Here is a 144,179-nt window from a genome sequence, read left to right on the forward strand (position 1 = left end):
CATGCCAGCCACATGACCTTGGAGGTGTCTATGAACAATGCCGGCTCTTTGGCTTAGAAATGGAAATGAGCACCACACCCCAGAGTCGGACACATCTGGGCTTCATGTCAGGGGAAAACCTTTACCTTTACCCTCAGGAACTTCCAAGTTGCCCATTCTTAGTTTGCCCCTGGAAGCAGATCCTCATCGGGGGCCATCCAATTGGGATTTCCTGGTTTAGCTACCTATAGGAATACTCTTGTTCTTCCTGGGAGAACGTTAAGAGGAGTGGTGGTTCTCATGAAGCTTTTCCTTGATTTGAGTCTACTGGGAAGAGGCAGATAGCCATGTAGTAGATGGCTTTCACAGTGTTCAGCCTTATTTCTCTCACCATTAGCAGCAACTTCCCATCAAACCTCAGGAGGGGCAATGCCAGCTAGCTTGTAGAGTTTACCAACTGGTGAGACATCCTGTGATTGTTCTACAATGCTATGTTCACCTGCTTTGCGTGGGCAGATTTATGCCAAATAGGGCAGGCATACTTGGCAGTAAGACAAGGCTAGGGCTGATGTTCTTATTGAGTTTGGTTCTGCACCCCATGTGCTGCCAATAAGTTTCCACAAGATGTTATTTTGTGCAGCTACTTTGTGCTTGGTGTTCATACTACGTTTCCTAAATGTTACTGTTTGATCGGAAGTGACATCAAGATATTTAGGATGGAAACAATGTCCAAGTTCTTGGCCTTCCCAGGTAATTTTTCAATTTTCTGTTGCCTTCACGGTTCCAACACACACTTGTGTTTTGGCAGGGTTAGGTTTCAGGTGGTTATCTTTGCAGTAGCTGGAGAGATCTTTCAAGGCATTAGTAAGTTGGATTTTTGACTGTTTCAAAGTCTTTTGCTTGTGTTGTTAGGCCAAGGCCATCAGCATATATAAAGCTCTGTGAGTGGTGGCTGTGGCTGATCATTAGTAAAGATGTTAAACAAGGTCGCTGCCTTGGGGTAAGCCATTCTTTTGCCTCCTCCATCTACTTTTTCTTGCCTTTAAACTCCACATAGAAGCTGCGGTTTTCTAGGAGGGACTGCACAGTTTTTGTAAAATCATAGCCCTGAATAATATGGTAGACTTTATGCAGTAATTTCCCATGTTGCACTGTGTCATGGATTGCCGTAAGGTCCACAAAAACGGTTCTCGTAACGCAATTGTGTCTGATAGTATTCTGGCATTTGTAATCTAGGGTACAGCATATCAAATTATTGGGCAGCGAGCTCCTTAGTGGCTAACAAACTAACACCCCCAGGATTTCATAAGATGGGATCATAGCAATTTAAATGGATAATGCAGCAATTGTGTGATGAATTTACATTTTTTGTGCTTTTGGTTCAATTGGTAGCCATTTGGCTGTTCAGTGATGAGATGTAGTGATGCTACCCATTGAGGGAAAAGATGTAAGAGGTGAGAAATTTGCAGCCGGCTGGTTGAAATATTGAGATTAATAGTAAAGAGGAAGGAAGGAAGGAAGGAAGGAAGGAAGGGAGGGAGGAAAGAGGGAAAGAGGGAAAGAGGGAAAGAGGAGGGAGGGAGGGACATTATTCTATCCCCCAGCTGTTGTTTCTTTTTAAAACTGGTCATCTTTGATGACCTGACAGTTTATGCTATGCTCTTTGACCCTAGATCTAACCAATTTGGAGTTCATTCTAAGCCTCGTCAGCATTGTGCAGACCTGGTTTGATATTATTAAAGTGGCCATTACTTGATCCTGCCTGCAAAATATATATGTGTGAAAATCGCACAAATCCTTCCCATGTAGCGCTATAGCTATATATAGACAACTCTATTTCTAATCAGATTATTACTTGACCCATTTTCCCTTCTGGCACTGGTGTGTGAATTAATCACCTGCCACTCTTCAAATTATGATACATAACTTTCCTCACTCTCCCTCCCCCCCCCCCAAAACATGTATGTCACATCTGTACACGTGGAAAGTTTGTTTCAGAAAACAACTTAACAATACAAGCATTATACCTGAGGGCACCCAAAATGAAAAAATAATAATACCGGATGTTCTTCTGCTTTTCCAGTCCCAACCTCTGCTCCCTCATTTCCTGTTTTAGTAAGTTACTGATACACTGCGTAACATCTGGATGGCTGTACTCAATAACTTATGTCTTGCAGAGTTCCTCTTTGTTTTAATACAGCCATTTTTTCCTACATCACTCTAACCTCTGGCCATTTTTTTGCCTCCCCATTCTCTCCTCCAATTAGACCACGTATTTAATCAAACATAAGGATTTAAGATGTAAAACTATTTTATGTTTTACAAAGAAAACATCTCTGCTAGAACCTGTAAGTAGTATATGGGCAAATATAGGACTGATTGGTGTTCAGCGTCTGCTTCACCAATGTGACTACTACCTTTCAGAGATCCACTACTATCTTTCACATATTTCAAGCTTGCATTGAAATGGCTTTGAAATAAGTAAGGTTAACTCTTTAGTCATTAGCAAATAGCTCATTTGTTTTCTAATTCACTCCAATAGTTGATTTCAGTGGGAAGATTTAAACAAACTGAAATTCCCAAAGGAGCCGATATGGAGCAAACATCAATACATTGATGAAAGTGATTGGAATGAGGGTGGGGGGGGGGGGGGGGATAGGTGGTAGGGTTGCCATAGTGGACAGAGTGGGTCTAAAGATTGTTTCAGGCTACAGTCCAGTAAACTGCCTAAGAACCCGGATCAATCTACACCAGTGGTTCTCAACCTGTGGGTCCCCAGACGTTTTTGGCCTTCAACTCCCAGAAATCCTAAACTGGTTGGGATTTCTGGGAGTTGTAGGCCAAAAACATCTGGGGACCCCAGGTTGAGAACCACTGGTGTCATATAAAACTGCTTCAGAATGCAGTTTAACTGCAGCTAAATTGCATTATTCTGCAATGTAGATGGGGCCTAAGAAACAATGCTATCTCCACTTTTATTCCATCCTAAACTGAACATTACATCGTAGTGAATGGCAATGGAAACATGTAGATGATTGAATTCTGAAGTGTTATGTTTAGGAGCATGTGGATTTTCAAAAATCAATCAATTAATTTTAAAGGAAAATGATAAAAATGGTCTCCAGGCTTTAGAAGATGATTAACAAATATAATATGTCAAATACCAATAACATGTAAACAAACTCTTAGGAGGAAAACTATCATAAGCCTCAAGAAATAAACTGACAGCAGCATTAAATCAGGTTAGGTGTTGCTTTGTCTGAAACATATAAAGCAATGACCACAGCTTATCTTATTGTATTATGTATAAAGGTCTAAATTATAATGATTCAACTTTTCTCTTAACATACATGCTTTCCTGAACAATGTCCAGAGCCACTTTGCTGCCCAAATCTGGGGAAATTCAGGGTACAACAACAACAACAACTACTATTACTACTACTATTTTTAAAAAGCTATCTGTATAACATCAAACAAGGTGAGGGTTTTTGATACTCCTTTCATCCTGGAACAAAACTCAAGATTCCTTTAATATGCACAAATATATGCAGAAGATTTTAAATTACAGATAAAAAAAACCAGTGTATATACTTACATGGCCCACTCTAGCTTTTCATTTTTTATTGAGTTATACAGGGTCTGAAACAATAACATAGTGTCAGTTCTTAACAAGTTTTTTAAATACAATTCACCTCTGCAGATGGTGTCCTCCTCATCAACTCATGATTAGGATGGTTAAATGATAAAGTGTTCTCATAGAAACAGTGGTTTACTAGCTTATCAGGCCCGATCTAAAGGCACTTTCACGTCACACAGTTGTAGTGCAATGATTCCTCTTTAACTACCATCATATCTTATGGAGCTCTAGAATATATATTTTGCAAAGCATTGTGATTCTCTGGTTGAAAGAATCATAATGGTCAGAAGGACTTGCTACCAACTTCAGATGATACGCTAGCCATGCCCCTTCCTAGAATCCAAGGACCTAAAGATGGATGCAAGCACTGATAACGTCAAGGTTGGACTTTGCAATGCACTGCTACCTCTATACCAAGTTCAAGAACTCCAGTTAGTTGAAAACTTGGCAGCCAGGTTGGTTACAGGAACATCTAGAAGTGAGTATATTACATCCATATTAAAGTCACCCCACTGGTTGCCAAAAAAGGGTTGGTTTTAATCTTTAAAGCCCTAGATGTTTTGGGTCTGGGTTACCTACAGGATCGCCTTTTCCTGCATCTCCTGCACAATTCGCCCTTTAGAACATTTAAGTCCTCTGGCAGAGACTTACTACGTTATCACTCCAGGACTTTAAAATGGGTAGCCCTGCATTTCCACCACAGGCAGAATTTTTGGAAATGTAGTTTAGGGTGGGCCCTTTTGAATTCTTAACTACACAGGTCTTTGCCTTCCCAAACTACATTTCCCAGAATTCTGCAGACAGCAGAAATGCGGGGCTGCCCAATTTAAAGACCTAGTATGACAACATGGTTACTTCAACCAGCCAGAACTCAACTGGCAACCTTCACCTAGAGGACCTTTTCATCAGCTGCCCATGACTGTTCAATGACCTGCTGGAAGAGATCCTACAGCTAAACAACCTATCAGAATTTAAATTCAACTATAGACCCATCTCTTCAGACAGGCCTACACAGTCAACTTTGAACCATGAATTTTGATTTACATTCTATTGCTGCTATATGCTACATGTGTATCTGTGTTTGGGGTATGTTATATCTATGTATTTAGAGTGTGTGTGTGTGTGCGCGCGCGCGTGTGTGTGTGTATAATGTTCATGTGTTTTGACTTTGTTGTACCCTGCCTTGATCCATCAGGAGAGGCGGTAATACATAAAATGTATTATTATTATTATTATTATTATTATTATTATTCCATAAATCCAAGCATTCCATAGGATGTTGACCTGACACTTAAAATAGAATCATAATGTTAGAATTGTGAAGAGTTTCTGCTAATTGAGATGAATGACAACATGGATCTACCCTACATTCCAAGTTTCAAAACTAGGAGCTTACATCTGGCATCTTACATGTACTACCAAAGCATCTGCCACCAGGGCTTGCTGCCTCTCTTTGCCAGCCTTATGTCACAAAAAAAGTTTGACTACAAGATCTGCATTTTCATTAAAATTATTTGAAGACTGAAAAACTACTTATTTGTCATTTTTTGCCTGGCTATTCCTGTATGTTTTTGAGCTTTCTGTTAATTTCTTGAACTTATGAGTGTTTGGGAATGTTATAATGTTATGTCTTTGCAGTGGCTGGGGGAGTCCCTATGTGACTTATATCTGGAGCCAATTCTATGTATGTCTCTGGGTGAATGAAGGTTGGAGAAAAAAACTTTTAGTGCCTTTTCTGAAGGGAAAATGGGATTAGCTGAATTTATGAAAACATGCAAGGGTATCTAGGAAGCTGGAAAATAAAGAAAACACATGAGGTGGTGAAGTGATAGAACACATCTCAGGACCATAAAATGTACAAGTTGATATTGGGAACAACTATTTAATACAGAGGTGGGAAATGTTTGTCTCCTCCTCTGTATGTTATTGGATCATCATTCCCATTAACCAGCCCAGTCACTGATGCATGGAGTTTCAACTGATATATTTTCTACTACCATGGCTTATAACTGACAGGTGAGATGGTACATTATATTCCATTCTGATACAATGTGTCAACTCTAGGGAATCCTGTCTTGATGGCCAACTCAGAATGCAATGCTGAAACCCCTATTGAAAAAATCCTATGGAAAACCTTCTCATACTAACTTTTCACAAAAAACATTCAGTTCTGCAGCTGCATACAGAGGTGGACCTAGGTAATTTTCAACGGTAAGCAAACAGTATTTTGGCACCCCCCCCCCCCCAAACCAATCACTGATATATATTTTCTGTTCGTCATGGGAGTTCTGTGTGCCATATTTGGTTCAATTCCATCATTGGTGGAGTTCAGAATGCTCTTTGATTTTAGGTGAACTATACATCCCAGTAACTACAACTCGCATATGTCAAGGTCTATTTCCCCCCGAGAGCGCCTCAAGAGCGCCCCTGGGCAAAATCAACTATACTGCAAATGCTTACTTTGCGTAATGGATTGAGCCGCCCCTGGCTGCATATCTGCAACGTTCATGCTTTGATTATTCATGTAGATCATTTCTACAAATTAAAAGGGATGTGGTTTACCATAACTGTAGGAGATATATATGAAAAGTGGATAGGGGAACATCCATAGTTCATTTTTATTATATTCATATGCAGAACTGCAGTCATAGACATTTGTGTTTCTGGTAATAGCAGTAAACCTCACTCTTATCTTTTCCTGAAACAGCATTACCTTTAAGAGGTCCTTTGCAAAATCATTGCCATCATTTAGTCCATCCAGGTTTGCAGTAAATTGTTGGCATGACATCTTTTTCCCAATATTCTATAATGCAGAAGAGCAGAATAATTTGTTTTAAATGCTATATTCAAATTATAAATATGCAGATACTGAGGTAAAGGCTTTTCATATACAATTTTCTCTTATCGTAGACCAGACTAAAACAACAACAGCAGTACGGGAGAGGTTCAGGTTATAGGCATTTGCATGAAAATACAAAATTAATGCACCTGGTCAGCAATCTCAAACTCCTCCAAACCTTTTTGAGAAATTGGTAAGTTATCATTTGTCATCCCAGTGGCCTTTTCCCCTAAAACCTACTTGAAATATGTGTATATTAGCTCACCAAATGTTACCTGATAAAAGGCCATAACTGCTGACTCACTGATTACCTTCTATAGTTCCAGACTGTTTGTTCTGTAGCCCTGCTTGCATTTTGCTGAGCAATATAACTATTACTACACCATTGGCTACTTTTATAATGTTTCTGATAATAGCTCCCACTTCTGGTTAAGGCAAATCAGATGACAATGTGGCTGGTAGTGGTATGGAAGCAGCCGTGTGACTTGCAGTAGAACTTGGACAGGGGAACCAGCCATGGCATATTAAATGTGAAAAAATAGTAAGCATCTGATTCACCTTCACCATTTTCTGAGAAGGTAAAATAGGAAAAGTTATGATAAACTTTGACTGTGTCAGATCATTGGTGTATCTAGTCTAATACTGTTGATTTTAGGTGTATTGGTGTATCTAGCCTAATATTGCCCCCTTGGGGAGAGAGGGTAGGTTCAAAATAAGCTGTTGTTGTTGTTAATGGTGACTGATTGCAACTCTGCTTCCATACCTTTATTTGTGTATATTATAAATCTCAAAGGTATCCAGAGTTAAATAAATAATTAAATTGGGCAATATATGAGAGGCGGAGAAGATGGAATTAATGAGCAAAGACCACAGAGAATAAAAAAAAACCTTTCAAGGCTCTGGGTTGTTGTAGGGTTGTTGTAGCCTCTTGACCATGGCCATATAGTCCAAAAAACCCTACAACAACCCTGTGATTCCGGCCATGAAAGCCTTTGACAATACTTTCAAGGCTCATTTCCTATGTGTACGTAAAGAGGTATCTTGGAGATGGAACCCAAATCTAAACATGGAGATGGAACCCAAATCTAAACCCAAATCTAAATTCATTGGTGTTTCATATACACATTATATTATTATATATGTATATATAATTATATTACATGTAATATTACTAATAATATTACAATATAATGGTGTAGTACAATATAGTAATATATAATACTGATATTCTACTATGCTAATGGTGTAGTACAATATAGTAATATATAATACTGATATTGTACTATGCTAATAATTTAATATATTGTATGTATATATATCTTGTGAGCCACTCTGAGTCCCTTCGAGGTGAGAAGGGTGGCATATAAATGATGCAATTAATTAATTAATTAATTAATATACCTTATACACATAGCCTAAAGATAATTTTATTCATTAATTTAATAATTTTGTGCCTGAAACAAAGTTTCTGTACATTGAATCATCGGCAAAGCAAAGGTATGACTATCTCAGTCATCTAGGTAAGCAATTTGTATTTTGAAGGATTTTGGAATTTTGGATAATGCTCAACCCCTAATTATTTGTTCTGACATGAAAAATTGGTTTCTCAACAGTAGGGTAACCGTGTTGGGAAGAACAATAGCCCAACAAGAATTCTTTGCCATTTTCTCCTGGCATCAAACATCCCAAGTGTTGTGGACAATCTGTATGGAAAAAATATGTAGCATTTTTATGTGGACATTTTTCCACACTGTTAGAATAGGATGCTTGAAGCAGTTCAGCCCACCACATGTAACCCTTGCCCATTTTGACTGATAACATCTAGCGGGATTGGAGAGTTCAGAGGATAGTAAATGCCTCATTATGTCAGAAGGAGGTGCTTGCTGCCTTAAAGGAGGTAATGGTGTGGTCACTCTGAAAAGGATCTTATGGGGCTCAGATGTGAGAACTCTTATTCTATTGCAAGGTGACAGATTAGAGGATTAGGGAAAACACAGCTGTACACGGATGCATATGTTTGGTAGGAAAGGCTGTGGTTGAAAACTGGGTTTGGAAGATAAGGGAGGACAGACACCACAATTTTCATCATCCAGTTTGATAGAGTTTGGCACCCCCTCTTTTTTCCTAATTCTCTACCAAGATGAATAATATCCACACCTGTTCAACTTCTTCCGTGACCTAAGCTAGAAAATTGCACAAGCACCTTACGTTTTCCCTGAAGATAGCAACAATAAATAAGATAATGTGGTGTAGTGGTTTGAATGATGGACAATGAGACAATGAAACTGTCCAACATTCAAACCAGCACAATTATAAGATCTTTCCACTCAGCCATGGAAATCCACTGGATGACCTTGGGCAAGTCAGACTCTGCCAAGGCTCGGATAAAGACGAATGCAAATCCCTCTGAATAAATTTTGCCAAGAAAAACTCCATGATAGGGTTGCCATAAGTTGGGAACAACTTGAAGGCATATAAAAACAATGTCTCTATAATAATAATATCAATTTATTATTATTTCGGGCATTTCTACCCCGTCCTTCTCACCTCTGAAGAAGGACTCAGGATGGCTTACAGCAGGCAGTCATTAGATGCCAAAGAGTTTAAATATACCATCTATTCATCTTATTTGATGTTTGTTGGTCTTTGTCAAGCCCTGCTTTTTCCTTCATCAGTCTGAAGTTAATCCTAATTTGTTTGTTCTCCAATTTGTCAAATGCAATTATCTTTTTCTTTCATCAGTGGCTGAAGAGTGTATGATGAGACGTTATGAACCTTATGTATTTGTAAAAACATACAGTACTTTGTAGTTGTTTTTTTATAAAGAAGTTTAAGATGAGAGGGACTCATTGTCATATGCATTCAGACTTCTTCACTTGACCAGAAGGAAAGCTCTGTCTGTATGATGAGCATATGTGAAATAAGTAGAAGAAGGTAGATGTTATTTGCATCAGTTAGTGAAGTGATTGCAGATTGGGGGAGGCAGGCAAAGCAATGTCATTGAACAATGGTATTACAAAGATGGTGAATCACTGCAGCATCCCTTTGCACCAATCATAGCACAAGATGTGGAATCTTACAATTTCTCCGAGTGGCTCTCATCGGGCCTGATAACCATAGCATAAAGAAAAATCATGGCTAAGACATGTTCTGTATTGTGCACTAAAACTCTTGGAAAGTGGGGAGAAAAGGAAAAATATGCTTCCTTTACTTATCCTTCTCCTAAAATGTCCCTCAGCACTTATTCTGGAAGAAATCTCATTGGTTCCAATGGAAACCCAACAGTTTCTTGTTGGTTTATATCAGGCACGGGCAAACTTTGGACCTCTAGGGGTTGGAAATTCAACTCCCATGATTCCTAACAGCCTACTAGAGGACTGAAGTTAGTCCTTGACTGGTTTATACAGTAGGCCTGCTCATTATGTGAGCTCATTGAATGTATTTTAGGAGTTTTCAGTGCCACAGTATCATACAGGAGGACCCAGCAATGCTAAGAAAAGTGTTCTCTTTAGTCTTCAGTACAATTATAAGGTTAACCTCCGCTGGCGGTTCTGCAATTGAGTGAACACTTCTTTAGGCATTTCCGAACTCAAGAATGGGAAACGGAATGTTGGACAAGAAAAGAAATTGTTTACCTAAGCAATTCGAAAACAGCTTTAGCTGTGATTAGGGAAATTAGATACCACTAAATAGTGGGGGAGGTATTTTATGATGCCATAAAAAAAGATCAGAAAATGCTGGGCGACCAAAAGGAAGAAGGAAGTCCTGACAGCTCTTTGTCACAGAGGAAAGAGCAACAGCATCCCCTGGACTCAAGCCCAACCTTCCATGGCACCTCCTTCTGTTCTGTCTGTCTGTGTATTGTCTATACAAAGCGGCATTGAATGCTTGCTGTGTATGTGTACTGTGATCCACCCTGAGTCCCCTTTGGGGTGAGAAGGGCGGAATATAAATAAAATGTTATTATTATTAATATTATTATTATTATTAAAGATGGACTCAAAGCCAACTTTAAAAACTGTGACATAGACACTGAGAACTGGGAAGCCTTGAGCACTCTAGCTGGAGGTCAGCTGTGTCCAGCAGTGCTGTAGAATTTAAGAGACATGAATGGAAGGTGAAAGAGAGAAACGTGCCAAGAGGAAGGTGCATCAAGCCAACCCCAACCAGGACTGTCTTCCACCAGGAAACCCTATGGGAGGACATGCAGGTCAAGAACAGGGCTCCACAGTCACCAACGTACCCACTACCAGGACACCAATCTTACTCGAACAATGAGAGATCGCCTAAGTAAGTAAATCTTTAGGCATTGCTAGGTCCCCCAAAAACATATTAAACATATTAATCCCCAAAAACAGATTATTGTAATGTATCTGCCGGATTAATTAATCCACCAAAAACATATTAAACATATTAACACCAAAAAATAGATTATTGTAATGGATCTGCCGCATAATGCACAGGCATATGTCTCATTGGAGGTGGTCTCAAGTCTCAAAACAGTAATATTAGAACTTAAGAATCTGCTAGAAATGGAAATGAAACACACAATAAAAAACATTATCATTAGGCAGGATGAGTCAATTATGTAAACAAAATGTTAGCTGTTGAGTTTTCCCTCTCAAGGAGAACACTTGGGAGATATCTAGGTAGATCCTATGCACCTAAATTTATTGGCCATAGAACACTACTTGATGCTTTACCTCAGACAGCAAAAAATCTGGGGTTGACCATAGATCCAGTTTGTAGTTATGGATTTATTAATCTTGATACACCAAAATGAGATTGAGGAATTAAGTGTAGGGAAGCACATTTCTTTCTTCTCAAAGTATAACATTTTGTGGAATAAACTGCATGCAATGTTAAATACAATGAGTGCAACTTAAAACCCTATCATTTTTACTCTAAATTAAGCATATGTTGACTCACTCTTTACAAGAATGAGTGTGCATGGGTGGGGAAGGTTCTAAACCCATGCACAAAAACTGCATTTATCCCCATTTAACCACCTCCTGTTCCCTACATTGGTGCCAATACAATTCCCTCCTTTTAAATCTCTTTGTACGTGAAAGGAACAAACGTTTCAATGAAAATTAAATGCAGGGAAGGTTTACACTTCTCCTAGTGACAAATACTGTTTTCCAACCTATGTTTATGTTTGAGAAAAAAAAACATGGTGTGCTTTAAATTCTACATGATTGCAAGAATTCCATATTACTTTTTACTTAACATAACTGTATGTATACTTAGCTTAGTAACAGAGTTGCTAAGAAAACCTGTAAGTTATTGTGAAGGTATATTAAGACACCAGCAAGAGTGCCTAATGTAGATTGTGCACCAATGTGCATCAGTGCACAATGCGTATTAGGATCAATGTACACCAATGTGTAATGTACAGAGGGGCTTATATGAACCAGTGCATAATGCACATTGGTCACTTTGCTGGCTCTGCTACATAGTAATGTAACAACAGCCCACTATTGAATATGGAAGTGATAGAACTGTCTAGTTTTAGTTTCCATAGACATAAGTCCACTTACAAAATCATTAGTTCCCAACAGAATTGCAGGCTATGTAACACTCCAGGAAATTCTAGATTAATAGTTGACATATCCTCCCCATGTTTTGTACAAACAAAGAAATATCAGGTGCCACAAATTTATATAAAGGTATCCGCAACTTCACTTACCACCTGAGAAAGAGTTAAAAGTGCAAAAATAAGAGGATCCAGGAGCAGGAGAGAAAGAGAAAGGAGGAGAGAGGAAAGAAGACATTAATGTAACATGTTCCATTGAATGTTTAAAGCTCAGGAAAGTCTTCAACAAGCTGACTCCTAGGGAGTTTATTCACCTTACTTATTGAAGAATTGGGGAGTCCACATGTTAAGTTTTGAATCCTCCATAACAAACATGTGAAGTCGTCATTCTATGTGTACCATAGAACTAATCCAAAGAGTTAATAGATGATACGCTATCATTGCAGATTAGATACTGAGGATCCATATGACTGGATGTCCTACCACAGAAGGTGCATAATAACGTGGAATTGTTTTGCTTCACTTCCTTTTAATGAGATGCCAGGTAATACCATCATCCAATCATTTTCATCATTCACTTGCCAATAGTTTTCCTTCTTTCTTCAGACTGCAGAATATCAAACATCTAGCAATTCCTCCATCTCTTTTTGTAAATAAATAGTGATAATTCAGAAGCATGAATTTAATACAGCACCGGTCACACTTATTATGATCCATACAGCAACCTTGTTTGATTATTTTTAATCTATCGTTTAATTGTGGTTAAAAACTTTTCTGGAGATACAGCTTTTAATTTTTAAAAATTACTGTAATACCATAATGCTGTAATATTGATTTTAAGAAAATATCAAGCCAATTCAGTCACTGCAAATAATCATGTTGTTAAAATCATGGGGGCTTAATTATTTTTTCTGAAACAATGTGCATCACTGATTGTGTTAAGAGTCTTATAGCACTAAGCTACCATCATCCAAAATTCAACACTCTAGCACTAAGACATTATCTCACTATATCCTCCTTTCATTTAAAAAGTAGGTGGGAAAGTGGTTTAGCATTAATTAAAGTTAATTAATTGTTGTAAAATAAATTTTAAAATAAACAGGGCACAAAATGAAACCCACCACAAAGAACACAAAGAACTAAATCTAGCCTTGGGCCACTATCCAAGAGATTTAGGAAATGGCATTATCAATGGGGAGGGATAAATCTTGGGTGTAAATTTTTAATTGAAAATTCTTCTCCTGGTGATAGGACCTAAAAGAGGTGTTATGGAATGTGAATGTCTTTGGGCCTGCTGGACTCAGAGTTCTTCCATATCTTCAAGAAAAGCCCTAATCAGAATCTTTAGCTATCCCAAGTCAAAGCCTGTGGGATTTATTGCCTGTTCCCACTGGTTATAAAACATATGATTATGCTAAGAATGCTTGTTTTTTTTAATAGGTGATCACTAGGCTTGGTCCATTTCATATAATCCCTGAAAACAGAATGGAAAGGAAGGAAGCAAAAAGCTCGGCAAAACGGATCAAGAGAGCCAGATTTTTCGGCTACTGGAGAGGATGGAGTTAAGTCTACATTATATCTGAAGCAGGGGTCTGCCGTGGGGCTCCTGCAGAAGATCCTGCAGCATTTTTTCTCCCTCCCCAGCAGTGGAAAAATTCCCTAGGCTCCTCCTCCAGAGAGGGCCTTACCGGGAATTCACTTTCCCAGCAGCACTTGCATGGGGTGGGCATTGAAAGGTCTCTGAGTTCCTCTCAGAGCATGATGGGAGTTGATGTTTTTCTCTCTCTGTTTCTCAGCCAACAACTGGTAACTACAATTCCCAGAACCCTCTCTTGTGGTTTGTCTTATTTTAAAAAATGTTATGGTAAAAACTTAAAATGATTCTAAAAAATTAGTAGATTGGTGATTTTTTTCTGAAACTTGGCAGGCCTGCAGTTGTACATGGGCCTAAAACCGAGGCAAATTTCATGCAGATAGACCTTAAAATGATTGAGGATTCAGCCTTTAAAGTTTCCCATTGTAGCCAATGGGCCAAATCTTTGCCGAATGAAAATGGCAACACTCCTCCTGATTCGAGTAACTTCCCGGTAAACAGAATGAGAGGTTAGCTGAAAATTGGCCCAAAATAGCATGGCTTTTGGCCAAATTGCACACTTGTACTGATCACTTCCTTAAGTTTTCCACAAAGATTAAAATGGCCAGACCAAAACATAACAGGAATTACATACAGAAAAAGTGCAGTGCTCTCAATGATGCCAGTTCCAATCTGAAGGGGAGCAGAGGGAGAAACAGGTTTATCACTCTATCCTTTTCATGTGTTCTTTCAAATATTTATTTGAGACAGCGAAGATCTGTCCCTCTCAGTTTCTGGTATTTTTTGTGGAGGAATATACTGAAAGAATTCTACTATTTGGAATAAAGTGACTTTAGAGATTAAAAAAATAGTGACATATGTTGTGCTCAGATTCTTGCTTTGGAGCCATGATTCTGGTGTAAGAGGAGATGTGTCCACAAAGCAATACTAAGGAGATCAAAGCCTATAATTTTAAAAAAAGCTTTTTGCCGTAGTGTTGCTCCTTTTATTATATTTTTGAGTGTTGAACTTGAAAACACAATAATAATGGAAAACCATACACAATTCTTTCACAATTTCAATAGTAATTCTATTCAATTATATCTTTCAATAAAGAAGGCAAAATAAGTTGTGAAAAAACTGTATATAATGGGACATATTTGAGATTCACAAATTCCTGTAAACCAGCAAAAAAAAAGAAGTTTTTATCACCCTCAAATTTTGCAGGCCAGTGTTATGGGAGCTGTTGTCCAAAATTAAATATTCCAAACTATAATACCCTGTTTTAGCTCTTTTCTATTCCAGATCCTGGAATCTGATTTCAGAAAACAGAGTGAATGTGAGAGATGAACAGAAATTTAGTCAACATAAGAAAGAAATGCAGTTGATGGGATGAGGATGTAGGGTAATTGCTCTAGGACACACATGTCAAACGCAAGGCACGTGGGTCAAATCTGTTCCAACATGTTATTTTATGTGGTCCATGAGGCTTTCAGTGTCAGAGCAACATAGTCACATTTACACAATCCTACAATTACACATGGCTCTTTGAAGGCAGCCATAAAGCTGATATGAACATCAGCTAAAATGAGTTTGATACCCCTGCTCTAGGGTTATGTGTAAACTCATTTATCTCATAAGGATCATACCTGTGACCTGGGATTTGATTTATTCAAATATCAACAACGTCCAGGAGGAACCTTCACTACAAGCAAAACAACCTGAGATGCTAACAGATGCCTTACCTGGAGAATACTGACCTAGGATCTCATCACACTGATGAGCCCCCCCCCCCCCTTCTGTCCCATTTTGCCGACAATCACCAGCAAAACAGAAGGTGTGGATGGAGACTCGCAGTGAGCTGCACACCCTCCCTCTTTCCCCATCAGTTGAGGGAAGCGTGGCATAATCAGGGCAAGATGCATTGGTGCTATAGTGCTTCCCCAATCAGATAGGGAAAAGCTTGGCAGAATGGGGGCAAGGCACATTGGTGCTTTCTGCATCAGAGAGGTAAAAGCATAAAAAATGTGCATTGGACCTAGCCAAAAGATGGGAGACTCACCATGGTGGTGAGGAAGCTCCCTCAACACTTCCTCATCACTTCTCTCACTGATGGGGCTATGGCCTGCGTCATCTGATGGGATTTGTCTGGGTCTGTGCCCCAGCGTGGTAAGGGCCAAAAAACTCCTTGTGAGATGGGGTGGCTAGTGACTAGCATCCGGATTAAACAGAAAATACATTCTCTGTGTTGTAGCTGTCAACATGTGTGAAAATATCACCGGGCTAAGTATAGTTGTGAAAAAAGATAACCAATGCTTGCCATGTGGAGAAAGTTATTTTAGTTTTATTTCTGTTCATTGACTGACAGTTTTATAGTTAATATTTAAAATAGAAATTATTCACTTTTAAATTTTTAAATGGAAAGGGCTGTGGGATTTTAACGACTTCTTCCTCTCTTATAAATCTTCACAAACACTGCAGTTCTGTGCACTCCTGTCATGGCAGCTGGGCAACCAAACCAGTCTCTTTTCAGTCTTGGCAACTATGTTCTCCCAAGTAGAGTTCCCACATCAAAGGACCTTGGGCTCTTCAGTCCTCAGGGTGAGGGGAAATAAACTCAAAGCAAGAGCACTGCCTTGAAACGGCATATATCTCTGTTTTCCTAATGTGTACATGTTTTGCAAAAGTCACTGAGGCCCGAAAGTTAATGAAATAATGTCTAGACTAAAATGTAACATCAGACATCAAAACACTAAGAGTGTAGGCTTACCATCTAGTTCTGGGCACGAAGCCACCTAAATCCAAACAAATGAGATAACAAGAAAATAGTCTGATAGAAAAATCTTTATAAAAAGTGATTAAAAGTATAATGAAACTAAAAATATGATGGTGTTAGATGGCTGATGCAACCGCCTACAAGCAGAGTAGTGCAATCTGATGCAACCATCTGTTAGTAAGCAACCAGAAATGGTTGTTAGTGAAATTCTCAGGGAAATGCTACTTTAAATGACTTCATCCAACTCTCCCTTATCAATGGAGAGGAAAATTATTCTTGACTTTATGTGGAAGTAGGCTAGTTCTTTTTCTGATTGGACAGGTATAAATTAGATAGAGTAGAAATGCAGCCTTCCAACAAACAAGCAAATTCTTTCTCAGTCTCCAAAGAGACTGAGCTGAGCTTTGGAAACAGCTTTTATACTGTTGATGCTATTCCTGATTGATAAAAAAATCCAATCAGACAAGGAGAGAGCCTCTGCTTTCAATATTAATTAGACTTTGTAAATTTGTATTTTTGTTATATAGAAAAGAATTGTTTTCCATAGATGCCTTTTACAATACAAATGCTGGTTTGTTTGACACACACCACTGAAGACATACGATTGTCTGCCCCTAAACCAGTGCCTGTCATCAGTGATGGACTGGATGCGGGCTAGTAAGCTGAAATTGAATCCAGACAAGACAGAGGTACTCCTGGTCATTCGGAAGGCAGATCAGGGTATGGGACTGCAGCCTCTATTGGATAGGGTCACAGAGGACTGTAGTCTGGTGGTGCTCCTCTCAACGCTTCTGTCATTGGAGTACGCACCCCCCCCCCAATGGGAAAGTTTGGTTCTACAACCCTGTGTTTTTTATGAGCTTCCTCTTGCAAATAACTTGCTCCTCTTCTTATCTCATTCAAGTTCTTAACATTTTATTCTGCACATGTGGCCAGCCCACTGTCACTGTCATTGTGTTTATTGTAATGTTATATTGTTAATGTATTCATATGTTTTATGTACTTATGATGTTGTTGCTTATGTTTTGGTTTAATTTTGCTGTAATCTGTTGTCTGGGCTTGGCCTCAAGTAAGCCGCCCCGAGTCCCTGTTGGGGAGATGGTGGCAGGGTATAAATAAAGATGATGATGATGATAATGATGATGATGATCCTGGACATTTAAATAAAATAGATCCAAAGATCACCAAGCTTCCTGGTTTGCCTTTCATACTAAAATCATGAAAGTCTAGTAGTTAGGAACGTTGATGCCTGATTGAATTATACTGTTAATCACAGGTTGAGAGCCTAGATAATAATAATAATGATGATGATAATGACAATAATAATAATAATAATATTTTTTCTTTATACCCCGCCACCATCTCACGAAAGGGGTCTCAGAATGGCTTACATGAGGCCAAGCCCAGAGATACATTACAGCAACATAAATATAAACAACAAAATAACATCACAATAAAATAAATAAACCAATCAAGTAAAATAAATAGTACAAAATAACATAATGGAAAATCAAACACAGTGGGCGGACCAAATGCACAACATAAAATGATAAAACTCTGGAAGAGATAGCAATGAAAAAGCTAAATTTGTGGGGGAGGAGGGGACTGAACAGTGGAATTAGATTTTCAGTAAGGTGGGGGAAAGTGCAATATGAGGAAAACAGTTTAGGTGAAACAATAGGACTGGAATGGTCACTAGATGGCCAGAAGGACCTTTGACAGATATAGGTTAGCTGACAAATGGCCAAGAAATTGCAAGAGATTAATTTGGAAACCATGCCTCCCCGTTAGATTGGTGGTTTTTTTTAATTTGAGTGGCACATTCTCTGACAGAAGCTAAAAGTATCATGCTTGATAACATCATCAGGGCCTGCTCCCTACAACAACAGGTTTTTGGCCCTGGAACCCTGACGAGGCAACTCTATTCCCAAGGATGACCAACTAAGCTTCAGCACTATTTGCAAACTATTCCCAAGAGCTTTTGGAAAAATGGAAAAATGCGAACTGCTGATTGGGAACATTTTGTTTTTTGTTTTTGTTTTGCTGTTATGGCTTTGATCTATATTTGGAATTTTTTCAGTTTTTACTATTATTTTATAATGGTTTTATATTCATTGTCTTTTGCTTTAAAATATAATAATAACAGAATGTTGGGGCAGAAGTAGTTGGGAAAGGCATCAGATTAGTGTTCATGTACAGAACATTTCAGTGAGATGCAGCTTCTTGATGGTTCCATTGAGGAAATTTATCAAAGTATAAAAAAAATCATTATTGCACACATGATAAATGGTGATTTTTTAGATCCAGTGTAATGTCAGCAGTGTATATTTCCATTGCAAGTGAACTTGATAAAATATTTTGATTTTTTTTACAACCAAAACAAGAATATCTTCATTAATGGAAAAGAGGGAAAATGAGCTTTTGAAATAAAGAAACAATTAAGGAGAGAGTGAGCTGGCAGATCCAGTTATATAGCCAGGAGTATTTGAATTAGTAGCACCTAAATTGTTGATTTGAATCTTGGAATCCTACTTGACACAATTACAACACCATTTGATGTTAACTGCCATAATGACATTCAATGAATCCTGGGAATGGCCATTTGGGGAGGAGACACTTAAAATTCTCATCCAGAGAGCTCCTCTAATGCCTCACCAAATTACAAGCACTGGGATTTCACAAGATGTAGCCATAACAGTTTAAGTAGGATCAAAGTGCTATAATTGTGTGATGTGAGAAGAGCCCAACTGTTCAACCATGCCAGTGGTGCTGAACTGGATTGCCACTGCCAAAGCCACTTGTTATTTTCTGTAATCTCAATTTGAACAGTTGCATGACAGGATGGTACATGGTTGTCTTCTCCAAGCTTTATTTATTGAATTTGGCCTGTGCGGATGGTTGATTCTTTAGGTGGGTTATTTTCAAAAATATCTAAACAACTTGAATGGAAAGACCTTAATTTATTTTTAAAAGAAAGCTACATGGAGAAGAAAGCAGAGGCAACAGATTTCTGTGACATCATTGATTCTGCCAAGCTATACTGGACAGATATAATATTTTTCTGTAGCATTCCTCTTTTACTTGTGCATTGTGTTTTAGAAAGTATTTTTCTTCCTTAAATCTAGCATTTCATAATATTTTCTGTAGTTGTGCAGAGCACCGCTTATGTGCAGAGCACCACTTCAACTATTAATTGAACAAACATACAGTTTGATTTAAAAAGTGAGTGAATATCAATTATTTTATTGATTGTTTTTTGTTGCACTTCTCCCAAAATTTGCTAAGTTACCTTTGCTACTAAGGCAAACCCCATGTTTTCTGTAATTAATTTTATACATTTCAAATATTTGAAAACATTTCAATTCCACTGACTATTACCCCTTCCTTTTGGTCAATGTGGGAACCTATGACCCTGCAAGGCATCACCTTTAGGATAGCATGGGGGAATTGTGAGGTTCTGGGTGGGAAACCAAAGGATATCGGCTGTCATTTCATCTCTCCTCCCAGTTGAAGGATACAGCCCAGTAAGGGAGAGAACAATAGTGGCATTAAACTGACTCCATAGATTATGTCACTGACAACAATTTCACTTCTTAGACTATGGTCTGCAGTTTTATGAATATAGACTTTTGGCAAGTGATGGGTTGCACCTCACAGCAGGTGGCAAAAACCTTTTTTGCTAAGAGTCTCATAAACTTGATCTGGAGGATTTTAACTTGGAATACGTGGGGAGGGAGACTGTATTCTTGAGTTCATCAAATGCTACAGATCATAGTCTTATCATTATAGAGAGAACTAAACAAATAGTACAACCATCAACCAGTACGAGGAGAAAAACATAAATAAGCAGCTAAGGGAATGGTTCAGAGTTTTAGATATCTCTGCACTAATGCACAGAGCATGGGAAATAAAGAAGATGAACTTGAATCCTTACCACAATAAAGTAAATATGATATAATAGCCATCACTGAAACTTTGCGATTGGAATGCAGTAATAGAGGAATATAACCTAACTCAGAGAAACAGATCAAACATCAAAGGATGAGGATTAGCATTATATATTTACACCTGTAATTAGATCAACTACTTGGAATCTTGGAAATCATGTTGGGAGCATCTGGTTAAAGATTAATGGGGAGAAAAACAGCAGGAATGTCTCTATGGGAATTTACTGTATTTCAAGCCAAATTAAAGATGTAGATTATGTCTTTGTGGAACAGATAGTGACATATTCAGAAAGCACTAATATAATAGTAATGGGAGGTTTCAATTATCCCGATATTGTTGGAAGTCAAACTATGTCACCAATGTCAAGTTCAACAAATTCCTCACTTGCCTTGCAGACAATTTAATGGCTCAGAAGGTGGAAATGGCAGCAAAGGGATCAGTTATTTTAGATCTGATCCTACAGCGATTTCCTGGTTATGGTATGGAAATGACAAGACACTTAGAGGAGAGTGATTGCCATGAGTCACTACATAAATAGCTGCCACCATCCAATAGTTGCACTTCCATTTGGGGGATGAGGGGTTGCAAAATTGATATTTTTACCTTCCTCACATACTAGTTGCACTGTTGATTCAGCAAAGTTGCTTCATTCAGTTGCCCACCTCCCTAGCCCCCTTCCAGGCATAGTGCTTCACTCACTCACCCACTCACTCGCCTGCCCTCTCTCAATCACAGTGCCTTATTCAGCTGCATGAAGCACCATGCCTGAAAGATGATCAGGTACATAGACGAGCGAAGTGGTGCTTCATTTATTTTATGTGGCTGAAAGGTGAACGGGAGAGTGGAAGGACTCTATCCCATGGGCAGGAGGAAAGGGGGATGGGGAGAAGCAGGGGGAAAGCATTTTTAAGAGTGGGGACCTGACTTACCCTATCAAGGTTTGTCTTTGGGGATGGCCAACCACACCATGATGTTTCCCTGTCCTTTTCCTGCTTTCCTCCTCTTCCCACTGCTTTCTTCAATCAAATGGACTTATTTCTCTGTTGTTGCATGCTGGCAAGATGGATTTCCATGCACAGCAACCGTAAGTTGCTGTGTGTCATGGGATAGCCTCCATTTTGTTACCGTACAAAGATGGTAAGCAAACAGAGGAAATTAAAGTGGGATAAGGTCCCATGAGTGAAGTGGCACTTCATTCAACCATATACCCATTTTTTTTCATTGTGCAGTAGTTGCACCCGCTTTTTTCTGTCAAACAGAAGAATAAAAAGTGTGACTACTATGTAATTAAATATGGTATATTCTGCTCGAAGTAGAAGGGTCACCAAGCATAATCAGACTCAAACTCTAGACTTGAAGAAAACACCAGAAAATATTATGTAGGATTCTGTTGTCAGAAATACTAAAAGGGAGGGAAGTTCATGATGGACTGGAGTTTCTCAAAATCAAGATATTGGAGGCACAATTTCAAAGAGTCCTAATGTGGAAAAATGGGGTGCATATAAAGAAACCAGAATGGATGACTAAAGAATTTTCAACTGAACTACGATTTAAAGGGAACATGTACATGAAATGGAAAAGGGGGAAGGGAATAACCAAAGATGAATTCAAGCAAATATCCAGTATGCGTAGTGAGAAAATCAGAAAAGCAAAAGCACAGGAGAAGCACTGACTTTCTAGAGATCAAAAACAATAAACAAGGGTAGCTTTTTGGCCAGGTCGATGGCAAAAAGAAGAAAAAAGAAATGGTAGGATCTCTTCGGGGACAGAATGGTAAAATACTAACAGGGGACAGCAAAAAGGCAGAAATACTCAACAATATTCCCAAAAGGAAAATTATGCTTAACCTGGGAGAAATGGAACAAATGATTCAGTAGGGGAAATGTAGCACAAAATGGGCTAAATGACTTCAAATCTCCAGAGTTAATTTAGCCTGGAGGTTAAGATGTGACATAACAGCCATGTTTATCTATTTGAAAGGACATCATGTAGTAAATGGAGCAACCTTGTTTTCTGCTGCTCCAAAGACTAGGATACAGAGCAATAGATTCAAACTACAGGAAAAAGATTCCACCTAAACTTCCTGCTGGTGTCTCAAAATCTGGCCTCGGTGGAATATGGTGCCTCAAAATCTGGCCTTGGAGATAAGAGTCTCCTTCTCTTGAGGTTTTTCAACAGAAACTGGCTGTCTGTCTGTGGAACTGTTTTGATTGTGTATTGCTATGTGGTAGGAGATTGGACTAGATGGCCCTTGTAGTCTTTTACAACTTTTTGATTCACTGGGGCTCACACAAAAGCCAATTCCTAGTTGAGTCCTACTGGGTTTTTTCTTTTCTTTTCAAGAGTGGAGTAATATTGGTTGCTTCTGTTAATCAGCCAGAGATCTACTAGATGGATCTATCCACAGAAGTTTGCTAGAAACCATCCTAGAACAGCCAAGCCAAGGTGAAAATGTCCCCCACACCACTTAGAGTGCACTGTAGGGATATAGAAAATGTGCCCTGGTGACTTTTGGGACTATAAAATCAGCCCTGGAGTCCTAAACCTGTTCACCAGCTACACTTTCCCCAGCTTTGACATTTACAGGGTGAGTTTCTCTCAACAGAGAATCTTTCTCTGATATGGAGGAATATGTCTCCGACCTGCAGTTTCATGCCTGGACAGGAGTAACAATAGATTCTCACCAAAAAAAATGCTGTGGTAGATGGCAATCCAAACCACCAGGTGACATCAGGTGGCAAAACAGCTACTAATTAAATGCCCTGGGTGTGTGTGTGTTTGTGGAAAACAGCATTTTTATAGGATAGATTTATTGGGGTTCTCAATCTGTGGGTCCCTAGATGTTTTTGGCCTTCAACTCCCAGAAAGCCTAACAGCTGGTAAACTGGCTGGGATTTCTGGGAGTTGTAGACCAAAACACCTGGGATCAACAGGTTGAGAAGCACTGGGTTAGGGTGAAGCACAAGAGAATGTCAGCAAGCAACCTCTTCTGCAATAGAATGCCTTGTGATGGGAGCTTGGATAGCTGTAGATTTTGTTCAGTTCATATTTTAGTGTCAATGTAACCAATTTGCACTTTCAGACAGAAACATGAATGTAGACTTTACAACTTACACTTTTCTGAAATTTTGCAAGCTCATAAAAATTCATGAATTTGAAAAAGTGGATACAAAAATGTATGTTACTTCGAAAATATCCACAAAATTCTCCATTCAGTAGAAGGAAAATCACATACAATGCATTTATTTAAAGTACACCAAAAGTATACAAAATGTTATATATTTTTAAAATACACATGAATTTTCACGATCACCGAAAAAAATGCAGTCTACTGTGGAGTTGGGATGGAACATATTTCAGAAGAAAAATGTGAGAGAACCTGAGCTTAAGAGATCTGCCCATCTCTAAATTGAAATAATATTGGTCAATAAGATTAGTCCAGATCTGGGCTTCCAAAACCTTATTTCAGGTCTTACTAGGAAATAAAAATCCGAAAGGGGATTATATATTATTTCATTTTGAAAACTCATTGTATTGTCCATCCTACCATGAAGGAGGATGTTTCCACTGTTATATGTAATAAAATATTTGGGTGATTAAAAGAAAACACCTGACTGAGCTAAACTGAAGGTGACCATTTTTTCCATTCCCTTGACATCATTGTCCATATTTTCATGATACACATTCTGACCTCTGCCTAACTTTTCTAAAAAGCATCAGAGTGATCTAAATGGCAAAAGTATATCTCTCCTACTAGCCATACTTACATGACCATGCAGATCAGTGTTGAGCAGCATTAGGGCACAGGTGAGTGTATGAATTCCATCTGGAAGACACAAGGAATTTTACAGTATTTTAAATTATACATTCGAATAAACATATGCAAAGTAGTGAGGTTCCTCAGTCTTCTCAGATTACCGAGTAGGCTAACATTCAAAGAATTGAGAACACAATCTGAGCAGAATCAACACACAGCACATGGTGTTTCTTCCCTTCTGCAATGATCTCCCTCCCAATATATATTTGAGTTTTTAAGCACATGTCATTCTTCTAAGTAGCTAGGAAAAATTATAGTCCTCTGTTTGAAGGCACCTTTTGTTTCAATGACTGAATAGTTTGAGTTCAGTATAAAGATAGAGAACCACAGGAACTATCAAGAGTCAGCACCTAGAGACTAGATTGAGTAGATGCATTTGACCCTTCTCACACCCCTTTGGTAAGTTATATTAGATCTCTGTCCCACATGTTTCAACAGGATTGACAGACTCATCCTTGAAGATGCAGTTCTGTCACCATGACATGCGACGGGATGGTATCCTACAGTGATTCATCAAATTCATTGATATAATTTTTGAAGTTAATTTTGAGATAACATTTTATAGACGAATCCACTTAAGAAGCTAGATTTATGACACAGTATGAAACATGAAATCAGATTGTGAAAAGAAAATGGTATTACCTTCAGATGTGCTCTCTTCTGGATTGCACTGACAGTATCTATGTGAGAAGTGGATGAGGACTCGCTCCCGTTCCTGGGTCTCTCCCATTAGGGGAAAAGCTTTTAGGAAAGTTCTGAATATAGAAAATGATAAATAAGCAAGCAAGCAAGAGATTCCAGCCAAATATTCTGGACAAAATGATAATCATAAATATGGAGATACCACATCTGGGGAACTGCTCTTTGGAATGTCTTAATTATAAAATGAAATATATTATATATTAATAATTACATTTGTGAATTGCAGTAACTGTATGTTGTACAGTATCCATCACTATGGTTATTGCTGTTTAAAAAATGGAAGAGCCACACGTTCAAATATCACCAGGATGATTAGCCCTAAAACTGTCCACTAAATTAATAAATTACTCCATTTTTCATGGGGGAAATACCTTAAATTATTGGATTGGACGGGGTGGGGTGATCCACATTGTGCTATGTTGTCCTCCAGCTTCTATAGCTATCCAGAACACTGTGGGCTTTGGTTTCATAAAGTCCATGGACTGTGATAAGATTATATGTGATACATCACTAGTTAGTTACACCTAGCACATTATGAATCTATGATGTGTAGTTTGCCCCAGTCTGTCTGAGATAGATAACAAAGGCAGGAAAGCTTCAATACAACCATACTGAATCCCATCTCATTAAAACAGAATGAAGCCCCCTTGCCTTTGCCAATCTAAGACCCTGAAAGAGATTATCAGAAGTTCAGTATGTAGTTTGGATACAGAAATTACAGGCAGGTTCTGTCCCTGGCAACACCAATTGATCAGGTAGTAGCATGCAATAGGAAAGAACTTTGCCTGAAGCTTTCAAGAGCTATTGAAGTTGCTGTCAGAATAAATACAAACAAACTATATGGTATGGATAAATAATCTGACCTAGTATAAACCCTGCTTCTTATGCTTCCATAACATAAAAGTCAGGTTGAATAGAAAGGTTCCTGAAAATGTTTCAGTTTACTTTAGTGAGTTTTCAGTGAGAGAATATCTCTCACCATGCCTTTGCTGTCTTGGTCAGTCACAAAGATAAATTAATAAAATCCTTGTTGATGGGTCTTGGATATTACAATGGGGCGAAGGAAAGATGCATGCAAACAATATTGGCCTTACAATTTTGAAAAATTAATAGGTAAATGTCCTAAATTGTATTTGGGCATCTCGAATTGTATTTGGAAGACAACATATAGCCAGTACCGGTAGAACACTGGTCAGATGCAATGTTTTGTCATTGGTTGGTAGTTGCCTGTGTCTAGCTCAGTGATGTTGAACCTTTGGTCCTCCAGATGTGTGTGTCTCCAACTCCCAGAAGCCCTAGTCTGCTTGTTCAAATCTCAGGAATTCTGGAAACTAAATTCTAAAACATCTGGAGGACCAAGGGTAGGACATCATTGGTCTAGTTCAGTGGTTCTCAACCTGTGGGTCCCCAGGTGTTTTGGCCTACAACTCCCAGAAATCCCAGCCAGTTTACCAGCTGTTATGATTTCTGGGAGTTGAAGGTCAAAACATCTGGGGACCCACAGGCTGAGAACCACTAGTCTAGTTTAAGCTTCCCTACAATTTCAATGACAACCTATTGTGGCTGTTTTATATTTACAGGCTGTGTATTTCCTTCACTGTTGTGAAACAAGCATGAAAGATGAACACATATTGTATAACTCTAGAAATTTTAGTCAAAACATCAGCTCAAAAACATATCCATAGGTCATGGTAAATAGTGTACCTTAACTTTTATTTAAAAAAAGGTATTACCCCTTTCTCTGAGTAGAGTGGCAAAGGGCAAGAGCTCAGTCTATTCCAGGAGAATTTAAGAGGAGCACCACTCTCCTCTACTCTGTCCACTCTATGGCTACTTCTGGCCTTTTCTAATTCCTGGGTGGAAAAATGTCAGTGATCAGAAGTGGCTGAAGTGCCACTGGTGCTTTCCCTTTTCTATGAAATGGCTCTCAACATAACCACGGGTCATATCAAATACTATAATTGTAGCTGCAAAACCAGCCCTTGACTTGTACATGAGGTCGACTTATACATATGGTAATCATGTGGCCAATGATTATCCCAGTTGTAGGAATGCTGTCATCTCTCATTTCAGCAGTGATATGACTACATTACACAATGTCTAAAAATACCACTGTTGACCATGCACAGAATAAAGTGCATAGTACATAGGGAATGATATAAGAGGAAGGTGTGCAGAGCAGAGGAAAACAGACAAGAATTCAAACAGATAATGAAAGGTGCTCAGGGTGAACAGGTGGGATGTGTTAAATGCAAGCTCTAGAACTCTAAAATTCAGGGCCTCCTTGCATGCTATAAAATTCACAATGAAAAGGGTTTAGAAAGAGAAGAAGCTGTTTCCAGTAAAGAAACAATAGAGGAAGGGGTTGATAGAGGAGGCAACTCCCCTCTCTCATCCACAGATGTTTTCCATGAATCTCCCACCTCCATGGGGGACCCTGTCTCATGGAGAAAAGTCTCTGCCATTTATTTTCCAATTCAAGGTGCAGGTTCTTACCTACAAAGCCCTGAACGGTTTGGGACCTGCCTACTTTCGTGACCACATCTATTATGAACCTACACGACCCCTTCAATCTTCCGGAGATGCCCTTCTCTTGCTCCCGCCCCCATCACAAGTGCGACTTGTGGGGACAAGAGAGAGGGCCTTATCTGTGGTGGCCCCTCAGCTCTGTGGTGGCCCCTCAGCTCCCCAGAGAAATTAGGCAGGCCCCCACCCTGGCAGTCTTTAGGAAGAGTCTGAAAACTTGGCTATTCCAGTGTGCCTTCCATGAATGAACAATAATTCCTGATCTTGACCAAACCCTGCATAAAATGTCCTCAGAAGCACTTTACCCTATCTTCTAGTGCAATTAAACCTCACTTTAGTCCCTCTGATCCTCTGTATAGATACAATACATGGCCTGCTTACCCAGTGTTTTAAACTTTTAATCCTTGCAACTCGCCCTGCCCAATTACTGTGACCTTATACTGGCTGGTGTGTTTATTAATACTGTTTTTGTATATTATTATTATTATTATTATTATTATTATTATTATTATTATTATTTGTCTTTTGTTGTATATTTGCTTTGCTGTAGTGTTGGGCTTGGCCTCATGTAAGCTGCCCCAAGTCCCCTTGGGGAGATGGTGGCGGAGTATAAATAAAGTATTGCTATTATTATTATTATTATTATTATTATTATTATTGGGGTTGAGAAGGGGTAGAAATGCTTGAAATAAATAAATTATTATTATTATTATTATTGTTATTGTTATTATTATTATCATTATCATTAAGACTGAAGGAAATACCGGAGAAAGACCAATGGATAAAAAAGGATAAATGAAATTAAAGACATGGACATGCTAACTTTCTTATTAAAGAGGAATACGGGAAATCATAGAATCATAGAATCATAGAATCATAGAATCAAAGAGTTGGAAGAGACCTCATGGGCCATCCAGTCCAACCCCCTGCCAAGAAGCAGGAATATTGCATTCAAATCACCCCTGACAAATGGCCATCCAGCCTCTGCTTAAAAGCTTCCAATGAAGGAGCCTCCACCACACTCCGGGGCAGAGAGTTCCACTGCTGAACGGCTCTCACAGTCAGGAAGTTTTTCCTAATGTTCAGATGGAATCTCCTCTCTTGTAGTTTGAAGCCATTGTTCCGCGTCCTAGTCTCCAAGGAAGCAGAAAACAAGCTTGCTCCCTCCTCCCTGTGGCTTCCTCTCACATATTTATACATGGCTATCATATCTCCTCTCAGCCTTCTCTTCTTCAGGCTAAACATGCCCAGTTCCCTAAGCCGCTCCTCATAGGGCTTGTTCTCCAGACCCTTGATCATTTTAGTCGCCCTCCTCTGGACACATTCCAGCTTGTCAATATCTCTCTTGAATTGTGGTGCCCAGAATTGGACACAATATTCCAGATGTGGTCTAACCAAAGCAGAATAGAGGGGTAGCATTACTTCCTTAGATCTAGACACTATGCTCCTATTGATGCAGGCCAAAATCCCATTGGCTTTTTTTGCCGCCACATCACATTGTTGGCTCATGTTTAACTTGTTGTCCACGAGGACTCCAAGATCTTTTTCACACGTACTGCTCTCGAGCCAGGCGTCCCCCATTCTGTATCTTTGCATTTCATTTTTTCTGCCAAAGTGGAGTATCTTGCATTTGTCACTGTTGAACTTCATTTTGTTAGTTTTGGCCCATCTCTCTAATCTGTCAAGATCGTTTTGAATTCTGCTCCTGTCCTCTGGACTATTGGCTATCCCTCCCAATTTGGTGTCGTCTGCAAACTTGATGATCATGCCTTCTAGCCCTTCATCTAAGTCATTAATAAAGATGTTGAACAGGACCGGGCCCAGGACGGAACCCTGCGGCACTCCACTTGTCACTTCTTTCCAAGATGAAGAGGAAGCATTAGTGAGCACTCTCTGTGTTCGTCCACTTAACCAATTACAGATCCACCTCACCGTAGTTTTGCCTAGCCCACATTGGACTAGTTTCCTTGCCAGAAGGTCATGGGGGACCTTGTCGAAGGCCTTACTGAAATCCAGGTACGCCACATCCACGGCATTCCCCGCATCTACCCAGCTTGTAGCTCTATCGAAGAAAGAGATCAGATTAGTCTGGCATGACTTGTTTTTGATAAATCCATGTTGACTATTAGCGATGACTGCATTTATTTCTAAGTGTTTGCAGACCGCTTCCTTAACAATCTTTTCCAGAATCTTGCCCGGTATCGACGTGAGGCTGACCGGACGGTAGTTGTTTGGGTCGTCCTTTTTTCCCTTCTTGAAGATTGGGACCACATTGGCCCTCCTCCAATCTGCTGGAACTTCTCCCGTTCTCCAAGAACTCTCAAAGATGGTTGCCAATGGTTCCGAAATGACTTCCGCTAGTTCCTTCAGTACTCTTGGGTGTAGTTGATCTGGCCCTGGGGACTTGAACTCATTAAGAGCAGCCAGGTATTCCTGGACGACTTCTTTCCCAATTTGGGGTTGGATGTCCTCCAATCCCTCATCCACTCCATCTTGCTGAGGTTGAAGACTCTCTTTTTGTGAGAAGACCGAGGCAAAGAAGGCATTAAGTAGTTCTGCCTTTTCCCTATCCCCTGTCAGCATTGCCCCATCTTCTCCTCGAAGAGGTCCTATCGCCTCCTTGTTTTTCCTTTTTCTACTGACATAAGAATAGAAGCCCTTTTTATTGTTTTTAATGTCCCTGGCAAGCCTGAGCTCGTTTTGTGCTTTAGCCTTGCGGACCTTTTCCCTACAGGTGTTGGCTATTTGTTTGAATTCTTCTTTGGTGATTTCTCCCTTTTTCCACTTCTTGTGCATGTCTCTTTTGTGTCTTAGCACAGTTAGAAGTTCTTTGGACATCCATTCTGGCTTCTTTGCACTTGTCCTATTTTTTCTTTTTGTTGGCACGGTTTGCAATTGCGCCTTGAGTATTTCACTCTTGAGAAATTCCCATCCATCCGTAGCTCCCTTGTCTTTTAGTATCTGTGTCCACTGAATGCTGCTCAGCGTTTCCTTCATTTTTTGGAAGTCAGCTCTCCTAAAGTCCAAAATGCGGGTTTGACTTGTCTTAGTTTCGGCCTTCCTTTGTACCTCAAATTGCAGGAGCACATGGTCACTTGCCCCTAAGGATCCTACCACTTCAACCGCATCGATCAGGTCCTCCGCATTTGTTAGGATGAGATCAAGAGTAGCCAATCCCCTTGTTGCCTCTTCTACCTTTTGGACCATGAAATTGTCTGCAAGGCAAGCGAGGAATTTGTTGGACCTTGTACTCTTGGCCGAGTTTGTTTTCCAGCAAATATCGGGATAGTTGAAATCGCCCATGACTACTACATCTCTTTTCTGTGCCTGTTTGGTCAACTGTTGGCAGAAGACTTCATCAAGATCTTCCTCCTGGCTTGGGGGTCTGTAGTAGACGCCTACAACGACATCTTTTTGAGTCCCAGTTCCCTTGATTCTTATCCAGATGATTTCAAGCTGGTTTCCCAGATTGCTGTCTTGAATTTCTTCTACCGCATAAGAGTTTTTGACATATAAGGCTACTCCGCCTCCTCTCCCTTTTGTTCGGTTTCTGTGAAAGAGGTTATACCCCTCGATATCTACATTCCAGCGATAGGAGTCATCCCACCAGGTTTCAGTGATGGCTATGATATCATATTTGTGGTGTAGTGCTAGAAGTTGGAGTTCATCTTGTTTATTTCCCGGTTAAACAAACAAACTGGGTACAGGTGGAGGAATACATAGAAAAGAGAAGTAAAGAAATCTAACTGTGAATATTATATTAATATGGGATACAAGCGTGGACAAACAAGAAAAAATCAGGAAGATCATATAGACAATAAAGTTGAACCTGTGTAGGATTAGAAGGTAGTCATAAGATTTTATTTTTATTTTCAGCTTTACCTTTTATATATTTTTAATATATTTTGTCTCTTTCCCCCCATACTTCTATCTTCTTGTTTTCCTACTTTTCTTCAAAATATTATGTTCTCCTACTTTACTTGGAAAATACATATTTTTCTTTATACCAAATAAAAAAATATTTTTTTAAAAAAAACCTAAAGTATTCTTTATTCTACTACTTCACCATATTCCTCTGCTTTCCAAAGTAAACCCAGTATTTGTTCCTAGCTATTAGGATGGAACTGTAGTTATATATATGCAATGCTTTTATTAGGCCCTAAAGATTTTCCAAAGAACAACGAACAGGTTCCAAAGGATAACACGGATGTGTAGTCCCTAAGAATAGTTATTTAAGTGAGGCAACATGTGAGCCATGACTGGTAGTTCTGCTGAGTCTTTCAGGTTTCATCTGCCTCCATATGGAATACAAGTAATCCGGTTCACAGGGGAGCAGTGCACCGGCATCAAAAGAAATGCCTACAAAATAACACTTTGAATTCATGTACTCCCCTTGTCAGCCCTTCTAATTGCCAGCACTTTTCTATCATTGAAATGCAGTAGATGATCACAACAGTTAATAAACTGATTTGAGGGAGGTTTCATAGGAAGCAAATGTAAATAAAGAGGAATGCAGGCATAAGAGAAATGTGCACACAAAGTGAAAGTGTTTGATTTTTTTGAAAAAGAGTGACATCAGAAATAAATGCACGGTGACTAGCAGAAAATAAAAGCATGGGGCCTTACCTATTACTCATGCGTTTGAGATCCCTGCCCTTGCAGCTCACCTGAGTGCTTTATCCAAGGTCAGCCCAGTGAAGTCAAAGAAACGAAGATATTCCTCAGCTACCAATTTGCTAAATTCATTACTGCAATTAAAAGATGTCATAGTAAATCTACTTGTGCATACCCTTAAAAACAGAATCCTACTTGATAACCCACTGAAAAGGGGTCTGAACTCACACAGCATTTGTAAGAACCAACACATGCTCACCCTGGATGTGAGCTAAAAATTTTAAAACCACAGCAGACGTGAATCCTCCCACCAGGACTCAAAAGTGACCATTATTCAAGCCCATATTTCAGACATTCCTCTTATCCTTAGAAGTGTGGCTTACACAGACCTTATTCAGCTTAGGCACACTTCATGCAAGTATGTGTGTAATGTGTGTAATACTGTGTCTAATTCTGGGCACCACAATTGAAGAGAGATATTGACAAGCTGGAATGTGTCCAGAGGAGGGCGACTAAAATGGTCAAGTGTTTGGAGAACAGGCCGTATGAGGAGTGGCTTAAAGTGCTGGGCATGTTTAGCCTGAAGAAGAGAAGACTGAGAGGAGACATAATAGTCATGTATAAATATGTGAGAGGGAGTCATGGGGAGGAGGGAGCAAGCTTGTTTTCTGCTGCCCTGGAGACTAGGTTGCAGAACAATGGCTTCAGACTATAAGAAAGGAAATTCCATCTGAACATTAGGAAGAACTTCCTGACTGTGAGAGCTGTTCAGCAGTGGAACTCTTTGCCCCGGAGTGTGGTGGAGGCTCCTTCTTTGGAGGCTTTTAAACAGAGCCTGGATGGCCATCTCTACAGTCACTTGCCAACCCACTACAGGACTCCACCTTTGGAGGACAACTATCCTTGGCCACAAATGATTGCCTATAGTATAGCATGAAGTACAAACCAAGTAACTTGAATTAGATATCGGTGAGCCCAAAAGATGGGTTAGGTTAGAGAAATTAACAAACGGGTGGGAATATGGATCTTGCATTATGGGGAAAATTGGGGGGAAAGAACTAAAAAACATAAAAGGAGGCCCCTTGTCATTAACAATGACTTGTTGGGGGAAATGGCAAAATAAACTCCCAGTAAATAAAATAGACAAGCTCCCAATAGGTTCCTTAGACAACAGAAAACCCCAGCTATATCGCAACATGCTAAAGAAACTGGAACAAAACGGAATAACAAAGATTGAGGACTTACTAAAACCAGACGGGACTGTAATTCAATGGGAGGAAATAAAAGATAAATGCGGGCATGGAAATTGGTTACAATGGGGAGGGCTGTCTAAAAAGCTAATAGAATTGAAGAATAAGGAAACCTCAGAAACAAATCTCGACAAAATAATAAAATGGAAAGTAGAGAGGGAGAAAGGAATCATGGGATTTATATATAACACAATCACCGAAATACAACACAACACAAAATCTACCCTAATAGAAGTCTGGAAGGAGAAATTAAGTTGCAGTGAGAGAGAAATAGACAATTGGATTAATTCAATCAATAAAATAAAACACCTAAAGATTAAAGAAATGCAACGAAAAATATTGACAAAATGGTACAGAACTCCTATGCAACTGGCGCATATCACAAAAACGTGCCCAAAATTATGTTGGCACAACTGTGGTAAAATAGGAACATATGCCCACATGTGGTGGGAATGTGAAAAAATCCAAAAGTTCCAAGAAATAATCAGGAAAGAAATGGAGGAGCTATTAGGGATCAAGATAGAATGGAATAAGGCCCAATTTTTCACTCAGAAATTTGAAAATAAAGAGGAATATAAGGAAAGTGAGGAAATAATAAAACATATGATAGAGGGAATTAAAGCCTCAGTGGCCCTGGGCTGGAAAGACCACAAGAAATGGGATACAAAAACCTGGTACAAATATTTAGCAGATTACCTTCTTCAAGATTATATTAGCGAAAGGAAAAGTTACTATATGACGGGTCAAAGCAAAAAGACATGGAAAGCAAAATGGAAGGGTCTCATATATAGAATAAAGGGGAAAGATAAATATACGGTGTTGAACAAAACTATTCTCATGATTGAACAATTGTAATAAACACAGCTAAAGTATCTATTTGTTCCCGGGGGGGGGGGGGGGGGTGTGTGCTGGTGGCAGGATTGGGGAAAAAAACTGGTGTTTTGAATGTTATTTTCAAAGATGGAATGTTTCTATGTATTATACAATAGTAATTTTGAATGTTATTTTCAAAGATGGAATGTTTCTATGTATTATACAATAGTAATAATATTTTTTTTAAAAAAAAGACAAAAAAAAAGTACAAACCTCATTTCCTCACAACTTGTCATTCAAACACACAAGTACAGAACACATTTATTTGGTTGGAAGATGAAATTAAATTATGCTTTCTAAATTACTTAAGGAAATGAAATGAGTAACATTTAATCTACCATACATCTTCTAGCCACAAAGTATAAGCAGAGCAGAGAAGGAATCTATGCACCACGACTTGGAGGAAAATTGGTAAGTAACCTGAGGGTCATTATAAGATGCAGCAATAAATCAATCAAGCCATGCAGATTGCAGCAAAATGCTCTATTAGCTAAGTTGCAGATTTGCACACAAGTCTTTTTCTTGCCTGGAGGTGAACATATCAAAATTAGATAATTTTAACACTTAGAGATGACACATGAATACTGCAAAGCCAGGTTTTGATATCTGACATATTTGAGATGGGATTTCCTCCTAGATATTGAAAGATGGATTCGAAGGACCTCATCAGAAAGCCCAGGTGAAGAGTCCTGCTTTGCCGGGCTTCTGTGAGGAAAGAGAGCAGAGGAACCAATTTGTCACCCTGCGTGCAGCTCCCTCTCCACAACACTTTGCCCATCACCCGGAGAAAATGTAGCCCTTGTGGGGAGGCCCTATGCTGGCTCCATTGGAGCTAGCACAACACAGGAAGCTTCCCATGTTGGGGTGGAAGCATCTGGCACCACTTTCACCCCAGTTGTGGCCTCAGCTGGATGTTATGCAATGTCGTGTGATGTCCAGCATCGATCTCCATCTCCTAGACGAGGTGAAAGCACCCTAAGATGTTAAAATCACTCCATCTGATTAAGTAGTAAAATAATTTAGACTTGACTGAACCTTAATAAAATTTATGTCTGTAACCTATTCTTTCTAAAGCACAAATAGTGGGATTCTTTTTCCTTTCATCTGGAATGTCTGGATAGCTCTTTCGACCCACATTCCCTGTCTTCTTCTTCATTAGTTCTATCCCACAGTCTCCTTTTTTCCTCTATATTGGCTGGACATTGGTATGGGGAAAGAGTGGAATATCTAGAGAGAGTGAGTAGGAGTCTTTTAGCTTTGTTTGTTCTCAAATCTTAACAATGATAGATGTTAAGAGTTGAGAACAAAGGACTCAATAAATATTAAAATAAGACAATACAGTAGAAGGAATGTAATATTGTAAGGATGTTGTCATCTAGAAGATCAGTTTCCCCTTCACCACATGCTATTTTCTGCAAATGAGGCCAATGTGCCTTTAGGGAGTCTATAATAAAGCTATTTTCATGCTATTCGGGGACTTGAAGCTTTAAATCCATAACTGTCCCCTTCTCTAAGGAATACGTGTTCTACTTTATTATGTGAATGTACTGAAACTGTTCCACTGAATTCAGATATACATTTTCTTGTCCAACAAAGACAAAGCCATATGGCAAAATGTACAGTATGTTAAATACACGGTGTCAGATCCAGGTGACAAAATTATACGTGGTTCCTACTGAAATCAATTGAACTCAAATCATAGGCATTTCAGTAGATCCTTAAAAAAAGAGCTTGGATTCAACACTATTGTTGTTTTTTTATTTCATTAAAAATTAACCATTAGTTTAGTTTGGATTGGTTGCATGGCATGGGAAGGGGATGTTTCATCCAGAGACTACGCAGAGAACATGGTGATGTCATGCTGCCACAATAGCAAGGTACATTTGTCTATGTCGTGGCATAGCTGTGGATGCAGAAAAGCTTAAATCCAATTGCTAGTCCCAACAGCTCCAGCTAATCAATAGATTTATTAGATGAAAGAGATTTACAGAAAATAGATCCATTAAATGAAAGAGATGTATAGAAGTGTTCAAGCAATTGATTCAATGGGCCTACTCTACTTGGCTCTAGTGATTGGATTTAGGCCAAAGTCTCCCATTGCCATCACTCTGAGAGAGGGCAGAAAGAGGGAAAACATTCTTACCATGCCAGTCCAGTTCTTTCTTCATTTCACTGCCTACTAGGGTGGCATAAAAGACTTTCAACCCAGTTGGTTCCAATTATGATCAGTTAGTAAACATGATTAGCTGGAGCAGGATATGGATGAGAATATGCATCCTGGTGTGAATATTTTCCATTCACCCTTTCACAAGGCATCTGCACGCACTTTCCCACATTAGCGGCTCTATGCGGGTATCTCTCCAGTTCCGCACATAACAAAGGCATAGAGCTTCTATGCCCTGGTTCCTTCTGAAGGTTACCGAAATCACTGGAAAAAAATATACTCATCTGTCTTGACTTTGTTTTTATTGACAAAATGATTTAATTTTAATTAAATTGCCGCTTTCTCAAAAAATAAATAAAAAGAGCATCCAGGACTGAAGTTAGCTCATGAAACAAAGACTCAAGTTCATGAAACTGCTCCCCACCAAACTTGACCGAGGGCTTAGTTTCACCTCATCCGTTTCACTTACTTCTTCCCAAGCTGGCGTGCGACATCGCAATGCTTGAATCCCTCAAGGTGATACAACCTTTTGGCCAATCTCTTGGCGGCCTCCCCATCTGCCTTGCAGCCATTGACGAGGGTATCTGTGCTTCCTTGGTCAAGTTGTTCTGTACTGCCCATATCAGAGTCAGAGTCCGAAAGGGTATCTTTTATGTTGGCATCACTGCAAGAACGTAATAGAGCTCAGTAAGTAAAAGCTGGACAGTCAACTAGTTGAGCACTTGCAAAACCATGAACCAGATTCCTTCCCTAACCATCAATCAAACCACTTAATTTCGGGCCATTTCTTTTGTCACATGTTTTTATTTATCAGCTGTGTTCTCTTTGGATGTAGGTGATATCCTTACACACGAAGACTCCCCTTTTTCAGGAGGGGGGATGTTAAATGGGGCTTCCTTTCCTGTGGTTTATTCTGATAGGTTTCCCTTGACATTAAGTCTAGTCAAGTTTGAATGTGAGGGCTGGTGCTCATCTCCATTTCTAAGCCGAAGAGCCAGGGTTGTCCATACACACCCCCAAGGCCATGTGGCCGGCATGATTGCATGGAGCACTGTTACCTTCCCACTGACGCGGTACCTATTGATCTACTCACATTTGCATGTTTTCGAACTACTAGCGTGGCAGAAGCTGGGGCTAACAATGGGAGATCACCCCGTCTCGTGGATTTGAACCACCAACCATCCAGTCAGCAAGTTCTGAAGCTTAGCAGTTTAACGCACTGTGCCACTGCAGCCCCCGGTTCATTCTGGATATATTATAAAATATCTTCCAGTTCTCTCTCTCTCTATTATACACACACAGACACACTAGCTGTACCTGCCATGCGTTGCTGTGGCCAACCTTCCCTCCCTTTTTCTCTCCTTCCTTCCTTCCCTCCCTCTTTCCTTTCTTCGCTCTTTTTCTTTCCCTTCCTATTTCTCTTCTTCTTTCTTCCGTCTCTACCTGTTTCTTTCCTCCCTTTCTTTGCTCTTTGGTTACATCTTTCCTTCCTTCTCTCTTTCCTTCCTTCCTTCCTCCCTTCCTTCCCTTCCTCTTTCTGTCTTTCATTCCTTCTCTCCTTCCTTCTCTCTCTCTCTCTCTCTCTCCTTTAACTTTTTTATTTCATGTTCTCCTTCCATTCTTTCCTTCCTTCTCTCCTTCCCTCCTTCCTTCTTTCCCTCCCTCCTTCTCTCCTTCCTTCCTTCCTTCCCCCTTTCCCGCCTTCATTCCTTCCCTCTTTCCCTCCTTCTCTCCTTACTTGTGGAGTGTCCCTTCCAACTCAATTCTATGAGTCTATTTAATCTGTATTATATAATAATATATAATAGTAACATATTATATAGTAATCTATATAACAGATATATATATATATATATATATATATATATATATATATATATATATATTATAATTGATGTAAAAATAAAAATGTAATGTTTATTTGTGGGTTGTTCCAGTTCTAAGTAGATAATGTGGATTTTAGATGGCAGTATAGAAGGGAGGAGGATGAGGTCGGCGAGGGGAGGGGGGGGGAGAGAAAGGTTTGGAGAAGGGAAGAAGCTGGTGTGGGGAGGAGGAAGAGGTATGGGGAAGCGGAGGTGGAGGAGGCCACCCTTCTGCCATAGCAGAGAAAGAAAAGCTACCCCCCCCCCCCCGTGCAGTGACCACCCACTCTGACCTTGCCAGCTCTGGCGGCAAGTGCGGGAGGCAGAGGCCCAGGGTAGGGGAGGAGAAAGAGGCCACCCTCTCATCATTGCGGTGTGCCTCTGCTTCCAGGATGACCACTTCAGTAGCCAGTGGGAGGGAGGGAGGAGGGGAGGAGGATGAGGACCACGTGTGGAGGAGGAAGGGGCATAGGGAAGTGGAAGAGGAAGAGGAGGAGACCACCCTCCTGACATAGCAGGGAAAAGGAAGGGGCTCCGTGCAGCAAGCCTCCACCTCCACTCCCATAGTGCCCACTCTTGCCTGTGTGTGTGTGTGTGTGTGGCCGTGCATGCATGCCTGGCTCCCAATTCTTTAGCAGCCAGCTGTTTCCCTGTGCAGAGGAGGGGGTGTGGCCCTGGGTGTCTTTGTGGACATGAGCTATTTCTCCCTGTAAGAATTTTGGGTGTAGAAGTCCTTTCTTTTTTTCCCCTTGTTTTTTTTTTTTTTTTTTGAGTGAAGGACATACATTGAGTTGTTAGGTGTATTGTGTCCAAATTTGGTGTCAATTCATCCAGTGGTTTTTGAGTTATGTTAATCCCACAAACGAAGATTACATTTTTATTTATATAGACCTGTGTGTATATATATATATATAAGTTTGAGATATTTGGTCTTTCTGTTCCACTTAAAGTTTGGATAAATTAATGAAGGAGCTTCAAGGTGCCTTCAAGCCAAAAGAATTTAAATGATCTGCAATCATCATTTCCTTTGGTGTCCCAAGAGGCGATACCAGGTTCACAGCTTAATAGCCTCTTTCACCAAAGACCTATTCAGTCTAGAGATGCAAATTACAGTGTATAGCAGTGCTCTCACACTAATTTGTCTTCAATACAGAATGTGCACACAGTATATCGGCTGCTAATGGAGCATCCAAGTGTAAACAATCATTTCCCTGCTTAAAATTCTTTAATGTGGCAACCAGAATAGACTGGGTGATTATTTCCCAGTAGAGAAAAAGCTTGGCTGATTTGACGTGTGGTGTGTGTATCTCGTTGTTGGGTGCCTTCAAATGGTTTCTGACCTATGGCAGACCTAAGGCAAATCTCGCATAGGGTTTGTTTGTTTTTTTGCAAGATTTGTTTCATGGCTGGGAGGTGAGGTGAAGACTGAGAGAGTGTAACTCACCCAAGGTCACCCAATGGGTTTCCATGGCTGAGCAGAGATGTAACCCTAGTTTCTAGAGTTATGGTCCAACACTCCCAAACAACTACACCATGCTGGGTCTGTCTGATGCACTGTGTTTTAAGAAAAAAATGCCTTGTCCGATATCTGTGTTTTGATTCAAAGAAACATTTTAAAGAGGTTGGCTAGATTGAAGGAGCAATCCTATCAGCCCTACTACCACAGCCAAAGGCAAAGGAGTATGAGAGTTGTAGTTCAATACCATCTGGTGTGCCATACATTACTTAGGCCTGCTCCTGAAAGACAGCTATTGAATATGACATTTTAAAAACATTCAGAGCAAACTGGCCATCCAGAGATGCTTGAATGGAACATATGACTTTTCAATACTCCCAGACATTTGAAAAACCGCTTTAGTGCTTTCAGATTTTTTGTTGTTGTCATTTTATTATTGGCTGTACTGTTTTTATCTCTGCGACTGATTTTCCTTTGTGCTGTTATATATGCTCATCTACCTTCATTCAGAGTTCTGGAGAATGTGGAAGTATGCTCACAATTTTTGACATATTAGAAATGCTATACCGTGTACTATTTTAAATCTAGACATTTCAATCAAAAATCAATCCCAAAATCTAGACTGACATATCCATGCAAGCAATGTATCTTAATTCATATATATATAAAAAGGAACTGGATTGCTGTGAGTTTCCTGGGCTGTCTGGCCATGTTCCAGAAGAATTCTCTCCTGACGTTTCACTCACATCTATGGCAGACATCCGCAGAAGTTGTGAGGTCTGTCGAAAACTAGGCAAGTGAGGTTTATATATCTGTGGAATGTCCAGGGTGAGAGAAAGAAGTCTTGTCTTTTGGAGGCAAGTGTGAATGTTGCAATTGGCCACCTTGATTACATAGCAGCCATAGAAGAGCACTTGATAAACCAACCTGGATACAGCATATGTGAACAACAGAAATGCTGGACCACTCTGACAACCACCATGTCAGACTACACAGAGAAGCCACTGAAAATATATGGACAATTTCAACAGAAAAGGGGAAACCATGAAAATGAACAAAATCTGGATACCAGTATTAAAAAACTCTAGAATCAGGATAGTAAATTGAATTGCTGACGTTGTACGCCGCCCTGAGTCCCCCTTGAGAAAGATGGGATAGAAATGTTGGAAATAAATAAATAAAGAGCAACACTCAGAAAACAGGAAAATTCAAGACAAGAAACAATCAGGGCCAGCTAACTCCTCACAACAAAGGATTGTCCCATGCAGGGAGCAGCCAGGCTTTGAAGCTGCAAGGCTATTCAGTGCTAATCAAGCTGACCAACTGCAACTTTCACACTTGCCTCAAACAGACAAGTGTTCTTTCTCCCACCCTGGACATGCCACAGATATATTAACCCCACTTGCCTTGTTTCCAAGAGACCTCACAACCTTTGAGGATGCCTGCCATAGATGTGGGCAAAACATCAGGGGAGAATTCTTCTGGAACATGGCCATACAGCCCAGAAAACACAAAAAGGAACTATCCCCTTTTCTGAATAGAGTGGTGAAAGGCAAGAGCCTAGTCTGTTCTGAGAGAACCTCTACTCTACTCTCTCTCCATGGCATCGTTTCCGGCCTTTTTGAATGTCTGGGTGGAGAATTGGCAGTGGCGTTGGTGTTTTCCCTTCTCTGCAGAATGACCCTCGACTTATTTATGGATCATATCCAAATCCATAATTTTGGCATGTAACACCTACATGAGGTATATCAGTATACATGAGTATATATGGTACTTTTTTAGACTACAGCTCCAAGAATCCCCTGACCTATATAATTAATTGTCACATAGACTGGAAGACTCCAACCTGTAAATCAAAATAATAGTTTTTCCATGTTCCGGAGTTGGGAAGTCCTGATAATAGTATTTACCAACTCTTAATTTAGGATTTTTTTAAATTAACAAATTTGAAATAAAATATCAGAAATCAGAGAATGGACCCTAAACCTACAACAATATACATTGTTAATACTATGTATCACAGATTCTAAGATGCCATTGATTGTTACACACACACTAATTTCAACACCATCAACAGAGAAAAAAAAAGCTTTATTCAAATCTCTAAGACACCCCCCCCCCCATTTTTAGAGTTATTTATATGGGGGGAAATTGCATCTTAGAATCAAAGAAATCGTTTATCTCTTTCTCGCACATAAGTTTATTCTGGGATTATTGTTTACTTTTAAAATTTAGGTACATATGGCCGACAGGGAGCTCTGGCGTGGGCTGGTCCATGAGGTCACGAAGAGTCGGAGACGACTGAACGAATGAACAACAACGAACATAACAATTGCATTTGAATTTTTTCCTTTTCCTTTTTTTTTTTTTTTTTTTTGCTTTTCATAATTCGAATGGAATTGCATTGTGGTTACAAATGGTTGCAATCAGGATGTTAAACACTTCAACCTCAAATGTATCTAATGGAACGAGATAAACTTTGAAAATAGAACTCCTTTTGGACCTAAGACTTAGGAAATATGAGAATAGCATAGTAAAAATTATCTTATAGGCTGTCAAGTCAAACTCCACACAATACCTTCAAGGTACTGACTAGATATATCCAGTGCTCAACATGCCCATATTCAATATATCTAATGCTCATATTCCTTGCATGATTAGTCAACATTTTAGTTGTGCTTTTGTGTTAATTGAACCAAAGATATCACTGTCTCAGCAACCCATATGGACAATTTTGGATTTTGGAGTACTTCGGTATTCTGGATAAGGGATGCTCAACTACTACTGTTTTAAAAAGTCTATTTCATTACAAAGTAAGGCTCAAATCACAAATGAAATCATATTCTATCATTGGAGTGCAGCTAGATAGGAGAAAACAATGATATGGACCCTCTACTTTTGGAGTGGCAGAAATAAGATGCCTCTCTATGTGGGAAAGTTTATAGCCTCTCTGTGCAGTTGCAGCTAGACTTGGCTGCCAACGAGGCATTTCATCCCATTGTAAATAGCAGCTTCATTGAAGGGATTTCCCTGAAGGTTGCGGCAGAGGGGTAAGTGTAAATTCCCACCTCCCTTCCTGCTACAGCTACTATACTATAGCTATATTGTTGCTGTTTGCATCTTTAAAATACTTTGCACTAAATTTAAAAAGATGAATTTTGATTCCATGCCTTGTTTGAAGTGTGGTGGTTATTTCACTGAGGTTAAAACTAAATGAACAGAATGGGACAGTGCTTCAAGAAGTGTGGTCTGTGGAAGAAACCTCTGATTTCCTGACAGTTTGGCCTGCCTTTGCTTTCTCCTCATCTTTCCTGTAGTTTCAGTCCTTCCTTTCCCCTTTTATTAACACTGTATTAGATGACACTATCCAAAAAGCCCAGACTACCAAGTCTTGTTTGCATTTTAATAGAGTAATATTCTGCTTGTAACCAATTTGTCAATTAAATGTGAATATTTACAAACTAACAAATTGCATATAGGTTGTTGTGGGTTTTCCGGGGTGTATGGCCATTTTGCAGAAGAATTCCCTCCTGACATTTCACCCACATCTATGGTAGGCATCCTCAGAGGTAGTGGGTAAAACATCAGGAGAGATTATTTCTGGAACATGGCCATACAGCCCGGAAAACTCACAGCAACCCAGTGATTCCAGCCATGAAAGCCTTTGACAACACAATTTCCAGATATTTTGATTTGTCTCCTGAATATGAGGACATCCATGGAAACAATGAATTTAATCACCCAAACAATGTCAGAATGAAAAGCCGTATTTAGTAAGGACAACAAAAAGAAATACAGACAATGACAGTTGTACATAAGAATGAAATCACTTCAATAGACTGAGACATTAATTTGCAGTCACACTGATGAAAAGCACAATAACAAATTAAACTTATTTTCCGCCACTTAATATAAGATCTCATTTATTAATTGGCTCATTGAGCCAATTAAAGTCATCATTCTCTATAAATAATGCTACTCCCTCTGCCACTACTAATAATAACAATGAATATGCAATACTTGAGTTTCAAGAGATTCAGCAGCGGCTGATTGCTGAAAAGCGGCAAGTTAATCAAATATTAATTTTGAAATTGGTTAATAGCTATAGGACATGGAAGTATTTTTACCTGATTGAATTCATCAGCTTCATGGCATCCTCTTCTGCACTCTCAACATGGTAGCCGTTAGGGATGTTTTTCAGAGATGCCCTGCTGAGCACATTTTCGGACCGGCTGCTGGTGATAGAGTGTTTGAGCGGGCTCCCAAAATCACTATCCATCGCCTTGGCCATGGCCTCTTCCTGCTTATCTGTTACCATGGGCTCCAGAAGGTCTCTCTGGTGAGCGAGGAGTTTCTGTTCTAAGAGTTCAGAACTTTCTTTGCTTCTTTGCTGAATAAGAGGCGTGAGTGGAGCTTCAAAGCTAACGCAGCTGTCTGTCTCATCTGTCAGCGAGAGCACATCCAAGGAGTCCAGGCTGCTGTAGTAAGTGCCCTTCATAAGGTCAGATTCCACGATTTTTTCAAAGGTAGAGCTAAAGCCATCTCTGATGTCTTTAAATGCAAAATCTTCCCTCTCATCGTCACTGTAGCTTAGCTTGGCTTCTGCAGCAGCGAAGCTGAAATGGAAGGATACAACTGAAGAATAGAGGTGTTGCACTTGTTAGATGTCATTCTTTTCATAACTTTATGGTATGTTTGGGGAGTGGAGACAAAATAGTAGCAGTGCAAAGCATTAAATGCACTCAAGCTTTTGCAGTGAAAGACATGTGATCCTAGAATTTGGGACTCACTTATCAGCTAGATGTAAACCCATAGATATCCTGATATTCCTATTGGATTCTAATCTACTTTCAAGTAGTTCATAAGAAGACCATGGAGAAAAGAGAGGAAACTTTTTAGCAAGATGTTTTCAGAATAAATTACCTAAATTAAACATTTAGAACACTATACACACTCAGGAGAAGCAAAAGTGAAATAATAGAACAGAAAGTTGATAAACAGAACTGAATAGTTCTTACAGTTTTTGAAATGATAGCTTGTATATTTTAGAATGTTTGCTTTATTTTTAATGTTTAAATTTTTAATCCTTTCATGTGAATTCATTATAAACTGTTCAGCGATCTTGTAATTTAGGGTAGGATAGAAATATTTAAATAAAGAAATTCCCAAATGGAAAACATTTGGGAAAAATGTGAGAAATGTTATAATATGAAAATCTGTTGTGGCATGATTCTCAAACTCTATAGACAATACCTTCAAATATGTTTTCCCCCCTCTAAAGATATTTAAGTATCTCTGAATCCTCAATCAAGCTTAGCTGAATCAGTTTACCATCCCCTAAGGCAGTGGTTCTCAACCTGGGGGTTGAGACCCCGTGGGGGGCGTGAGGGGGTGTCAGAGGGCTCACCAAAGACCATTAAAAACAGTATTTTCTGTTGGTCATGGAGGTTCTGTGTGGGAAGTTTGGCCCAATTATATTGTTGGTGGGGTTCAGAATGCTCTTTGATTGTAGGTGAACTATAAATCTCAGCAACTACAACTCCCAAATGTCACTCCCTCCCCCCCCAAACCCACAGTGTTCATATTTGGGCATATTGCATATTCGTGTCAAGTTTGGTTGAGATCCATCATTGTTTGAATCCACAGTGCTCTCTGGATGTAGGTGAACTACAACTCCCAAACTCAAGGTCAATGCCTGCCAAACCCTTCCAGTATATTCTGTTGGTCATGGGAGTTCTGTGTGCCAAGTTGTTTCAATTCCATCATTGGTGGAGTTCAGAATGCCCTTTGATTGTAGATGTACTATAAATCCCAGCAACTACAACCCACAAATGACAAAATCAACCACTCTCCCAACCCCACCAGTATTCAAATTTGGGCATGTCGGGTATTTGTGCCAAATTTGGTCCAGTGAGTGAAAATATATCCTGCATATCAGATATTTACATTACAATTCATAACAATAGCAAAATAATATTATAGTTGGGGGTCACCAGAACATGTGGAACTGTATTAAGGGGTTACGGCATTAGGAAGGTTGAGAACCACTGCCCTAAGGACATTTGCTTACTTTAGAGTTCCTTCCAGAGTAGAGAAGGGCACACCACTTGAGCCGTTTTGAGTCCCACCATTGGGAAACAGGTAAAGTATAAATACAACAGAACACAATACAACAGCAAAATATATTTTCTTGGAATTCCTTTCTATTAAAAGCCCTAAGACCAGAAGAGAGAGATGAAGAAATACACAGTTTGAGCACGTGGCAACTGTGAAAATCTTCCTTTGGCAGTGACATTCTCAAGCTCATAGAGATTTCAAGGTGTACTGAGGGGCATGCAAACTTATCCAAGTAATACATTTGTCATTTCTTCTGCAGTTCTGTTACCTTATCTGTTCATCTCCATCCTCAGGATCAAGCAGCTCAGCAACATCCTGGTGTGACTGTAAGCCTGCCTTGCTGAGTGTCTCACTGAATAGCAACTTGTTTGTCAAAAGGCTCTCTTCCAAATCAGCACTGCTCATCCTCGGAGTGATTTGAGCTTGTCTTCTTTCGCCCCCTTTGGCATCCCTCTCTTGGCCAGGCTCTGTCTCAGTGTGTAAGCCATTTGTGAGTACCAGGCTGCTGATGCCATCCCCTGTATGTCCTGATTGTGCTTGCCATCCCTTTTCCTCCTGTATCTCAGTCTCCCTCCAAATGCCTGTCACAGTTCTCTTATGTCTGCTTGCATTGCTCACACAGGCACCATCCTCCAGGCTTCTGTTATCCATTGATCCAGGAAGCTCAATGTCATTCCGGATGTTCGATGAGATACTTGGAGATTCTGCTGGCTCTGCTGGTCCCTTGCTCTCAGGGATGATTGTGGTTACCTGCACACTTGAGGTATGTGGTTCATTATACTCTTCAGGTGGCGATGGAAATATATTTCTATTCATGATCTGTTGATTCTTCCTTGGTTTGTGTTACCCTGTCTTCCTTGTTGATTTGAACCCTGTATTACCTTTAATGTGAGAGAAGCAAAAAATCATCAAAATCATCAAAAGGGGACTATTTTAAAAAAATAAATGCTATTTAAATGCCAGTAATGTTTACCAAAAGTTATGTTGATAGGGCTGAGCCTCAGCACAGCAAGTTAATCACTAATTGCAGTAAATCTTGCCAGCCGAAAGGTTGACAGTTCAAAGCCCGGGTCAGGGTGATCTCCTGACTTTCAGTCCAGCTCCCTACCCACCTAGCAGTTCGAAAACAGCAATGTGAGTAGATAAATAGGTACCAAGTTAAATAGGTACCAATTATATTCATTCTAAGAGTACAATTTCATAATTTAAAGGAATTTTTGAGCATACAAAGCATTTTACTTACATTAGTTCAAGAAGCCTTAGAACTACCAAAACCATGATTAAGTTCAATATCATGCTACACTTTTAGAGAAAAGAGGAATAGTAGTTAAAAGATAATAAAGAGATGAAGTCAAAGAGTATTTTGTCCCATGCAGTCCCCCCCCCCCCCCCCCCGCCGCCCATTTCTATACACTTTGAAAACAGAAAGATAACAATGTATGACGGAGCCCAGCCCACAATGCATGGGGACTTCCTGTTTGTGACCATCATAAAGACCATCTGGGCAGAGACCATATTCTGAGTTAGGCGGAAAAAATGAAATGCAAAGATACAGAATGGGGGACGCGTGGCTCGAGAGCATTACATGAGAAAAAGATCTTGGAGACCTTGTGGACAACAAGTTAAACATGAGCCAACAATGTGATGCTGCAGCTAAAAAAGCCAACGGGATTTTGGCCTGTATCAATAGGAGTCTAGTGTCTAGATCCAGGGAAGTCATGCTGCCCCTCTATTCTGCCTTCATTAGACCACACCTGGAATACTGTGTCCAATTCTGGGCACCACAATTGATGGGAGATGTTGACAAGCTGGAATGTGTCCAGAGGAGGGCGACTAAAATGATCAAGGGTCTGGAGAACAAGCCCTATGAGAATTGGCTTAAAGAGCTGGGCATGTTTAGCCTGAAGAAGAGAAGGCCGAGAGGAGACATGATAGCCATGTATAAGTATGTGAGAGGAAGTCATAAGGAGGAGGGAGTAAGGTTGTTTTCCTGCTTCTTGGCAGGGGGTTGGACTGGATGGCCCACAAGGTCTTTTCCAGCTCTATGATTCTATGATTCTATGATATAAAGTTGGAGAAAAGTGGGGAGGGGGAGAGAGAGCACACATGGAATGAGATCTGTCAACTTTGCCCATGTTGAATCACTTCAGTGACATGGAGTAAGGAGTGATCCTGTAGGCGGTCCCCTACCAACCATTGACATTTCTCTTTCAAAATCCTGCTTTACTTTAATTTTTAAAAATAATTTAATAATTAGAAATACTAACATTAGAAATACCAACATTTCAAAATATCTTTGTTTTTCCTGTCATTTCTCCTTCATTGAATATTTGGCTTTTGGAGTTGTGATACTGCTAGCTTTTTAAGTTTTGGACACATTACAACTGTATTCTTGGTTTGCTTCTGATACAATAAATTAAAAAAAATTCTCAGATCCCATCATACATTCTTGCCTTTTCTTCTGAAATCACCCATTTTCAAATTTATCACATGAGCGAGTGCAAGTGCATTTCCCAACCACACCAAAATAAATAAATAAATAAATAAATTGGGGATTCTTGGCTGTTCCTTCCAATCTTGCTACTCTGGAGTAGACCCAAGGCACTGATCTTAACTGGACAGTCACCCTGGGGATACTGGGCTTTCCTCTTAGTCTCAGTACTCTCCATTGAAGAAGTCCAATCAGTTTTGTTCCCAGGGTCATCTAAGCAGGAAACTTAGGGCCCCTCCAGACATGGCAGAAACCCAGAAAAAAGTGGGTTAAAACAACCCACTTCATCCTGGGTTTCTGTCCCCACCCCCAACCCAAACCCCGGGCTTTCCATTGAGGGATGACTAGATGACATTCCGAGTCAACTAAAGGTTGACCTGGGAGAGCATCCAGCCCCCCTCCACCCTCCATTTTCTCCCAAAACATAGGGGTCTGCCAGCAGCATAGTCCCCACTGCACATTACTCCTGATGTGTGAAAATGACACACCTCCTGATGTGCCATTTTTGCACATCAGGAATACTCTGCAGAGGAACCTACACTGCTGGCAGGCTCCTCTGCTAAGATTTTTTTGGAGGGGGGGGGGGGAGGAATGGCATTCAATGTTTGAAATTCCTATTTTAGCAGTTTTAAAACTGAATTCAAAGCTTGTTTCAGGCTGCTTTTAGATTTGGAAGAATATTTTAATGTGTTTTTTAAAATGTATTTTAAGATTTTATTGTCTTTATTGGGGGTTTTTGGTCTGTTCATTGCCTCAGGAACCCTTGTCAGCTAGAAGGTGACACAGAAATAACAAATGAAGAAATATGTCAAGTTCCATGTCTGCTTCTCAAGTCTCTGCATACAACATTATGAAAACATGGCTTTTGATTTATGTTAAAACGATGACCTGTCAAATTTGGTTCACATCCCACATGTATTTGCTTTCCACTTCGTTTTCATATCCAAAGTAAATAAGATATAACCTGTTCCTGGAGCCCCCGGTGGCACAGTGGGTTAAACCCCTGTGCCAGCAGGACTAAAGACCGACAGGCCGCAGGTTCGAATCCAGGGAGAGCGTGGATGAGCTCCCTCTATCAGCTCCCCTCCTCATGTGGGGACATGAGAGAAGCCTCCCACAAAAATGGTAAAACATAAAAAAAACATCCAGGCGTCCCCTGGGCAACGTCCTTGCAGACGGTCAATTCTCTCACACCAGAAGCAACTTGCAGTTTCTCAAGTCGCTTCTGACACAACAAAAAAAACCTGTTCCTTTCACCTTCCATATATTTTTTTAAAAAAATCACAACCATTTTATGTCTTTTGGCACATATTTTTTTCTAAAAATACACATTTTTTTCTGTTTCTGCTAAAATAGATATTTTGCTAAGTTTTTCCTCAGTAATCATAGAATCATAGAATCACAGAGTTGGAAGAGACCTCGTGGGCCATCCAGTCCAACTCCCTGCCAAGAAGGAGGAAAATGCTTTCTTGCATCCTTTTAGTTTCTTCCCCCATGTCCCAGGAACCCTAAAAGAGGAAAACTACACAAAATTGAGAGAAATGCACAATAAAAAAATCACTGGGTTTTAATTAACACATTTATCTGGGAAGTCTGAATTGTGACTTTAAAACATGGACCCAACAAAATTCTTTCTTGAGTGAAAATCAGTATCACAATTTATCATGATGTAAAACTTTTCTATCTCTTCCCCCTTCCTATTCTTTTCAAACCTAAATATAGCCTAAACATACCCTGACCAAAACTTCTGGAGAATTGAAATGCTTGCTCATTATAACATTTTCAGCTTAATGGGAAAGTATTACACTACTGGTTTTTGTTTTTGTCTAATGAGCCAACAAAACTGCTTTCAATTTTTGGCCTCCAACGATTCTTCTGGCTAATATGCTCCAAGATTCTTTGTTACATCAAAACATAGTTTTACATTTTTGATAAGACGGCACTCACAAGACAATATTGCCTGTCTTCTGAAACCTTTCTAGAAGGAAACCCACTCATCCGTTTGCCTTCTGTTCAAACTAAGTCATTTATGTTATATATATATATATCTTTACTCCACTTTCTTGTAGGACAAGGGGTCATCTTGGTAAAGCATGACTAGAAAGTCTGCCAATGAGGGGAAGAATTTTAATTGAAAAGGAACTATAGGTCTTTTTAAAGCTTGATTTGGAACCAAACCAGTTTTTAATAAAACTGAAGAGTCAGCAAAAATAATGTCCTTGTTAATTTCATTATTGTGTTTCAGAATGGGAAAGAATCCCACGACTGGACACTTGGGTCTAGAGACTGCATCAATGAAACAAAAACCAACACAACATGAACTACTAATATAATTTTGTTATGTTCCTTGTTTTTTTTGTGAGTTTTTTTCCCCCCATGAAAGTAGAGATGATTGCTGGGACAGCAAAGGTATGACTTTCAAATGTCTCCACATCAAGCATTTAAGTCCTTTCTGTGTTCACAGATCATTATTTATTATCTGTTGGGCATCAGTACAAAATGAATAAAGTCTGTGGATATAGTTTACATGAAGACGAAAAAATAAAGTCCTCTTTAAGTTTAAAAGAACTAACTATTTTTTAAAAAAATTAGAGTTTTAATTTAAAACAATGTGGTAAATAATTACAATAATTATTTTCCATGTAGTGAAGAACATAGCATAAAATGGCTCCATTCATTCCTGTTTTCTTAATAAATTTAATTATGTGCACTTATCATTTTTCTTTCCAAGCTACATCTTTGTCTTACTGAATGAGGTTTTGAATAAATTATGTAAATTAATGTTTTAAAGGAGACTTTGTCTATATGTTTTTCTAATCGTTTGTATCTCTAGTAACTGTGGGGTCTGTAGTTTAGTGAGGACCAGCACTCTTTGCCAGAGAAGATATTGTAAAACAACAACTCTCATGATTCTATAGCATTGATCCATGGCAGTTAAACCGGTGTCAAATTGCATTAATTTTTCAGTGTAGATGTAAAATTCACATTTCACAGAGAAAAAAAACCTGGACAATGTAGCCAAGGAACACCAGTGTGACAAATGTAAATGAGGAAGAGCATATAAACTAAGAGAGACTGCAGCAGTTTGTTTTTATCTAAAAGGAAAAGTGAGAATTGCTACAGTAAGTTGTAACAGGATCTAGTATGTGTGTGTGTGTGTTAAAGAAAACCTTATGCTGTTAATTATTATGTGCAGCTGCTAATGTAGGTCAATTAGTAAGTTTGGACCACACCTGGAGGGTATAACTGTATAGGTTTTAGAATGCAGTTCAGCTTTTGCTCTGAAGAGCCTTTGCTCAGGCATTTTGCTCAACCATTTCTACTGCTCTCTCATTTGGATGAAGATGAAGAAGCCTTATTCTATGTTGCTTACAAAGACTATGTAAGTTTGTTGCACTGTTTGTAACATTGCAAGTTTATGTTTTAACTCTACTGATAAGAGTAAAGTTTTTCTGTTCTTTTTCCTCTTGTCTGGGTGCAATGTTATTGTGTCTTCTGCATTGGACATGACTGAAATATGCTTAGCGCAATAAGATTCCCCCTTCTTTCCTTTCCCCTTCTAAAGCTCGATCTACTGCTATGTAATCCGGGTGATCAAAGCCGATAATCCAGATCAAAGCAGATAATCTAGACTATTTGATTTGAACTGGATTATATGAGTCTACACTGCCATATAATCCAAAGCACATTGCCTGGATTTTATAGGGCAGTGTAGGGTCCTTTCCACACTGCCCTATATTCCAGGATTTGATCCCAGATTATCTGATTATTCCAGATTATCTGGTCATAGAGATTCATATAATCCAGTTTAAAGCAGATCATCTGGGATCAGATCCTGGGATATTGGACAGTGTTAGATACAGCCTAAGGTCCCTTCCAGACAGAGCTAATTCCAAAAAGAACTGGGATTTAGTCCAAAGCCTGCTGGAATTTAGTCCAAAAAGCAGCTCCAAACTCTGGAATGTTTTAGGGGTCATGTACAGATGTCCACCTGTGTTGAAATAAAGTATTATTATTGATCTTAGATCAGCACTGGTGGGCAGGGGCACTGCCAATCTACCCTTCCTTACCCTTCAATTTTCCCTCAATTTATGAGGGGGAGAACCAACTTAGGGCTTTGGGGAAGGGAGTGGGAATTCCTCCTGCAAGGGCTTCTGTTGGTTTTTTGAGGGAGGAGGAGGAGGGAAAATTGCTTCAGGCCTCCATTAGAGCTTTCCTCAAGTAAATTGAAGGGGAAATGGATGGGGGCAGGGAGGGAAAGCTGGCAGTGCCATTACTCTTCTCCAGGCTGTCTGAGTCTGGAGAGGAGAAATGGCTGTGGAAAGAGACACTGGGACCTCAGAAGGTAATCCTGGGTGTCTGTTTCCACAGGACCCCTACCCTCAAAGCTCTAGACCTCCCGGGAAGATCCAGATCGTTAGCGGCATCTTTTAAACCTGGATTAAACCTAGTAGATCTGGTTTACTCCAGTTTTAAGTGGATTAGCCTGAAATGACATCTAGACACCTCAGGCTAATCTGTTTCCCAGCCTGCATTTTCGGTCTTTTCAAATGGGGCCTAAGGGCACTTCCACACAGCCCATTATCCCAGGAGCATCTGTGTTTACAAAACATGGATGTTCCTGGGTCCCTATCCACCCCCCACCCCAGAAAGCTTGTGTGCAAATCTGGGGCTCTGAAGATTATTACTCCTTGACTCCAAAACCTCAGTTTCTACACACTTTAAAAACAGTTTAGAGACAGAGTTCCACAGAGAACCGATGGAAGTGGTCTTACGTTGTATAATGGGCTCCATGGCTCTTTCAACTGTTTTTAAAGTGTGTAAAACAGGGGAAGGGGACCCTGCATCTGATGAGGTCCTTGACTGTCCAACGAAGTGTATTCATGAGATTTCATATACATTTCAAAGGAGGAAAATGTTTTGTTTGTATTTGATGGAATTTAAGTTTTTGAAAATGCTGTTTAAAACTGAAGCTTCTCAGTTCAGCAAACAAACATTGCCCAAGTACCGAAGAAGGTAAACAGTTTGTGGCATAGATACCTGGAACATTATGTTTCAAAGTGTGTTCTTCACTAGCAGACCCAGAACCTGGCGACAGGAATATAACAGCCGATGTAAGTACACACTATGCTTGAGGGTCTGGGCCCTAACTCCAGCTAAGGACTGGAAAGGCAAGCATCAAAATCTGAGATATCATGCGAAGCAATTAGACGGATGGAAACTTAAAGGGGGAAAAACAGAAACACTGGGTGGAGATTTTTTTTTTTTGTGAAGCCCTTTTCTTCAGATTTTTTTTTCTAGAAACAGAAGGGTTGTTTTCTTTTAGAATGATAGAGATAAATATCTAAGAGGAGATATTCATATATTTTCTCCAACTACCTTCTTTCTGAAATGTACATAGCAAGCAGACCTTTATGTAAGACTGTGTCTGCAGTAGTACTACTCAATATAGTCCATGGTTGCATGGACTATATTGGTTGCTAGTCAGCAATGAGTTTGTTCAGAGACAACTGTTTTATGGGCACAAATATAATGCCAGTTCCTAACACATTAGGAGGAAAGAAGCCACTTTCTCCAGATCTAGGAAGTACTCATGGATATTTTTTTTGTTTGTTTGAGTCATATAAATTGCCAAAGAAAAAGCAATTTATCACATTTAAGATGTTCCCTACAGTTCATAACCTTGTAGGTCAATCTCTCTGTGTGTGTTTGATGAGGTGTAAATTAAATTTGATTCCTAATTTTCTGAATAAACTGTACCTTAATTACTAGACATGTGCACTAAATTCATTCCTATCATTTCTTTCTATTTCGTAAGCACAAAATAGAAACCCCCCTCCTCACATGAAAATCTCCTCGACACAAAAGCCTGCTTTTGTATACATCCAACCTTGGAAAGATAGTGTGTGTGTGCTTGAGCATGCAGGCATGGAGCTTGGCTGCAGGTGCACTCCTGGCCTGCTTGCATGCCCCACCACACATGCACTCTCTTTCCAAGGAGAGTGTGTGTGTGGCAGGGTGTGCAGACCGGCCTGGAAAACACACACACCTGCCAGTGCCTAAAGACGAGCACCTCTTACTCTAGAGTAGAAACAGCAAGTGCCAAGTAAGAAAACTGGATACCTGAAAGGGGGGCCAGTGGGTGGGAAGCCCCCAATAAAATGATCCAATTTTCTGGCCCTGAAATGAAAGAACCAAGAATCCCCTCCCCCCCCCAATTTTGGGAGGCTTACAAAAAATGGATCGGGGCCCACAATGAAAGCTGGGACACGAAACGGGGCAAGGTTTTTCCTGAATGCACATATCTATTAATTAAATCAAACATTCTAACTTTATGCCAAAAGAAGTTATACATAACACATTTGATGTTCCTATAGTAACCAAGGTGACTTTCTGTCTTTAAAGGGTACTACTATTGAAGTTTTTAAAAATTCTTCAAAAATATTTTTACATCTTTAACTGCAAACACACCCCACTCAAGCTCTCCTCAAAGAGCAGGACACTTAGTACAGGAGAAGTATAAGCTGTGCTTCTGAGCACAAAGGCACTGCAGAAAAGAACCAGAGATCGCTCCTAAAAAAACACTAAATGCATTTTTACAGGTAACAATCTTCCTTCAGACACTGCCAAACATCTTCAGAATAGGTTGCCAATCAAACACTCCATACATAGACATTTCAGTTGTGATATTGTAAAGTAACACATATGGGATCATACTGGAAGCTTTGGCAGCAACATGCAAGAATAAAACTATTTTGATTGACTGTGCTCCTAGAAGCAAATGGCATAGAGCGATGAACTTGAAAACTGGCAGAGACAGTACTAGACACACGGATGAACAAAACAGAGCTGACAAAACAAGGACTGTTAGATTTTCCAGAAGAACAAGATAGCATGTTTGACATCTTAGAACAACAGATACTCTGGACCTTTTGAAAAAGCCACACGGAGCCAGCCTTTCATAGAGAAGCCAATAATTTAAGATTGAGAAGCCACAAACAATTGTACAACTTCATCTACAACCTGAAAAAATGGGTGAACAATGAGAAAAGGAAGGAGCTGCAGAAAGTCACACAATACTTTAGGGCAGTTCCAGACAGCACTTTAATGCAAGCCCAATCAGGGTTTACACACCTGATTGGACTCGCATTGAAGTCCACACACACACACCAGAAAGCTTGTGCTTTTCTGGGGTGGGTGTTCACAAGCTCTGCAGGACTTTCCAGGAGGACATCAGGACACAAAATAAAAACCCCCAGAAAAGCCTTAAAAAGGAAAATAACTTACCCAGCGGCCATTTCTTCTTCTTCTGAGTTCTCCTGGCACATAGAAATAATGCACCAGGAGAAGGGGGGGGGGCAGGAGCGATTTTCCTCCTCCCTCCGTTCTCCTCGCACACCATTTCTACACTGGCAGCATGGTAATGGTGTGCAGGCACCATTTTTTCTGGGGGGCTGGGGAGGGCATTAGAGCCCTCTCAGATATTTCAGGCTCATGGGACTTCTGACAGGGCAGTCCAGGCACCACCCACAGCTGAAAAGACCCAGATCTTTCAAGAAGACCTGGGTCTTTCCATCTGACAAATTACTTCAGCACAAAGCAAGGTTTTCCTGCTTTGTGCTGAAGGAATTCGTTTTTACATGGGGTGTAGTTTGTTGCTTAAAACACGAGAGAGTGTGCATTTTCGGTGCTGTCTGGATGCGCCCTTAGAAAGTAGAAGCAGTGAAGCGGGATAAACTGTATTTCTTCAGTTCTAAGACACACTTTTTTCCTATATCAACATCTCTAAAAATGTAGTGTGTCTTAGAATCAGAGATGTATCTTATATATTTTTGTTGATGGTGGTGCTGATGGTCTTACAATAGATGGCATTTCACAATTGAAGAAATACAGTAGGTGAGAAAAATCTGGCCTGCAAAAACAGATCTGATCCCAAAGGAAGTTCCCAGATATTTGTTGTGATTCATCAAAGGTGTACCTATTTAATGCCCATCCTATCCTTGAAAAATTTAAGGGTCTTGTCCTCAAGTAGCCAAAGCTCACGTTGAATGGAAGGCTGGCTGTTTTCATGATGCATGGCTACTTCAAGTAAGTATCCTGTTTTCAGGAGTTTTAAACTGGTTTTGCTCCAATTTAAGCAAATTAGGGGAATGCTTTGTACTTCGATGGAAATGAGACACCAGTGCCATTGCCTTTTCCTGTGTTCATCATTGAAAGAGGATGGATCAAGGCCATTTCAGAGACACAGAGCTCTATACAAGCTCCTAGCCAAGGCTGACACTTCTGCTGATATCCGAACATGATATCAGAACATGCCCATGCAACCGGAAGAAGGATGAGAATCACACCCAGATTCAGGACTGCTCCAGAGTACATCTACATTGGGCTAAACTTATTTACAAGTTTTAAAAGCACATTTATGTACTTAAGGAAGTTGCAAGTACACAAAGAGCAAGGCATCAAGGAAGCTTATGTACCCCATGTACACACTAGATGCATTAACCAAATGATCCCATAGATTTGATTTGGAATTATGTTATGGAATTGACTATTACCTCACAGAGGGTTTCTTCCCTTTAAACCTTTAAACCTAAAGCTGTTGTGCTCTAAGAGGCTCTAGGACAGTGGGTAGACATTAGCAACACTCATGAGAACAGATATCCTCAGGAACAATGAAGTAAACCTTTGATAGATAGCAATGGGCATGGCAGGTATGTTTATAGTTGATGTGTGGTATTAGAATAGGCAACCACCGTGAAGCGATCTAGGAATAAATTCAGTGTTCTAGTGGAAAGAAGCTTCCTGATCGCATTTGCCTTCATCTTCTTGCTTGTGTTCATTCTTTGTCTTTGCAAGATCACTGTGATGGATAAAGTCAGCAGCAAGACCACGTTCTGCTTCTCATTACTAGTAGTCCAAGCAACAGAATCTAAGTATCTTCCTCCTTTTCCTCTCCCAGCTAAGCCTGTGACTTTCGAAGATTGTGAGTAATCTACTTTATGTATGCTTTTAAAGGAGATTCTGTTTTTACTTCCTTCTTATACGTTGGGGAGGGGGGGGGGGAGTTGCAGTTTCTAATTTGCTTTCCCAATATTCTCTCCCAAAGAGAGAAACAAAATGTCTTCCAAATCCTTAACATATACGTAGTTTTTAAAAATGACTTGCTAGACCAATACTGTGATTGCTTTCATTGTTATTTTAGAAACCCACACTTAGTTACAAGTTACTGCATTACTTGTAACTTGTTACACTTAATCTACACTTAAATTTATCAAATGTCCTCCCTTAGACAATTTCTATTTTAAAAATCAATAACTATAGCAGGGGGAGACTTGCCGTTCATTTCAGAACCGTTTCTCATTGCAATTTGTTATATTTGACCTTGAGTAAAGTCCTTCATCTTGCTTTCTATAACAAAGAAATTCTATGACAAAGAAATTCTTTATTCACTTGTTAAGAGAGCTGTTGCTTTCTAGTGATCAAAAGGCAACGATCAGGCTAGATTAGACTGTTTCCATCTCATTTTGTAGTCTCTCTCTCTCTTACACACACACACAGAGCTCACAAGCAACTCGCAGAGCTATTTATGATTTTTCCCTACTAACATCCTTAACCTGCACATTTGCATGCCAGCTGATGCCTTGTTATTCATGTGTTCTGTTCTGCTTTGGACCGTTCTCACCTGGAATACTGACCCCGTTCTGGGCACCACAGTTGAGGAATCAGAGGCGGCCCTAGGTAATTTTCAATGGTAAGCAAACATACTGGCTATTTGGAATTGTAGGAGTTGAAGTCCAAAACACATGGAGGGCCAAAGTTGTCCCATGCCATCATTCATATATATATATATATATATATATATATATATATATATATACACACACACACACACACACACACACACACATACATACACACACACACACACACACACACACACACACACACAAGCTGTCCCCTGACACGCATTGCTGTGATCCAGTCTGGTGATCTTGAAAAGAAAGTAATGAGAAAGTTGGTTTCTAATATATGTAATTTCTTGAGGCTTGTGGGTAAACAGTACCTGGTAGTTATTCCACAGATATATAAACCTCACTTGCCTAGTTTCCAACAGAACTCACAACCTCTGAGGATGCCTGCCACAGATATGGGCGAAACATCAGGAGAGAATGCTTCTAGAACAAACTCATAGCAACCCAATATTCCAATCCATTCAAAAAACACTATGGTTTCAGATAGTGACCAACCAATTGTAAAAAGGCCAGCACTGCCCAAATCCCTCTTATTTCACATCTTGAAGATCAAATCAACAACCCACCCATTTAAAAAGACTACAGGCAGTCCCAAACATCCAATTCCTAGTTAAGAATAGTGGTGAGACAGCAGGAAGTGAGAGAAACTGACCACTCAGAAGGGAAATTCGGTCCTGAAAGAGCGAGCCCTTGTCGTCCCGGCCTGAGAGCTGTGCGAAAGGCAAAGCCCCGGCGTGGCCATTTTGGGTCCGAGCGCATTCTTCTTACCTCTGGAGGCTCACAGGGCAAAAGGGGGCGGGGCCAGCAGGGCTCGGCCCAATGGGAGGCGCGCGCGGCAAGTCCTGCAGGCCAAGGGAGACAAAAACGCCAGTGTGCGTCCTTCTCCCAGTGTTAAGAAGTGTGCGGAGAAGGAGGGGCAATGCAGGGCGCGCACTTCCTAACGCCGGGGAAAGGATTGCGCAGCGGCGTTGCTGGACATGTGGGAAAAGAGGCCTCGTGCATGCCTCTTTTCCTGCGTGCCCAGCAACACTGCTGCATGTCCCTTTCCCGGCGTTAGGAAGTGCGCGCCCTGCATCGCCCCTCCTTCTCCGCACACTTCCTAACACCTGGAGAGGGACGCACACTGGTATTTTTGTCTCCCTTGCCCTGTGAGGAGGAGGAGAGACCCAATGGGCACTTGCGAGGGAAGGAAGGAGGGAGAGCAAGCTGCCTCTTGGTGTTCTTCGGGGCAGGGGCACCTCAAGAGCTCCTCAAGAGCGCCCCCCGAGACGCGCGCTATACGCAAAAGCGTACTTTGCGTACCGTGTTGAGCCGCCTCTGTGAGGAATGATATTGACAAGTTTGAATGTGTTCAGAGGAGGTCAACCAAAATGATTAAAGATCTGAAAGCCATGCCCTATGAGGAGCGGTTTAGGGAGTTGGGCATATTTTAGCTTGGAGAAGAGAAGATTAAAAGGAATGTCTAAATATTTGAAAGGATGTCATACAGAAGATGGAACAGGCTTGTTTACTACCAGTTGGATATAGAGCAATGGGTTCAAACTTCAGGAAAAGAGAGTCCACCTGAATATTATGAGGAACTTTGCACAATCCTTAAACTGCAAGAGCTGTTTGACAGTGGTATATTCTGCCTCAGAATGTAGGGAGTCTCCTGCTCTGGAAGTCTGATACAAGGGCTAGATGACCCTCTGTCAGGAGCACTTTGATTCTGGGTTCCTGCGTGGCAGCTGATCGACCTGAATGGCCCTTGTGAACTCTTCCAATTCAATAATTCTATGAGCCCTTGGTGAGATCTTTTCCTGTTTCTGAACTATAGACTTAAGCATGAGCTATCATGATGACCTTGGGTTTTTATTTTTTCTTCAATATAATTCTTAGGCATCACAATACCGCTTGGGTATCTCTTGTCTGAAATGCATAGGACCAGATGTGCTTGGGATTTCAGAATTTTTGGATTTTGAATAGCTGTATTTGCATACAAAGACAGAATGCCGTATGTTTGAGATGAGATGAAATACAAAATTAAAATGTATTTCATATGCACCTTCCATACATAGTCTGAAGGCAAGTTTATATAACATTTTTACTAATTCTGTGCAAGAAAGAATATAATTCAAGTATTTCTGACAGCTCTAAAAGCCCTAAAAAGTCATATCTTCACTGCACAAGGAAATAATATGTGAAAATATTAGAAAATGGGTTTTCCATGTTGAGAAACTCTGTTGGGAAGAATCCTGGATGGATGAAAACATTTGCAGTTCAGAACTTACTCTACACAAAATTTCTATTTAGTTGTTTCGCATAGAATACAGCATTTTCTACACAAGACATAGTGCTTTCAGTACAAAAAGCAATATTCATGTGCAGAAATATTGTTTCATGCAAATAAAGTACTGTTTCAAACTGTCAATTGTTTTTTGAAAATTGCACAGTTTTTTACTTTCCTACAGTGAGAAGAAAATTTCTAAAATTATTGGTTATTTCCTTTGAGAAGATAATTAGTGAATACTTATCTCTCCATGTCAACCAGGCTTCCTTGATGGGGATAGTGCATAATGGTGGTGCCATAATTCAAAAGGCCCTCTTCTTCATACTTACCGGTTACACCCTGCCCTCCTCCTTTTTCCAAGCCATGCAGCTACCTTTGCTAACATCATCAAAGGCACCTGGTTTCATGGCCACTTCTGTAGTGACAAATGATGTAAATGGTAAAAGGGATAATCTAGTTGCACTGAACCTGGTTTTAGCCCAACAAAAGTGTTCAGATTCTGCTCCTGCTACTGCCACAGTTCGGGAGCAGAAAGTTATAAACAATTTCTTTTTCATGTCAGTAGAGACTTGAAAAACTGCAAGTTGCTTATGTTGTGAGAGAATTGGCCATCTGCAAGGACATTGCCTAGGGGATGCCTGGATGTTTTGATGTTTTTACCATCCTTGTGGGAGGCTTCTCTCATGTCCCTTCATGGGGAGCTGGAGCTGATAGAGGGACCTCATCCGCACTCTCCCCAGATTTGAACCTGCGACCTGTGTGTCTTCAGTCCTGCCGGCACAAGGGTTTAACCTACTGTGCCACCAGGGTCTCCACACTTCAAAATAATCTGCATTCAGGTGCCTTGTGATTATGTTTTTGATGGTTTTTTATATGGTTTTTATAATGTTATGTTGAATGTTTTTAATTGTATTTCTTATGAATGTATGCCATCAAATTGTTGCCAATCTGTAACCCGCCTTGAGTCGCATTAGGGCTGAGAAAGGTGGTCTTGAAATGCCGTAAACAAACAAACAAACAAACAAATAAATAAATAAATAATCCTTCTATCAAGAAATAATCAGATGGTCTGATTTGCCCATTGTATGCTGCCTCCTCTCCGCTTTTAGCACAGAGCCCATTAGATGAGGGACGGGCACTTTTGGTTGGACTCTGCTCAGAAAGTGGAGAGGAAGTGGCACATGCCGCTGCTGTGGCAACACAGGAGCCTTCCCATGTTGCCTTACCAGCAATGGGGGGAAGCCAGGTGGCAATTCTTCCCCCCATGGAATGATGGGTAAACCAATTTACACAATGCAGGGTGTAGAGCAATGAGTCCTCCATGCCCCCACCAGGTGCCCATGGGTTTGCCATGATGTCTGGTAAATCCATAGACCTTTATAATGAGGTTCTTAGTGTAGGGTCCCCATACTATATGGATCCTAGGCGTGTTCCCCATGCCCATTTATGCCATAATCTGGCCCCGATTCGAAACATTTATTTTAAAAATCCCAATCTCTAGCCCTTGAAGGAGCTGCAATATGAGGCAAAATGTAGTGTCAGTGCTGTGATCTAACTCTGGTGCAGTGGTTTGTTGAAAACTTTAGAGTAATTGCCTGCTCTGTCCCTTTCTTCTTCTTCCTTCCTTCCTCCTACCATCTCTTGGCACTGGATAAGAAAGGTGTGTTGCCCATGGAAAAGAGGGAGAAAGGCCACATGTAGATATACTGCAGCCAGGAGAATGTTGGCAGCAAAAGGTGAACACAAGCAGCATACAGAAACCCTGGCAACAGCTGAGCAACATCGAATAGTGTGATGTTATCTGAGAAAAAGAAAAACAGATGTACAGATGGAAGCTCCCCCCCCCCCCCCCCCCCCCCCAGTGACCAGGATTCAGGCTTCTTATTTAGCTGGGAAGGGCTTACAAGTTATGGAAACTAGGTGGCAAAGCCAATTACCAACATGATGGCAATTACTGATGGACTGGAGCAGTTTTAATGCTTTTAAAAATGATTTCAGGCCCATCCAGTTACTGAAAGATACGTGTGCATATGTATTTTGGCTGCTTATGTCACTTTTAAGGAACAGTTAGCTGGCATAGCATTGGTGCAGCTGAAGCTATTACTAGATCCTAGTCAATGTGTGTGGGGCGGGGCACCTGCATATTTGTTTTCTCAGCATGTATGGCATGAGTGAAGACTATAATGGGTGATTGGTATCTACTGGGGTTTGGTTCCAGCTTCCCACCCTCACCCCCCACGGATATTATAATCTGTGGATGCTCAAGCCCCATTATACTGAAAGGTTGTCCTTATATGAAATGGGAAAATAAAGGTTTTGTTTGGGTTTTTTATAAAATGCAATATTTTCAAGCCATGGATGGTGGAATCTGCATTTAAAATTTGTGAACATGAAGAGCTGACTGTATATGAATGCACGATAAAAAGAGCATTGGCATCCTTCTTTCCCACCTGTCTGTTTCCCTTAATAAGTAAGTCCATGAAAATCAACCCTAATAAGAAGCGTAAAATGTAATACTGATGTTTCAGTTTTTGATTTCCACCATTTTGCTTCCTCCCCGCTAAATCCCCTCCCTAGTTCTTTCTCCCATCCACTGTGGCTTTGTTTCTTTCATTCCTTCTATTTCTCTCCCACCCCAACTCTTTTTTCCAACCTTTGATCTTCCAAATCCCAGTTTAACACTCTAATCACCATGCCACACTTGTCAGGCAAAGGGATTTATAAAATGCTGTGGCGGCGGTGTTTTTGCACAGTTTTACATTTTCACTGAAAATTATTAATGAAGCTAAAATGGTTACATTTTTTGAGACCACAGGGTTAGGCATGCTTGCCAGGGAGTAAGAATATTGAACTCAGTGGGACTTTCTTTTCAATAGCTTGCACTGTAAATGAGCCAGTATATAAAGGAGGTACTTGCTCGCCATAGGTTTTGCAATTTGATTCCACTTGACTGTTACTACTTTATTTAGTTATTTCGGTTGCTTCTACCCCGCCCTTCTCACCCCGGGGGGGACTCAGGGCGGCTTACAAAAGCGAGGCACAATTCGATGCCCGCATCACATAACAGCAAAGGACAATAACATCAATTAACAAGACAGCAATTCTAGCAATAACAACAATTAACAGAAGACAATAATTATTATAGGCAAAAACAGCCATAAAACCAATAAAAGCAATAAAAGCAATACAAACCTAATTGACGGTCAGCGTTTCACAATCTCATAGTTAAATTCCAATTCCACAATTGTCAGTCCTTTCAGTCCTATCCATCTGGTTTCCATATCTAATTGTCAGATTGCCCAAAGGCCTGGTCCCACAACCACATCTTTACCTTTCTCCTGAAGGTGAGGAAGGATGTTGATGCCCTGATTTCCCCCGGGAGTGAGTTCCACAGGTGAGGGGCCACCACTGAGAAGACCCTGCTCCTTGTCCCCACCAGCCTCACTTGTGATAGCGGTGGGGTCGAGAGCAGGGCCTCCCCAGATGATCTCAAATTCCGGGGTGGGACATAGAGGGAGATACGTTCGGACAGATACACAGGACTGGAACTGTAAAGGGTTTTGTAGGTCAAAACCAGCACCTTGAATTGTGCTCGGAATTGAACTGGCAGCCAGTGGAGCTGACACAGCAGGGGGGTGGTGTGCTCCCTGTATGTCGCTCCGGTAAGCAATCTGGCTGCCGCTCGTTGGACCAGTTGAAGTTTCCGAACAGTCTTCAAGGGCAACCCCACATAGAGTGTGTTGCAGTAATCTATACGGGATGCAACAAGAGCGTGGACCACTGTGGCCAGATCAGACTTCCCAAGGTACGAGCGCAACTGGTGCACAAGTTTTAATTGCGCAAAAGCTCTCCCGACCACTGCCAAAACCTGGGGTTCCAGGCTCAGCGATAAGTCCAGGATCACTCCCAAGCTGCGAACCTGAGTCTTCAGGGGGAGTGTAACCCCGTCCAGCACAGGCTGTAACCCTATACCCTGTTCGGCCTTACGACTGACCAGTAGGACTTTATCCTATGAACCCCTGGAATTCGTAACCCAGCAAGGTGTCAACATTCTCAGCTAGTAACCAAAGTGCCAATCTACTGAGGATTTTACATTCCTCACCAAACAGCACATTCCAGGATTCTGTAAAATGGAAACATAACAGTGAAAGTGGCCCCACATTGCTATTAACAGACACACCCAAAATAAGTAATGTCATTTAAAAATACGGGTCAAATATGGCTGCCCCAAAACTGCTGCCAAGAGGACCATATGTCATGGAGGTAAAGTGGGGAAAGAAAGTCCTCTGTATGCTGCCTTGAATGGTAAAATGAATTTTCTTAAACTGCATAACAGACAGATTCGTTGCCTGGATTTGAAAAATGGGAATATCGCAAAACTAAGAGGGCATTAACAAGATAATAAAAGAGGGGAAAATACAACTGTTGTCATTACCACAACCTGAGCATTCCAAAATTGTGCCAGATCAAAGAATACCCCAAGCATCAAACTTATATCCTTGAGGAGAGTGCAACTCCTTTCAAGGAAGAAGATTTTCGAACATTTATATCTCGTCCTTCTCAACCCTGAAGAGGGACTCAGGGCAACTTACAACTAGCAATCATTAGGTGCCAACAAACAAATAATCGCAGTATAGACAATTAACACTAAGTAAACCAACAAGATCCAAATATTAACCATTAAAGTATTAAAAACAACCAAGCCTAAGTCCCCAAATCCAAATCGTAATCTAGAGTTCCAGTCCAAGGTCTATTCATTGATAGTTCTCAGAAGTCATTGCAGTTGCTGCTCGGTCAGCTGCTCTAATGCTTGGTCCCAAAGCCAAGAATACAAACATACAACATATTTCTTCAATTCTAAAATGCAATTGATTGTAAGATGCACACTAATTTCAGTACTACCAATAGAATATATATACAGACAGCCCCCAAGTTAGAAACACAATAGGTTGTGTAGGTTTATTATTAAGTTGAATTTCTGTGTAAGTTTGAACAGGTACATTTTTAAAAGTGTAACTCTCACCAAAATATATATGTTTAGCCTTGGATAGCACAGGGAAGGGTCAATACTCCTGTGGTATTTGTTTTGTTGTCTGTGTCCCTCCTGTTTGGAAGATTTCACTCCACTTTTTGTCCTTTTGGCTTGTTGTGGAAACAAGAACTGGTGATAAAGCTTCAGTTGAGACCCCTTTCCCCTATGACAATATTTTCAGGAGTGAATTTACCTTCCTAGGGGTAGGTTTTTTCCTCACTTCCTATTGTCTCACCCTCATTCTTAACTATGAGTCATATGTAAGTTGTACGTTTGTAACTTAGGGACTACCTGCATATATACACACACTAGATTCTAAGATGTACATCATTTTAGAGATATTTATATGGGGTAGAAAGTGTGTCTTAGAACTGAGAAATATATACATATATTTCTAGACCAGGATTGGAGAGCTTTGTTCTCTAGGCTTTATCAGGTGCCACGCCCCTTTCCCATGACATCATCTAGGGGTTGCCAACCCTTTCTCTGTTCCCCTCACCTCATTGTAAAAAGTTGGGACACCTTTCCTAAGGATTAGTTACTGGCAGTAAGAACTTTCACTTTTTTGGTCTCATTTTTTTGGCCTTGGACACACCTGAAGGGGTTTCCTCCAAACTCAGAACATGTATCCAAGCTACTAACTATGATATGTACCCCATTTTGGTCCTTAGTCACCTGATCCCAACACAGTGTTTTCATCTTACATAAATTAAGTTTCATTTGGTACACTGATATCCAATTCTTTACTGTTTAAAGCAAGAATGGAACTGTGTGGCCTATGGGACACTTGGAGTAGTATGTGCAGTCTCTGAGACACAACCCATCCCTTAATTAAAATGAATGCTTTTAAAATGTCACGGGGTGATTATTGGGGGGGGGGGGACTCCAATCCAAAGCAGGCAGACCACCCCCAAGGTCCCAAAAGTATTGTTACTTCCAGTTCATCATATGGCCATCACATTGGTGCAGTTTTGTAGGGTTTCAGAAGAAGCCGAAATGGTACTATGAGTCCTAGTAGGCTTCAGAACATATCCAGCCTTGGATGAACATTTCCAACACCTTTCTATAATCAATTTAAAAGTAAAATGATGATACTGAGTACAGAGAGAACATTTAAATCCATATTTGTGGATGACTTCACTCTAGTGGTTTTATCTACATAAGAAAGAGCATGGAAGACAAGATGGATCCCAGCAGCACTAGAGCAAAGAGGTTGTAAGCATTTGTTGTATGCTCTATCTGAGTGCTCCCCAGAGTTGACTAGTTGGGCACTCTGGGGACACAGTGTTGGGCTAAACAGGCCATTGCTCCAACCTGTTATATTCTTAAGTCATGAGTCAGAACTAATCTACTGACATCACTTTCTAAATTCTATTCACAAATACTTCAGGAGATGTCCTTTGGAAAATCCCAGAGTATACATCAATGTACACTTCCTTCATCCACTGTTGTGCATAAATCATACATTATGACCACCAAAACTGTTTTGTTTTGTTCCATTTCTGGCTGGAAACCAGACTTAAAATGACCTACATCACCTTTACTCGGGAAAATTTAGATCAAGACAAAACATGGATGTATCTTCATCATTAACTGAATTTTTGAGAGTACAGGAGAACAACTTATGTCTAAAGGGTTACAAACAACTGACTCCTACAGTACAGTAGACCCATAGTAAATTTCATTCAGATATTTGTAACTTCTGCTTTCTATATAGACAGTCCCAATCCCATCATTTACATTACCCACCACAGGGCAAGAATTAAGTGTACACATGATGAATCACAAATGTTCCAAATTCACATCCTCTGGTTGAACAAACTAAAATGCATCCATAGAAATTTGATAAGAAAGAGTACAATGTATACTCATGTATAGGTCTACCTCATGGATAAGTCAGGGCAGGTTTAAGGGATTTTTGATATGGTAAGTCCCCAGTGGCACAGTGGGTTAAAGCACTGAGCTGCTGAACTTGTTGACCGAAAGGTTGCAGGTTCAAATCCAGGGAGCATCGTGAGCACCCGCTGTTAGCCCCAGCTTCTGTCAACCTAGCAGTTCAAAAACATGCAAATGTGAGTAGATCAATAGGGAAGGTAACGGCGCTCTATGCAGTCATGCCGGCCACATGACCTAGGAGGTATCTATGGACAATGCCGGCTCTTTGGCTTAGAAATGGAGATGAGTACCACACCCCAGAGTCATACGCGACTGGACCTTTTACTAAGTCAACGATAATTCCACATTTAAGTCAAAGGTCATTCTGCAGAGAAGAGAAAGCAGAACTTCCACCTCAAGTGGTCAGTTGTCCCTGGCTACTGCCACTATTTCCTCTCTCAGGTGTCCAGAAGTAGCACCATGTCAGAACCATTCAAGTGGGTTGGCATTTCTTTAAGTTTATCTCAGGACAAAGTTTGTGCCTTTTGCCACTCTACTCTGAGAAGGGGATCGTTCATTTTAAAAAAGGGATAAGGTACAGTGCCCCCACTGACCCGTGCATAAATTGACCCAGTTTTTAAATTTTTGACTGAAATGTCTAGACTTATATATGGGTATATGGGGTAATTGATATCTCTAGTGCAATCTCTGTACAGTTACAGTCTGACCTAGAATAGTATACAAACATGAACTGTCATATTATATCGATTGATAAGCCACAACTCTGAGTAGATCTTAACAATTACATTTCCCTGTGCTTGGAGATATTAATTACATTGATTCATCCCCATTAATAGAAGCCTTTTGCATTATGGTTTACTTTCATAGTACTAATAGGATAGAACAATTAAAAATTAAGGGGGCAATAGTACTTTGCAGAGACAACAAAAAGTGCCTTTCTCACTGCAATTTGGAGATGCCTTCAAATGACATTTTCATTGTGCAGGCACATAATGAGACCAGGCAAAACTGGTGTGCCAGCCCAAATTAAGAAGAGTCTGATGGAGTTCCAGCTACCATAGAAACATAGCAAGTCTGTGACATGAAACTGAATGCATTTCACGATCAACACGAATACAATTTTCAGGGAATCTGTCTTTGTAGTGCAGTTTGCCTTAGGCAGGAGAATTTCTGCCTAATAAATTATTCATTTCTTTCGATGCTGACACATTTCCTTTTACCACTTGCAAAATGTCACACACAGTCTGGTTTGTAAAGGTGAAACAAGCAGGCAAAATTGCATTGTGAGAATCCAGAGTTTGGGAGGGGCGGGGATGGGGGTGAAACGTGGGTAGGGCAAATCGACTCTCCTTTTGGTGACAAAAAGACCTTTGTAGATTTCCCTTCCTGGTGTATTTGGAGAACAGGTCCCAATGACTCTCTCAGTTCATTTCCAGTTTGACAAATGCACACAAATGGTTATGTTGTAATTCCAATAATCAAATGGTGCAAAAGCAGCCATATCCATTAAGCATCGGAATCGGTCTCATATTAGTGCACTAAATCTTTCTGAGTAACAGGAACGGAGCAGAGGAAAAACACAATCCCCTAAAGCACATACACACCGCCACTACTACTAGCATGAGTCGGCTGCAGCAGCCTCAGATTCTTCCATGGTCCAGATGCAGTCGTATCACTTCACCTTCTCTGTACCATCTCCATGACAACCATGTAATTTGGGCGCTATACTGCCGAAGTGATGCTCAAATGTAACAGTGTTATAAAATACAACACAGACTAAATCAGAGTTAAGGAAATCTGTATTGTACTGTATTATAACATAAGGTTTAAAAGGGGAAATAAAATGATAAAATGATTTGATGGTATTGCTAATTTTACAGTCTCTGAGCAAAGATTGAGCTACACAATCGTACAATCATTTTCTCCCTTTGGTTTTCTTCCCACAGTTCATTTATATAAATAATAATCCACATATGCAAATGATTCAAGGGTTGTGAAATCAATAAGATTACCATTGAGCCATATTTTCCACACCCCATGCTCTTCCTCTAAGTGAAACTGGATACACACACATAAACGTACCGAAGGATGCACATTGGACATGTCTAAAGATAAATCAAATCCAGCTTTAAGCAAATGCATCAAATATTAATGAGTGCTCTAACACTAATAAAATGCCTTACCAAGAACAATATTACATGCCTTGACACAGACAGAGGTGATTGAATACAGGATCGAAAAAAAAATGTCTATATTGTTATTTCACTTACCGGAGGTAAAAGCTTCCCCCCCAAAATGCAGTTCCTTTTTCTCAGCAATCCATGTAAAATAATCAGCAGCTACATGTAAGGAGTCATCCTTTCCCCAGTGCCTTCCCAGACTTTCCTTTTATTGTCTTTCCTCGGCACTTGTAACGGGTCACGCCTCCCTAGCTTTCCTTCAGGTGTCAAAAGATTGCTAGGAAGCAGGTTGTAGGAAAGGCAGGAGGAGAGAAAAGAGGAGGGGTGGGAGAAAAGCCTGAAAGGGAAGGTTGAGGATGATGGAGCCTGTATTCACTGAAAGAGCAGGGGGAGACCTGCTGCACAAGGGTTCGGATGGAAACGCGTTCAAAGAGAGTGAACAATTTAATTAGGAGTTACTATAGCAAGCGCGAGGAAATGGCTAAGAATATTTAACGTTTTCCTCCAAGATGTGTGGAATGGATCTGCCTTCTGCTAACCAATCAGAAACCTTGAAACTAGAACTCGGAAATTCCTGCCAAACCGGCAAGCTGTCTTTAAGAAAATAGGGTGCATACAAAACAATAAGCTCTTTAAAACTTGCAAGAATATACTTACATGGCTTGTCTGCCCTTCCTCCAAGCCATCTAACTGGAGTGTTGCACAAAGAGCAGCTTTTGGGTGGCTTTTAACTGCTTTTGCTTCCTGTTTTTTAAATAACCTATATTATTATACTTTTCATCTGTTCTTGAGCAAAGAACATGCTCATTAATTTTTTATGTATATTCTATATATTTGTAGGTTTGCTTTACTTTACACCAGAGCTTTCCAAATTGTGTGTCACGACATATTGGTGTGTTGTCTGAAGTGTGTAGGTGTATCATGCAAATGTTAACGAGAAACCTCTGAAAATATGAAATAAGCAATAAATCATACATATTTTCAAAAATAAAGGAAGGATTTTCATGAGGTATGTTGTGTCCCCAAATATTTGATGACTGAGTCAATAACTCTTGACCACACTGACGGATGGTGATGAATTGTGATTTCACTCTGACGACCTGGCCTTGCGTAATTGTATGATTGTATTTTAATGTATTTAATGTATTCATGTATTATGAGGCTGTGATGTTTTATACTATTATATATGAATCTCCTGTTGTGAACCATCCTGAGTCCCTCTTCGGAGGTCGAGAAGACCGGGTTATAAAAGCTCTAAATAAATAAATAAATAAATAATATTTCATTATTACAATTTATGTATCTGCCTGTATCTCTTATAAGGGGTTGGTTTAACCTCCAATTTGCTACTAAAACCAAACTACTGTGTTTTGTTGAAGGCTTTCATGGCTGGAATCACTGGGGTGTTGTAGGCTTTTTCAGGCTATATGGCCATGTTCTAGAGGCATTCTCTCCTGACGTTTCACCTGCATCAATGGCAAGCATCCTCAGAGGTAGTGAGGACCTCACAACCTCTGAGGATGCTTGCCATAGATGCAGACAAAACGTCAGGAGAGAATGCCTCTAGAACATGGCCATATAGCCCAAAAAAACCTACAACAACCCAAACTACTGTGTCGCAAAAGGGTGTCACCAGCATGAAATGTCTGGAAAGCTTTGCTTTGCATGCAGAGATTATACTGGCACAGAAAGTCCATCAAGGTGTATATTCTATTATGTATGATTCTTTTTCTATGCATGATATTATCACTAGATTACAATTTACCGTTTAGTTAGCAAGGAATGCCTGGAACTGAGAAAAGAATTCTGAAAATCATTTTTTTCTACTTTCTTTTTAGAACGTAACACCTGTCCTATGTCCTATTTTCTCTTGGTTCTACTGGGCTGGATTCTAAGGAATGTGATGTGAATTCAGCTGGAGCTTGGTGCTTGTGAATGACCACCTCTTCAAAATTCAGGGTTTTTGTGTTATCAGATTTGTTGGAAAACTTCATGGAGACAAGACTGCCTTCGTACATAACTATTGGCCAGTCTCTAACCTTTCCTTTCCAAGTAAGGGTCTAGAGCAGGTCAGCACAACATGTGACCTCCACAATAAACAGGTGGTCCTGCTCTGATGCCTGTTGTCTCTGCAGAGCTGGTGGTATTGGTCATAGATGGTGGGTGATTGAGTCCATTGTTTTAGGTGATGACCACGAAAATGGTTGGAAGGAATTCCCAGGTCAAGGAATGCTGATGAAATGTCACCAAGATCATACTGAGTGGCTTCAGTCTCCAAAGTTTTATATAAGATATCAAATATAGAAAGATTAAATATAAACACACAAAAGGGGTTCCGCAGATAGTGGGGGACCTGATCCCACAGAGACCAGGTAACTAGGGGGTGAAGGGGACACATTCACAGAGGGCAAATAGATGTCAAGGGGGACCACACCCTGCAGAGACCATGGGATCCCATAGGAAAGAAAATTCATAAAGATTTTTTAAAAAAGAAAACACACTCAGAAGGGACCATGGATATCAAGGGAACCTAATGGACAGGTTGCCTAAGACCCATGGGGAAGGGGAAACAAACAGAAGAAACCCACGGATACTGGGGGAACCCCAGTGGGTTTTGATATTCACACAGGTTACTGTTGATGTGGATTGTGGAAGTTGTACTGGGCTGCATGAAAAGGCATTATGGTGAGAAGAATACTTAGTCAAAAGGAAGAAGTAGAAATTGGCAAATATGGAGGATCCTGGGAGAACCAGGGCACCTATGGAGGTTAGAGTTAGGTGAGGGGGTTTGGGGATCTTAGAGGAAGCATAGGACAAGAATCCGTGGATACCGGGGGAGGGATGACTGGTTTCAGTATCTGTGGGTAGAGCAAATGTAGTTTCTGGGTTAGTGGGTGAAAGATCAGGTTAACGGAGGACAAGGCAACATGGAGAATTAATGTTGAAGGAAAATAAGGGGAAATGTGGTGGTTTGGGAACCTTGGGAATTCTGAGGGGACTGGAGGATGGTGGAGGGATTCAGGATGACTAGAGGTGGACTAGTTGGGGAAGGAGTGATGCCTGAGTCCCTTCCCGGGGGCTGCAGTGGGCTATGGAGGGCCATGGGTCATTTGGCCCAGGCTGTTGCTGTTCAGCTGAGGAATGTGGAAGTGAGGGGATAAAGGCACGGAGAGGAGAAGAAAGAGGCACAGAAGTACAAGATAATGATGACTTCACTCAATTAAAGGGATAATTCATGTTAGGGGGTCCAAAGAGTCTTTTGGACTGATGCACCAAGTCTTTGTATACTTCACTATATCCTCTCCACTTCCTCCCATGTGTCCCTCTTCATTTGACAGCAGCCAGTGAGGCCCCTTCTACACTGCCATACAAAATCCAGATTATCTGCTTTGCACTGGTTTATATGGCAATGTAGACTCATACAATCCAGTTCAAAACAGATAATGTGGATTATATTCTTTGATAATCTGAATTATATTGCAGTGTAGAAGGGTACTGCAAGACTCCTGTCTTAGCATCCAACTGGATGACATCTATCTCTTTCACCTGCTTTTCTGTCCATAATACTTTTCTCTCTCGTTTCAACTTTTTCTTAGTAGTTTAAGGGTTGGTATGCAATGGTAATCAAAGCCATGATATTCTCTGTAGCAACCTACGGATGTGAGAGCTGGACCTTAGGGAAGGCTAAGCGAAAAAAGATAGATGCTTTTGAACTGTGGTGTTGGAGGAAAGTTCTGAGAGTGCCTTGGACTGCGAGAAGATCCAACCGGTCCATCCTCCAAGAAATAAAGCCCGACTGCTCATTGGAGGGAAGGATACTAGAGACAAAGTTGAAGTACTTTGGCCACATCATGAGGAGACAGCAAAGCCTAGAGAAGACAATTATGCTGGAGAAGGTGGAAGGTAAAAGAAAGAGGGGCCGACCAAGGGCAAGATGGATGGATGGCATCCTTGAAGTGACTGGCTTGACTCTGAAGGAGGTGGGGGTGGTGACGGCCAACAGGGAGCTCTGGCGTGGGCTGGTCCATGAGGTCACGAAGAGTCGGAGACGACTGAACGAATGAACAACAACATGCAATGGTATATAGAACTGACATAGAATGGCATTTAGTTGGATTTAGTATATAACATCTAATAGCTTTTTAGTTTTTATGTTTGATTCCTAGCAACACAGTCAAGAGATGCTAACAAGTAACTATGGGTTAATGTAAAATTCATATTCAAAATGTTAAAGTGTCTATTCCAGCACAAAGGGTGGGTTTAGAGAAAAATAATATGTTGACTGTGACTCCCTATTGATTTCAGTGGACCTGCTTCAAGTGCGTATATTGACCTTATCAGAGAGGCTAGATTTGGTGGCAAACACCGAGTCACCAATGTTATGCCAGCTCTGTGGGTGCAGAGGAGTGGAACTGGCATGCCGCAGCCACCCTAACAACATGGGAGGCTTTCCATGTTGCCCAATCTATAGGGGGAAGCCACGTACATCACACATTCTCCACGCTTCCCTTCATGTGATTGCCCTCCCGGCAAAGTGGGCGATGCGAGACCTGGGGCACTGGATTCCCAACGCCTTACGGTGAAGCAGACCACTGCCTCCTTTTGGCGCCGACTGTCTGATGAGGTGGTGTGTCTGGTTTCAACAAAGTGTGATTGTAATCTTTTATATTTACAGAAAAGTATACATTTGTGAATTGCTATGATATTTCTATAAAAGGAAGAGAATAGCAATCACACTGTGCTGAAAACCGCAATATACTTGGAGCAGAAATACCAAAATCAACTGGCACTCAGGATCTACTTATGTTTTACCTGTTTCCCTGGGTCTTTTCTAAGTTTGACTAAGTTTAAATCCAACTCTTGAGTCCAGAAAAAGTATAGTATCCATCAAGGTTTAAGAACTAATAAAATGTATGCTATGAAGTCAGTAGTACTAAAATTCTACCCTCTCCTTTTCTAGTTCCTTTCAAGTATATATGAAGGATAATCTCTAATTTTATGCTGCGGTGAAAATTTCTGGATGTTTGCTGGTTATTTCATTCCTAAGTATCTATATCTGCCTGCTGGTGACATTACAGCATTCATTGGTTGTCAAAACAGCAAGCCTGCTTGCAGTTAGGACTTTATCACACCAGCTGGTTGTCTCATTACAACTGACTTAGTGTAGAGTATGGAAACATAATGGTTTCTAAACATTCATTATCACACTTCTTTACATTAGCACATCTATGCTGCTTTAGCAATCTGTGGTCTAGCAATCTGCCTTCCTCACAGCCTTCGTAACTCTGTCTTCCTATGATATGCCCTACCCAATGTGTTTTCAGGTTTTTTATTATTTTATTTTTACTACAATTTTGAAATTATTGTAATATTACGAAAACAAAATAGAAAAACAACAGCCACCTTAGGAATAGCGAGTGGGAGGAGGGACAGAGATAGAAGAGGATAATCATGTACATTGATGCCATATGCCTCTCTGCATATCGGAACTGCAATAGAAGGGATCTATCTCACAGAACTCAGTAATAGAAAGAAAGTCATATCAATACCCATTGATAGGTTTTACCCATCAATGAAAAGGTGTGCTACCTTAACAAAGCAGCAACAGGATGGATAGGGCTTTGTGTGATAACTAGCAGCTACATACAATGTGTTCTTGCTGAAACTCCATTTTACCAGCCTCGTGTGATAAAGTTCTTAGTCTGTTTTAGTAAAATCAACCAAAGTGTTTTGTGGCAATTTAAAGTCAAACAACTTCCATTTGGCATTAGGTTTTGGGAGTTGGAGAAAGCTTGTTTTAGTTAGTTTTTATGGTGCCACAAATTTCACCATAATCAAAACATATTTTCAAATGAGGGAGTTTCTCAGAAAGAATTTCATTCCTGTCACATGTAAACAACAGTGCACAAATATTTATGCATTCTCGATGATAGAAATTGCCAGACATCACATCAATAAAAACAGAGAATCACTTCTGCTGAATGAATAGCAACCAATCATTGAGGCGTTCCCACAATTCAATTGAACAAATTGCTCTCTTGTCTCAAGTCTCACAGCTGCTGAGATCCTTTGGGCAAACCCGCCTCTAAAAATCTCTTAATAGAAAGAAATAATATGCAGACTGGCCAGTGTTACAAGACAAAAATGGAGAGATTTCCAGTTTTGTTGGAGTGTTACTGCAACATGATTTTTATTCATTAATCTAGTTATAAGTTTTTCAGTTCACATTACTTTCAAGCAGAATATTGTTTCTCTTTATTGTGTCTGAAACATTACGTGTTACACAGATGACATTCCAACTTGTAAGACATCCCTTCCACATTTTGCGTAAGTTGTGTTTCATATTAAGGGCGACTAAGCTCTTACCAGGATAGGCAGAGAGATGATTGATTGCTTGGAAACCAAAGTCACCAAACCTGGAAGTTGGAATGTCATCTGTGTAGCTTGTCACCACCCTTTCCTGCTACTCATTTTGAATAAAAACACACATTTCCATTTCCATTTCAGATACAAGAAGCCAAACAATTGTAATGAATAACTAGGACCATGGTTAAGAGGATCCATGCCTGGCGGGCATATGTTAAACTAGATAGGCCAGGACAGAGAAACCAACCCACCAGGTTGAAGACAAGCCACAGAGGTTTATTATGATTTGGCCAAAAAGTATGTGAGTACAGCAATTTGGTTCAAAATGGACAAACATATTCAAGAGAGAGATACGGTACACAGAAAGATAAGTTACCCCAAAATCATTAAAAATAGATACATTTTTTGAAGGGCTAGAAATGATAATGTTTAGGGGTTTACAGCTGCTGCTGGTGTGGTCTTGATCTTCTGATACTTTGAACTTGCGCAAGTCCGGAAAGGGTCCTTTTTTTAAAATAAGAGAAAAAAGGGGGTATTGTGGCTCAACAAGACCATCGCCCCCTGTTCCCTGTTTTTAAAACAGAAACCTTTAACAATAACACTATCCGAGGTCAAGATTCTAAAATAAGTCCTGTGTTGATTTGTAAGGTAAATCACAGATATACCCGTGGAGTTTTAATTTGTATTTACATGGAAAGAACGCAGCAATTAAATATATCGAACACAAAAGTAATATTTGGACAATATAATCTAATAAAAGAGAACCAAAAAGCAGCAATAAGGTGTCAAGACCCAGGCAGACCAGCAAAGCAAACGGCACTGTAAGAGTTAAATGAAGATCTTTAATGTCTATTAACAAAACAAAAGGAGGCTCTTAAAGTCAGAGTTGTAAACACAAAAGGCTTGCGGTCAGCAGGAATGTAAACAAACTGGTCTCAGTCAGTCTTTGCTGGCAAAAGGAAAGCAAGTCTAAACAGAAGCAGGCAGCTTGGATTCAGCAGTAAAACTCAGTTCGTTTCAAAGGCAAACAAAACAGCAAACAGCAATCAGCATGAAGAGCGGTCCAACGAAGTTTCCAGGGATTAGCAGAGGCGTAGTCAGGCAGTCCGAGGGTCAAGGCAAGGAAGACTCACGAGTCTGGTTCCGGCAGGGTTGTTCACATGATCAGGAAACACGAAGCTGCAAACAAGAGCTCAGGGCAGGAGTTAAACACAAGGCACACGGTAACGCGACACTTTGAACTCTGCGATCAGTTTGTCCCCAAACTGCTCCTTAAATCTCGTCAGAGTCGCTGGAGTTACTTTCAGCTGCGTCTAATTCCACAGGTGAATCCCGGCTGCGCCATTGTTGCCAGTCAGTACTTCGGGCTGCATCCTGCAAAGTATTATCTGCAACCCAGGTATCATTAAAACCCTGGAATTCATCACTAGACGTGGGAGCATTAATCACATCCATTACTTCCTGAACTTTAGTCCAGTCCAGCTCTTCCTCTTCGCTGTCAAACTCCCCACAATCAGCTATATCTCTAAGGCGTTTAGCAACAGATCCCACATCGCTATTCGAGCTGCTGGCTACTCTCTTTACACCTCTGTAATCTTCCAGCTCCATTTCCTCGCGAGTAAAACCCTCAAAATCCTCCTCATCCGTAGTCTCTAATCCGTTTCAGCTGTTGCTGAGCTTCTTCATCTTCTAAACCACGTTTCCTTCTACTACTAGTAGTAGGTGCATGAGACAAACGCTGAGTCTCAACATAAGGGGCATCCCAAATGTCATTGACATTGACTAATAATTGGCTAAATAGTGCATTTTTCTCGGATTTTTAAGAATAAACACATTACCTGAGTAATGCATCTGAGTTATTAGGCCTAATGAAAGAGGCTCCTGTTTTGGCCTTTAATACTTGAGATAAAAAAGAAGCTGTTGTCTTGGTGCAAGCACACATTTCCAGCCTCATTGGTGGATGCTAGAAGCTGTTATATGTACAACATAAAGATTCCTTGCAGAGTCCTTGAAAATAAATCACCTCTGTTTTAGTCTAAATGACTGAAATTCATCTTTACAAAGAACTCGGTTATTCAAAATATCAGGGATCATTTCATGTTAATGCTTTGGTTGGAATATTATTAAATAACTAAATGGTTTTTCCATGGTTGCTGCTTTAACTCTTTGATAAATGTTGATTTCAGAATCTACTTTTGAGGTTTTCAACTTTCCAAGTAGCAATTTTCACTTTTAGCTGTTGCAAATACCAGACAACCTATTAGCAGAATATCTAATAAAATCTTAGATGTCTGCTGACATTTGATCTTCGTACACGCATCTAAATTCAGAGGTATTTCTCATTTTACTGTATACCATTATGATAATCTGAAAAACCTCAGTTAATGATGTTCAAGTGTCCATGACCCTGGGCACCACTATTACTTCTTTATGAGAACCACTAAGAAAAACTATTGGCTGCAATTACTTTCCTGAAACTTACTATGGCTTGGATAGAAAGAGATTCATCTAGAAAATGTCTGACTTTAACTGATTGTGGAAGTTTAAGGAGAATCAGGCCTGATGTATGGGACCTCCAAGAAATAACAGTAATCTTTAGGTAGAGCTTAGAAATTATCCTGCCTGAAACCTTGGGTTCCCAGGGATCCATTGCCAGCCAGAGTCAACAGTATTAGGCAAGTTAAATTGATGATCCAAGGGCCCGTCTAGATAGGCCCATATACCAGGTCTGTCTGGTTTTTTACCCCCCCCCCTCCCCCCGGGAAAACAAGTTAATTCGGAACAAAGCAGGGTTTAACCTGCTTTGTTCCAATTTAGTTAAATACCCCATTTGATCCCGGCCTTCCTGAAAGGCCTGGTTCTAATGTGGTATTGGACCTGTAGGGATTCACCCCAGGGTAGTACCAGGACCAACCATTTTCTAAAGGTGTGAGATGGCACCCACCCTTTCCTCCAAGCCCCCAAAACTACCCTTACATTTTTTAAAAAAACTTACCCAGCCACTATTAAGGTACTCCTTTAGTCCTCCTGGTACATAGAAATGATATGCCAGGAGACTGGAGGGGTGGTGGTGGTGGTGAGAGGATCAATTTTCCTCCCCGCTCCCCCCAGTCTCCTGGTATGTAATTTCTATGCACCAGGAAAACTCAAGGAGGACCTTAATGGCAGTCGGTAAGTTTTTTAAATTTTAAGGATAGTTTTGAGGGGCTTCTGAGTGGCTGGGTGCCATCCTGGTAGTTACCGGAATTGCATCTAGACACCCTGTCCAGGAAGTCCCAGGTTTGGGGTAGCTTGTGGGACAAAACCCATGCCAAAGCAGGTTTTTTAAACCCACTTCGGCATGGGTTTTACCCCTGCCTGGAAGCGCCCTAATTCAGTATAAGGTAACTTCCTATCTTTATAATCAGAAACAATAACCCATACTTTACTATTACATTGCTTACACTTTTCTTGTTTTAAAAAACCTTCAATCAGGATATAAAAACCTTTCTTCCAAATACAACTTAATGTTCATTTTCTGGGGAACGGAAAATGTGTGTGTGTTTCATCAGCTATGTTGTTCCCCCCTGTAACTACGCCACCAGTTGTAGGGATGTTACTAATTTGTCAGTCTCCTACAATTTGTAATGAATCTACAAATTCGATAACACAGCCACTAGCCTGTAATATTTTGTTTATCTTCCTTTGATGTGTAGCACGGCTTGACTTGAAAGTATACGAAACAGAGGCTTGGATTTAAGAGAAACTGTAATAAGTTTATTGAAGTATAGAAGCTTAATGGTTTCAATGTTTCTTAACTTCTAGAGGTACATTCCTTTAGTTCTTTCCACTAGACAGGTTTTAAACTTATTTCCTTCAAAATGTGTTTCTTTCCTTAACAGATCACTCCAGGTACTAGCCTATTCTTTGCCTCTGTTATCTCTGTTACAGTAAAGGTTCTTACTGGGGTTCTCCTCCTCTTTTTCTCCAAACCCTAACTACTAATCTAAATAAGTCAACTTGGCCTATCTAAACCACACAGACTAAAAGCCTAAACCTTCCTGATTCTCAACACAGTAGAACCAGCTTTCCCTGCGGTTCTCTGACCACAGACTGCCTATTTAAAATGTCTGCTCTTGCCAAGTGGCAGTTGGCTCCTCCCCTTTTACCATGGCAACCCATCTCAGTTTGAGCTGAGCTGGCTACCATCCCCCCAGTTATGCTATTTTAAATACTTACCCCTTTAAACACCTACCTATAATTATTCATGACTGTAGGTTAAAATTCACACTTCACCACCACCCCCCCTTTCGTTATTACCTATTGTCCACCATAACATTTTTTTATTCCAGAGTTCATCTTCTTGTTCTTCCTCCCTCTTGTCTTTTTTGAACTAACAAAAAAAGTGAAAGAGATCTCAAGGCCAGCAAGCACTCATGTGAAATTCCAGATCCAGCTTTCAGCATAGTACAGGGTTAGTCAAAATGCATAGGCCAATAAGCCATTCAATTGAATGGCTTATTGGCCTATGCATTTTGACTAACCCTGTACTTTGTGATTTGGCTTCTCATCTCACCTATTTCCTTGTCAAATAATCCCTTCTCACTCTCACTCACTTCCCCTTCCCAATTTCTGACTACTATCCCATATGGTGAACCACACAACTGCAGTTCCTCAGAGTTCATGAACTTAGTAGGAAGAGGTTCACCCACAAATGGTTTGAGAAAAGTATACATACACACAATATAGTCCAAGAGCTTCATGTAGTTTTTTTAGTAGATTGGTATGAAGTTCTCATTCTGCAACTTCTATGTGAAGACTCCTCTGTCTCTGCTCATGATGACATTGGCTCCTTCTGGATAAGAAAATAACATAAAGGATTAATTGTAACTTTGTTATTGTAAAAAAATGTGTTTTTTTTCTTCTAGCTAATCTCCAGTGCAGTCAATTAGGAAAAAATGGATGAAGTCAAAGAGGAGTCAATGCTGTCTTTTCCGGGAGAGACTCAATGAATGGGCTCAATGAACAGGTTGATCCAATATCTGCCAAGTCCAGCAGTGGAAGACACCAGGCAACAAATTCATTTCACCATCATTCATACTGGATTCAGTGGCCAAACCCATTCTCAAAGGGGTGTCCCAGACTGGCCCTCTGGGCTTCACCTTTCTTTGTGACACCATTGCTTGTAGTTTCCTAGTTTTCTATGGGATTTTCCCATTATAAAAGGTTGAAACATCTCCCTTAAAGCATGACTACTAGCAGTAAACATTTTAAGCCAACTTATTTTTGTTACCTTATGGTCTTTGTTCCCGCCCATCAGTCTGACACACATACCCTTAAGAATTTCTCTGAAACTGAATTTGGATTTTGGTGTGAAAGAGGCTCTTCACCTTGTCACGTGTCTCTTTCATGCTTCATTAAGTCATTGCACTTTAATGCAACCTTAACTTCCTTGGCTCCAGCCCATGAAATTCTTGGAGTCTGATGAGGCACAAGACCACTTTGGCTGAATATTTTAAAGATCCTTCCCCAAACGTATCTCTGGATACTCGTGGGAGTTAAAGTGGGGCTGGATCTACACTCCACTTCTTCTTGTGCCCCATGAAGACCCTTGCTGGTTACCCCTAGTTAATACCTTTTTATTTAGAAGGATTTATATTTGTTGTACAGTTTTTGGGGGGTCAGTGTACACAGTCTCTTTGCATTTGACACCTCCATCACTCTGCCCCTTTAAGAATCCCCTCAGGGGCAGAGCCTCAGGCAAGGCACTTCTCGTTCTTAAAAGAGTGAGTCTTTTCATGACTGGAAGGTGAAGAGAGCAGCAGGCCAGAAGGTCTGCAAAATACCACATCCGGTTGGAGCTGTATTCAAGTCCAGTCAGAGTTATATTCAAGTCTAGTAGGAATCAAATGTTGGGGTCATCTTAGAGACAGTTGAACACCATACAAGAAAGAGACAATAAAAAGAAACAAATATTAAAGAGCCTAAGTTCAGCCAAAACTGTGTCTATCTCTCAAAGACTTTACCTCTCCTCATGAAGACTTTTTAGTGGGACTCAGAGGAGAGAATGTCTCCTCCTGAGAATGAGAGAATTGTTTGATTCAACTATAAAGTCTTCAATCTGTTCTCTGGCACAGCCAGTTCACATTCCAAGTAGTTAAGATAGTGTGGGGGCAAAACACTCCCCTATGTCCCAAGATCTGATCCCAGATTGTCTTCTTATCACATATTATCTGGCAGTGTAGACCCATATAATCCAGTTCAAAGCAAATAATCTGGGATCAGATCCTGGGATATAGGGCAGTGTAGATCCAGCCTGGGACAAGACTGCTAAAACTCTGTGGTTGAAAAAGACCATAGAAAATGATCCATCTGGATTCACACAGAAATCATCTGCACTTATACTTTTTATTTCCAACAAATATCTGTGCATTATTTCAATTTAATCAGGCCTCTGAGTTATCAGACAATTAATCTATCACCATAATATTGTTTTTATGGGGATATGCCCCATAAAAAGGGAATGACAAGCACAATTATTCAGGTGGAGCAAACAAAGTTGGCTTTAGGGAGCAAACAGATCACTCAGGAGCCTAATTTGAGAAGACAAGCTGCATGTTTTAATGAGGGAAATAGGCCACCTTCATTATCCTTACATCCTCTTTATAGGAAAAATACAAAAGAGGATGCACAACTCAATTTGCATCTAAAGCTGTTTCCATTAGCCCTTCCCCCTGGAATTGCTTTTCATTGCTCATTCACTCCTAACAGAGAGTTCAGGCAATGTTGCCTAGTTGTTGTAGTCCAGTAGTTTCTGTGCACCTGTGTTTTGCTTTGTTTTAGAGAACAAATTTGTGGTTATTTATATTAAGAGCACCAGACTGCTTAGAAGACATGGGCAAAACACTGAAGATCCTAACTGTTTTGTTTATGCCTGTTTATTGTACTTGAGTGAATGTTGATTAATTCCTTTTTTTGCCCACAAGACAGCCTGTTTTAGGGCTTCTAGAATGCCCAATATTTCCAATAAATGTCTGGGCTTTTATCTTTCTGGATTTCTCACATGTAATAACTTTTTCCTTTTCATCCTGGAGAGAAGTGACTAGTGGAGTGCTGCTGTTATGGCTGATAGGAAAGATAATACCAAGAGTGATCCTTTGTGTGAGGCAGAAAAGGTACGTTTATTTTCAGCTGAGACTCTGGTGTGGAATCCCATCCAAAAGCGAACCAGAGTGAGGATAAAGGCATTAACTGTCTCTTTTATTCATCTTCAAATGCAGACAAAGAAACATGCTTCTACATACGTAACATAATCACTACGTCACTTTTGCATCATAGAAATATCAAATCATATCTTACTACATGCAAGGGGCATGTCTTTATATTTTTCTAAAGAACAGCTTACATCCATCAGGGGCCTACTTTTGACCTGTCAGGAGGGAGGGAGATAAACTCTTTATGTTGTAGTACAGTGTGCCGATCAAGCTACTACCAGTAGTAGAAGGGGAAAGAGGGCTGCTCAGGTGCTGGAACAAGAGCAGCAAAGGAAGCGAATTAGGGAGATATTCATGACACCTACTGATACTGAGTCATTCGAAGGTTTTACAGACTCTGAGATGGAGGAGGAGTGAGATGGGAGTAGAGGCTTGAAACGGGTTACTCGGGAGCAAGAGTCAGATGAAGAATGGGAAAGGAAACGGATCTGTGAAATACTTAATGCTCCAACAGAGGAGGAAGACTTCATGGGGTTCACAGTGAGTGATGGGACTGAGAGTGATAACGGAGAGGAGGATGGGCTGGACTGGACCCGTGTACAGGAAATCAGGGACATTTGTACTCAACCCACATCAAGTGATGAGTTTGAGGGGTTTTCAGGAGACTGACAACCTGGTAAAAGATGGGGTGATCTAAGTCTTGATCAGCGCTGGAAAAGTTGGAGGGACAGGCGGTGGCGAGCAGCTGTGGAAGCTAAAGCACCTGAGAGTGATGAAGACAGGGTGGAGACCAGTTCATCATCGGATGATGAGTTATAGGATAAAAGAAGGTATCAAACTTTGGGGACTTTGCAGTAGGCTTTGCAGTAGGCTTGTATTTGGGCTTGGGACTTTGTTGCTGCCATTACTTTTGCCTTGGGTCCTGGGACTGCAGATCGCTGTGTTTCCGTGTTTCTACTGACTGGAATCCTGTAAGTGCTGACTTCTACTTCCTTGCTGACTTATATTGTTTTTGGACGACGACATCGCGTTTTGGACTTAACTTCTGCTTTTGGACGTGCCTCGACTTTGGACTGTTTCCTGACTACGTTTTTGCTTGCTTCCACCTTGCTACCTTGTGTTTTATAAACTCTGCGATTTTGAAGCAGTTTTCTTGAACTTTTTGTTATACCGGATTATACGTCAGCATAATCCGGATTATTCTCCAAGTTGCATTTTTTGCATAGCAGTTTGCTACAGACTTTGTTTTCTTTCTAGATACACTGAGTTAAGTGTTTCTAAGCTATTTTTGTTACTTTAATAAACCTTGTTTGGACCTTTTACTTGTGTTTGGCTCCTTTAAAGCTTCTGGTTCACAACACCTTACTTTTTACTTATATCTGTTGGTACCAGGACTTTCTTATCTCCCTCAACTGGAATGTTCACCCACCCCCTTGCCTGTGCCTTGGACACAGATACTTCAGCTTTCCTTTGTCCTGCCAGCTTGGCTTTCTAATACAGAGAGAACTTGATTTTTTCTACATTTCAGTGCTTGTAATATACATGCAATATATGTATAAATATCTATATTTCCAATATCTCCACATCACTGCAGGGATCAGTCCTGGGCCCAGTACTGTTCAACATTTTTATTAATGGTTTGATGTATAGAGGATGTGCTTATCAAGTTTTCAGATCAGACCAAATTGGGAGGGATAGCTAATACTTCAGAAAACAGCACCTGAATTAAAAACGACTTTAAAAGATTAGAGAGCTGGGGCAAAACTAACAAAATACATTTCAACACGGAGAAATGTGAGATACTTCTTTTAATGCTGCCACAAGATTTCTCACTGTTTACTCCAGTTAAGCCCCTATTTAGTTAGAAGGGATTAGTACTTTATGTATACCATGGCCATATAGCCCAAAAAAACCTACAACAACCCAGTGATTCCAGCCATGAAAGCCTTCAACAATACTTTATGTATAGTTTGTAGGGTTAGTCTAGATCAGTGGTTCTCAACCTGTGGGTCTCCAGGTGTTTTAGCCTACATCTCCCAGAAATCCCAACGAGTTTACCAGCTTGAAGGCCAAAACATCTGGGGACCCACAGCTTGAGAACCACTGGTATAGATAGTCTCTTTCTTCCTCACCCTGTCCCCTTAAGACTCCTCTCAGTGGTGGAGCCTCAGCCAAGACCCTCCTGGTTCCTTGAAGAGTCAGCCAGTGTTGTAATTGGAAGGTAAAGAATAAGGAAGGTTGGAAGATCCAAAAAATAGAATGTCACGTCAAAGTTATACCATGCCGAAGCCATACAACATTACATCAAAAACATACAACGTCATGTTGAAGCCATACAATGTCATGTTGAAGTTACAACAAAGCTATATAAAACTAAAGACACAAAGTAAAGCCATATCAGAGATATAACAGACTGAGATCCAATTGAAGTCACATCAAAGTAACATCCAGTCAGAACTGTTCCCTGCACCACAGACACCTTCCAAATAAATAGGTAGTGTGGGGGCAGAACACAGCACTTGGGCAGAAAAAGTAAAATGAACAGATATAAGATGGGGGACACCTGGCTCAAAAATAGTCTATTTGTGAAAGAGATATTGGATTCTTAGTAGACCACAAGTTGAGCATGAGCCAGCAGCTAAAAAGAGCAATGGGACTTTGGGCTGTATCAAAAGGAGTGTAGTGTCTAGATCAAGGGAAGTCATGGTACCCCTCCATTCTGCCTTGATCAGACCTCATCTAGAACACTGTGTCCAATTCCGGGCACCACAATTGAAAAGAGATATTGACAAGCTGGAAGGTGTCCAGAGAGGATGACTAAAATGAACAAAACTCTGGAGACCATGCCCTCTGAGGAGGGTCTTCTCTGGACTTGTTTAGCGTGCAGAAGAGAAGGTTGAGAAGAGACATTATCACTATGTTTAAATATTTGAAAGGTTGTCATAAGGAATAGGGAGCAGACTTGATTTTTGCTGCCCTGAGGACTAGGACTTAGAATAACTGGTTCAAAACACAGGAAAGGAGATTCCACCTGAACAGTAGGAAGAACTTCCTGATTGTAAGAGCTATTCAACAGTGGAGCCCTTTGCCTCAGAGTGTGGTGGGAGCTCCTTCTTTGGAGGCTTTTAAACAGAAGCTGGATGGCCATCTGCCAGGGGTACTTTGTGCTTTTTTTTGCATGGCAGGGCTTGGACTGGATAGCCCATGTGGTCTCTTTCAACTCTATGATTCTATGATTTTCCTGCTACCCTTTCCATCCACTCAATTTCAATTCATATGTTTTTCCCTCAGTTGTGTCACATCATTTAATATTTTTTTTACAAAAACATAGTAGTCACATTGCTGAAGTGCTATACCACTTTAGCACTATAATTTTAAAAGAAAGAAGGGAAAAAAACAAATGTTCAATTAGAAATGCCACAAAGGAACAAAAGTTACAAGCACCATCTTATCCATTAGGCACTTTAGAGCCTACAAAAATGTTAGGATGTTTTTAAAAAATCTAAGGAATTGGGAAGAAAATCAAAGCTATTTTCAACTTCCATTTTTCAATGGATATGCATGTTTTGAGGTCCATAGGACAGTTTTTGGAATTGTGTATGCCTCTAGTTTGATTTGTCAGAGCAAGAGAGGGATTCAAATACAAGAGCAGCTATGACATACAAAAACGTGACCCTGAAAGTCACAACCATATTCCAAATGTCATCAGTGGAACTGCTCAAAAGTACAACAGGAGGAACTGAGTCAATGGACATGTGACATATAACTTCAGTCATATTAGAGGTTACTGGAATAGAAAAGTCCCTACATCTTGACATGGGAAAAGAAGAGAAAGAATATTATATAGATATGATAACAAATCATCTTGCATAATTCTTGCCCAGTCCTGGGGCTTTGGGTTAGTTTCAGTGGCAGGTCCCATGGGGAACAGAGTTTTATTAGTTTTTCTTTATCTTTTCAAAATAACAAATAGAGTAGTTTTACTATTCACTATTTCAGACTCAGAGAAAAAAAGTAAGCTAAGATCTGCGGCAGGAAACTACTCTCAGACTGTATCATTTGAAGTGGAATAGTCAGGAATGTATGTCAAGCTCTCAGTGTTACTGTACAGTGGATATTAGGGTTGGATAGGTACATTCAGAAATGACTGAAATTCAGGAAAAAAAACCTTACGAATTTCGACATCCGATGTGGTTTTGAACCATGCAGGAAAGGTGGGGGGAGGAGGGATCCGAATTTGAATCACCTTTTTCCCCGGAAATATCCTATAATGTTTGGATGTCTCCCAAGGTTGTTTTAATTTTCACAACCATTAAGCAACTTTGATAGAGGCAAGGGAATTTTAAAAATCTCATTCTTTCTGCCAGTGGTGCAAAAAGGGAAGCGTTGGACGTGGCTAATCACAGCCATTTTAAACTGTAGTTTGTGAAGGCCAGGCCCCCAATGGTAGAGATTGCATTTAAAAAAAACTTTGAAAATTCGCCAAAAATCCATGGATAAGTCAAAGGTTATGAAATTTGGTAAGCTAACAGTGGTCCATGTGTTCTGCCACTGTAGCAAGTTTCATCAGGATTGGTCTAAAAATGAGGAAGGAGAATCCCCTGAAATTTCCACAGTGACTGCTGTTTTTCCCTATTGTGCATGTGTGCTTGCATTAATGAATCACTTTGGAAGTTTTGGAAAGTTCTGACCTTTTTTTTTTTTTTTTTTTTGAAAAATTCAAAAGTGACTTTAGAATCGAACCACCAGCGCCCCTTACATCCAAAACGAGATTTTAACCATTTTTTTAATCAACCAAGCCTAGTGGATATATTGATACAAGAACATTATATGTGCTATTATTTCCTATTTAAAGTGCCAAACAGGAATGCTCCAAACTAGAAACTGTATTTCTATTACTGCTGTGTTAATATATAGAGCAAAAATATTTGAAGTCTATTGGTGATAGAAGGATGTGGCTTTAATGCATTTAGATGGCATTTTTGAAATGTAATTTTGATTAAGTTAAATATTTATGATGCATTAATTTTATAGCGCACACACAGCAATCTTTACTCTGCACAAGTATATTTGTCAAAGGTGGTATTAACAAGATCAGATTTAATTGCTAAACTAACCTGTTTCACACTGTAGAACTAATGCAGTTTGACACCACTTTAACTGTCTTGACTCAATCCTGTGGAATCCTGGGATTTGTAGTTTGGTGAGTTACCAGCACTCTTTAGCAGAGAAGGTTAAATGTCTTGCAAAACTACAATTTCCATGATTCCATAGCATCAAGTCATGGCAGTTAAAATGATGTCAAAATGTATTACATATACCCTGCAGCATAGATACATCCAAAGTTACTACAAGATTTTTAAAATTACTATAAAAAATACCTGGATGTAATGTATTGTCGAAGGCTTTCATGGCTGGAATCACTAGGTTCTTGTGGGTTTTTTCGGGCTATATGGCCATGTTCTAGAGGCATTTCTCCTGACGTTTCGCCTGCATCTATGGCAAGCATCCTCAGAGGTGAGGTCTGTTGGAACTGGGAAGGGGGATGTAATGTTTTTTTAAAAAATAATGAACCAATGCTGGAATTCAAACTAAAAGTTCAGTTCTGAGATTCATTCTCAAATCATCTTGTCAGCTGTCGGAATTTATGACACAACTGAAGACCTATCTCTTTGGGCAGGCCTGAGCTGCAGGGAGAGGCAGGTAATACATTCCTCCTCCTCCTTCCCCTTCCCCTTCTCCTCCTCCTTCTTCAGTCTGGCTGAAATTCAGGAAGCTTGTATCCATCCCATTTGGACCATAGTGCAGCCTATAGCCTGGAAAGATGTGTCCTTGGACAAATGAACAAATTTTGACCAGATTTCCCCACATTCAGGGAGCAAACAAAAAACTGTGTAGCCCTCTGCAATAGAAATGATGGCTCCATGCAGAAGGTGGGGTCAAGCTTCCACTTCCTTTACCCTTGCTACGGCCCACAAAATAGGCTTTCAGGGGCTCTCATATCTTTTCTCCAGAGTGTCATGTTGACTATTCCTTTCTTACCTGGAAACTAACCACATACTAGTAGCAAAAGATTCACAGACTGGCACAGCTTCACAGAGCACCACATGTAGCAATGATGTGGCCTGGGGGTTGGAATAAGATTCCAAAGGGCTAGTGTTTGCATCCCTACACACCTGTGGAAACTGAATGATATTAGGCAAAGCATGCTCTCTCAGCCTTAGGATCTTTTCAGATTGGCATCCGGAATTGCCACACATTGTGGTGAATCTGGCAGTGCCTAGCAGGGGGAACCCGTCACCCCACACCGAGCATCACGTGATCCGCTTCTTACCCCATCCCATGAGGGAAGCATCGGCTGCCTGGCTTCCCCCACAGGACTCCTTCCGTGTTGCCACCGTGGCTGCATGCACTGCTTCTTCTACAGTTTTACAGTGGAGTCCCACCAGAAGAGCTGTATTTTCTGAAGTATAAGACTACTTTTTAACCCAGGAAAATCTTCTCAAAAGTCAGGGGTCGTCTTATACGCCGGGTGCTGTCTTATAGGGCAGATGCTGAAACTTCTGAGCTGGACTGGAGAATCTGTGGTCACCGCATATAGTGGGGGGAGCTCAAAAACGGCCATTGCCGCGTCCCTGTCATATATGGTGACTGTATGAAAGCAGCAAGGGCAACACTGTACAAGTATGGTAGAAGAAAATCCAGTCAACAGGATTCGTGGAAAGAAGTGGCTTAACGTGGTCCTGATGACGAGGTGAGGGGGCGCCTCACCGGGAAGGTGTAAGTGAAGGGCAGAGCAAGCTGCAGGTGTCCGGGATGCCGAGGGTATGGGGAGGGGGGAAGATAGCGCTGCGCTGTGCTCAGAAAAACACGTCTCTTTCACCCATCTACCCCACCCTTATATTCTGTTCCCGTACCTCCTTCTCTGCCTCTCAGATCTCACTCCTGAGGACTGCAGTGAAGCGGCACAGGCACGCTGAAGGTTGACAGTTCGAGTCTTCAAGTCTTCAAGTCAGGGTGAGCACCCGCGGTTAGCCAACCTAGTAGTTCAAAAACATGCAAATGTCAGTAGATCAATAGGTACTGCTTCGGCAAGAAGGTAATAAAGGCACCCATGCAGCCATGCCGGCAATGTGACCAGGAGGTGTCTACAGACAACCGGCTTCTCGACTTGGAAATGGAAAAAGAGCACCTCCCCATGGCCAGAGTTGAGCACCATCTCCAGAAGCCAGAGATGAAAGGGGAAGCCATTACCTTTGTTCTGTGTATTTGTGTGCCATTGTTATTTCACTGTATTAAAGGCATTGAATGTTTGCCTATCTGTGGATTTTGTAATCTGCTCTGAGTCCCCTCGTGGATATAGAGTACAATATAAATAAAGTGTATTATTATTATTATTACTATTACTACTACTACTACTACTCTTTGTGTTCCCTGCATTTAGCAGTCTCATCCCCCATGTTGTTGTTGCTGTTCCTTGTTGGCCTTGGAGCTCCATGCAGATGATTGCCCATTGCCTGTTGTGTCTGTTGATGTAAGAACAAGGGGTCCGCATGTCCAGCAAAGAGTGCCCCCATTTTGCTGATTTCACATATGCCCCATTGTGACGTCTGAAGATGCAACAGGTCACAGCCAGGAACTCACATGTATGCACTGGGCTGATAGGGAGCAATGGTAGTGACACAGAGGTTATGGTAACATCCCAACAAGGCTGATGAGGTTCTAGGCAATTTGGACACCATACATGCTGGATCTGAGGCAGCTCCAAGGCAGATACACATCAGACCTCACAACCTCTGAGGATGCCTGCCATAGATGCAGGCGAAACATCAGGAGAGAATGCTTCTAGAACATGGCCATATAGCCCGAAAAACCTACAACAACCCAGTGATTCCAGCCATGGAAGCCTTTGACAATACATCAGAGTAACCTGCTCAGTGTAAACATGGCCACAATCTTTAACCCTTTCCTGTGAATTCCATCCATTTAATAGAAATGAGAAATAACACAGACCTCCAAAATTGAGGGTCGTATTTTTTTGTTCCAAAAAGTATGTTTGGAATGTGGTGTTCCAAATTTTTAAACACCACCTCAGATTAGCCCCATAATGTACTGTATTTTTTTTTTTGCAGCTTGCTTTGCTGTTTTTATTTTGTAATATGTGACCGTTTTTCTTTGTGAAGTGAAGAGTACTTAATGAGAAAGGGATTAAAGTTTCAAAATTCTTTAATTCACAGATAGGAAACACAACAATGTGTTCAAAAGCACTAAAAGAAATAGAACATCAGCATCCGGATTAAAACTAAGTAACGACATGAATTAATAAAGTACTGGATTTATGAAAAAAATGTGTAGTGTAGCCTTTTAAATGTGTTTTTTCAAATTTATCACACACAACATTTTTCAAAACAGCAACAGTTGAAGAGAAGATTTTTTTTAAAAAAAATCACAATCCTGTGTTGACATTGGATGGTTTTTGGCCCCATCTAGTGTCCATATACTGAACTGGTGTCTCCAAACAATTTTCAGAAAATGAGTCTATCAAGAGCCTAGAAAACTGAGGAAAGAGAAGAAAAGCATGCAAGCAAAATAATAATAATAATAATGAATTGATACAAGGTGCTGGATGCTATATTTCAGAGGAAGGAAACTGGCAAAACCACATCTGAAGTCCCATCTACACTTCCATATAATGCAGTTTCAAACTGCATAATATGATCAGTGTAGACTCAATTTTCAAACACACACACACACACACACATATAGAAGCAATTCCTCAGGTTTCAGGGCTCAAACATTTAGGCTTTTATTTTCACCCGCACCTTGAATTTAGATTGGAAGCCTATTGACAGCCAGTTCAATTCCTTTAGAGCTGTTGCTATATGGTTTCTCAATACAGTTCCAATGAATAGTCCAACTGCTGCATTTAGCACTATCTGCAGTTTTCAAGTTATCTTCAAGCATAGCCCAAAGTAGTGCATTGCAGTAGTCTAGCTGGGAAGATAACAGTTCATTGACTACTTTAGTTAAGTTATCACTATCCAGGAAAGCCTGTAACTTTCAGGACAATTAAAACTGCAAAAAAGGACCCAAAGCCACAGAGTGTGGCTGGGCCTCCAGTGACAATGATGGCTCTAAGAGTACTCTCATATTATATAAGTAAGGTAAAGGTTTTCTCCTGACATTAAGTCCAGTCGTGTCCGACTCTGGGGGTTGGTGCTCATCTCCATTTCTAAGCCGAAGAGCCAGTATTGTCCATAAACACCTCCAAGGTCATGTGGCTGGCATGACTGCATGGAGCGCTGTTACTTTCCTGCCAGAGTCATACCTATTGATCAACTCACATTTGATTTTTCAAACTGCTAGGTTGGCAGAAACTGGGGCTAAAAGCAGGAGCTCACGCCGCTCCCCGGATTTGAACTTGCAACCTTTCGGTCAATGAGTTCAGCAGCTCAGTGCTTTAACCCACTGTGCCACTGGGGGCAGATTATATACCTGCTCCTTTATGGGGAAAATAACCCCATCGAGAGCCGGCAACCCATCAAATTCCCAGATCTGAGAACCACCTCTTAACAGGATTCAGCTTGAGTTTATTGCCTGCATAAACAGCATCCAGGTATGGCTCCAGCATCTTCCAATGTTATTGGAGCTCCAGTGGACTCCAATAACATTGATAGCACCCCATCCTGATAATCTGAATGGCCTCATCCCAAGTGGCCTCATATAGATACTGAATAGCAAAGGCGACAAGAATAAATCATATGGCAGATTTAATTCCAGTTCCAAAAGATTTTTGGGAGCATCTTTATCCAGAAGTTGAACCAGGTTTAATTTTTACCAATTTCCCCACAAAGCACAAAAAGTGCACGGCCTGAAAAATGTACACAATAATTCCATGATACAACTGACAAAGTGCCTGCAAAGTGAAATGTTTAGCTCTCTTCAGGATTATTTAATAGTTAACCTTATACATTTAAATGCTGTCGTTATCTTTTATCCCTGACAGAAAATAACAGCTGGAGATGCCACAGGCCAAATGGGAAACACCTATGGGCAAGAATTTTCCCTGTATAGGCAGGATTGTTGTGTTGGTAGGAACTATCACTACTGTCAAACTGGTGCCTGGTAGTTCTCACACTGTATGTTCCATTGAAAAGGGTGGTGAGCAGTTGTCTTCTACTCCAGGTAGTCTTGGGACCTCACACATGGAGGTCACTGATCCCAGTGACAGTGGGGGGAATTTGCATGGATCGTGGCAAATCTGGCATGGGGCATGGGGAACTTGTCACCCACACCTGCATAACCTGCATTACCCTTACCTCATCCCATGTGGGGAAGCATCACTGCCCAGTATTCCTCCATTCTCTATGCAACACGGCATTGCCTCTTATGACAGTTCGACCTCACTTCAAGCACAGAGTCCCACCAGAAGTAGATCAACATCATGTGATGGGATTCAGCAGGCTCCATGCCTGAAGCGAGGGTAAACAGTCGCAGGACAGGCAATTTTGTCCATCTGATGAGTCCATGGATAACACACACTTCCTTGATTAATTTCAAACCAGCTTCAGAGCTGGATGTGCGGTTGAGACTGGTATAGTTGCCTTAATGGATGACCTCTGTCTTTACACTGTCAGAATGTTTGTGTCCTGTTGGTGCTTTTAGATGTCTCAGTGGTGGATACTATCATGCTTTTGAGATACTTGGTGTGGGAACCAGAAACCCTGTGTTGCAGTGGTTCTGGTCATACCTCTCTGGCAGTGCCTTTCCACACAGCAATATAACCCAGAATATTAAGGAAGATAATTCACAATATCTGATTTGAACTGGGTTATCTGAGTACACACTGCCACATTATCCAGTTCAATGGTGGTGGTCAGGCATGTAGCCGGGGGGGGGGGGGGGCTTGGGGGTAGCTGCTCCTTTAAAAGGGAGTCATTATGTGGCATCTCAGAAGGTGCTGTTTTATCCCCAATGTTTTTTAACATTTGCATAAAACTGCTGGAGAGATCATCCACGGGCATGGAGTGGGGTGCTATCAGTATGCTGACGACACACATTTCTCCAAGCCATCAAAAACAGCCTTACTAAAGATTGTGTATCTCCTCTAAATGAATGCCTGGGGAAAGTAATGGGCTGAATGAAGAAAACAAATTGAAACCAAATCCAGATAAGACAGGGGTGATTATTATTAAAGCTGGGGTCAGGAACATCTACGAGTGAGTGTATTAATCAATTAGTTTCCAAGCAAAGTACAAAGTGTTGATCATTACCTTTACAGCCCTATATGGCTGGGTCCAGGTTATCTACAGGATCACCCTCTCCCATATAAACTCTGTGGGATGCTTGAGTCAACCAACCATAACTTGACTGGCAGCTGTTATCCAGAGAACTTTCTCTTTGGCCACAACTAGAGTGATCTTCTGGAAGAGATTCAACACCTAGATGAGCATACAATTAAAGACCCACCTCTTCCAACAGGCCTTCCCAATCAATTTTAAACAATTTTATTGATTCTGGTGTTTTAATTTTTGTTCAGTGTTTTTATATGTGTATTTTTTAGTCTTTTGTTTATCTGTGTGTTTTAACTGTGTTGTACTCCACCTTGAGCCATGAGGAGAGGTACGTAATAAATATGTGGTGCTAACTAGATATGTATAAGAGTGAATAATCCTATGTGGCAATGAAGGTGACAAAGAACGTGTACATTCTTGTTTCCATCACCTATTTAAGTTGTTATCCAAAAGAGCTTTTCTGAAGGATGTGGGATTCTTGGAAGAGGGAGGTGACAGAATTACCAACCACTTTGAAGATAAAACTGTTCACCTTCATGCCACCTTGAATGTTGCCGTCACTACAGTGCCAAAAGCTAAATGGGATGTGCAGTGCAGCATCTTATATCTTATTTCCATGCATATATTCTCTAATGTTTTTCTCTAAACATATGGTTTGTAAATATGTAAACTCATATTTCAATGAAGGTAGAGAGGCCCCAAACCTGCCCAGAAATATCATTTCTATTGAAATTGTCTTCATGGCTTTGTTTCCACCCTCTGCTTCACAGTCCATGGAACAGGTGGATGAAAGCATTCAAAGTTCTTTCAGACGGCGAAAGGGGAAGAAAGAGGAAAGGTGAGCTTCAAGGTGGTACTGTCTCCTAAATGATGAATGAGTCATATAAAACAGTGATTCTCAACCTTTTTTTGACCAGGGACCACTTTGACCAGGGACCACTCTCCAACATTAGTTCCAAATGGGTTATGAATCAGTTTTTGGTCAACTTTAGATTTGGTTTGGTTATTTGGGGTGCTGATTCAGAAAACTTAATTGGATAGACCACATAAGCACCACATTCTGATACAAACATATGCTAACCAGTAGTCACCATCTGCTCACCCACAGAAAACCATATTTAATAATGTTGAGCTGGTGTGGTAGTAGTGATCTTTTGTGGGTAGTCAGCCTCTCCCCTCCCAACATCCCTGTTGCTTTGGCACTATAAGAGGATTTTGCGAGACCAGTCACTCTCATTGCCACATGGTTTTGAGGCAACGGTGTAGTAATGGTAAGGCTGCAGACCATATTTTTGTTCTTGCAAACCACTGGTTGACCATGGACCACAGGTTGGGAACAACTGATTATATTATTGAATACCAGGGGATAAAAAGTACATTGAGAACCAGTGTGCTGTTGTGGTCTGAATGTTGGAATAAGACTCCAAAAACCAGGATTCAAATCCCAGCTCAGCCATGGAATCCCACTGGGTGATTTTGGGCAAGTCACTCTCTCAACCTCAGGGGAAGGCAAATACAAATCTCGTCTGAACAAAACTTGCCAAGAAAACTCAGAGATAGGTTCGCATTAGGGTATCCGTAAGCCAAAAATGCCTTGAAGGCAAACAACAACAAAATGTACATTATATAACATGACTGTGACACCTTAAAATGTAATCATATCAATAGGATAACAGCTACCGTAGTGCAGTTAAACTGCATTATATGAATCTACACCAGGCATGGAAGGCCTGTGGGTTGGATGCGACCCCCTGGATGCTTACCTTGGGCTCTCCTCATTTTCCCTGTTCTCTTGGCAAAAGGATACCATGACCTTATGGTTAAAAGATGGGGAGGGAGACATGTAGCAGCTGAGAGCCCACTGGAGCACTCTCAGCTACCGTGTCTCTCTCCCTCCTCCTGGCATAATGACGGTGTGAGTGGCCCCATCCTTATGCCAGGAGGATGGCTCGAGAAAGGCACGTAGTGGCTGAGAGCCCCCTGGAGCACTCCCAGCCACCACCTGTCTTGCCCTCCTCCCAGAATAATGCCAAGAGGACAGCCCAAGGATTGGGGGTGGAGCATCAGTGCAATCGCCATTTGCCCCACTTTCCTTCCAGCACAAGGATGGAGCAAGCGACCCCGTCCTTATGCTGGGAGGACAATCTGAGATGACCCTGGTCTGGTCCTACCCTCTCTTGGGCCCTCCCCACCCAGCCCCCTCCCTTTTGGCCCAGCCCTCCCATCCAGGCCCCGCATGATCTACACTAACCATCAGGCCTGTAGCCAGGATTTTGTTTCGGGGGGAGGGGGGCTGAGTTTGGTTCGGGGGGGGGGCTGAGTCTGAGTGAAAGAGGGTCTACCCTAGCAAATCTTTTGTATCGTTACCCCAATACCCCCATGCATATGGGATACATTGAGCATGGTGATCAGATCATGATATGAATAAACATAAGAGTTTAAATAATGTACCAGTAAGGCCTTCTCGCGGACCACCATGAGAATTTCGGAGGGGGGCGGCTGAAGCCCCCCAAGCCCCACCCCCTGGCTACATGCCTGCTAACCATATAATACAGTTTCAAACAGCATAGATGGGGCCCATATTTACTCTGCACATCTCAACTTTATTTTTAAACGTTCAACTGAAGTGTTAGGAATTGGGAGACTCAAGGAAAATTCCATAGGGGGAGGATTCTTATGGAGAAGCAATGCCTTTATCCTCTCTCCTCCTATACATCTGTGGATCACCAATCAAGAAATCCAGCTGCAGGATACTCTGTGGTGTGTGACTGGTTAATTTGATCCCTTTTTAGTGGTCCAGATACTTTTCTCTCTCTGCTCCTGCCCCGCCTTCCTTGTGGCATGTCTGTAGACAGCAGACAGTCTCGCTTGCTAATTTGCTTGGCATGGAAGGGCGGGGGGAGAAAGAGAAATGTGGCTAAAGAAAAGAACTGCACATTCCTGTTAATGATGCATAGCAAGAACCTATCTGAAGATCCTCTTCCCTCATGACAGAGATGAAGAGGGGAGGAACCTCTGCATATAGCACAACTGGATCCTCTTCCTGTGCGCCGCCTGCAACTGTGATCCATTGGCACCGTGCAAAGGCAGGATGCTTTCTCAGCCTTTTCCTTCTGGGTACGAGCAGTTGCTAGGCGACTGCATCCCCCTGGGAGCCCATGGTGCCAGCAGGCTGATCCCATTATGTCAGCGGGAGGGGATGAAACCACCCGGCAGCTTTAGGTGAAGATGCCAGAGAGAGGCTGACAGGCTGGCAGGGGAAGCTGACATGGGCTGTGAAGCAGAGGGTGGAAACAAAGGCCACCTTTCAGAATTAGCTGGGGAGGGCTTGCTTCCTGGAACAGGGGGGAAAAAACTCCCATTTGGAGAAAAGGGGGATTGAATTAATCATGAGGAGTTGGAGGAAAGGGAGGGGGAGTCAGAGCCCCTCCTCATTACAGATGGGGAAAAAGGGGGTCAAAACTACGTAAAGAACGTTCATCTGCAAGGAATACGGTGCTTTGTTCAAGGGAGAGGAGTGGGTTAGCACAAGGGCTGCCATGTGGTGGTTCACCCACCATGGCGGTACAGGGAGGGGGTCTGCACCACTATCCCAGGCACTTAATCTGCCGTGCCAGCCACCTAATGAGCCAAGGATAATCATTTCGCTGCAGTCTCCCAGTACTGCTGAGCTGTGGGGTGCAGAGCCGTGCTTGCGGATCACGTGGCCAGGCACCAAAGGGAGGGAGGCCTGCACTTGGCTGCCGTTGTGTGCAAGTTGTGACCTTTTATTGTTTTCTGCTGATCACAGCTTGGGGATTAATAATGAATAGGCTGCCATTTTAATAACCTGTCATGTTTGCCAAACACACACATGTACGCGCACAGCCAGCCTTCGGAGGATGATTGGAAATTTCTAAGTAAACATGGAAGACTATTAACTCTAATCTAAGATAGAGTGTTTTTAATTTGAATATTCAACTGCTTTTCTAGCTATATACATCAACACCATATAGTCATTAGTCTTACAGGGTTATCTAATGGGACCAAATGACGGTTGTAGCAAGGTCAACGGGCAATGCATCAATTACTTTGGAGGCTCCCTAAATACTCAAAGTGTCTGGGTATTCAAATACACATTTTAATATATGTATATTTTTTGTTTAGAATGCACATTTATTAACTAATTTTGACCAACAAATTAGTTATTTATGTCAATCTTTTGGATGTTTTTGTATAAACACTAAGTGATTAGCAAACTAGCTTTTGGACTGAAATTGTTGGTTTGTGTTCATTTTGCATAAAAATCACCATGAGATACATTTTAAAGATTGTGTGTGCTACCCATTCAAATGTATACGTCATTCAAATAAATAATAATATTTAGGCAGTCCAGTGCATTTCCTAGCAAAGCAGTCAGTGTCACCATTTGGTCATTCCAGTAAATGAAAGCCAACATTTTTTTCATTTCTTTTATTTTCTTTCTTTCCTTTCACATTGAAGGAGGCCAGGATAGGCAATTGTGTTAGAGAATAGCAGGTCAATTCCTCTTTTCTGACCTCACTTACACTTAGCAGCATGTTACACAACAAGCCCTCTGTTTTCCTTTGCAGTCCTGATCAAAATGGCAACAGAAATGTTGAGTTGCCATTTCGATAGAGGTTTTAGAGTAAAACAGAGATTTCGGATATTGCAGGCCGAATGCCCTACTTTTAAATGGACCTTTCCAACATTTAAGCATTGTTATTACTAATAGAGTCTTTTATTTTCAGCACAGGATCATGGAGTTTACCTTTTAAATTACCTTTGTAGCATCAGTTTTAACAGCTTTTGATGTTTATACCTATTGGTGGGTACAAGACACTATCATGCATGCTTCCGTGCTAATAATAACTGATGTGGGTAGAAGTAAATAGAGAACACTGTCTTTGTGCAACTCACAACAAATATGCCCCTCTTCCCTGTGTCTTGATCCTAAAACAAGGACTTGGCCATATGTTACTATAGGACATCTTATGGAGCAGCATGTAACAGATATGGGGCAATCCAATGTATGACTAGGGGAGGAACACATTACATAACCAAGTAGAAATAAAAAAGACAATTGAAATAATTCACAAAAGAACTATATAATAGAGATGAATGGGTGACAAAGTAGTTTGAGTAAGAACCATATGGAGATGAACTTCCAACTTTAGAAAATGAAGTGTAAACTATACTCAGAGCACTTGGGAGAAACAAATAATCAGGGACACCAATAGAACAATCTACAGAGATGGGATTTATTCTATTTCTAACAAAAATATGTCAACAAATATGGAAAATAAATCAATGGTCCACAGATTGGAATTACTCGACATACGTACATTCCAATCTCCAAGAAAGGCAACATCAGGGACTGCAGTAATTACATGTAAACTGTACTTAGAACAAGAGACTACTGTTAAGATAGCATATGGGAAAACAAAACAGTTTCCAGTTGGGAAGTTTGCATTTTCCCCTGTGAATATTTATTTATATAATTTCTATTTGAGAAATTACATTTTTGTCCAAAATAAAATGCAATACAATGATACTTCGGAGAGATCCATATGCTACCATGTTGCTCCTTCCCAGTGGAATATCCTCCCTTTCTTTCTTATAGCCGTATAACCATAATCGAAAAATTCCATGGAAAGATTTTAACAAAGACTAAACAACCAAATGATGAAGCCTACTCTAAGAACTTTCCCTTTCTTTTTTCTCACAAAATCCAGAAATAGTTCCCAGTCTTTGACAAAGATCTTCTGTATATCCTCCCAATTCATCAAAACCAAATTGTCTACTTCCATCATTCCAAAACCTTTCACTATCCATTTACTCTTCTTATTCTGCTTTGAGGAAGGCTGCATTTTAACTTGAGTGCTGAAGACAGTCATATATAAAGCAAGATTAGATGGAGGAAGGAGTCATGAAAACTGGACGAAGGAACATCAACAATTCAAGATGTATAGATTACTCTATACTAGGATACTAGAGACAAAGTTGAAGTACTTTGGCCACATCATGAGGAGACAGGAAAGCCTAGAGAAGACAATTTTGCTGGGGAAAGTGGAAGGAAAAAGGAAGAGGGGCTGACCAAGGGCAAGATGGATGGATGGTATCCTTGAAGTGACTGGACTGACCTTGAAGGAGCTGGGGGTGGTGATGGCCGACAGGGAGCTCTGGCGTGGGCTGGTCCATGAGGTCACGAAGAGTCGGAGATGACTGAACGAATGAACAACATACTAGGTTTACTGTTAAATATGAAGAACACAAAAATAATGACCACAGATATAGCTTTAGATGATGATGATGACATTAAAACAGTGACATTGGCTCAGTCATTAATCAGAATAGAAACTGCAGTCAAGAAATCAGAAGGGAAGGAACTAGACAATGTTCTGAGGTGTGGAGGCATATCATTGAATACTACCATTTGAATTGTCCATGGCATTGGCTTTCATATATGGTTGTGAAAGCTGGAAAGTAAAGGCAACCAATAAAAAATCAACTTGTTTGAAATGTGGTACTGGAGAAGTGTCTGTGCATATTGTGGACTGTTAGAAAGACAAGTTAATGGATCCTAGAGCAAATCAAGTCTGTTCTTCCCCTAGAAATCAAGATGACAAAGCTTTGGACATATCATGAGAAGATATGACTCACGAGAAAAGCCAACAATGCTTGGTAAAATGGAAGACAGTAGAAAAAGAGGAAAATCATATTCCAAATGGATAGACTCATGACCCAGAATTGCGGCCCCGAATCTGCAAGATGTGAACAGGACTCTTCATGATAGGATGACCAGGTGATCTCTCATTCATTGAGCCATCACAAGTTGAAGGTGACTTATCCGTAATTAAGAATAACAATGACAAGGTTAGTCAGGGAGGAGGGTTGTTTTGGAATAGGAGGTTATTTTGATGTGTGAGTGTATTTTTCACAAACGAAAATGGACTGTAATGGGTCCATGTCCTCAAACCGATCAGACTGAAAGGTAACCATAGCAACTTGGCCAGGTACATTCATCTCTAATTCAGCTTTAACTGCAACATCTGACTTGATTTTTTGAAATACCAAGGACCCATGGTATTTTTCTTACAGAAATATTTATTATTTATATCCATAAATATTATTTCCTGTGCCTAAAATATTATTTTCTGTGCAAAATAACTGCATGTCAATTTTGTGCAGTTTCTCACTGGAAGAAGAAAACAGGGTGACACCTCCTTACTTCTGGTGAGTTGGCCAAGGCTTGAACAAGAGGTCCAATTTTAAAAGGAATATGATTCCACTCTCCAGTTTAGTTTCAATTTCTAAAACAAATTCTAGTCCTTTTAGTGTTAACAAAAAAAGTAGAAAAGGGGAGATACTAAAAGTGGAAAAGGGCACCAGGCTGGCATGCAGCTAGTTAGGAGCCAGCTGCATTAAATCACTACTGACCTAGAGGTCATGAGTTTGAAGCCAGTCCAGGTCAGAGTGAGCTCCCGGCCATTAATAGTCTAGCTTGCTGTTGACCTATGCAGCTCGAAAGACAGTTGCATCTGTCAAGTAGGAAACTTGTTGTTGTTGTTGTTCATTCATTCAGTCATTTCTGAGTCTTCGTGACCTTATAGACCAGGCAATGCCAGAGCTCCCTGTTGGCTGTCACCACCCCCAGCTCCTTCAAGGTCAATCCAGTCACTTCAAGGATTCCATCCATCCATCTTGCCCTTGGTTGGCCCCTCTTCCTTTTTCCTTCCATTTTCCCCAGCATAATTGTCTTCTCCAAGCTTTCCTGTCTCCTCATGACGTGGCCAAAGTACATCATCTTTGCCTCTACTATCCTTCCCTCCAATGAGCAGTCAGGCTTTATTTCCTGAAGTATGGACTGGTTGGATCTTCTGGCAGTCCTCGGCACTCTTAGAACTTTCCTCCAGCACCACAGTTCAAAAGCATCTACCTTCCTTTGCTCAGCCTTCCCTATGGTCCAGCTCTCACATCCGTAGGTGACTATGGGGAATACCATTGCTTTAACTATGTGGATCTTCGTTGCCAGTGTGATGTCTCTACTCTTCACTGTTTTATCGAGATTGGACATTGCTCTCTTCCCAAGAAGTAAGCGTCTCCTGATTTCCTGGCTGCGGTCAGCGTCTGCAGTAATATTTGCACCTAGGAAATTTAGGTACCACTTTATGTGGGGAGGCTAATTTTACTAATCTACAATGCCATAAAACCTTCCAACAGCATGCAGAAGAATGAGGAAGTACTCCATCAAAGGACTTAGTGTCACAAATGGTGGTGAATCAGAAGCTTCCCCTGTGGCTGGAATCGAGCATATCCTCATGAAGCTGGAAAAAGCTGGAATGTTAAATTGCCTCTGTGTGTGTCTATATATGTTGTATGTCTAAATGGCATTGAATGTTTGCCATGTATATGTGCAATGTAATCCACCCTGAGTCCCCTGCAGGGTGAGAAGGGCGGAATATAAATACTGTAAATAAAATAAATAAATAATAAATACTAGTTCTTTACTTCCCTTGTCCTGTCCCCATCACAACTCAAATATTGTGTTTAGAATGACTCTATGACTTGAATGACTCTACAAAAAAAACCATCAGGTGTAGGTAGCTTCTCTGAATTTGTTACAACATTCACAACTTTTTGTGACTGGTCTTTTTATTCTACAGTGGTTCTGGAAATACTGGGTAGGATATTCTGTAAAGTAGAACCAGTTTTCAAGCCCTGGGTCTCTCTGGGAATTCCAAATGGAAAAAAAATAAAAAGAAATAAATACTCAACTAAAGGAGTTATAGTTTCCCAAGGTCAATACTCTGGTCTTGGTGCATTTACACTATGGAATTTACACTATGCTCTTGGACCCTACATTAACCCTGTCCAGAACTCTTCTCCTGGTTTTGAAAAATGTTTTTCGGTAAATGTTAAGTGGAAGGCAGAAACTATATTGAGAATAGGCATGCTTGGAGGAATTCAGAAACTGGCAATATGTTGTTTGAACTATACTTTTCTGGCTTCCAAGACAAAAACAAATGGTTTACCAAACTATCAAAGGCAGAGGCCAGGTCTGTTTCCTCCTTGCCTGAAAGAATGCCACCACCAAACCAAGATATCTCAGAACTAGTGATAATCCATAGATGGTGAGTCTTCCCTCAGGAGGTTATTGGGGAAGAACTCTACAGTGTGCCATCTTTGCCCGGTTTCCCAGCAAAAGGAAACTTTCTTCTGGAACACAGTGAAGATTCCAAGGGCATATCTCTACTGACCACTTAGGTGGTTTTGAAACTGATTTGACCAAAATTAGATCATTAGTTCGACATGACAGGAACCGATTTGAGGTCAGGAAGATGATTGCATTAACCATGGAAGGTGGCTTCAAACTAACTCCAAAATGTGCAGTATGCTTTTTTCCATTTCCTGTCAAGATACCCAAATGTAGTGAAAAGGGGGAAAGTGATGGTTATCAGTGGAGGTAATCAATTACCTCTCCCAGCCATGCCCTTGGAGTGTTTTGTTTTGTTTTGTTTTGTTTTTTTGACAGCCTACCCACCTTCCCTTTCTAGAGGCCAGCATGACTGCATGGAGTGCTGTTACCTTCCCGCTGAAGCGGTACCTATTGATCGACTCACATTTGCATGTTTTTGAACTGATAGGTTGGCAGAAGCTGGGGCTGACAGTGGAAACTCATGCTGTTTCCTGGATCTGAACCTGCAACCTTTCGGTCAACAAGTTTAGTAGCTCAGCAGTTTAACCCATTTCTTAAAAATATCCTTTAAAAAATGGAAAGAAAATTAATAATCTTTTTGACTATTTGTAATGTGGATAAAATGTCTATTCTTATCCATAATCCACGTAGGTGCCAATTGCACATCAGCATCCACACTTGTACATCATCCCAAGATTGCCAAAGTGTCTCTCATTTGGCCTGAATGTGAAGAAATCACAACTAGAGTTCCTGGTATCAGTTTTATAACTTTAACAGAAATCCTAATAATAATAGTTGATATCTCTTTTGACTTCAGAACTGAATGATTTTGTCTGATGATATCCTTACCAAACCACCAATCAAATGGGAGTTGGGGAGGGGGGGTCTTTTTTTTCTTGCTCAGCTATTTTAGAGTCAAAGACTGCCACCATGTGACTTTTTTGTAGTACTGTTATGGCTACAGGAGCTCACATTTCATAGGTAAAAATATACAGCTCTATTCCCTTGATTTGATGATTTTATTTAGAAAAATAAAATATAATGTTCTCATAGGTAGTTTTGTTCTACTCTAGTCATCTAGAACAGCGTGACTTTTTGAAGGAAAATCAAAAGTTGTTAGCATTCAAAAATCCTGTTTTGGGGTGAATTCTCAAAATGTAACAGAGAGTAGATTACTTGCTTTTTCATCTGTTCTCCCATTTTGGGAGAAAAGTGGTATATAAATAAAATTATTATTATTATTATTATTATTATTATTATTATTATTATTATTGATGTGAAATTATTTCATTGAATGGTCCATTTTCGCAAGAAACTATTTCAATGCTGTTAACACCTATATTCAGCAGAAAGTTATAGCACTTTTATGGCACAAAGATGTGTTTTACACATTGGACTTCATCATTTACTAAATTCCACTGAGTGCTACACTTAAAATCCAGAAAGCCACTCTTGTCATCACATGAGTTTGGCTTCAAGTGTAGCATAGAGCATTCTTTGCGTTTGTTAAGAGTGAGGGCCAGCATTCTTTTAAAACGTTTTATGATGTGGTGGGGAAGTGGATTTTTTGAAATCGTCTGGATGTTTGGCCATTTCTGTAATGTGATTGCATTCATTGCTCCCAGGTTTACAATGAAACATTTCTCCAATTTGTGGGAGGGGAAATTGTGGAAGCAGCCAAAAGTACCCTTGTTAGCATTGCCTAGTTTTTACTTTGCCAGAACATTTTTTTTAAAAAAAATAGCCTTTCCAAGTCCTTTCCTTTCTTTCCCTTCCTTCCGTGATATTTCTGTGCCTAGTGTTGCATGGGAATGCCAAGAGAGAAGGATTATTATTATTATTATTATTATTATTATTATTATTATGCTGTGCAGTCCTGGGAGTTATAGTTTCCCAAGGTCAATACTCTGATCTTGGTGCATTTACACTAGGGAATTTACACTATGCTTTTGAACCCTACATTAAATACCATTGCATCATACTATGCAGTCCTGGGAGTTATAGTTTCCCAAGGTTCATACACTTCTCTGGTTGCATCTGCACTGGAGATTAAATGCAGTCAGTACCCTTTTTAAATTCCATTATTATTATTATTATTATTATTATTATTATTATTATTATTATGCCATATCTCCATGCTGTGCAGTCATGGGAGTCATAGTTTTCCAAGGTCCATGCCCTTCTCTTGGTGCATTTACAATATGGAATGAATGCTCTTGCACCCCACTTTAAATGCCATGGCTCCAGCAATGGAGTCCTCCTGGGAGTTATAGTTTCCCAAGGTCCATAACCTTCTCTTGGTGCATCTACACTGTGGAATGAAAGCAGATGGACCTTACTTTAAATGCCATGTTTCCTTGAGATGGTCTTGGGAATTGCAGTTTCCAAAGGTCCATGAGGTTCCCTCCCTCCCTCAGAGCACCACAGCTTTTCTTCCCTCTGTCCCTCCCTGCTTCCTTGCTTCCAGAATTGAAGACATGTAACAGCTGACATGTGATCTCCTGTTAGTAGGGAAGCTGGGATTTCAAAGAGAGGAGGTATTTCTTTCAACAAAGAATGCAGTGGGGAGGGATGGTGGGCATGGCTAAATCTCTATAATGTGAAGACAAATAAACTCAAAGAATGCAGAGTACTACTGAGTTGCATGGATACATTTAACAGTGTAATGATGGGAGGGAAATCATAAGTTTCATTGAAAAACAGAGCTTTCGGTCAACCAGTTCAGCAACTCAGCAGTTTAACCCACTGAGCCACCGGGGGCTCCTTAAATTAAATGTTACATAGGTACTATCCAAAACATGCATATGTGTGTATGTGTGTGTGTGGCTGGAGTTATGCTTTAAAATGTACCTGTTCCGACTTACAAACAAATTCAGTAGAAGAACAAACCTACAGAACCTATCTAGTTTGTAATTTGGAGACTGCCTGTATATATTAGAAGTAAATAGGTAAGGAGCTATCAGGAGGGGTGAAAGACTGGAATGTAGGGAATGGTGGAATGCCTGAGGCAATTTAATAAGGTTGGGGAAGGATGGGTTGTTAGGTTTTTTTCGGGCTATATGGCCATGTTTTAGAGGCATTTTCTCCTGACGTTTCGCCTGCATATAGATGGCAAGCATCCTGAGAGGTAGTGAGGTCTATTGGAACTAGGAAAACAGGTTTATATATCTGTGGAATGACCAGGGTGGGACAAAGGATTCTTGTCTGTTGGAGCTAGGTGTGAATGTTTCAACTGACCACCTTGATTATCATTTGATGGCCTGGCAGTGCCCGGGGCAATCTCATGAAAGCCTCCGACAATACATTGGTGAAGGATGTTTGGGATTGCCATTAAATGGTCAGTGTGGATGGGGCCATAGTCAGAAATCCAAATTATCTGCTTAGAACTGAATTATATGAATCTACACTACCATATAATCTAGTTCAAAGCAGATAATCTGGATTTTATATGGCAATGTAGAAGGACCCTCAGTTTCCTCGTCCCTCTGCTGGCATCTTGCAGTTGCTATTCCATTAGGCTACACAGAGGGGAAACAAGCTAATTTCTCAAATCTTTTGAGAGACCAGCTCCATTGGGCTCCTCCTTTTCCTGAGCTGTTTCCTTTCCAGTTGAACACAATGAACACAGGGGGAAGCATTGATTGGCTGCCCCCATCCTCCAGTTGCTTCTGGTGCAACATGGGAAGCTTTTCTATGTTGCCACTGTGGTGGCATACATCAGTTTAGCACTAGTTTACCCACAGAGCCCCACTGGAAGCTCCTCTGTGTCGTGAGATGAGGGCCAAAGGACTCTGTAGGTAAACTAGGGCAGAACTGGCATATGCCGCTGAAGTAAGGCCCATCTCATGATGTAAGAACGAATGCTTGAATTTGCTTGTTTTCCTCTTCCTCCTTCAGCACTTTCCCTTTTATGTAAGCTTTTATATTACAAGGCTAAAGACAGAACTGTTGTGTTTTTGTTGTTCTGGGAAATTATTTATCTGAAAAGAAGACTAAAATTCTTTAAATAAATTGATGGATAGACAGTTTGAGAAGGAACACAAAACCCAGATAGAAAACATGATCTTAAGCAATATCAGCCTTCATACGACAAACTGACATTTGTCTTTGTGTGTTTCATATTGTTGTTGTTGGCTTTTCTCCAGTGCAGATGGAAGGACAATGCCAACTCTCCCTTTTAGGGAGGCCCAGAGGATGACAATATCAACCTTCATACGAGGTAGCTGCCCTTCACTCGTAGGATTTTTTGACAATGGATTCTGCACTTCCTAGCATCTCATGCTACAGGCTGCTAATGGCGGAGTTGCCCATTTGCAAGCTGAAGCTTCAGCAGTAAACTTTGCATTAATTAACCGATCGTTTCTCAAGCTGTCCTAGACTGAAAAGTGTCCGTGCTCAAGCTGTGGTTTGCTCCATGTCACATAATCAATTCCCCAACCCAATATGCCAGTTGCACCTTTATTTTATGAGCTATACCTTGGGGCTTAATTAATGCAATTAATCACGCTTTCACTTCAGCAGGTATACCTTCATTTGCCCACTGACTTTCTGCCTGGAAAGCCTGGTTTGCTAGCTGCACAGCGTGTATCATACCAAGTCTTCTCCTGCCTTCTGCAGTGGAGGAGGGAAAACATGGAGGTGGGAGACATGTCTGTCAGGGTCTGTGAGCAGATTACAAGGAGTGCATGTGGGTTTCTTTCAGCTCGTGTAGTGTGGTACTACTAAGAATTCTAAAATATCAACACCAATGGATATAAGCTTCCACCAGTATCACTCCAGAGGATTCCTACACACCCATGAGTAGCAATCAGTGGCGGGTTCCCTTCAATTAATTCAGCTGGTCAGGCTTGTTCAGTTGGCTGGAACAGCAAGGGATCAGCCTCCATGTTTTTGATTTTTTTTCCAGCCACAACAGAACAGTGGCTGTCAAAAACCAGCTGCCTGGTTACAAGTGAAGTGCAGGTGCGAGGCAGCCACTAGAATAATAATAATATAATAATAATAAACTTTATTTAATACCCCGCCACCATCTCCCCAATGGGGAGGCCAAGCCCAACAGCATATTCCAATAAAATAAAACCAAAACATAATAACAACACAGTATAATACATACAACATATGAGTACCAAAAAAAAAAAACACAACAAAGTAAACACAATAAATAACACTGAGTGGGCTGCATGTGTAAGATAAAAAAAGTAAAATACTAAAAATACTACAAATCAGGATGAGACAGGGATGGAGCAGATTGTTTGTGAGGGAGAAACTCGTAAAGGAACGGGGTCATAAAAATAGACCTTCATACAGGTGGGGAAATATACTCTGGGGACAAAAAAAAAAAAAAAAACGTTGAGGGGGAACAACTGTGTATGAAAGTATGGCTACTCTCCAAAAGCGAATCAGAAAAGCCAGGCTTTGATATCCCTCTGGAAAGTTTCTAAGGTAGGTGCCTTCCTAATCTCACCAGGCAATGAGTTCCAGAGTCGGGGGGGCCACAGAGGAGAAGGCTCTCTTCCTTGTATTTACAAGACGAGCCTGTGATAATGGCAGGGGCGAAAGGAGAGCCTCCCCCAAGGATCTAAGAGCTCGGGCTGGTTCATGGAGAGAGATCCAGTCATGAAGGTAGGCGGGTCCCAAACTGTTTAGGGCTTTGTAGGTGATAACCTGCACCTTGAATTGGGACCAGAAGACAAACGGCAGCCAGTGAAGCTCCTTAAACAGGGGAGTTGACCTTTCCCTGTAATTCACCCCGGTTATTAATCTGGCTGCTGCATGTTGGACGAGTTGTAATTTCTGGGCTGTCTTCAAGGGCAGCCCCACGTAGAGTGCATTACAATAATCCATTCTACAAGTAACTAAGGCATGGACCACCATGGTGAAGTCAGACTTCACAAGGTATGGTCATAGTTGTGAGGGTGAAAAAGAATAGACACCACTCTAGGGACTACAAATCAAGAGAAAAAAGAAGGCTTTTTAAAGGAAGACCAGGATAGGATAGTTCCACACTGATCACTCTTCTTTCCCTGCCCTGGGAAGTGGAGATTCAAGCCTCCTTAAAATGCATTGGAAAGCTGCGTGCTGCAGAGATGGAGAAAGCACCACCTGTGCCTATCTCCTCTAGAGTAGAAACTGCTTTAACTAAGCATTAAACCCATTCTAATCTACAGACAAGAGGGAAAGGATCGCAGAAAGAGTGGTATCTTAACTCTGATGCTTTTAATCCAGGTCTTAATGAAGAATATAGACAAACAATGCCTAAAACGATATGAAGGGGAGCCTGGCAAGTCCCCCATAATGGGCAAGATAGAAAACGAATCTTTCAACTTCCCTGGCTGAAAAGAAATTTCTGTCCTCCAAAATCCAGGAAGCTCCAGAAAAATGGATCGGGACCCCCACTGAATCCGGGACACTGAAACAGATTGCAGTTTATCTGGATTGCACAAGTGTAGCAATCAGTATTGACAGACGAAGTAATGGGGTGAGGCTAAAGGGGACTTCCAAATGATTCCTAGTTACAAACTGGGCAAGACAACAGGAAGTGAGAAGAAATCTACCCCTAGGAAGGGAAATTCGTTCCTGTAAGAGTTATCATGAGGAAAATGTGTCTCCACTGAATAGCTGGCACCGATGAGAGAGAGGGCCCTCTGGGTGGCTGCTCCGAGGCTTTGGAATACCCTTCCCTTGGAGATCAAAAATGCGTCCTCCCTAATAGCAACAGCTAAAAACCTTCCTATTCAAACAAGCCTTCATTGAATAAACCTAGGCTGAAATAATAGGCTGAAGCAACCCTTCATCTAAGTAATTAATAAAGATGTTGAACAGGACTGGGCCCAGGACCGAACCCTGCGACACTCCGCTCGTCACTTCTTTCCAGGATGAAGAGGAAGCATTGGGGAGCACCCTCTGGGTTCGTCTGTTTAACCAATTACAGATCCACCTCACCGTAGTTTTGCCTAGCCCACATTGGACTAGTTTGTTTGCCAGAAGGTCATGAGGGACCTTGTCGAAGGCCTTACTGAAATCCACGGCATTCCCCGCATCTACCCAGCTTGTAACTCTAACAAAAAAAAAAGAGATCAGATTGGTCTGGCATGACGTGTTTTTGATAAATTCATGTTGACTATTAGGGATTTGGGATTTTCTTTTTGAGAGAAGCAGGTACAGTAGAGATGTGGCTCCCTCCCCTCATCCAAGGACTTCTGGTGTGTTTTTTTTTAATTGAAAACAAAATAACATCGTATTTGAACAGATAATAAATGTCTATTGTCGGCTTAAGTTATGATAGAATATTTCTATATTATCTATTCACATTTTTTACAGATACGTTCATATATTTTTTTAAAAAAAAAAATCTCCCACCTCCTCCCACCAGCCTTCCCTACCCCTCCCACCACTTTTCTCTCTCTCTAATAATAATAATAATAATAATAATAATAATACTTTATTTATACCCCGCTACCATCTCCCAAGGGACTCGGTGCGACTTACATGGGGCCGAGCTACACAATACATCAATACAAGCAATAATAAACAAAATACAAGGCAATTAAAATAAATCTCAAACACAAATAGCATAAACATTAAACAAGGTACAGTGCACATTTAAAATCTATGGCAGGGCCAAATGTAATTGAAGTTTAAAAAATAATGCTAGGCATGAACAAGATAAAGGAAGTGGGGTGTTGATGAGGACATACAAGCAGTCCAAAATCGGTATTAAGTGCTTTTGGAGGACATAATGCTAAGGGTTCAATATTCTGGGAAGGCACACTGGAACAACCACGTTTTCAAGCTCCTCCTAAAGACTGCCAGAGATGGGGCATGCCTGATGTCCTTAGGGCGTGAGTTTCAGAGTCGAGGGGCCACCACCGAGAAGGCCCTCTCCCTCGTCCCCACCAATCGCGCCTGTGAAGGAAGTGGGAGCGTGAATAGGGCCTCTCCAGATGAATGAAGACATCGTGTGGGTTCGTACACAGAAATCTTTATTTTTATCTTTATTTTTAACCACAAACACAGCCTTTTTAATCTTTGAACAATATCTATGCTGGCTTCACCTTCTTCTACTCATCTCATATAAATTGCCCCTTTCTCTTTAATTTCTTCTGTTTTGTCCTCCTGTGAACTTTCTTGGGTTATACATGCAATAATATCTGATTGGACTTGCTCAAATAAATATTTATTCCAATCTTCCAGACTTCATTTTTTTTTTCATCTCTCCATCCCCAAGGTATTACTGCCTTTCCTGCTAAAATCATTACTTTAAATAAGTCTTGGTTCTTCGCATCAATGTTTTTATTCCCTGTAATTGCCATTAACATAAATTCCATATTGAGTTGGATTGTTATTTTGAAAAGTTTCCCCATTTTTTATTATCTTATCCTAAAAAGTTGTTGCATTTAAACAGCCCCACCACATATGAGCATACCAGCCTTTCTCAACTTTACAGTGCCAACACATTGGGCTTAGTCCTGTTCCCATATTTTCTAGTTGAGCTGGTGTCCTGTACCATAACAAGAACTTCTGGAGTGCCCATCTTTGATTCAGACCTTTTCAGCCACCTGTAGTGGTGGTTTCTCTCAAATTTTATACCATTGTTTCTATGGTTTTATCATTCTTAAAACTTTTGATTTGTATTCTTTTTTTACAACAGAAATACAAGTAAAACTGAAACACACATAAAATCAGCAGTGCAAACCTACAATGGATAAATGGGCAGGATAATATCTGTGTTTACAGTTCTCCATACCTCTTGGGCTATTTTCTACTTAACTTCGTCAACACTGTCTTTTGATACACCATCACTCATCCAGCTACACCTTACTAATCTTGGCTCATTACATTTGCTGTGAATCATCACATTTTTACTCAGAATGTTTGCTCCATTATGTTACCATCCCATTTAGTGGAGAGGCTGCTGTTTTGTTTTGTTTTTCAATGAGAATGCTTTGCTTTCATCTCGGAATTCTATTCTTGTTGTTGTTGCAAGCAGAGAAAATGCTATTTGTCCCTTTTTTACCAGGTCACAGGAGTGACGGACCCCTTTGATCACAGCAACACAGTACTGGTGTAATAAGAAATTCAATGTGCAGATTAAATAAACGTGAATTTAATATGATATGTGGGAATGAATGGAAGGATGGAAGGATGTATGGATGGAGCTAATAATTTTGGAGACACCGGTATAATATTAAGGCCTGCAATGACTAACTACCTGCATGCTGGACTGTGATTAAAACTTGCTAATAAGAACTGAAAAGTAAACTCTGATAAAGACTGTAACAACAGTTCTTTCAAGTTAAGGAAATGTTTGCAACATTATGTTAAGAAGGAAGTTGTTCTGTCGCGCGCTGGGCTTGAAATGAATTGCTTTTAAAACAGGACGTGCAACTTTAGCCCAGCGGGAAGCCAGGGGGCCCGAACAGAAATTCGTAAGGATTTTCAACATAAACAGTCTTTAGAGGACTTGTGAAATGTAACAAAGTCTTTTATTGGTGAACAATCAACAGAAACTTCCTTTGTCTTCAAAAGGTTAAACAAATGCTTCCAAGCTTTGTGCAAGTGGTGGCTTCTAACTGTTACTTTTACTCTAAAGGAAAATCCCTTTCCAAACTTCTCCCAGGCTAACAGTGAACCTAAACCTAACTGATGTGGGCTCCACTACCAGGTTGAACTGCGTCTCAAAGCACTGAGTGGACCTACCAGTAGGCCTGTAGTCACTTCAGCTGGAGTTCTTAGATATTCAAAGCTGTTTTTCCCTCCGAAACTCCTCAGAGCTTCAGGGCTGTTTCCCTGGGAATCTTTGGGAATCCTTTTGCTCTTAACGCTGTTCTCCCCCGGGAAGTCTTAAGGGTTGAAGCCTTTGTACAGGAGAAGTCTGTACACGTCCTGTACATTGACTTTCCTTGCTGAGACTGACTGAAAATGGCACCCTTCCCTTCTCAATTGTCCGGAACAGGGGGCGGAACCAAACTTAACGATGATGGACAGGGTGCCTGCCCTATAACTGCGAACTTTAACAGGAAGCCACCCTTCTGCAGAATCCCAAGCCTTGGGCTACAAGCAAACACTTAATACAAGGCAAATAAAGTGGGAGCTTCTGGTACAGCTGTACCAGCACAGAAGTTATAAAGAAATGGGGATTTATTCTACCAATCCCACCTCTGTATCACCAATTGTAAAAGATTATTATATAAATTCAATTAAGTGTTTGGAGGCTGCTGAAACTTTGCCACCAATACACTATTTTCTGAGGTAATGTTAGTATGAACACTGGCTACCACCACACTTTAAAGGAAGGTTTAGCTTCTGGTTTGGCAAGAAGTTTTAAGTAAACTATGTTGTTCTGGATTCGCACTTAGGGCTCTGAACTCTGAGGTAAATAATGTTGAGATTCTTTTAAATAAACGCTGCCACCAATCTTAAAACTCTGTTCCCTTAAACTACTATGGAACTATTTCACATAGAGGCACTCTTGAGACAGTTGTTGTTTAACAAAGAACGAAGTTGTTTATTTGTGAAAACTTCAATACAGGCACTTAAGCATAACGGTTGCAATAATGAGTTGGAGCGTATGGTTACTTTAAAAACAGTTCAAGGCTTAGTTCCAAAAACAACTCTTCACTCCCACAGAAAACCAGCAGACTTCCCTCTGACTAGAATTCCTAACAATCCAGACAGTCGTTTCCCCTTTGGATCTGTCTATTCTCTATGCTAGCTATTCTTTCTAATAGCTATCTATCTTTACTAACTGGCCAACTCTTGGCTTCTCTGACTTCTCTTCTCCTAACACTCCCAAAACCCAACTCTCTTTTTCAACACACAAACCCCAACTCAACTCTTCAAACACCAGACCCTGACTGAGCTGTCAGATTTTAAATACCACCCTTACAGGCAATTTTTTTTCTCCACTAAAGCTAAGCTCTGCCCACTCTCTCTCAGCCAATTACAAAGCTTCTCCACATTTCCCGCCACGCTGCTCCTAAGCTCCACCCCCTCTAGGAAATTGGTACTCTAAAATGGTTGCCTCCATGCACCATCTCATAAAATGGCTGCTGAAATTCTTGGGCCTACTTTCTGAGCTTTCCCCTGGCCTAAAAGGTAGGCAATTCATCACGGAAGTCAACACAAGCATTGTATTTGTCAACACCAATCAAGAAGAGTCAACATATGGCCAGGAAAATGAGATGGAGCCAGGATGGAAGGCGTCTATCATTAATTTACAAGTTTGGGACTACATCAGCAGAATATTCCTATAAAAGACTCAGTCTAATAATTCTCAAAGTGTGACAGATCTGAGGAGTCTGTTCTACCCGTTATGCTCTGCTCCATGGGAAGGAGAGAGATAGTATACCATGGAGTGGCAGATTTGCAAGGGAGCAGTCTGGCCACTTTGGGGCTTCTTTCTCAAGGGAAGAGAAAGAAGCGCTTCTGGAGTCTTAGATTTTGTGCAGGGAGTCAGGTTCTGCTCTATTGAAAACAGATATCTAGTCCTTGGCCAGGCATGTAGCCGGGGGAGGGGGGCTTGAGGGGCTTCAGCCCCCCCCCCCAAATTCTCAGGGTGGTCCGCAATAAACTTTTATGTTTATTCATATCATGATCTTATCACCATGCTCAATATATCCCATATGCATGGGGGTATTGGGATAATAATACAAAGGTTTCCTAGGGTAGATCTTCTCTCACTCAGACTCACCCCCCCCCCCCCCCCCAAAATCAAAATCCTGGCTATAGTCCTATCCTTGGCATCATTCTTAGGAAAAGAAGTTTTGGTATTTCAGCATTTTGAAGTTTTGACATTATGGAACTACGCATTGACAGGTTGCAGGAAAGCAGGGTCCTGCCTGACAGGTACTTCTCCAAGGAGGGAGAATATTTGGGTGCATGAAGATTAATGCATGTACATGTATGTGAAGGTTGAGTGAAAGATGTAATTCCACTTTGTTTGTTAGCCATGTAATTGTAAATCATAGAATCTGTATGTCTGTATGCCTAAAATCTGAAATCTGATATACCCTCTCACACTGGAAATTGCAATAAAAAGATCTTATGCTTTAAAGTCATTGAAAAGTCATTCATGCCATGGGTATGGATTTTCCTTCTGTGATCCAGGTTCTGCATCCCAAGCACAGTCAGTCCCTTCACTCTTGGAGAACTCCCCCTCAGCACCTAAGAGGGTTTTGGTCTACAACCCTGTGCTCTGGGGAAATTGAGAGTCCAGCCTTTCTGCTTTCTGATGGAAGTTAACTAAACGCAGAGCCGATGTAGCCTCTTCTGCTTGGCCTGACCCAAGAGCATTAAAAATAGCAAGGTCAGGGGGTTGGCACTGATGAAATTGCCTGACAACGGCAGTGGGTGAAAGCTGGAACTAATATCTCTCCCCATTAGTATTCTAACGGCAGCAGCGTGACACAGAGGAGAAACATCGCCTTCATAAACTTAATGAGGAAAGGAGATAAAACCCTTAGCGTGGGACATCCGCGGCTCTGGCTCAGGTGGCTGCTTCCTCCTGGTCTCCCCCAACTCTGCAGCAGGCCATGCGGCACTTTGCAGCCTATCAGAGCCTTTCCTGGGAAAGCCGCTCAGGCTGATTGGCACTGGCACAGGCTCCACAAAGGTTAATTGATGCTCTAACACTCCAGAAGTCCCACAGTCAGCAGTCTGCAAGCAGCCTCCCTCTCCCTTTCAGTCGTCCCTGTTAGGGCTCTCTCTCTCGCTCGCTCTCTCTGTCTCTCTCATGATACCAAGCCTGCTCCCTCCGCCCTCGCTTTCCCTCCAGAGTTCTCCCATCCTCCAATAGTTTCTAAAAGACAACAGGTTAGCAGGCTGGGCCATTCTCCTCTTTGGCAAGGAGAAGCTCTAGGGTCTTAGGAAAGCTTTCCTTCTTGGGAGCCTGCTGTGCTAATACATCAGCTACTGCCTGTCTTCTCCCTGGAAGCACATTTCTTTGTTTTCATGGTTCTTTCAGCATCTTCAGCAGCAACAGAAGGAAAGCATTTTCTGCTACAGACTGCCTGCCCTCCCTCCTTTTATTTCTCTCTTGTGCCTTCAGTTTTACTAGGGTCAGGTTGGTAGCTGGAGGGGTCTTTTTCTGGTTGGAGAGGGTGTCAGGAGGGCATCTTTTGACCCTCTTGCAAATCCAGCTGGAGCCATTCCCTGACTGCAGTGCTGTTCTATTATGTAAACAAGCAACCCTCCCTTGGAATTGAGAATGACTACTGTAGTCTTGCTGGAGTTATAGTTTGATGCACTGGGATTGTGGCGCAGCTGGCTGAGTGTCAGCTGCATTAAGATCACTCTGACCAAAAGGTCATGAGTTCGAAGCCAGCCTGGGTTGGAGTGGGTTTCCAACCAATTGTGTAGCCTGTTGTCGACCTTTGCAACCCGAAAGACAGTTGCATCTGTCAAGTAGGAAAATAAGGTACCACCTTAAAGTGTGGGGAGGCTAAATTAACTAATTTATGAGGCCATAAAAAAAAGACTCCAGCAAAAGCATGCGGGGAATGCGGAAGTACTTCATCAGTGTCGCAGATGGACGATGAAAGCGACAGCTCCCCTGGCGGCCAGAAAAAGTTAAATAGCCTCTGTCTATGTCTGCATATGTTGTATGTCAAATTGGCATTGAATGTTTGCCTTATATGTGTACACTGTAATCCGCCCTGCGGGGTCCCCTGCGGGGTGAGAAGGGCGGAATATAAAAGCTGTAAATAATAATAATAATAATAATAATAATAATAATAATAATGTCACCAGCACTCTTCTGCAAAGAAGACTTATTTATTTATTATGTATCAAAAGCATTGCATATATTAGTATAAACTGATAAAAATAGAAGGTGTGCAGGCAGCTAAATATCTTGTGACCAAAAATAGGCAACAGCAATAGCATTGTCTGTAGCCTCCAACAATTCCTCCTCTATACATGAGGCAGGGCACAATGGACAAGCATACAGATGCAGAGTTGTCTGTTCTGCTCCACAGTCACACAAGGATTGGGATTCTTTTAGGTAGTGCCATTTTCCAAGGTTGTCTTTTGATCTGCCCACTCCGCTTCTGAGTCTAATCAGGTACTTCCAGGTTTCCCATTCCCATTCCAGGTTTCCCATTCCCATCGAACAGAAAGGAGGAAACCATGAAAATGAACAAAATCTGGCTACCAGTATTAAAAAAAACCTCTGAAATTAGAACAGCACAACAACAGAGAGGAAACAAACAAGGACATCTAATCACCTCTCAACAAAAAATTGCTCCAGGCACTGCCAGGCCATCAAATGCTAATCAAGGTGGTCAGTTGTAACATTCACACCTAGCTCCAGCAGACAAGAGTCCTTTGTCTCACCCTGGTCATTCCACAGATATATAAACCCCTTTTCGTAGTTCCAACAGACCTCACTACCTCTGAGGATGCTTGCCATAGATGCAGGCGAAACGTCAGGAGAAATGCCTCTAAAACATGGCCATATAGCCCAAAAAAACCTACAACAGCCCATTGATTCTGGCCATGAAAACCTTCGACAGTACATTTCCCATTCGTGGTTTGCCCCTGGAGGAAGACCCTCGCGGGGATCATCCAGTTGGGATTTCCTGATTTAGCTGCCCAGAGGGATACCCTTGCTGTTGCTGGGGGGACGCCAAAAGGAGTGGTAGTTCTCATAAAGCTTTTCCTTGATTTGAGTCTACTGGGAGGAGGCTGGTACCCATATAGTGGGTGGCTTTCACAGTGTTCAATCTTATTTCTCTCACATTTAACAGCAACTTCCCATCACACATTGGGGGGGGGGGGCAATGCCAGCTAGCTTGTAGAGTTTATCAACAGGTGTAGGTTTAAGACACCCTGTGATTATTCTGCATGTTTCATCTAATGCTATGTTCACCTGCTTTGTATGGGCAGACCTATGCCAAACAGGGCAGGCATACTCCGCTGTTGAGTAAGACAAAGCTAGGGCTGATGTTCTTATTAATTTTGGGTCTGCACCCCATGTTCTACCAGTAAGTTTTTGCAGGATGTTATTGCATGCAGCTACTTTGTGCTTGGTGTTCAAGCAGTGTTTCCTATATGCTAGTGTTTGATCTAAGGTGGCACCGAGATATTTAGGATGAAAACAATGTTCAAGTTCTTGACTCCCCAGGTGACTTTCAATTTCCTGTTGGCTTCACGGTTGCGTAGATGGAAAGCACATACTTGTGTTTTGGCAGAGTTAGGCTCAGGTGCAAAAAAGACTAAAGACCTTGTTAAACTCCAGTTCCCATGATTCCATAGCATTGAGCCATGGCAGTTAAAGTGGTGTCAAACTGCATTAGTTCTACAGTGTAGATGTATCTTTAATCTCTAGAGCAATGGTTCTCAACTTTCCTAATGCCGGGACCCCTTAATACAGTTCCTCATGTTATGGTGACCCCCAACTATAAAATTATTTTTGTTGCTTCTTCACAGCTGTAATTTTGCTATTGTTATGAATTGTAATGTAAATATATGATATGAAGGATGTATTTTCATTCACTGGACCAAATTTGACACAAATACTCGATATGCCCAAATTTGAATACTGGTGGGGTTGGGGTGGTGGTGGTGGTGGTTGATTTTGTCATTTGTGAGTTGTAGTTGCTGGGATTTATAGTACATCTACTGTCAAAGGGCATTCTGAACTCCACCAGTGATGGAATTGAAACAACTTAGCACACAGAACTCCCATGACCAACAGAATATACTGGAAGGGTTTGGCAGGCATTGACGTTGAGTTTTGGAGTTGTAGTTCACCTACATCCAGAGAGTACTGTGGACTCAAACAATGATGGATCTCAACCAAACTTGGCACGAATACACAATATGCCCAGATGTGAACACTGGTGGGGTTTGGGGAAAATAGACTTTGACATTTGGGAGTTGTAGTTGCTGGCATTTATAGTTCACCTACAATCAAAGAGCATTCTGAACCCCACCAATGATAGAATTGGGCCAAACTTCCCACACAGAATCTCTATGACCAACAAAAAATACTGTGGTTTTTATGGTCTTTGGCAACCACTCTGACACCCCCTCACAACCCCCCCCCCCCCCCGGGGTCTTGACCCACAGGTTGAAAGCCACTGCTCTAGAGCAAGCAGAAAACGAACCTGCATCTACAATGTGTTGTTCCTCCAAATATTTACAATGCTGTATTTGTAACAAAGTTAGAATGAGTAAGGAGCCCCTGGCGGTACAGTGAGTTAAACTGCTGAGCTGCTGAACTTGCTGATTGGAAGGTCACCAGTTTGAATCCAAGGAGCAGCATGAGTTCCCGCTGTTAGCCCTAGCTTCTGCCAACTTTGCAGTTCGAAAACATGCAAATGTGAGTAGATCAGTAGGTACCGCTTTGGTGGGAAGGTAATGGTCCTCCATGTAGTCATTCCTGCCACATAACCTTGGAGGTGTCTGTGGACAACGCCTGCTCTTCAGCTTAGAAATGGAGATGGGCACCAACCCCCAGAGTCGGGCATGACTGGACTTAATGTCAGGGGAAAACCTTTACCTAACCTTATCTAGGAATGACAGCAGGAAGAGAAAGGCTGTGGATATTGTAGCAAGGAAAGACGTCTAGCATTGGAGAAATATGTTGCTTGAAGGCAGCAGACTTTGTCTGTTTTCTCCTCCCTATTACCCACTAATATGTGACACTGGGAAAAGAGCAACTATTACTATGGTGCTGTGCTGCAATGGGATTCCAGCCAAACAGCCAGAATAATTATGTAAATATAAGTGTCTCATTCCATCCCCTCGGAATGGGCTCTGTACCATCTCTTGAGACATTTCTAACTGAATTCCGTTCACCCTAAACAGAGTTTGTGTGAGATCCAGATCACTCAAGCATTTTAAGCCTCTGTGGCTGCAGTGGGACACCTACACATGTGTCTTGGGACTTTATCACATCGACCCATTGTGCTACAACTCTGACGTTAATATAGATAAAAGATACATACTGAGTTGATCTAATCTTGCTAATTTGTGGTCCTGTAATATGTCTTCTGTACACCCTCCATAATCTTGCCTTCCTACACTCTGCCCATTGCCCGACTCAGTGTTTCTTACAGTTAATTTAATTTGTTGTTATTTTTTATTTTAAGTGAGATTGATTTATTATTTAAAAGATTCGCGCATATATGTGTGTGTATATATATATATATATATATATAGAGAGAGAGAGAGAGAGAGAGAGAGAGAGAGAGAAAGGTTGTCCCCTGACATTAAGTCCAGTCGTGTCTGACTCTGGGGGTTGGTGCTCATCTCTCATTTCTAAGCCGAAGAGCCGGTGTTGTCCGTAGACACCTCCAAGATCATGTGGCTGGCATGACTGCATGGAGCACCTATATATATATATATATATATATATATATATGTATGTATCTCCACATACCATACATACAACACTTTTGTAAAAGCAAGACAGAAGAGTAGATTCCTGTCCACTAACTTCATGTGACTGCTGGCATGCCTGCACAGAAGCAAATGGGACCACGTTGCTCACATGGGTTCCTCTGTTTCTGTGATGCAGGGAACATAACAGAATGGGGAGCTATAGATAGGAGAACCATGGGATAGATAGGCAAACCAGTAGCAGGATACTCATAGTGTCATGTGCTAGCAAAGGTAACAGTTCAACTGCACTGCTAGTTTGCCTGCCTCCTGGGCTGCAATAAAAACAGTATAGTGTCTAGATCAAGGGAAGTCATGGTGCCCCTCTAGTCTACTTTGGTCAGACCTCACTGTGTCCAATCTTGGGCACAACAATTCAAGAGAGATATTAACAAGCTGGAACATGTCCAGAGAGTGATTAAAATGATCAAAGGTATGGAAACCATGCCCTATGAGGAGTGGCTTGAAGAGCTGGGTATCTTTAATATATTGAAGAGAAGGTTGAGCGAGGACATGATAACCTTGTTTAAATACTTGAAAGGATGTCATAAGGCAGAGGGAGCAGACTTGTTTAATAATAATAATAATAATAATAATAATAATAATAATAATAATAAATTTTAACCCGCCCTATCTCCCCAAGGGGATTTTTCTGCTGCCCTGGATACTGGGACTCAAAGCAGCAATGGGTTCAAATCGCAGGAAGGGAGATTTCATCTGAACATAGGGAAGCATGATCTGACCATAAGAGAAGTTCAGCAAAAGGACTTACTACCTCAGAATGTGGTGGAGGCTCCTTCCTTAGAGGCTTTAAACCAGGGATTTCCAAACTTCTTAAGCTGAAGACCACTTCACAGTCCCTCAGCCTGGGGGAGGAGGGAGAAGACTATAGTTTGAAAAAAATGAATGCATTCCTATGCACACTGCATATGTCTTATTTGTAGGGGGGGGGGCGGACCACGAAGGAGCAATATAATATATAAAATGAATAATTTTAACCAACAAAATATACCAATCTTTCAATGGGAAGTATGGGCCTGCTTTCGGCTGATGAGTGCGTCAAGTTAATTAGGATTGTTGCTGTTGTGTGCCTTCAAGTCATTTCAGACAGTGGCATATGCTGCCTCAAAGTCTGGTGGAGTCACCTTCTCTAGAGGTTTTTCAGCAGAGGCGGCATAACCACCTGTCTGTAGGACTTTGATTGTGAGAGAGGGGAGTTATAGTTGCCACTGGCTCTCCCCTTTTCTTCCAAAGGAAGAAGCTGCAGCGATGTGGGACGAAGGTGGGGTGAAGAAGGGAGGGAGGGAAGCCAGACAAGCACTTGGCTTCCAGGGCCTGCCCTTCCTAGCTATGTATCAGCAGCAAGTGTCTGGGGCAAGCAGGGCAATTGGGGAGCCTTCCTTTTCAAAGAAATAAAGTTGTGGGGAAAGAGAGAGAGAGTCAAGAGGTCACTAGGATGGCATGCCCAAGGTCAGAGCCACCCGAAGAGGAGGTGACACTTAAATGGGGTGAAGGAATGCAAGAGGCAGTATCTCTCTTTGTCTCCTCCCAAGGAGATTGCCTTTTCCAGGGTCCTGATCCCCAAGAAGGAAGGAATGAAAAGACAAAGGAAATCAAGGAAGGGAGGGAGAAAGGAAAGAAAGGAAGAAACAAGGGAGGGAGCTCTGGAGAGAGAGGGCCAGTGGAAGTATAAACAGGGGCCACAATTGCCCCCTGGGCCGGACTTTGGACATGCCTGCTTTAAACAGAGGCTGGACAGTTATATGTTTGGGGGTACTATGATTGTGCTTTACCTGCATGGCAAGGGATGGTCTGTGTACTGTCTTCCAACTCTTTACTATTAACATCAATGGGATTTAAGAGTGCTGAATATGTCACTACTTTTCCCTTTTCTCATGTTAGTACACTTAAGGTTGTCATCCCCAGAAACTGGCATTCTAGTAGTTGGATTGCAATAAACAAGTAATATTACAGATATAGATGCCATCTTCAAAGGGTGGTTCTGCTTTAAGAAATTTTTTGGAAAGAGACAATAAAACCATGAGAATTGAGGCTCATGGCAGGAGTGGGTAGGCTAGGCAGAAGTACTTTTGGGAACCTGGCCAAGCCAGTCTCTCCAGTGCTCACTTCCTTGCTCTGGAGTAACACAATATGGTTTCATAATGATCCCGTTTCTGCCTCATGGACAATTCTCTGAAACCTGAGGATTTGCACATTCCCAGGCCAACAGGATTTGCTCCTACTGAGAATTCCTCATGCATTTTTAATCCTGGCTGAGATGATGCTTGAGGCACTGAAGGAGTAGACCTCCCTGAGTCTTGATGGTGTCACTAATTATCTACCAGGCGAAGAGGTAGATTTTTCTGGGTGCTTTACAATTAAGCTCTTGAGACTAGTTTAGAGACTGAAATGCTTTTGGCCCCAGGATGTCCTGTTCTAGGAAAGGGCTTGCTGCTTGATCTACCTTGACCTATCTAATGTCATCCTCCATGGTATCATCTGTCTGGACTAGTAGATAATCACAGCTGTATACAAACACAGTGAATTTCTCTACACAACCCAGATTTTCTTACTGTGTTGCTCCTTCCTCTCTTCCTTTAAACTTCCAAAAACCTAAATAATTTCCAATGAGGTATATGTCATACTCTTGAATAAAAGAAAAGCAAATTCAGTTCAAAACCTGTTCAAAGCTAGAATGCGTAATGAAGACTCAAAACACAATAGTTCCTGTGGGTTCCCTGATCACAATCTTCATGGATTTTATGCTAATGTAACCAGGGGTTATGCTAGTGGATTTACTTTTCTCAATGTTGTGTAAGGAGGCACCTACCACCTCATCACAATGGGGCAAAATGCCCGTTTGCGGCACTTTGGTGATGGGGTCTGCCAAGTGCCATCACATAATGCTCAGCAGGCCCCACCTCATTGACCCTCCTAGTACAAGAGGAAGCATCACAAGATGCTTCCTCAACAACTACAGAGAGGTAAGTTTTTTGTGGGTAGTTCCAACGGAGCTACCCACATTTTGGGGTCCTTTTCCCCATCTGATGATGGGAAGAGCAATGTGGCAACATTGTCCTTTCCCCCATCTGATGGGGATAGGGCACCAACGAGCCTTGTCCCATTCCCTCCTTGTGATGGGGGAAGGAACCAAGGCATGTGGAGCACCTCAAGGCACCCTACGTGCCTGCCGTTTCGCCAATGACTGCGAGCAAAATGAAGCAGCTTGAGGGTAGGTGTGAAGAGGTCCCTAGTTTCTTCTTATTCAAGGCATTTGATTGGCTGTGCAGTGGCTTCTGGTTGATATCCTAACAAGCTTTGCCGCTGGCCTAGACAGCTACTATGGGCCTCTAAAATTCACCAGAAAAGTCATTTTATGCCACTGGCTTCCCTCTCTATTAGACAGTATTCTGCTAAAGTATACTGAGAAATCTTTACACTCCCAATTGCTCCACAATGGATCTTGACCTATTACCATATTGAGGATTCTGCAGTAAAATCATCAGTGACAGTGGTACTCTTCCTTGAAAGAAACCTATCTTACATTTACCAATGCTTTTGTGCATGTATGGGACTGGCTGTTTTCTATGGCCTGGTGGCACTTTTTGATCAAATGGTTAGGCTCAACAAGTCTGGAAACTGTGTAGGGGTTTTATAGCAAACTAGCTGTCCCCTGCCACACGTTGCTGTGGCCCAGTCTGTTGATCTGGAAAGTAAAGTAATGAGAAAGTGTTGGTTTCTAATATATGTGATTTCTTTATGCTTGTGGGTAAACAGTATGTCTTGCTGTTTCTTTGTCAGTGTTAATGTGGAGAGTGTCTGGTTTGCCCACTCTGGAACATGCCGCATATCATTGTCCTTCTTTAAGGGTCCCTTTCAAATCTATGGTACTATATATCTCTCTGTGTGTGAATCATATCTATCTCTATCTATCTATCTATCTATCTATCTATCTATCTATCTATGGCTTGATGGCTCTTTGTCAGGAGGACTTTGATTACGTTTTCTTGTCCTGATGAAGGGAGTTGGATTAGATGGCCTTAAGTATTTTCTGTTGGTCATGGGGGTTCTGTGTGGGAAGTTTGCCCCGATTCTGTCGTGGGGGGGGGGGGTTCAGAATGCTCTTTGATTGTAGGTGAACTGTGAATCCCAGTGACTACAACTCCCAAATGTCAAGGTCTGTTTTCCCCAAACTCCATCTGTGTTCATATTTGGGTGTATTGAGTGCTTGTGCCAAGTTTAGTCCAGATCCATCATTGTTTGAGTCTACAGTGCTCTGTGGATGTAGGTGAACTACAACTCCCAAACTCAAGGTCAGTGCCCACCAAACCTTTCCAATATTTTCTATTTGTCATGGGAGTTCTGTGTGCCAAGTTTGGTTCAATTCCACCGTTGATGGAGTTCAGAATGCTCTTTGATTGTAGCTGAACTGTAAATCCCAGCAACTACAACTCCCAAATGACAAAATCATAATTTTTTGAGTGATGGTCACTCCTTGTGTTGTGAGACATCTTGTTGCCAAATTTGGTGTGATTTCGTTCATTGGTTCTTTTGTTTTTAAGGTACTCATTATGCACAGAGCATTTTTAGATATATAGATAGAGCCACTTCCAGATAAGACTTTTAATGGACAATCATTTATTTTCCCTTTAGAAAAGGGAAATCTGTTATAGTCCTTTCATGTTTTCCATCACATTTTCAAAATCCAAGAAGCAAAGAACAGAATATATAACTTAGTGTAGAGTGGGAAGGTCACATATGATACCAGGAGGCTGTTGCTGCCTTGAACCTCTGCCTTACCAGTAGGACTCCCAAGTATTTGCAGAACCGAGTTTGACTCAGCCATTATAGTCACCTGTTCAGCTCAGCAGCCTTACCTTTCTGTGTTATAAAACCAAGATTTTTTGTAGGAGTAGATTCACCATTAAGCAGAAGCCATTTCAAGGATGAAGAAAATATGTGCTTGTCTTTTTAGAGAGGAAGGTCTATTAGCCACATTTAATACCTACCTGGTGCCGTTTATTTTTAAGAGTAAGGCTTTGCTTGCCTAATGAAGAAAAGATGTGCATCTGACAAGCTGGGAAGTGAAGGGAATCAATGAACTGCCATCAGAGTTGTAGAAGGAAGATGGAGATTTGGACGGGAAAAGAATGATGCTATCATAGGGAGGCAGGAGCCCAATGGGATGCTGGTTGCTCCCAAACTGTCTCCAAACACAAATAGCCTGGATTGCCTTGGTGACAGTTATCCTGGATTGAAAAATGTTACTGTTAAATCCCAGAATGGTGGATAGGAAAAGAATAGCTATCTACAGTCTAATTCTGGATTGGAATGCTGATCTGGGTAGTATCATTGAGAGCTGACTGAATGAGGCTGGGGAAGGGACAGTTAATCTATATCCGCATTGCTAGCCAAAATCTCTGTGCAGCACTCCTGTGTGGGTAGGGGTAGAGTTACAGTTATCAATTCCAACCTTCTGCCATTGACCCCGTTTGTCAAGTCTGTCTATTAGGGTTGTGCGCATTTTTGTTTTTACAAACAGGCTCTGACTGGTTTGGCTGTTTTGGCCCTTTTGGCCAGCCGTAATGACACAGGCTCTGCCACCATTTTTTCCCCGGCCGAAACAGTCCACTTGGCTGCCAAAAATTACTGCTTTCTGGTTTTTTCGGCGACACATGGAGTGCAAAGAGGCAGCTGTGCACCCCACGGTATTTCCCTATGAGTCCTGCCTGCTGAGCCAATCAGAACAGAAGAAAATCATGACTTGTCTTTTAGTCAAGTTGACTAAAAGTTTAGTCCATTTTTCTGTTGCGAGGGAGGTGGATCAGTGATCTAAATTCTTGATGCCCCTCACAGCTCTGCATGGCTTGGCTTGCTTTTTCACTGAAATAGCTTTCCTTTCTACACACTTAAGAAACTGCCACAGATTGTGCCCTTCACAAGAGGCTAGCTTCAAATGTGTGGTAGAGGACATATCTTACCATTTCTAAAGTCACCATAAAATGAGGAGGTAATTTATATCTTTTTTAAAGAATGGCTAAAGCTCCTTCAGGTGGTGTGGCTCCCACTAAAATAAGTGTTTTAAAAGGGTGCTTCCCTTAACAACCTAATTGAAAGGTGTTGAGGACAAACAACCCCAGAAAGGGTAGTTTCTTAAGTCTGATGCATTTAACTCAGGACTTATTGAAGGATATAAGGATAAAGGATTCCAGAAAGGATGGGAGATTCCCATCTTTCCATAAGGAAAGATGTCTTAGGCTGGCTTAAAGAAGGTTCCACCCATGGGATGAGGGTGAAGCCATCACCTCTGGCAATGTGAAACCAAGGTTGAGGAAGGAAGGGAGAGTGGAGGGAGAAATAGCCAAGTTTCCCTTAAAACCTGAACCCAGTTGGCTTGAGGCTTGAAGAGAGAAATGGCCCTATCTCCCTTAAAACCTGAACCAGCCAACTTGAGGCTTGAAGGGAAAAATAGCCAGGTCTCCCTGAAAGCCCAAACCCAGTTGGCTTGAGGCTTGAAGCAGCTTAGGAAAGAAGGATGAGTGAAGGAGAAATAGCTGGGTCTCCCTTTTTAAAGCCTGAACCCAGGCAGCTTACTGAGGCCTAGGCTTCCCTCCGTGGAATGAGGGGAAGCCTAGATAGAGCGGGCCATGGGGCAGGCACCATCAGTAGCGTGTGTGAAGAGGTCCAAGGAGAAAGGATCACAGAAAGGATGGTTTCTTAAGACTCTGATGCCCTAAAAATGACAGAAAGGGGAGCCTGAGAAGTTCCCCCATTGCCACCAATGGACCAGATCTTCTTGGATGCTTTTGTTGCCAGATCAAAAAACAGATATATTTTTTTCCCAACCAAATTCAGGAGGCTCCCAAAAAACAGATCTGGAGGTCCAACAAAATCCAGATACCAAAAACACGAAAGGGTTCAACCAAATTGCACACCCCTACTGTCTATATCAGTGGTTCTCAACCTATGGGTCCCCAGATGTTTTGGCCTTCAACTCCCAGAAATCAATAGCTGGTAAATTGGCTTGGATTTCTGGGAGTTGTAGACCAAAACACCTGGGGACACAAGGTTGAGAACCACTGGTCTATATGCAGGTGAGTAGCTAGGAGAGAATTGTCTCTCTGTTCATGTACTTCCAACTTAGCTGCTCAGAAGTCTCCCTTCCTGAACTGGGGTTGTATCAGGTTTGATGTTGGTTTATGGAATATTTCAGCATCAATACTCTCAGGATTTCACAATCATGTCAACTGTGTATCTGTCCCAAGCAGTATCTGGTGCCATTCATGTTAATTACATTATTCTGGAACTTGTTTTCTGTAGTGGATAGGATGGTGGTGATCTCAACATGCAGGAAGTTTCTGCTTTTCTTTGGTTATTGGATCTCTACCTGACTGGGTTTAGAATCACTAGGTTGAGAGACAATCTAGGGCGCCTTCCACACAGCTGTATAAAATCCAAATTGAACTGGATTATATGGCAGTGTGGACTCAGATAATCCCGTTCAAAGCAGATATTGTGGATTAACTGCCTTGATATTCTGGGTTATATGTCTGTGTGGAAGGGCCCTAGGAGTGGGGGGTGGATAAGCATAGTTTGTCCCCAGAGACCGATGAGTCCAGATGGTTTCTTGATGGCTTGGGAGGATTCTTCTGTCATTTGAGTAAATAATTCTGTTAAAGCCTTGGTTGATCTCTGGAATGGAGAAATGTGTGGTGGACATGATTGTGACTAACTCTCCCTTGTCCATTAGAACTAATCAGTCTCCTGGCTTTCCAGGCTGCTGGAAGCAATATTTATTTATTTTATTTATAATATCAGGAGCAAACCAAGGGTACAGTTGTGGTGTATTTGAGAAAACACAAAGTTTAAAACTTGGCATTATATTAAATATCCTTTGACCAGTAGCTGGGCACTTGGAGTGCCTCTGGTGTTGCTATAAGAAGCTCCTCTGTTGTGCATGTGGCAGGGTTCAGGCTGCATTGCAGTAAGTGGTCTGTGGTTTGTTCTTCTCCACACTTGCATGTCATGGACTCGACTTTGTGGCCCTGCTTCTTAAGGTTGACTCTGCATCTTGTAGTGGAAGAGTGTAATCTGTTCAACACCTTCCAAGTTGCCCAGTTTTCTGTGCGCCCAGAAGGGAGTCTCTGATTTGGTATCAGCCACGGATTGAGGTGCTGGGTTTTAGCCTGCCACTTTTGTACTTTCATTTGCTGAGGTGATCCTGTGAATATTTCTATAGATCTTTGAAAACCATTTATTGATTTATGGCGTTAGCATACTGGATGATATCCAAACAGGGAATGGGCCGGGGATGTCACTGCCTTGGTACTTTCATTATTCATTGCTACTTCCTGGTGGATGTCATGTGGTGCATTACCAGCTAGACAGTGTAGTTTCTCCAGTGGTGTAGGGCGCAGGCAGCCTGCGATAATGCAGCATGTCTCATTAAGAATTACATCCACTGTTTTACCGTGGTGAGATGTGTTCCACACTGGGCATGCATACTCAGCAGCAGAGTAGCAAAGCGCAAGGGCAGATTTCTTCACTGTGTCTGGTTGTGATCCCCAGGTTGTGCCAGTCACCTTTCGCATGACATTGTTTCTAGAGCCCACTTTTTGCTTGATATTCAATCAGTACTTCTTGTAAATCAGAGCATGGTCCAGGGTCACTCCCAGGTATTTGGGTGCACTGCAATGCTCCAGTGGGATTCCTTCTCAGGTAATCCTCAGAGCTCAAGATGCTTATCTGTTCTTAAGATGAAAAGCACATATCTGTGTTTTAGATGGATTACGAATCAGCTGGTTTTCTGTGTAATAGGTAGTAAGAGCACCTAAAGCATTGACTAGCTTCTGTTCAACCATCTCAAAACTCCTTGCTTGAGTGGTGATGACACAATCATCAGCATAGATGAAACTCTCTGTCCCCTCTGGCAGTGGCTGATCATTTGTGTAAATGTTGAACATTGATGGAGCAAGCACCTCTGAGGCAGGCCGTTCTTCTGTTTTTGCCATCTGTTTCTCCAGCCCTGGAATTCAACAAAGAAGCTCCTGTTTTGTGGCAGATTTCCAATGAGGTGGGTGAGGTGGTTTTCCTTTGTGATATTATAAATTTTCCTCAGGCGAAGGTGACGATTTACAGTGTCATAGGCTACTGAAAGGCTGGAAGCAATGACATGGGCGAAATGGAAAGTAAATAAATAGTGGTGGATGACTCAGAGCAACTCTGATTCAACACGAACTAAAGCTTACTTGAAAGTCTATTTCAATGCAGTGTATGCAGCAAATTGTTCTTGTCTGTCACCATTGTATCTGCAAGGAGCCATCCAGCAATTTTTTTTTTTAAGTGATCTGCAATCAATGACATTCTGGCCCTCGAGAAGAAAATATGGACCACTGAGCAGCCCAGTAAAGAACACTTGGGAAATAAATTCTCTCAGATCTGACTTCAGTGGCATACTTGATAAAGTTCCAGAGGATGTAACTTTAACCTCTTCTTGTCCTATGACAATGGATTCTTTTCAATTTGTTCCCTTCTTGTCCTATGACAATGGGCTCTTTTCAATTTGTACAGCCCAAAGATTTGGACAGGATCATCAGAGAACTGGGAGCTGCCTCGTGTGCCCTAGGCTGTCTTAGCACATTCCAAGGGTCGGAGAGGTTCTAGCAAAGTGGATGAAAAGCGGAGTCAATGTCTCCTTACAATGCGACAGGTTTTCAATAAGGCGAAAAGAAAGGGAAAAAAGGTTTCCCCGAATCACTCTGTGATGGATGATTATCAGGCAGTGTTCAACATTCTATTTGTAGAAAGTGGCATTCTCCCTGGGATCCCTGGATGAGAGAAATTATCGGGATTTATTTCAGTTTGGTTTCAGATTGTTATGGGACAGGGAGAGTTTGACATTTTTTTGAATGCGATCTGAAGAATGTTTGGAAACTTTATACAAAGGGGTGCAGCCTCATTGTTGACAAGGGCCATAAACTTCCTTGCTCATACAGCTTCACTGGCTGTCAAACTTCACTGGCTGTCAAGCCTCTGTAGCCCTTCATAGCTTAGATCTAGGCTATCTAAAAGATTTTACCTCCACACATGAATGTTCCTGGGCCTTGGGATTCTTAGAAAAACCCCATCTCTCAGTCCCACTATCTTCACAAACATAGCTGATAGCTATGCTAGCCTTTCTGCCCCTTTGCTCTATGATGTTGTGATAACAAGAGAGGGGGGAGAGAGGCAAATCTATTACGTGAAGAGGATCACCGTTAATAAATAATAACAATAAAACTTTATTTGTACCCCGCTACCATCTCCCCAAGCGACTTGGTGCAGCTTACATGAGGCCAAGACCAGAGGACATCAATAAATAAAGGCGATAACAAATAGTCAATACAAAACAGTTAAAATAAACTCAAAACCAGAAAATACGCAATAAGCAACAAACAATAACAATATCAATAACATACAGCATTGAAAACCTATGGCCGGGCCAAATGTAATAGTTAAAATTTAAAATTTAAATTTAAAATGCTGGGCATGAACAAGGTAGGGTAAACTAGGATAGGGTTTTCAGAGAAAGATGAGGGCGCTCAGACAATCCTAAATCAATATTAAAGTGCATTTGAGAACATATTGCTAAGAGTTTTCCTTATTCTGGGAAAGCACACTGGAACAACCATGTTTTCAGGCTCCTCCTAAAGACTGCCAGCGTTGGGGCATGTCTGATGCCCTTAGGGAGTGAATTCCAGAGTCGAGGGACCACCACCGAGAATGCCCTCTCCCTCGTCCCCACCAATTGCGCCTGCGAAGGAGGTGGGAGCATGAGCAAGGCCTCTCCAAATGATCGAAGAGATCATTTAGGTTTGTACACAGAAATGCAGTCACACAGGTAGGCAGGTCCCAAACCATTCAGGGCTTTGTAGGTAAGAACCTGCACCTTGAATTCGGACCGGAAAATGTTTGAACAGTAGCCAGTGGAGCTCCTTAAACAGGAGGGTTGACCACTCCCTGTAAGAAGCACCAATTAGTAACCTGGCTGCCGCCCGTTGTACCAATTGAAATTTCCAGGCCGTTTTCAAGGGCAGCCCCATGTAGAGTGCATTACAGTAATCCAATCTGGAGGTGACTAAGGCATGGACCACCCTGGCCAGATCCGACTTCATGAGGTACGGTTGCAGTTGGCGCATGAGTCTTAATTGTGCAAAGGCCCTCCCGGCCACCGCTGATGCCTGAGCTTCAAGCATGATGAGTCCAGGAGGACACCCAGACTGCGGACCTGTGACTTCAGGGGGAGTGCAACCCCATCCAGCACAGGTTGCCACCCGCTGTGAGTCGCCCTCGGGCTTGAGATACAGCGGTATACAAGAATAGTAAATAAATAAATAAATAATACCCCGATCCGGTTTACGATTGACAGGAGGACCTCTGTCTTGTCAGGATTGATCCTCATTAGTTTGGAGATCCTACCACAGTGTCACCAATTTTAATAGATTATAATTTAAAACAACTTCAGTGTTTGGAGGCTGCAGAGACTTTGCCCCCAACACACTGTATTCTGAGGTAATTTACTGTGAGAACTGGCTATCACCACACTTAAAAGGAATGTTCAGCTTTTGGTTTGGCAAGAGGTTTTAAGTAGGCTGGAATGTGCTGGATTCGCACTCAGGCCTCTGAACTCTGAGGTAAATATTACTGGGATTCTTCTAAAATGTTGCTGCCACCAGCGACATTTGGAAATCCTGTTTCCCTATCTTGTAAAAAATACTTCTTTATATAGAGGAACACTGAGACAGTTGTTGATGAACAAAGTTGTTTATTTGTGTGAACTTCAACAATACAGGCATTTTAGCGTAATGGTTGCAATAAAGAGAGATGAAGCTTATGGTTACTTTAAAAACAGTTCAATGCTTAGTCCTAAGAACAACTCTTCACTTCCTCAGGAAACTAGCAGACTTCCCTCTGACTAGAATTCCTAAAACTCCAGACAGTTCTTTCCCTTGGATCGGTCTATTCTCTATATCAGCTATTCTACCTGATAGCTGTCCTTCTGTCAGCAATCTTCTCTAACTAACCACTTTGGCTTACTAACTTATCTTCTCCTAACTCTCTCACAACCTAACTTCTTCTTCAACCCTCGGACCCTGACTAAACTCCTCAACACCCAGAACCTGACTAACTTGTCAGATTTTAAACGCACCCTTTCACGCATTTTTTCCTGCACTCTAACTAAGCTCCGCCCACTTTCTCCCAGCCAATCACAAAGGCTCTCCTCGTTTCCCTCCAGGCTGCTCCTAAGCTCCGCCCCCTCTAGGAAATGAGTACTCTAAGATGGCTGCCTCCCTGCACCATCTCACAAAATGGCTGCCGAAATACTTGGGCCTAATTCCTGAGCTTTTCCCTGACCTAAAAGGTAGGCAGTTCATCACATATGTCTTTGCTGGGGAGGCTAGAATGGCCTCGCTGTCCTTCTGTCAGCAGTTACATTGATATTTTATTAGAGCCTAAATATTCTAAAGGCAGTGTGTGATCCTGGAAGCTAAGCCTTGGCCCCGGTTAGAAGTACTTGGATAGGAGTTTGCCAAGAAATACCAGGAGCTGTAGACTATTTTGGAGCATAGAACTGGCAAGACCACCTCTGAGTATTCCTTGCCTAAGAAAGCCTTGTGAAATTCATGTGCTTGCCATAAGTCGGTGGATTACTTGGGCACATACACACTATCACTTATTGCCTATACACATCTATTCAGAATCAAACTTCAGAAATTTCTGAATCATAAACTTTTAAGCAATTTACTAGAGAAAAGAAAGCATGTGAGCAAATGGGTTTCTAAAATATTTTGGAAGCACGTAATAATAACATAGGGAGGGATAACATTCAAGAGCACATGGATGTGTCCGGGCTGAAGCTGGTTCAATTTACAGTTATTGCAGGTTACAGCACTTGGAGTCCCACACCTGAAAGCATCTAGTTCAGAAAGTGATCTTGGAAGGCAAAAGCTCTCAGAATGAGGGAGTTGTGATTGATGTTGTGTAGTCTAATAGCGATCTTGTGTAGCCAATAAATGAACATGTCTAAGAGTATGATGGCTAGGAAGAGGTTTTTTTAAAGGAACTGAGGTCTAAAACACTGAATCATGTTTAGATGGTGAACCAAAACTTCTGCAAATATCGGCGATTAAATGGGTTGGCTTTAATTCAGTCAATGATATGATTGTGGCCTATATGCTTGTTGAGTTTTCTTATCCAGAATGGGAGATACACTGAATGCACTGGATCCATGGCAATCATGCCTCATTTAATTGGTTAACATAGTTGTGCCTATGTAATATGTGTAAAATACATGTCACTTTCAAAACAAAAATGGCTCTTAGGTTCTTGTGGGTTTTTTCGGGCTATAGGGCCATGTTCTAGAGGCATTTCTCCTGACGTTTTGCCTGCATCTATGGCAAGCATCCTCAGAGGTAGTGAGGTCTGTTGGAAATAGGACAATGGGTTTATATATCTGTGGAATGGCTGGGGTGGGGCAAAGAGCTCTTTTCTGCTAGAGCTAGGTGTGAATGTTTCAACTGACCACCTCCATTAGCATTTGAAGGCCTGCCTGAGCCTGGGAAAATCTCTTGTTGAGAGATGTTAAGATGTGCCTGGTTGTTTCCTCTCTGCTGTTTTGCTGTTGTAATTTTAGAGTTTTTTAATACTGGTAGCCAGATTTTGTTCATTTTCATGGTCTCTTCCTTTCTGTTGAAATTGTCCACATGATTGTGGATTTCAGTGGCTTTTCTGTGTAGTCTGACATGGTGGTTGTTGGTGTGGTCCAGCATTTCTGTGTTCTCAAATAATATGCTGTGTCCAGGCTGGTTCATCAGGTGCTCTGCTATGGCTGACTTCTCTGGTTGAAGTAGTCTGCAGTGCCTTTCATGTTCCTTGATGCGTGTCTGGGCGCTGCGTTTGGTGGTCCCTATGTAGACTTGTCCACAGCTGCATGGTACACGGTAGACTCCTGCAGAGGTGAGAGGATCCCTCTTGTCCTTTGCTCAACGTAGCATTTGTTGGATTTTCTTGGTGGGTTTGAAGATTGTTTGTATGTTGTGTTTCCTCATCAGCTTCCCTATGCGGTCAGTGGTTCCCTTGATGTATGGCAGGAACACTTTTCCTCTGGATGGATCATCATCTTTACTCTCGTGGCTTGTTCTTGGTCTTGCAGCTCTTCTGATGTCTGAGGTGGAGTATCCATTGGCCTGGAGAGCCCAGTTGAGGTGGTTCAGTTCATCTTGGAGGAGGTGAGGTTCGCAGATTCTTTTTGCACGGTCTGCCAAGGCTTTAATGGTGCTTCTTTTTTGACTTGGGTGATGGTTGGAGTTTTTATGTAGATATCTATCTGTGTGTGTGGGTTTTCTGTAGACGGTGTGACCCGATTGTTGATTTGGTTTGCGGATGACTAGGACATCTAGAAAAGGCAGTCTTCCTTCATTTTCTTTTCCCATTGTGAATTGGATTTTTGGGTGGATGCTTTTAAGATGGTCCAGGAACCTGTTGAGTTCTTCTTCTCCATGGCTCCAAATGGTGAAGGTGTCATCCACATATCTGAACCATATCGTGGGCTTTTTGGTTGCTGACTCCAGGCCTTGAATTGCTGCAAGACCAAGAACAAGCCACGAGAGCAAAGATGAAGATCCACCCAGAGGAAAAGTGTTCCTGCCATACATCAAGGGAACCACTGACCGCATAGGGAAGCTGATGAGGAAACACAACATACAAACAATCTACAAACCCACCAAGAAAATCCAACAAATGCTACGTTCAGCAAAGGACAAGAGGGATCCTCTCACCTCTGCAGGAGTCTACCGTATACCATGCAGCTGTGGACAAGTCTACATAGGGACCACCAAACGCAGCGCCCAGACACGCATCAAGGAACATGAAAGGCACTGCAGACTACTTCAACCAGAGAAGTCAGCCATAGCAGAGCACCTGATGAACCAGCCTGGACACAGCATATTATTTGAGAACACAGAAATGCTGGACCACACCAACAACCACCATGTCAGGCTACACAGAGAAGCCATTGAAATCCACAAGCATGTGGACAATTTCAACAGAAAGGAAGAGACCATGAAAATGAACAAAATCTGGCTACCAGTATTAAAAAACTCTAAAATTACAACAGCAAAACAGCAGAGAGGAAACAACCAGGCACATCTTAACATCTCTCAACAAGAGATTTTCCCAGGCTCAGGCAGGCCTTCAAATGTTAATGAAGGTGGTCAGTTGAAACATTCACACCTAGCTCTAGCAGAAAAGAGCTCTTTGCCCCACCCCAGCCATTCCACAGATATAAAAACCCATTGTCCTATTTCCAACAGACCTCACTACCTCTGAGGATGCTTGCCATAGATGCAGGCGAAACGTCAGGAGAAATGCCTCTAGAACATGGCCCTATAGCCCAAAAAAACCCACAAGAACCTAGTGATTCCAGCCATGAAAGCCTTCGACAATACATTAAAAATGGCTCTTGTTTTGAAAGTCAGGATTGCCTACAAAATAAGGTGGGTTGCTAAGTCTTCTTGGTGAACCCTGGCTGAATGTCTCTGTAGTGAAACATCAAAAGGGGACTCTGTCCTATGTTGTCCAAAAATAGTTCAAAGAACAGTATCCATCCTTCCGCTCTGCTTTGACAAGTCTCTGGTGAAGGCAATGATCTAAGAACGATGCAAAGCCATAATGTGATAGGAAAGTGCAGAGTTCCAAGGAGCATGAGAGGAAATAAAATGAAAGTAACTCTTGTGTGACCTGGAACATGCTGTATCTCTGTTTTGGATTTGCAGCGGTTGGAGGGGTAGTAAAATCTGTGGCAGAGATTGTAGCAAAAATGGCTGCAATCCTCCTCTAAAGCAATGGAATACAAAGCATTGGCTGAGCTGCTTCCTGCAGCACTGCTTAGATTTTATAGTTCGGTGACTGGGATTAGCCAACAAAGCATCAAAGCAATTAGAAAGCAGTCCAATTGTGGCCCTACGGTGGCTAAATGAATGAATAAAGAATGAAAGAGAAATGAAAGTGTTCCAAGTCTTAAAGGAAAACAGTAAAAAGTTCTGGGATCCCATTCAATGGCCCAAAAGAACTCAGGTCGGAACTGTACACTAAAGATGTTTTAACTATAATATCTCAGTGAGATCTCTGCAACTTATTTTGATCAGTAAAACCATATTCTAGACTAGTTATTCTGCCCTAATTCTGCTCCCAGAGAGGGCAAGCAACCAGTCTATATGAACTTCTTCTCTGTTCCAAGAGGCTTCTTCATCCAAAACTGTTCGAAATAAGGGATTATAGGCTTGAAGAAGGGGGACCACTGAGAGTATAGATATGGTATGAGGGTAGAACTTTTAATAACCTATTCCCTTTGTTGCTTCTTTGCTTTTTACTCTAGAGCTACATCTGTGGCTCTATGCTCTAAGGGTGGGTTGAACGAAGCGCTTTCTGCCATTATAAGCAGAAACAGGCTGTAGGAATAAATCCCTCTGAATATTTCATCATTCTTTGTCGATTTTGGCCAGGATCCTAAATGATGCTTGTGTAGTATAAAGGTGCACTCATGTAGATTATTATTATTATTATTATTATTATTATTATTATTATTTGAAACACAACAAGATGAGTCCACAGCAGACACTCTGCTGGCTGTTGAATTGGATCACATGTCAGACACTTCCCATGTGTCTAGGACTGTGTGATGTATCGGCGAATAATGCGTGGTAATTTTGTCAGTGCCAATTGTGTTTAAGTGCAAGCCAAGGTCTTTAGGCACTGCACTCAGTGTGCCGATCACCACTGGGGCCACCTTTACTAGCTTGTGCCAGAGTCTTTGCAGTTCGATCGTTAAATCCTCATATTGTATCAGCTTTTCCAGCTGTTTCTCTTCAATCCTGCTGTCACCTGGGATTGCAACATCGACAATCCATATTTTGTTTTTTAACACGATCGTGAGGTCAGGAGTATTGTGCTCCAAAACTCTGTCAGTCTGAATTCAGAAGTCCTAGAGTTGTTGTTGTTGTTATTTCTTACCTGCCTCTCCTCGTGGCTTGAGGTGAGTCACAGCATAGCCGAACACATAAACATTGCAAAACATCTATAAACACACATATTAAAATGTAGTTCTATAAAAGTTAATATTTTAACATATTTCTATAAAATTGCACTATACCTTCCTTCTGCTGCATATCAACATTGTGAAACTTCTTTTGTTCCTCTTCATTTGTTTAGGCTATGTTCTAATTCCTATACATTTGATCTTCAGTCCCTGTACCTTGACATCCGCACTTTCCATTGACTCCTTTCAGAATGTTTTCACTCATTGAGCCTGATCCCAGCCATGACTTTTATCTCAGTCGCATTGTTTTTATGATGTGGTTTTATGACTGTGTTTTGTTTTATTATTTTATTTGACTGGTTTTATTTTATTTGTGATTTTCGGGCTTGTTCCCTTTGTAAGCCACACTGAGCCCCTGTGGGGAGATGGTGGCAGGGTATAAAAAATAAAGTTACTTACTTACTAACTTAATGTATATCCACTTATGTGCCTGTGTAAGGCAATTGGAGATGCATACTGATTCTTTCTACAATCCGCAGTGAATCACACGGAACATTGAAAGCACTGACAAATACTTATGCATCATCCAAGAGTGTATACCTCCATGTGGAATGTCACAGAATAATAATAATAATAATAATAATAATAATAATAATAATTGCAAAGACTCTGGCACAAGCCAGTCAAGGTGGTCCCAGTGGTGATCAGCACACTGGATGCAGTGCCTAAAGACCTTGGCCTGCACTTAAACACAATCGGCGCTGACAAGATTACCATCTGCCAGCTGCAAAAGGCCACCTTACTGGGATCTGCACGCATTATTTGCTGATACATCACACAGTCCTAGACACATGGGAAGTGTCCAACGTGTGATCCAATACAACAGCCAGCAGAGTGTTTGCTGTGGACTCATCTTATTGTGTTTCTAATAATAATAATAATAATAATAATAATAATAATAATAATAATGTCTTTATTTATATTCCACTCTATCTCCCTGAAGGGACTCAGAGCTGATTACAGAGTACATATATATGGCAAACATTCAATGCCGTTATACAACTGACAACAGAGACAGACAGTACATAAACAAAGCCAAGGCTTCCCTCTTTTTTTCCATCTCTGGCATCTGGAGGCTGTGCTCAACTCAGGCATGGGGAAGTGTTGTTGTTCCATTTTTCCATGCTGAGGAGCCTGTTGTCTATGGATGCCTTCCTGATCAAATTGCCGGCATGTCTTCAGGGACACCTTTTACCTCCATGCCAAAGTGTCACCTATTTATCTACTCACTTTGCTGCCGCGGATCAGGGTGAGCTCCCACCATCAGCCCTAGCTTCTGCTAGGTAAGCAGAAGCTAGGGCTGATGGTGGGAGCTCACCCCAATCTGTGGCTTGAATTGCCAACCTTCCAGTCAGTAAGATCTTCTGTAGCTGGTGGTTTAACCCACTGTGCTAAACGCGGTTTAAGCTCTTGCTTATGCAACTATTAACTGAAATATGAACCATTTGTTGCATCATTCTGTGTTCTTCATCCACTAATACCAGATGCCATCTTGGGGACATGCTTATGTTGCTCAACACCTATTTCCCAGTTTTCAAATGTGAAATATTGGAGGGTGTGAGAATTCTGTGAACAGGAAAGGGATGTTTACTTCTGGTGATCTTCTTGGAGTAGTAGGGCATTGTGTCACTGTCACTGGGAGACCAGGTAGTGATGAGGCAGAAATGTTCAGAAACTGGTGTGGGAATGTGTCAGGGGAAAACGTAGATGTCTATTCCACTCACCCTTAAGGCTTCTAAACACTCCAGGAAAAAAAGAAGTCTGCTGGAAATGGCCTAGTTCTCCTTCCTTGCCATCAACAGAAAGGGAGAAGAAAAATAACTATGACAGAAGCGAAGGAGAAGAGCTGCTTCTCGGATTTTTACACAGCCCACACCAAGGGTTCTGATGTGGCAAACATTCTAAGGCAGATCTCTTCTTGGTCTTCTTACAGTAAATACATATTTCTTATTATTCCTATTTCACACTCCACAGTACAAAATGAAACATTTATATTACCCGAAGCATTTGACTTATTATGCTAAATATATTCCAGCTCTACAAAAAATCTGTTAATTTTTCCCCTCCCTATTTTTAGTCTTATATAACCCATAAGCTTTGCTGGCTCATTACTAAATCTTCACACATTTTTAATTCTTTCTCAGTCATGGCTGATATGTAAACCTTTCCCCAATGTTTTGTATTGCAAAATGTTGCCCTTAGTTCAAGATTAATTCCCATATATCTTGGCTGGGCCAATTCTGAGGGCCATTTTTTTGCACTTCCATAGACACTGATAGACACTTTTCCTGACACTCAAACCCCCCAAAAACCAACCCCCAAAATGGGACATTGCACCCTTGTAGAGCTCTACGGGATGTAATTTGCCCCCCAAATGTAATTCTTCCCAAGCAATTTTTGACCAAGAAAAGAGAGTGCAGCTGTTAGAATTAGGAAATGAATTGATGGTATAGATTTAAGGGTTCAGAAGTTAGTTTTTCAGGGAGAGGGGAGATATTAATAAAACAATAAGAGGATTTAAATCTATCACTATTATATTTTTTTCCATTTATATTCCTTATGGGTGATGGACAATCTTTGCTTTATCATATAGTTCTCATATATGAAGGCAATGTCCTCAGCTCCATCAACATTTTTCAGTATTTGTTATCCAAATTCCCACCTATCTTATAAAGCTTTTTGTAGCACTAATACCATGTAGTCATTAAATGCTATCAAACTATGAGCTTGTGTGTCCTTAGTGAAAAATTATTTCAAGTCTTTCAGAGCATTTACTATCTATCTATCTATCTATCTATCTATCTATCTATCTATCTATAATTTTGAGTGACATTATAACTCTAAATCCCCTGGACGAATTACCGCCAAATTTGGCCACAAGACACCTACTAACCCAAGCAGCGACCATCACTCAAAAAAAAAAAGATTTGTCATTTGGGAGTTGTAGTTGCTGGGTTTTATAGTTCATCTACAATCAAAGGACATTCTGAACTCCACCAATGATGGAATGGAACCAAACATGGCACACAGGACTCTCAGGACCAACAGAAAACACTGGAAGGGTTTGGTGGGCATTGACCTTGAGTTTGGGAGTTTATTTTATTTATTTAGTGCACTTGTATACCGCTAATATCTCAGCCTAAAACGGCGACTCATTGCGGTTTGTAGTTCACCTACATCCAGAGAGCACGGTGGACTCAAACAATGACGGATCTGGACCAAACTTGGCATAGAATTGGGCCAGCTATAGAGGCTATCAACAGGTGTAGATTTAAGACATCCTGTAATTATTCTACATGTCTCATTCAGTGCTATATTCACCTGCTTCGCATGGGCAGATTTATGCCAGACTGCGCAAGCATACTCAGCAATTGAGTAAGACAAGGTCAGGGCTGATGTTCTTATTACTTTTGGGTCTGCACCCCATGTGCTATTAGTAAGTTTCCACAGGATGTTATTGCGCGCAGCTACTTTGTGCTCGGTGTTTGCACAGTGTTTCCTAAATGTTAGAGTTTGGTCTAAGGTGACACAGAGATATTTAGGGCCACTTTAGACCAAGCTCTTGTCCATCCCAGGTAACCTTCAGTTTCCTGTTGGCTTCATGATTATATAGATGAAAAGCACACACTTGTGTCTTGGCCAGGGTTAGGCTTCAGGTGATTATCTTTGTAGCATCTGGAGAAATCTTTCAGGGCATTAGTAAGTTGTTTTTCAACTGTTTCAAAGTCTTTTGCTTGTGTTGTTAGGCCAAGGGTAAGCCTTGTGGTCTGTACTAAGCTCACTTGATTTTTTTTCTCTTCCATTCTGTTCATTCCCTCCTGTATAACTCATAAGTCAGAATGAAAGCAATGGATCTTAAATATGTTACTGTAAAGACAGAGGCAATGGGTTGCATTACAGTAAGTTGTAGCAGGACCAAGTGTATGTGTGTGTCGAAGAAAAACCTTATGATGGTAATTATGTGCAGCTGGTAATGTAGGTCAACCGGCAAGCTTGGTCCGCACCTGATGGGGTATAACTATGGGTCTTTTTAGAATACATTTCTGGAAAGCTTTTTCTCTGAGTAGGTCTATGCTCAAAGGCTCTGCTCTGGGGAGCAGGTTGGAGAGAAGCTGTTATGCTGCTCTAAAGAGAACTATGGTGGAGTAGCTGTTTACTCAAGGTTTATGTTTTTGATCTCTCATTTGACTTAAGATGAAGATGTTTTATTTTGTGTTACTTACAAAGGCTGTGTAAGTTTCTTGCACTGTTTGTTTTTTTTAATGCAACATTGCAAGTTTGTTTTTCATCTCTGCTATTAAGAGTAAAGATTTTTCTGTTCATTTTTCCTCTTGTCTGTGAATCTTGTGCATTTGGGTTTGGGACGTTGGCTAGAATCTGCTTGCTGTGCAACAGCTTGGATATGAAATGTGAAATAAAACATATAGCACATAGCTACTAGCTAGCTTAGGTGAGAAAGTAAACATTTGCATCTCCACAATCATTATATGACTTTGGGTAGCTCTGGGCCAGAGATAGGAATATTCCTTGGCCATAAGGGGCTCGTGCTTGGCTTCAGTAAACTTCTGGCTTTATCCCCTGGATTGTTTTGAAGCCCTGGGTTAAAATCTTGATCAGTCCTGAATTTTACTGGCTTATTTTAAGACTTTCAAATTAGCTTCCTGTATAAGATTTTACAAAATAACATGAAAAGAAAGACCCTCTCACAGCAACCTAAACATGAAAAAGAACGGAATACAAGCATAGCAAATGCAAAAACATTATTTTAGTTTTTTATTTTAAAAAATGCCAGGGAGAAATGCTTGTGTTCTCCTTTCCACAAGATTTCAATATGTAAAACCTGACCATGCTTCAGCACAAATGAGGGAAAGCAGAAAATCTTCTGTGTTGGGAGATCTGGGACACTGCTAGAATTTCAGCCATCTGTGATTGGCCCTTGGACCGTCATCGCCAATTTATTCTGCAGCCAACGTTGTTCAGCCATCTGCTCAAGTGGAACCGCTTCCAGCATCTATTCCCTGCAGTGTTCTTCTGAGGGCAGGTGGATGTTCGCTTTTCCCTCCCCAATGCAACAGCGCTGCTATTTCCAAAAAAGCCCACTCTACCAACCGAGCCCTGAGAAGTCTGCTGACTCTAGTGCATCCTGACCTTGAATTTTAAGCAGTTGATTGGGAAAGCACTCATCTTTTCCACCAAGCAAGAGACAAGCTCTGAGATATCTTTGCAACGGGTTTACCAACTAGATTGAATTTTAAATTTGTGAACACCCACACACACCACCCAAAATGCACACTTATTCATTTCAGATGGAAGACATGGGGCCAAAGTTGGGGCAGGAAAGTCGGCTGAAGTCAATTCACATTTGTGTATTGCTTTTGGAAGTGTTATTTGGTTGCCCTGATTATTTCACCAAATATGAGTTGAGACACATAGAGATGAAAGGAACAAAAAAGCCATTGTTTCCATCTACCACTTGGCACCTACTCAACAACAGCATAGAGATAATCCTACATGTTTCTTGTCTCACACATACACAGGTAGAAGCTGCCAAGGGAGGGCGAGACTGAGAAAAAGGGAGAATGTGGTTTGCCTATGGTTAGCTTGTGCATTTGGAGCAAAGGCAAAATTTGAACCAAAAATGTTATTATTTCATATGTCAACCTGTCACAAGAAAGGCACGTGAATACAATAAAAGGAAACTTATGAAATGGATTATCTCCTTCTAGTTTTTCCTTCTGTTGATGTATTTGTGGACTCAGTTCTCTCGTGAATCAAGAATATTTTGAGATCTTTTTCTTCCATAACCATGAGTCCCTGAAAGTCAGAATCAAGACTTATTTTTCACAGTATATATGACATGCACTTTTATCCATCCATCCAGAACTAATCTTTACGTAAGTCTGACTTCTGCATGTACACATGCCTCTTCCCCACATTCTGGAGGCTTGGGTTTTAAGGTTTGCTCAAACAAACATAAATGCTGGTTTTGCACAAATACCTCATATATCAGGGCACAATGACAACTCTTGATACATGCTTTGCTTTCAAAAAGTGGTTGCAGTAGAAATAAGCCTAAGCTGGTCTGTAGGATTACAGCAGACCCAGGTTTAGCCTCTGCTTTGGGCAGAACTTGAGAAGATATGGCTCATTGGGAAAGATGACAATGATGGGGAAGGGTGACAAAAAAAAAGGAGAAAGGTGGAAGATGACATTTCAGGTGGATTGACTCAATCAAGGAAGCCACAGCCTGCGATCTCTCAGTCAAAGGTGCACAACAAGCTGAAGCCATCTTGGCAGCGGAAAACAGCAGAGAAAA

General features: G+C 41.1%; 1 protein-coding gene and 1 long non-coding RNA gene across 3 annotated transcripts; one reads left to right on the plus strand and one right to left on the minus strand.

Annotated features, from left to right (window-relative positions):
• Positions 1-3,540: 3,540 nt before the first annotated feature.
• On the minus strand, positions 3,541-69,802 carry LOC132774236 (PH and SEC7 domain-containing protein 2). The gene is made up of 9 exons (XM_060774132.2): positions 69,383-69,802; positions 45,941-46,553; positions 43,683-44,171; positions 36,704-36,898; positions 32,001-32,081; positions 24,748-24,860; positions 24,056-24,114; positions 6,330-6,419; positions 3,541-3,618 (listed from the first exon to the last, which is right to left on the minus strand). The coding sequence occupies exons 2-9, from the start codon at positions 46,486-46,488 to the stop codon at positions 3,571-3,573; spliced, it is 1,623 nt and encodes a 540-aa protein (XP_060630115.2). The 5' UTR covers positions 46,489-46,553; positions 69,383-69,802; the 3' UTR covers positions 3,541-3,570.
• On the plus strand, positions 46,087-50,690 carry LOC132774237 (uncharacterized). Of its 2 annotated transcripts, none has more exons than XR_009631386.2 (3): positions 46,087-46,162; positions 46,295-46,435; positions 50,409-50,690. It is a non-coding gene; the product is annotated as an uncharacterized lncRNA (long non-coding RNA). The 2 variants fall into 2 exon arrangements; XR_009631385.2 differs by lacking the exon at positions 50,409-50,690 and adding an exon at positions 48,921-49,261.
• Positions 69,803-144,179: the final 74,377 nt, after the last annotated feature.

Source organism: Anolis sagrei, chromosome 4 (assembly GCF_037176765.1).
Source record: "Anolis sagrei isolate rAnoSag1 chromosome 4, rAnoSag1.mat, whole genome shotgun sequence".
Classification (NCBI taxonomy): Eukaryota; Metazoa; Chordata; class Lepidosauria; order Squamata; family Dactyloidae; genus Anolis; species Anolis sagrei.

What these genes read in the sequence shown, in the direction of transcription:
- LOC132774236 (XM_060774132.2), bottom strand. Translation starts at nt 46,488, where the DNA reads ATGAATAGAAATATATTTCCATCGCCACCTGAAGAGTATAATGAACCA. An exon ending in GATGGAGATGAACAGATAAG is followed by an intron (nt 44,172 to 45,940) that starts GTAACAGAACTG and finishes CTTCCATTTCAG; the next exon opens with CTTCGCTGCTGCAGAAGCCA. An exon ending in ACACTGATCTGCATGGTCAT is followed by an intron (nt 6,420 to 24,055) that starts GTAAGTATGGCT and finishes TCTGCATTATAG; the next exon opens with AATATTGGGAAAAAGATGTC.